This window comes from Hyperolius riggenbachi, chromosome 1 (assembly GCF_040937935.1).
Source record: "Hyperolius riggenbachi isolate aHypRig1 chromosome 1, aHypRig1.pri, whole genome shotgun sequence".
NCBI classification, from domain to species: domain Eukaryota; kingdom Metazoa; phylum Chordata; class Amphibia; order Anura; family Hyperoliidae; genus Hyperolius; species Hyperolius riggenbachi.
Window position 1 is genome coordinate 24,951,717 of NC_090646.1, and position 144,179 is coordinate 25,095,895.

Genomic DNA, 144,179 nt, shown 5'->3' on the forward strand with positions numbered 1-144,179 from the left:
ACCCACTTTTCTGAATATTAATCCCAGTCACCCAGTGACCAACTGTGCAAAGTTTGAGAACCCTACCATTAACAGTGTAAGAATGGCTGCAGTTTACATATTCACCTTGAAATTTGTATTTGTCTCTGCCTACTGATGTCCCAGCATTGCCTGGGTATGTATTTGGCTGGTGTTGGTTGCATCCACTTATTCTAACCCTAACACACAATTACTTAATTACTCAATGACCAAGTTTGTGAGTTTCGCAGTCTTTAGCATCAATCATTTGCATTAAAATGAAGAAAATCAGACTGGCTGTTTGTGGCTCCGCCCCTTTTCATAATTTGAACCCCAGTCACCCAATGACCAACTATACCCGGTTTGTGCCGTTAACAGTGCAAGAATGGCAGCGATATTCCCCTTGAAAATCAATGTATGAATTTTTATTGGCTTTTGTAGGTTCCACCCACTTTTGTGAATATTAATCCCAGTCACCCAGTGACCAGCTGTGCAAAGTTTGAAAACCCTGCCATTAGCAGTGTAAGAATGGCTGCAGTTTACATTTTCCCATTGAAATTTGTATTTGTCTCCGCCCACTGATGACCTGGCATTGCCCGGTTATGTATTTGGCTGGTGTTGGCTGCAAACACTTTTTCTAACCCTAACACACAATTACTCAATGACCAGGTTTTGAGATTTGCCGTCTTTGGCATCAATAATTTGCATTGAAATGAAACAAATCTGATTGGCTTTTTGTGGTTCCACCCCCCTTTCTGAATTTGAACCCTCGGTCACCCAGTGACCAACTGTGGCTTGTGCCATTAACGGTGCAAGGATAGCAGAAATCACATATTTCCCTTGGAAATTAATAGGTGAATTTTGATTGGCTTTTGTAGGCTCCACTCACTATCTTAATATTAATCACAGGCACCCAGCAGGGACGGATCAAGAGCAAGTTGCGACTGGGGCAAGGTCAGGTTTTGGGGCCTAAACTGCCATTCATTTTGCCGCCTTTTTAAGAATTCAACAAACTGCGCCTGGGGCAAGATACCAGCTTGACACCCCCCCCCCCCCCCCCAGATCCTTCCCTGGCACCCAGCGACCAACTGTGCAAAGTTTAAGAACCCTACCATGAACAGTGTAAGAATGGTTGCAGTTTACATTTTCCCAGTGAAATTTGCATTTTTCTCCACCCACTTTTTGGTTATGGGAATAAAAAAAAGTATCCTATACTTTATTCCAGGTAATGTACTATGTGTGTGCCAAATTTTATTCAAATCCGTTTAGTCATTTTTGCGTGATCGAGTAACAAACATCCAAACATCTGAACTTTCCCATTTATAATATTAGTAGGATTAGTAAGATAAATATATTGTTCGTGCTATGACCCCTCTCTGGTCTCAGTAATGAGTAGTATTCTAAAGTATTTGATACTTCACTTTTTCTCAGCATTGACCTAGATGGATATGTGAGCATTTTAGGAATGATCTTTGCCATTGATCAAACACAGAAAATCTACAATCTTCTGCCCAATGTCACTCTGGGTTATCATATAATTGATACATGTGGAATTCCAATGCTAAACTTGGGCTATGTGCTGCAGATCCTGTCTGGAGAGAAGATAAAGGCTCCCAACTATTCCTGCAGAGAACACGGGGAAGTGGCCGGTTTTATTGGTGACACCAGTGTCCAGTCCAATTACGCCATGGCTCAGCTGCTCAGCCTCTATCGCTACACACATGTAAGTCATCACTGATGAACCAAGCACTGAGTTGTAGTACAGTGAAGTGAAGGGCAATGAACGCACATTTATCCCAAAGCTTCCATGCATGCACAAGTCAATTACATTATTTGTTACCCGAGGGAGTGGCCAACAGCTGCCATGCTGTTGGTGGACACTATGGCCCTTATTCACTACACTGTGGTAAGATTTCCATGTGCAGGCAGCACACAGTAATTTTACTGCTGACAACATAGTAGGAGGTGCCTGTTTAATGTGATCTGCATTACCTAAGCAACAGGAGCCTTGCTAGTGTAACGAGTGGTAGGATGGCTCGTGTTATTAAGCAACTCACACTACACTGTCTATGGCAGTAGTAACAACAAAAATGTCGTGGCCTGCTTGCACACACCACAACACATAGCTTCATATATGCTGTCTATCCATCTTAGCCACTGTTGTCCTCTTCTTCTGTTTCCAAGCATCAAGTGCCTCTTTAAGTATCAATAAATTACCATACTGCAATGGTATCAGTCCGTTTCAAACTACAATGAGCCCCATATTAGGCATACATAGAAAAACATAAAGCACTAACTGGATAATCAAAGTACGTAAGCCAAGGCAGTTGACGTCCAAGTTTTGCGGAGTGCCACTGGAAGATGTGCCCTACTTGCTCTAGTGCCAAAGCTAGACACCTGATACTGTGGATGAGGAGCAATCTGAGAAAGTATCATATGGATAAATCAAAGAAAGAAAGACGTGACACTTTGGTGACAGTGAGAGTGAGAAGATGAGTAAATAGAACCAAGATTAAAATATTAATTTGGAAAGCATGCATTGTTTTTTTTATATAATCATTACCCCCTTTTGGTGTCATAGTGCTATCCCACAGCTTCCCCGCAATCTATATATATAATAGAGTAAGTGCCTCAACCTTCAAACAAGAAGAAGAAGTAGCGCCCTGCCCCCAGGGCCGGTCCAAGCAAGAAGAAGGGGCTGGTCCAAGCAAGAAGAAGAAGTAGTGTCATATCAAACCAAGGGCAAAGAGGGATAATTTGCATATTCAGTAGTAGTGCATTGTGGGTAACCACAAATGTTCACTTATAGCTGAATTATTGCAGATTTGCTTCTGTTTTAATCTATCTATATATCTATATATATAATAGAGTAAGTGCCTCAACCTTCAAGCAAGAAGAAGAAGTAGCGCCCTGCCCCCAGGGCCGGTCCAAGCAAGAAGAAGTAGTGTCATATCAAACCAAGGGCACAGAGGGATAATTTGCATATTCAGTAGCAGTGCATTGTGGGTAACCACAAATGTTCACGAAGGCCTGGTGCACACCAAAAAACGCTAGCAGATCCGCAAAATGCTAGCAGATTTTGAAACGCTTTTTCTTCTTTTTCTGTAGCGTATCAGCTAGCATTTTGCGGTTTTGGGAAGCGTTTTTGGTGTAGTAGATTTCATGTATTGTTACAGTAAAGCTGTTACTGAACAGCTACTGTAACAAAAACCGCCTGGCAAACCGCTCTGAAGTGCCGTTTTTCAGAGCGGTTTGCGGTTTTCCTATACTTAACATTGAGGCAGAAACGCCTCCGCAATCCAAAATCTGCAGCAGCCCGGGAGTATGCATTTCTGCAAAACGCCTCCCGCTCTGGTGTGCACCAGCTCATTGAAATACATTACCCTAGCGGATCCGCACCCACAAGCGGATCGCAAACTGCAGCCGAAACGCTCTGGTGTGCACTAGGCCTTATAGCTGAATTATTGCAGATTTGCTTCTGTTTAAAGAAGGAAAATTACACCAAGCTTTGCTTTTTTTTTTAGTAGGAGGGCTTTTTGGTCTCTTTTATCCTCCTATACATTCTTAGTGTAACCGACCAATCGATTACTATCACAAGGAGAGAGTTCCCTTATTACTCTTAAAGCGGAAGGACAGCGACTGACCAGGAGGATAAATTGGTGAAAAATAACAATTGATTTTATTTGGCAAACAAAGAAATAATGTCCACTAACATGCAGAACAAGAATACAAACCCCCAATTGAAATCCTCAATATCAAGACCACCCTTGAAATACACTAAATTAATGAGGTAAAATAAGCAACAAATTCAGAGTTAACACTTCTTGCTTGAAGATCTAGCACCTGAAAAGAAAAAGGTTACTTCCTGAAATATCATTAGAGGCTACTGCACTTGGACCTTGCTTGAAGTTCCTGCACCTGTAGGAAAAACAAAGAACAAAACACAGCAAATACACATTTCACAAATCTTCATCAGACCTTTTTCTTCATCTCACTCTCAATACGTCTATAGCGATACAGTTTTCTCTTTCCTATCTAAAAATATGTATGCATACATGTATGTGAACAAATACACCTGAGAGAAACCAAATAGGAAATGGACTAATGCTTCTGGTTGGGTAGATAAGTAGTGACTGACTCGAAGTAGTCCTTACTGTATGGTAATGACCATAACAGTCTTCAGTTCCTTGCAAAAGTCTTATCTAACCATACAGTGGCTATGAATTCATATTCACACTTAAACCTGTATATGATCATGGAGTAGGGGTACCCCTTTAAAAGAACTGATGATAAGTTGCTGATGAAAGATCTTTTCCTGAAGCAGATGATAGCTTATAATAACCTTACTTTACTTTACATGCAGCACACTCCAAGATGCCAGTTCAATAATTCTGAAGTAAGTTTCTTCCCTTTATTGTTATCAAAGTTTTTCTTTTTCCTGTATGTCACATATGTAAGTATCAATTCTCTCCTTTTATTACTTCTCACTGCAGGTTGGTTTAAGCTCTAAATGCAATCACTTCACTTGCAGAACACACAGAACACAGCAACAGATCTGTTCACGGGTAAGTTCCTATTTTTCTCCCATGAATTGATAAATTTCTTTACTAATGTGTTATTCTCTTTTCTTCACACAGAGAGATTAACACTCCAAAAATATTGTCAGGTAAGTGTCTTTTCCACTCATATCAGGCAGAGCCACACTGGGGATTATTCTTGAGGCATATGCACAGTCAATGTACAGAGCAATTGCATTCAAACACAGGCTGACTGGCTTTACTGTGGAGAGACAGAGGAATAATCAGTACCAGTGAGTGCACACACAGATTCTCTCACTGATCAGCTCTGTGGTGACAGGTAGGAAAGCACAGTCATTGATTCACATCATACAGTACTCTGGTGTTGCTATGACAACATTTCTTCTCCTCACACACACTGTATATATATTATCTAACTGTAGAGAATCAGACGAAGAAGATTTAGCTGATTTGATTTGACAGTCTGATTTTTGTGTCATTACTATTAGGAAAACTCCTGTCATTTTCTTTCTGTGTTTCTGTGTGGTGAAATTTCACTTATCTGTCAATTTTTCCTGAAGCGGTCTCCTTGGCCTTGCTGAGCTATCTCTCACTCCTCTGTGGATGAGGTGTCTCCCTGTTTTGACTCAGGGAGCTGTCTCTCATGGTCCCCTTTCTGTGTGTCATCAGTGAGCTAAATTCCTCTGCTACTGAATGCCATTTCTCTCTCTGTCAGCTCAGTTTCTCCCCCTCTGGTCTCTGTCATCTCTCCTCACGCTGCCTGTGTCACCTTCTGAGGTAAAAAATCAGAGAGGGCTTGCCTCTTCAGCTGGAGGGGCGTTCCCAACCTGTGTAACTGACACCCGCCCCCTGACTGAGAGCAGAACAGCCATCTTGAGTGCTGGCTGCTTGCTCTGTGTAAATACAGCCTGTGCCAGCACTAATTCTCATAGCTGATGCTGGCCAGAAATAAAAATACATGTTTTTTTTTTTTGTTTTTTTTTAAATTAAAGAAGCTGCACTATTTGTAGCAGGGCTACATTTTTCCCCTTTTTTTTAAATTGTAGTCCCTTACAATTCTCTAAGAAATCACTTCGCATAACACAATACATCGCTCAAATACAGTAAGGAAGACTTTATCTCCTCTGTTGCCATATAAATTCTTCTTGCAGATAGCGTTTAGGAGGAAGTCCAATATTCTCTCTGGACGATCTCCTTAAGGAACCCTCAGGTTCTAACTCAGGAGAACCCTCAACCTGCTGGTCAGCATCACTCCCCCTCTCACTCTCTACTGAGCTTCCAGAACTCTCCTCCCTGAGACCCGAAACATCTTGCCACTCATCAACAGGATGAGCCAAATTTTGGTCTCTATTTCTCTGAGCCTGGGGTGTAAGACCACTGGAGAGCTCCACTGGGACCCAACAAGGGACCATTTCTTCCAGTTCCATTTCACAATTCTTAGATTTTCCAAAAGGCTTAGGTTCTGACATCAATTTTAACAGAGCCCCATTCACTCTTTTAATGGGGCCCGTGCCATCCATCTTCTGAACATCATACACTGGAATGTCTGTTGAAGGCTGATTTACTATTTTCCACAAATCAGCACCCCATCTTGATGTCAACTTTCCTTTCTCATGTGTTCCTTTGTTTCGGAGTAAGACAATGTCTCCGACCTGAAAATTCCACCTCCTTTCAAAAGTTTCAGATTCTTTTTCATTACTACGCCGTACCAAGTCATACATCTCTTGTACTCTATTTTTGTGGTTCTCAACCCATTCTTGCATAGTCCTTGAAGTTTGATCCCCCTCTAACCTTCCACACAAAACATCCAGAGGTCCTCCATCTTCCCTTCCAAAGAACAAATGGAAAGGAGCATAACCAGTAGCGTCATGCACAGTGTGATTATAGGCCCAGACTAACTCTTTAATGTATACCGGCCAACGTTGTTTCTTTTCTTGTTCCAGGGACCGTATCTTCTGTATCAGGGTGCGGTTGAAACGTTCACAGACTCCATTCCCTTGAGGATGATACGGTGTAGTATGCGATTTTTTTATGTTATAGAGCTGACATAACTCCTGCATCAAACGACTTTCAAAACACGGACCCTGGTCCGAATGGATCCGCTGAGGACAGCCATAAGTTTGTATAAAGTCATTCCAGAGGTGCTTGGCAGCTGTTACTGCTGTTTGGTCTCTAGTTGGTACGGCTACAGCAAATTTTGTGAAATGGTCAATCATGACCAACACGCTACTTCGTCCGTCTTGAGCAGTATCCAGAGACAAAAAATCAACTGCCACCACTTCCAACGGTGCGCTGGTCCTCCATTTTACCAAAGGGAGTTTTGGCTCAGTGCCTTGATTGGTGTTGCATGTCAGACATTCTCTGCATACTTTCTTAATTACCCCTTCCATCTGTAGACAGTAAAATCTCTTTCGGAAACACCAGGCTATTTTCTCAGGCCCTGGGTGCCCTAATTTTTCATGCAGAGTAGTGATAACTTTGCTTGCTACATCCCGAGTCAACACTATCTGACTTCGCACATTCTGCCAATTTTTCAACCGCACCTTTCTGACCAGCAAATTGTTCTCCACTCTTAAGCGATCCCACTGCCTAAGCAGTTTTTGGCCCTCCACCGTCCAATTGACTCTTTGTATTCTCTTTGGCCATACTTGTGCTCTGACCTTTTCTTTCAATGGTTTGAGAATATGATCTTCTTCCTGCAATTTTTGCCACTCTGCTGAGGAGGACTCAATAACTTCCATCATGTTTACCATCAACTCATCCTCATTTTCTTTCGACATGTGACTAGCTTTTTCCTTAATCCCAAACAGGGGTACTTCAACTTCTTCCAGATCTTCATCTCTCTCCCTTCCAGCAGGTTCATATGGGAATCTCGATAATGCATCTGCACAGCCGTTGATTCTTCCTGGTCTGTACTTAATAGTAAATTGGAACTTGGCTAATCTGGCTACCCACCGTTGTTCCATCGCTCCTAATTTAGCTGTTTGAAGGTATGCTACGGGGTTATTGTCGGTGTAAATGGTAAATTTTACTCCATTCAAGTACTCACTGAATTTCTCCGTGACGGCCCATACCACTGCCAACAATTCTAGCCGGAAAGAACTGTAATTTGCTGGATTTTTCTCAGTCTCTCTGAGACTACGACTCGCAAAAGCTATTACTCGTTCTTTTCCTCCTTTTTCCTGAGTCAGTACTGCACCTAAGCCCTGATTACTAGCATCAGTATACAAACGAAAAGGAAGGTGGAAATCCGCGAAGGCCAGTATCAGAGAAGATTCGATTTCGGCTTTTAATTCATCAAAAGCTTTTTGCTGTTCAGTGTTCCAGCAGACAGTATCATTTTTTTTTCTCAGTTGAGCCCCTTTTAGAATAAAATGCAAAGGACGAGCCTTCTGTGCAAAATGCGGTATAAATCTTCGATAGTAACTTGCTATCCCTAAAAATGCTCGTACCTCTCGGATAGTAGTAGGAACTGGCCATTCCTTAATCAATTTCACTTTTTCTGGGTTTGGCTTGACGCCTTCTTTGGAAATAACATGCCCCAAGAAATTAACCTCCGGCTTGAATAGATGACACTTACTAGGCTTCAACTTCAGTCCATATGACCTGAGCTTCTGGAATACCACATCCAGGTGCTGAATATGTTGATGAAAATCAGTGGAATATACGATGATGTCATCCAAATAGATCAGCACATGTTCAAAATTAAACTCGCCCAAACAGCTCTCCATCAGTCTTTGGAATGTAGCTGGGGCGTTCGTCAATCCAAACGGCATTCTCTTGAATTGATATAGTCCCATGGGTGTAGTAAAAGCGGTCTTTTCCTGATCTTTTTTGTCAACTAAAATTTGCCAGTAACCACTACAAAGATCTAGAGTAGAGAACACTTTAGCTTTCCCCAAAGCCAGTAATGAGTCCTCTATCCTCGGAAGGGGATAGGCATCCTTAATAGTCACTGAATTTAACTTTCTGTAATCTACACAAAACCTCAGACTACCATCCTTTTTCTTCACTAACACAATGGGAGCTGCCCAGGGACTACTGCTAGGTTCTATTACATTAGCCGCCAACATCTGTTCTAACATCTGCTTAACTTCTTGGAACAAATTAGGAGGGATATATCTATATCTTTCTCTGATGGGGCCAGCTGTATCTGTTCTAATCTCATGACGAATCTTATCAGAGCATCCAAGATCACTTTCATCAATAGAAAAAACTTCTTTATTTCTCTCAAACAACTGATTCAATGCAGACTTCTCATTATCATTCAGTTGTTCAACATCCAATACTACTGTTTGGGAAATTTTCTCTCCATTCCATTCTTGCGCTTTAGTATCAGAGTCCGTTGACATTATCCGACATGAGCAAAGATTTTTTCCTTTCTCTTCCACTTGCACTTCCTTACCACCTACACTTTCCACCGGAAACACATCGGCCAACCAAGCACCCGAAGGTATATGTACAGTGTCTTTTCCCCAATTTGACATTCGGATAGGAACTTGCCCATTTTTCACCGTGGCTACTGTCTTTGCTACAGTAATATCTAATCTCGGATTCACTGGTTCTACCATCACCGTCAGACCTGCAATTTGACAGTTGGAACCCACAGCCACCTGCATGACTACCTCAGACCTAGGGGGAACAGACAAACCCTTCTCACAGGGTGCTCTTATCACTCCAATCCTCCCCTTACAACGCTTGGCATTTCGAATAGCACTACATGTTTTTATCAAATTTTGAAACACTCGTCTCTCTTCTTGTTGCCGGGAAACCTTTTGCCAATACCGATGTCCATATTGCGAAAATAATCGTCCATCCAGATCCTGCAGAATATTCATTCCAACAATTATTGGGGTTTCTGAGGATGGCTGTCCCTTTACCACCATTATACCCCTTTTTCCCAACTGTTCCTCACCAATTTCCACATCCATCCAAATAATTCCTTTGACTGGGATGGGCAAATTATTGGCTGCTGCCAGCTCAATCCAAGACATCTCCAAATCCTGAATTTTTCCAGGAAAATTCCTTGCAAAATACGCCTCTGAAATGGTAGTCACTTGGGATCCTGTGTCTAACAAGCCATTAATCTCTTTCCCTTCTAACTTAATTTTAATCAAAGGACAATTTCCTACTACTGGCCCTGTCTCCTGCTGCACATAGGTCTGAGTAGCCATTCCCAACGTCCGACCTTCAACCCTAGGAGGCTCTAGTTTAAATTCTGATTGCTTCCATTGCGAGCATATCGTTGAGGTCTAGGACAATTACGTGCAAAATGTCCCTCTCTTCGGCAGTTCCAGCAGGTGAATGGTTGGTCATTTCTATTCTGAGTAGATTCCCTGGGCCCATGGTATTCTTCTCGTCTGACTTCTTGGCGTAATCTTAACTTAGCAATATCTTCTTGCATCTGCTTCAAAATGTGACCTAACTCGATGGCCTCTTCCCCCTTTTTACTGGCAGAGGTATGGGCGGTATGTCTATTCTCACTTTCCTTTTCCTTTGCATCAGAATTTAGTTGTCGCATAGCCAATTGAGTAATTTCCTCCTCTTGTTGATATTTAATAGCTAGTCGTTGGATTGATTGAAAGGAAATTGCAGGGTCTAGTTCTAACTTATTCTTTACTGCCCTTCTTACTACATGGCTCCGTAATCCCAGCACAAACTGGTCTTTCAGCCAGGAAGACATCCCGTTGTTCTGGTAAGTATCCTCCGCATCTTCCTTTTTTTGTATAGCTCTCATCAGTTCTTGTAGGGCATTAGCAAACTGAGGTATGCTCTCCTGCTCCCGCTGGGTTCGATCCATGAACCTCTTCCGCACTACGTGTAGGTCAGAGGGGTCCCCATATATTTCTTCAAGTATCTCCAAAATGTCTTCTAAACTCACAGGAAGATCCCGACTGGCATTAATTATTGTTTTCCGTGCATCACCCTCAGAAGCTAAAATGGCTACTTCCCGATGCATATCAACTGGAACTTTATATGCTTTGATAGCACTTTGAATACGCTCTGCCCAATCTCTCAGAGGCATATTATTGCCAGTAAATTTGGGTAAGTAGGTAGCTAAAATACCAATAGGAGTCATAGTCATAGACATGGTAAAATCCACATTCTCCCTTGATAGAGCTCTCTCAGCGGATCCCTCACCCATAGCTGGTACGTCTGACCCCAGGTTCTCTCCTAGTCTATTGATGTCAGAGTCCATCCTGCCGACTGCGCCAAAATGTAACCGACCAATCGATTACTATCACAAGGAGAGAGTTCCCTTATTACTCTTAAAGCGGAAGGACAGCGACTGACCAGGAGGATAAATTGGTGAAAAATAACAATTGATTTTATTTGGCAAACAAAGAAATAATGTCCACTAACATGCAGAACAAGAATACAAACCCCCAATTGAAATCCTCAATATCAAGACCACCCTTGAAATACACTAAATTAATGAGGTAAAATAAGCAACAAATTCAGAGTTAACACTTCTTGCTTGAAGATCTAGCACCTGAAAAGAAAAAGGTTACTTCCTGAAATATCATTAGAGGCTACTGCACTTGGACCTTGCTTGAAGTTCCTGCACCTGTAGGAAAAACAAAGAACAAAACACAGCAAATACACATTTCACAAATCTTCATCAGACCTTTTTCTTCATCTCACTCTCAATACGTCTATAGCGATACAGTTTTCTCTTTCCTATCTAAAAATATGTATGCATACATGTATGTGAACAAATACACCTGAGAGAAACCAAATAGGAAATGGACTAATGCTTCTGGTTGGGTAGATAAGTAGTGACTGACTCGAAGTAGTCCTTACTGTATGGTAATGACCATAACAGTCTTCAGTTCCTTGCAAAAGTCTTATCTAACCATACAGTGGCTATGAATTCATATTCACACTTAAACCTGTATATGATCATGGAGTAGGGGTACCCCTTTAAAAGAACTGATGATAAGTTGCTGATGAAAGATCTTTTCCTGAAGCAGATGATAGCTTATAATAACCTTACTTTACTTTACATGCAGCACACTCCAAGATGCCAGTTCAATAATTCTGAAGTAAGTTTCTTCCCTTTATTGTTATCAAAGTTTTTCTTTTTCCTGTATGTCACATATGTAAGTATCAATTCTCTCCTTTTATTACTTCTCACTGCAGGTTGGTTTAAGCTCTAAATGCAATCACTTCACTTGCAGAACACACAGAACACAGCAACAGATCTGTTCACGGGTAAGTTCCTATTTTTCTCCCATGAATTGATAAATTTCTTTACTAATGTGTTATTCTCTTTTCTCCACACAGAGAGATTAACACTCCAAAAATATTGTCAGGTAAGTGTCTTTTCCACTCATATCAGGCAGAGCCACACTGGGGATTATTCTTGAGGCATATGCACAGTCACTGTACAGAGCAATTGCATTCAAACACAGGCTGACTGGCTTTACTGTGGAGAGACAGATGAATAATCAGTACCAGTGAGTGCACACACAGATTCTCTCACTGATCAGCTCTGTGGTGACAGGTAGGGAAGCACAGTCATTGATTCACATTATACAGTACTCTGGTGTTGCTATGACAACATTTCTTCTCCTCACACACACTGTATATATATTATCTAACTGTAGAGAATCAGACGAAGAATATTTAGCTGATTTGATTTGACAGTCTGATTTTTGTGTCATTACTATTAGGAAAACTCCTGTCATTTTCTTTCTGTGTTTCTGTGTGGTGAAATTTCACTTCTCTGTCCATTTTTCCTGAAGCGGTCTCCTTGGCCTTGCTGAGCTATCTCTCACTCCTCTGTGGATGAGGTGTCTCCCTGAAGCGGTCTCCTTGGCCTTGCTGAGCTATCTCTCACTCCTCTGTGGATGAGGTGTCTCCCTGTTTTGACTCAGGGAGCTGTCTCTCATGGTCCCCTTTCTGTGTGTCATCAGTGAGCTAAATTCCTCTGCTACTGAATGCCATTTCTCTCTCTGTCAGCTCAGTTTCTCCCCCTCTGGTCTCTGTCATCTCTCCTCACGCTGCCTGTGTCACCTTCTGAGGTAACAATCAGAGAGGGCTTGCCTCTTCAGCTGGAGGGGCGTTCCCAACCTGTGTAACTGACACCCGCCCCCTGACTGAGAGCAGAACAGCCATCTTGAGTGCTGGCTGCTTGCTCTGTGTAAATACAGCCTGTGCCAGCACTAATTCTCATAGCTGATGCTGGCCAGAAATAAAAATACATGTTTTTTTTTTTTGTTTTTTTTTTAAATTAAAGAAGCTGCACTATTTGTAGCAGGGCTACATTTTTAGTTTGGGTCACCCTGAGCTGCTTGGTTACTCTGTTGTACTGGTCCAAGCCCTATCTCATACAGCCATATCAATCCCTGCTTTGTACTATAATAATCTGAACATTTATATAGCACTTTTCTCCTGTCAGACTTAAAGCGCTCAAGAGCTGCAGCCACTGGGACGCACTCAAGAGGTCACCCTGCAGTGTTAGGGAGTCTTGCCTTGAACTCCTTACTGAATAGGTACTTGACCTAGCCAGGATACGAACCCTGGTCTCCCATGTCAAGGGCAGAGCCCTTAACCAGTACACTATCCAGCCACTTGTACTGATGAGGGCCAAAAGGCTGAACCAGGCTGTCACATGTGGGTTTGATATGGCTGTGTAAAGCTTAAAGCTATACTGTAGGCTTGCTTGACTTACCAAGGGTGAAAAGGAATAATTTGCATATTTGGTAGTGGTGCATTGTGGGTAATCACAAATGTTCACTTATAGCTGAATTATTGCAGATTTTCTTCTGTTTTAAGAAGGCAAATTACACCAAGCTTTGATTTTTTTAGTAGAAGGTCTTTTTGGTCCCTTTTATCCACCTATACATTCTGAGTGGTTTGGGTCACCCTGAGCTGCTTGGTTACTCTGTTGTACTGGTCCAAGCCCTATTTCATACAGCCGTATCAATCCCTACTATGTACTGATGAGGACTTAAAGTCTGAAACAGGCTGTCACATGTGGGTTTGATATGGCTGTGTAACATTTAATGCTATATGCTTGCTATACACCAGCGGCTCTGGATGTTTGCTTGGCATACTAAGGGGGGAAAGGGATGATTTGTATATTTAGTAGCAGTGCATTGTGGGTAACCACAACTGTTCACTTATAGCTGAGTTATTGCAGATTTCCTTCTGTTTTAAAAAGGCAAATTATACCAAAACAGTGTGTGGCATTGCAGGAAGTGACGACAGTGGAACGTACGATGGAACACGGAAGAGGTGAGTCATCCCCGCCCACTGCCTCTGGCTAATAGTGGCGGCTGCTACTGTGCTTAAGCAGGAGGGGGAGCGTACATGGGGGACCAAGGTGAGGGGGATGGTTCCTGCTGAGCTTAAGCTGGAGGTAGAGCACACATGGGGGACCCAGTTGAGGGGGGGTCCCACCCCCCTCCCCGCCGCTGTGCCAAATACCCCCTCCTGCCCTCTACCCTCTTATGCAGCGTATGCTACGCCGCGGGACGGCTAGTACATTTTATAAGGTTGTATAACTTGGGTCCAATTTTTTGCTGAAGAAATGCCGATACACAGGGTAGTGAAAAACCCCATGAACCCGTCTAGCAACAAGGACACAAAGAAGATAATGAGGGAAAGAATAAACTGCAAACATCGGTATGTGAATAACGAGGACCACAGGCAATGGCCTCTACCCTGTTGAACCTGCCTTTGCTAGTTTCTTTATTCCTCCTGAAGAATGTCTCAGAAATATTTTGTTGTGGGTTCTTGTCCACCTCTCTCCACCTCTTGGTGGTTTTGAGTCCTCCACCAACATCTCCATCAGCTATTGCAACATTTCTGCAGACTGCTTGTTAACTGCTTCAGAGGTTCTGGGAGAGTGAGTATAGAGAAGTTTACATCATTGGCTATCATTCATAAAGCATTCCCGCATGCGGAAATGCTGAAAACAGCTGACTTTACCGACCACTTAGCAAAATGTCTATTCATAAAGGCTGTTTCCGCATGAAAAGCTGACATTCCCGAGCAGAGCGATAAATTACCGCCTTGTGCGGTGATTATCTTAAAAAATGTGACAAAATGTCAATTCATAAAGATTAACGCAAGCGGTATGCGGACGGGGAATACCGCTCCCTTGGAAGTAGCGATAAGCATGCGGTATACATTTAAGTAAATGGAGACAGACCTCCTAAGCAGCAGCAGAGAGAGCAGCGCATGGAGGGACTCAGGCAGCTTTTCTATTTCTGCAAGCCTACCGCCAGCCTACCGACAGCCTTTTTCGGGAAATCACCACACTTGTATCGCAACTAGCAACATTTTTATGAATGACCACCCAGAAGTCTAAAATACCGAAAGCGGTATTTTCCTGCACGAATTTTTGTTACCGACCACCCTTTTATGAATGATAGCCATTGACTACAAGCTACAAGCAGGCTGCTCTGTGTCTGAGAAGAAATGGAGAGGGTGTTTTGCACTGACCCGTGCTACTAAATCTTCATTGTGCTGTGATTGTAAAGAATATCCAGCACCACATGTAAGAAATGGTAAGCATATGTGGCAGCTTGAAAGTTTGGAAGCCTTCCCTTTGGATGTTCTGGAGTTGACTGAGGTAAAACAACCCTGGTCCCCAACCACCAAAAAAGTAATATCCCTGTCTCTTAATTTAGGCCTACCAAAAAAAAAGCATTTTCTCATCCATAAATACTGAATGCATGACTGCGTTAAAAATGAAACTGAGCCACAGCCAATCAGATTTATTTTATTTGAATGCAAATCATTGATGCCAAAGACCGCAAAGCTCACACACTTGGTCATTTAAGTAATTGTGTAATAGGGTTAGGAAAAGTGGACGGAGCCAACACTGACCAAATACATACACGGGCAACGCCGGGCCACCAGCTAGTTTATGATATTATGTAGTAGGATTTATTTTTTATTTTTTCAAGGAGTGTCTTTATCTTACTAATATTCTAAACTAGCTGGACGTCCGGCGTTGTCCGGGTATGTATTTGGCTAGTGTTGGCTCTGCCCACTTTTCCTAACCCTAACACACAATTACTTAATGACCAAGTATGTGAGCTTTGCGGTCTTTGGCATCAATAATTTGCAATGAAATAGTATTAACCTGATTGGATGTGGCCCCACCCCTTTTCTGAATTTGAACCCCAATCACCCAATGGCCAACTGTACTGGTGATTAACAGTGCAAGAATGGCAGCAATTAAATATTCCCCTTAAAAATCAATAGGTGGATTTTGATTGGCTTTTATAGGCTCCACCCACTTTTCTGAATATTAATCCCAGTCACCCAGTAATTAACTGTGCAAAGTTTGAGAACCCTACAACTAATAGTGTAAAAATGGCTGCAGTTTACATTTTCCCAGTAAAATTTTTATTTGTCTCCGCCCACTTAGGACCTGGCGTTGCCCGCTTATGTATTTGGCTGGTGTTGGCTGTGCCCACTTTTCTAACCCTAACACACAATTAATCAATTACTCAATTGCCAAGCTTGTATGCTTTGCGGTGTTTGGCATCAATAATTTGCATTGGAATGAATCAAATCTAATTGGCTGTTTGTGGCTCCACCCCCCTTTCTCAAATTGAACCCCAGTCACCCAATGATCAACTGTACCAGGTTTGAGGCTTGAGCCATTAACTGTGCAAGAATGGCAGAAATGTAAATATTCCCCTTGAAAATCAATAGGCGAATTATGATTGGCTTTTGTAGACTCCTCCCACCTTTCTGAATAATAATCCCAGTCACCCAGTGATCAACTGTGCAAAGTTTGAGAACCCTACCATTAACAGTGTAAGAATGGCTGCAGTTTACATTTTCTCCGTTAAATTTGTATTTGTCTCCGCCCCTTTTTTGGTTATGGGAAAAAAAAGTACCCTATACTTTATTTCAGGTAGTGTACTATGTGTGTGCCAAATTTCATTCAAATCTGTTCAGCTATTTTTGCGTGATCGAGTAACAAACCTTATAACATCCAAACATCCGAACTTTCCCATTTATAGTTGGTGGACAGGCGTTGCCCGGGTATATATTTGGCTAGTGTTGATTCATCCGAACATCCAAACATCCAAACATCCAAACTTTCCCACTTATTATATTAGTAGGATGTGGAAGTTTGGAAGTTTGGATGTTTGGATGTTTGGATGTTTGTTACTCGATCACGCAAAAATGGCTGAACGGATTTGAATGAAATTTGGCACACACATAGTACATTACCTGGAATAAAGTATAGGATACTTCTTATTCCTATAACTAAAAAGAAGGTGGAGACAAATACAAATTTCACTGTGAAATGTAAACAGCAGCCATTCTCACACTGTTAATGGCAGGGTTCTCAAACTTTGCACAGTTGGTCACTGGGTAACTGGAATTAACAGTCAGAAAAGTGGGTGGAGCCTATAACAGCCAATCAAAATTCACCTATTGATTTTCAAGGGGAATATTTGCATTGCTGCCATTCTTGCACAGTTAATGGCACAAGACTGGGGTTCAAATTGAGAAAAGGGGGTGGAGCCACAAATAGCCAGATTTGTTTCATTTCAATGAAAATTATTGATGCCACAGACTGCAAACCTAACAAACTTGGTCATTAAGTAATTGAGTAATTGTGTGTTAGGGTTAGAAAAAGGGGCCGTAACGAACACCAGCCAAATATATAACTGGGCAACACCAGGTCATCAGTGGGCAGAGACAAACACACATTTTAGTGGGAAAATGTAAACTGCAGCCATTCTTACACTATTAATTGTAGGGTTCTAAAATTTTGCACAGTTGGGTGATTGGGATAAATATTCAGAAAAGTGGGTGGAGCCTACAAAAAACAATCACAATTCACCTATTGATTTTTAAGGCAAATACTGAATTGCTCCCATTTTTGCACTGTTAATGGCACAAACCTCAAACCTGGTACAGTTGGTCATTGGGTCACTAGGGTTAAAAAATTTAGAAAAGGGGTGGAGCCACAAAACAGCCAATCAGATTTGTTTTATTTTAATGCAAATTATTCATGCCAAAGACCGCAAATCTCACAAACTTGGTCATTGAGTAATTGTGTGTTAGGGTTAGAAAAAGTGGGCACAGCCAACACCAGCCAAGTACATTCCCAGGAAATGCAAGGTCATCAGTGGGCAGAGACAAATACAATTTTCACTGGAAAAATGTAAGCTGCAGCCATTCTTACACTGTTAATGGTGGGGTTCACAAACTTTGCACAATTGGTCACTGGGTGGCTAGGATTAATATTCAGAAAAGTGGGTGGAGCCTGCAAAAGCCAATCAAAATTCACCTATTGATTTTCAGGTCTCTTTCACAGTAGGATATTGCACTTCGATGCAACGTAAAGTCGCAATGCAACATTACAACACAATGCCCCCAAAAAGTCACAACGCAATTTAATGCCCCGTTATCGTTGCATACAGTAGAGCATACAGGCAGTGAAAAGTATGCTTCCAAATCATTACTGAGCATGTGCAAACAGTCTAACGCAGCTAATAACGTGTATAACGCACTGCATGCAGTACATATAATTAACGTGCAGCGTTACACATCAACGCAAGGTGTGCACTGTGAACAGGGCATAGATTTTTCATTGCAGTGAGTTATTCTGCGTTAAATATTGTTTTAACGTGCGACTTTAACGTCGCACTGTGAAAGAGGCCTCAAGGGGAAAATTTCATTGCTGCCATTCTTGCACTGTTATCGGCACAAGCCTCAGATCTGGTACAGTTGGTTATTGGGTGACTGGGGTTCAAATTCAGAAAAGGGGGTGGAGCCACAAACAGACAATCAGATTTGTTTTATTTCAATGCAAATTATTCATGCCAAAGACCACAAATCTCACAAACTTGGTCATTAGGTAATTGTGTGTTAGGGTTAGAAAAAGTGGCCGTAGCCAACACCAGCCAAATACATACCTGGGAAATGTCAGGACATCAGTGGGTGGATACAAATTTCACTGCCAGAATGTAAACTGCAGCCATTCTTACACTGTCAATGGTGAATGGGATTAATATTCAGAAAAGTGGGTGGAGCCTACAAAAGCTAATCAAAATTCACCTAATTCAAAGGGAATTATTTCATTGCTGTTATTCTTGCACTGTTAATGGCACAAGCCTCAAACTTGGTACAGTTGGCCTTTTGGTGACTGGGGTTCAAATTCAGAAGAGGAGGTGGAGCCACAGCAAATTAGATTTATTTCATTTCAATGCAAATCATTGATGCCAAAGATCACAAATCTCACAAACTTGGTCATTGAGTAATTGTGTGTTAGGATTAGAAAAAGTGTGCAAAGCCAACACCAGCCAAATACATACCCGGGCAACCAGCTAGTGTATGTATATGTGTATCCTACAAATATTGTAAATGGGAAAGTTCGGATGTTTGGATGTTTGGATGTTTGGATGTTTGGATGTTTGGATGTTTGTTACTCGATCACGCAAAAATGGCTGAACGGATTTGAATGAAATTTGGCACACACATAGTACATTACCTGGAATAAAGTATAGGATACTTTTCATTCCCATAACCAAAAAGGGGGCGGAGACAAATACAAATTTCACTGGAAAATGTAAACTGCAGCCATTCTTACACTGTTAATGGCAGAGTTCTCAAATGTTGCACAGTTGGTTACTGGGTGACTGGGATTAACATTCAGAAAAGTGGGTGGAGCCTATAAAAGCCAATCAAAATTCACCTATTGATTTTGAAGGGAAATATTTACATTGCTGCCATTCTTGCACTGTTAATGGCACAAACCTCAAACCTGGTAAAGTTGATCATTGGGTGACTGAGGTCCAAATACAGAGAGGGGCATGGAGCCACAAACATCAAATCAGATTTTGTTTACTTCCAATGCAAATTATTGTTGCCAAAGACCGCAAAGCTCTCAAACTTGGTCATTGAGTAATTGAGTAATTGTGTGTTAGGGTTAGGAAAAGTGGGCGCAGCCAACACCAGCCAAATACATACCCGGGCAACACGGATTCAAAAGTGGGTGGAGACAAATACAAATGTCACTGACAACATGCAAACTGCAGCCATTCTTACACTGTTAATGGTTGGGTTCTCAAACTTTGCACAATTGGTCACTGGGTGACTGGGATTAACATTCAGAAAACTGGGTAGAGCCTACAAAAGCCAATTAAAGTTCACCTATTGATTTCCAAGGGGAATATGTAATTTCTGCCACTCTTGCACTGTTAAGGGCACAAGCCTTAAACCTGCTACATTTGGTCATTGAGTGACTGAGGTTCAAATTCAGAAAAAGGTGTGGAGCCACAAACAGCCAATCAGATTAGTTTCATTTCAATGCAAATTATTGATGCCAAAGACCGCAAAGCGCACAAACTTGGTCATTGAGTAATTGTGTGTTAGGGTTAGAAAAAGTGGGCAGAGCCAACACCAGCCAAATACATACCCAAGCAATTTCAGGACATCAGTGGGCTGAAAAAAATACAAATTTGACTGTGAAAATGTAAACTGCAACCATTCTTCACTGTTAATGGTAGGGTTCTCAAACTTTGCACAGTTGGTCACTGGGTGACTGGGATTAATATTCAGAAAAGTGGGTGGGGCCTACAAAAGCCAATCAAAATTCACCTATTGATATTTAAGGGGAATATTTAATTGCTGCCATTCTTGCACTGTTAATGGCACAATCCTCTTGCCCTGTTTATTACCTGTACCTGGTACAATTGGCTATTGCGTGATTGGGGTTCACTTTCAGAAAAGGGGTGGAGCTACAGCCAATCTGATTTTATTTTTATGCAAATTATTGATGCCAGAGACCTCTAAGCTCACAAACTTGGTCATTAAGTAATTGAGTAATTGTGTGTTAGGAAAAGTGGGCAGAGCCAACATCGACCAAATATATACCCAGGCAATGCCGGGCCACCAGCTAGTGTATGTATATGTGTATGGATGTATGTATATGCCATGATCACTCGAAAACGCCTTGACCGATTTGAACGAAACTTGGTATAAAGATCCCTTACTACCTGGGATGATATGTTTTAGGGTCTAAAGTCAGTCTTGCGTCCCCCCTGCATACCTGCGTTGAGCTACAAGCAATTAATCAGATTTCACCCATTCATGTCAATGGAAAAAATGGAAAAGGCTGCCTTTCTCACAGTAATCAAGCCAGAGTCCCCACACTTGGCACAGTTGGTCACTTAGTGACTGAGGTTACAAATCCAGGAAAGGTGGGTGGAGCATTAAACGGCCAATTACATTTTAACCTTTAATTTTAAATGGGAAAATGTAAACTTCAGCCATTCTTACACTGTTATTGGTAGGGTTTTCAAACCTGGCACACTTGGTCACTGGGTGAAAGATTCAGGAAAGTGGGTGGAGCCTACAAAAGCAATCAGAATTCACCTATTGATTTTCAAGGGGAATATTGAAACTGCTGCCATTCTTACACTGGTAATGGCAGAGGCCTCAAACCTGCTACAGTTGGTCATTAAGTGATTCCAATTCACTAACAGGGCAAAGCCACAAACAGCAAATCAGATTTCTTTGTGGATGAACTGCCTCCATTCATGCAAAGAGTGGGTGGAGTCAAACAGATTTCCCTGAGAAAATGTATACTGCAGCCATTCCTAGACTATTTATGTTAGGGTTCTCAAACTTTGCATAGTTGGTCACTGGGTGACTGTGATTAATATTCATAAAGTGGGTGGAGCCTAAAAAAGCCAATCAAAATTCACTTGTTGATTTTCAAGGGAAATATTAAAATTGCTGCCTTTCTTGCACTGTTAATGGCACAAGCCTCAAACTTGGTACAGTTGGTCATTGGGTCACTGGGATTCAAATTCTGGAAAGGGGCGGAGCTAGAAGCAGCCAATCAGATTTGTTTCATTTCACTAGGAAAATGTAAATTATTGATGCCAAGGGCCCCAAAGCTCACAAGGGGCAGAGCCAGAAGCAGCCAATCAGATTTGTTTCATTTCACTAGGAAAATGTAAATTATTGATGCCAAGGGCCCCAAAGCTCACAAACTTGGTCATTTAGTAATTGTGTGCCCAGGTTACAAAAAGTAGGTGGAGCCAAAAACGAATTTCACTGGGAAAATATAAACTGCAGCCATTCTTACACTGTTAATGGCAGGGTTCTCAAACTTTGCCCAGATGGTCACTGGGTGACTGAGATTAATATTCAGGGAGTAGGTGGAGCCTATTATAGCCATTCACCTGTTGATTTTTAAAGGGGAATATTTAAATTGCTGCTATTTTTACACTGTTAATAGCAGATGCCTCAAACCTGCTACAGTTGGTCATTGGGTAACTGGGGTTCAATTGCTGGAGAGGGGCAGAGCCACAAACAGGCAATCTGATTTGTTTAATTTCTATGGGTTAGGGTTAGAGAAAGTGGTCGGAGCCAACACCAGCCAAATACATACCCGGGAAATGATGGGTCATCAGCTAGTAAACTATAAAATAAGCAGAGCTAATGACCCTTTGAACTTCCCTGCAGTAAACATCGTATCTAAATCTGTCTCTGACTGTTTCTTTGATGCATAACTGCTCCAGAAAACAGTGACCCAAATTGTGTTTGATAGCTCAGAGAGGCTCTTCTAAATAGATAACAACTGAAGTTTCTTAATGTTTCTGTACTGGAAACAATATTAGACTCTTTTCTTTGCTACTAATGTTCTATTTATTAGCTGTACTACTCATACAATTCATTATCTCATAAGTTTATTTTTACAAACACAATTGCTAACTTCCAGCTAGAGCAATATCCTGCCTCTATCTGGCCAGCAGACACCAGTCAGCCAATCAGGTGTACTGTCATACACCCTTTGCCTGCTGTACCATACCTAGCAGGAATTACATAAATTAACATTCAGGTGGGAGGCTTCGGTTGGATGCAATCGTGAATTGCATCGTTTACAGGGACGCCCCGTGTAGGCACATCTCCCACACGGTCCCCTCCCTAACCACTCACCTGTCAACCGCATCCTAGAAGCTGCAAAAAACGAAATTTAAAATCACAAACACTGGTCCACATGACAGCCCAGGGGCCCCAGGACTTTCTCACTCGCTGGGGCCCCCAAACCACCATGCGACACCTAGAGGGAAGTGTGGGCAAGCCCTGGACCTCTCACCTCCAGGGATTTTGTTTTTGATTTTAAATTTCTTTTTTGAAGCTTCTAGGATGCGGTTGACAGGTGAGTGGTTAGGGAGGGAGGGAACCATGTGGGAGATGTGCCTACACGGGGCGTCCCTGTAAACGATGCAATTCACGATTGCGTCCAACCAAAGCCTCCCACCTGAATGCTAATTTATGTAATTCCTGCTAGATTTGGTACAGCAGGCAAAGGGTGTATGAAAGTGCACCTGATTAGCTGACTGATAGAGGCAGGATATTGCTCTAGCTGGAAGTTAGCAATTGTGTTTGTTGCAGTTGGCATTCAGTTTAGAGGTGGTGGGGTGACTTCCCTGGAGGTGAGAGGTCCAGGGCTTGCCCACACTTCCCTCTAGGTGTCGCATGGTGGTTTGGGGGCCCCAGCAAGTGAGAGAGACCTGGGGCCCCTGGGCTGTCATGTGGACCAGTGTTTGTGATTTTAAGTTTATTTTTACATCAGATTACCTTTAGGCTGGTTTCACAGTGGGACATTAAAGTCCCATGTTACAGCAGCCAGTAACGCAGCCTAACTCACAGCACTGTAAAATCAATGTGCTGTTCACAGTGCCCACATTGCGTTACATAGTAACGCAGCACGTTTAAACAAAGTGCTGCATGCTGTACATTATACTGGGCTAAGCCACGTTAGACTGTTTGCACATGCTCAGTGATGTTGGAGGAGGAAGTCTCCCCTCCTTCTCGGCAGCCAGCCAATGGGTAATTAATATTCACTGCACTGGGGAGACTGGTGGTGGGACTGCAGTGTTGTCCGGATCATGAAGAATCGTTCATTTGATCCAGATCTTTTTTGTGAGTTGAATTATCCGGATCATCACAATGAAAGATTCGGTTCACAGTGAATGTCTGTCTGGAAGAAACAGGAACATACAGAATGTACAGTGCAGGGAAAGTCCTGTCCTGCTAATCATTTCACCCAGTCTGCTTCCCTAGTAAAATGATTCAAATGATTCGGTTCAAAGATCCGGATCTTTTCAATGATCCGATTCCAATGATCCGAATCCTTAAAAAGATCCGGACTACCGATCACTAACAAGGAGCGGCTGCTTTGAGAGCTGCATAATGCGGATCAATCTGACGTCCAACTTCAACACCACCATGCGTTGCGTTAGGGGCACGTTATGCGACCATAACGTCCCCTAAAACGCAACGTCTCGGTGTGAAAGTAGCCTAAAGGTGTAGTCATAAGCTTTCACAGTGAAAGTGTAACACTCCACTTAATGACAGTTCAGGCCAGGTGATAACTTCTCACACACTTAACACTCACATTCCTTTCTGTGAATTAACATCCTTCCTTTAATTTTAGAATTATGTTTTTATTTTAAGGACTGAAACCTTAACTTTAGAAACCTTTCCTTAACTTAAAGAGAACCCGAGGTGGGAATTACTTTTACTATTGGGGCACAGAGGCTGGTTGTGCGCACTAAGACCAGCCTCTGTTGCCCCATCGTGTGTCTCCATGTCCCCCCTGCTCGCCGCTATACCCCCCGCATTGCTGGCGACACGCAGCGTGTCGCCAGCTCAATGTTTACCTTGCGCTGTCAGTCAGCGCTGCTCCCCTGCCTCCTCCGCATCGGCGCACCCGCCCGTGTCCCTTCCCTCCCGCTGATAGGAGGGAAGTGACGCGGCGGGTGGCGCCGATGCGGAGGAGGCGGGGGAGCGGCGCTGACTGACAGCGCAAGGTAAACATTGAGCTGGCGACACAGCCAGCAATGCGGGGGGTATAGCGGCGAGCAGGGGGGACATGGAGGCACACGATGGGGCAACAGAGGCTGGTCTTAGTGCGCACAACCAGCCTCTGTGCCCCAATAGTAAAAGTAATTCCCACCTCGGGTTCTCTTTAATGAGTGAATTGCTTACTTTAGGTTTGCTAAGGTAAAATGTTTAATGAATATTACATGCTTTATCACCATGGTGATAACAGTAAAAACAGCTCATAAATGTTATTAAAAACAGAGAAGAACTTTTGTATTGTGGTCAGTGTGTTACTTGCGAAAGTAATAACAGTAGGATGTGTTATTTGACTTTTTTCCAACAAAGTTAACACAAACTTGCCACAACATCCACCAGCTAATCGTAAAATGTAACTGCCTGATTGTTTTAATTTTTCACTATAGCCTACACCCAAATACATACATGAAATCACTGGTATTCTGTTTAGCCAATGCAGTTCTAAAGCCTTACAATTTATTTTTACTGACAAAACAGCATTTCATGTCTATAATCTACTAGCTAGTCGCCATGCGTTGCCCGGGTATGTATTTGGCTAGTGTTGGCTTTGCCCACTTTTTCTAATCCTAACACACAATTATTCAATTACTCAATGACCTAGTTTGTGAGCTTTGTGGTCTTTGGCATCAATAATTTGCATTGAAATGAGAAAAATCTAATTGGCTGTTTCTCCACCTCCTTTTCTGAATTTGAATCCCAGTCACCAAAAGGCCAACTGTACCAGGTTTGAGGCTTGTGCCACTTACAGTGCAAGTATGGCAGCAATACATATTCCCCTTGAAAATCAATAGGTGAATTTTGATTAGTTTTTGTAGGCTCCACCCACTTTTCTGAATATTAATCCCAGTCACCCAGTGACAAACGGTGCAAAGCTTGAGAACTCTAACATTGACAGTGTAAGAATGGCTGCAATTTACATTCTGCCAGTAAAATTTGTATTTTTTTCCGCCCAGTGATGTCCTGATGTTTTCTGGGTATGTATTTGGCTGGTGTTGGCTGTGCTCACTTTTTTTGAACCCTAATGTAACGTTTGCGGAATCGTTTCCGTGGTCAGCGCACCAGACGTGCGCTGACGCGGCGGAAATCCTCCACAAGCGTATAATTAGATAGAACCCAGGTTAGATGTAATGCACCGGTAGCGGGCAATTTCCACCAGCAGATGGAGCTGTGGAGTGCAGACGAGCCCTGCCTCTGCACTGCCACAGATGCCAATAGGAATTGTACGAGCAGGATCAAGCAGGGCTGAATAGCCCTCAAAGAGAAATAGCACAGGGACAGACAGAATGTGTGTTCACCAATCTAGTCGCCCCCCAGCAACGGTGAACACACATCAATGGAAAGAAAGCGCGAATGCAATCGCAAGAATGGTGATTGCCAACAGACACCAGACTGAGAAGGACAGAGCACGAGAGTAGCAAAGGCACTGCAAACAAGAATCAGAACAAATAAAGAAAATAACAAATGCTAACTAAACGCGAACACCGCACTCATTCGCAACAGCGAACGGGTTTCGGCACAATCACCACGCGTTAGGCGCCCAGTGATAAGCGTGCCACCCAAATTGACCAATGACACACAAACGCGAAATAGAGAATGCGAACGCTTGCTAAACGGTTACCTCACCGAGCCTACAGCAAGCGTTCGTATCAGACAAGACAGACAGACAGGTGGTTATTTGTAATGTAATCTTTAATTTATATTTATGCAAACCAGAAGCATTAATGTTGTGCCCCATTACAAACCCACAGTTTTGCTCTCAGGTTTATTTGCATCCATCTTTTTCATTTAGTTGCAGACAAGATCTTTTGAGTATAAATGCAGCCAGAGTGTCCCGTGAGGCTGATTCACTTGCTGGCATTTCACTTTTTAGATACACCACCCTCAGTTACCATTACCACTGTGTAGGCTTTTACACAGAAGGTTTTTACTCGTAACTGTAGTAGCTGCAGGGAAGAGTACCTCCCCCCTCCCTGGTCCCCTCACATGATTGGCCAGCAGCTGGGAACAGCCTCTGTGAATCACGGAGCTCTGTCCCCATGACAACCAGCTGAGTGACACGAGAGGAGGTTACCCTGTTAAGCTACGTAGGAGAGAGGGCTTCCCTCGCCCTCCCCTTTCAAAATCTATTTAAGGAACATTAGCTGGGAGCGCGCATTACTGCTGCTGCCCCCAGACAGATACACATCGCTAATAGCGAGTGTTTTAGAGGAGCCAGACTCCCGAATTCCTATGTAAGTAGAAGAGTGCTTTTGTTACTGAGGGTGCTGCCTCTGATTTGACATGCCTGCAGTGTGTTTAATGTTTAATTTGACTCTGTCTCTTTTTAGGTAGATTTTTTGCAGCAACAAACAGGTTATTTAAATCATAGTAAATATTGGTGTCCTGCATGTAATGCATGTGGTCGTTTTAGCCTGAGGCACTGCTTGCAATCTAGGATTGCATATAACAGCATTTCGGGTCACATTATCTTAAGCAAAATTTTGGGGCATCTGCATGCTTCCATCTGCATGATTTTAATGTGGTGCTAGTTTTTGCATGGCTTTATAGTGGTGCTAGTGACAAGGCCGCGATACCTTTTAATCTCACTTGGGAATCTCTTTTACTCTCACCCGGTAATCGTTTTCGATTGATTCAATAGCACATACACTCTACTATCTGGTTGAGGTAGTACGAAAGGTTGTTTTGTTTTTTTGTTTATACTTCTTTTTATTGTCTTTTTGTTTCTATAGATCTTTGCCTCAGAGCAAATATTGCCTTGACAAAGGGGCCCTACGCGGCTTCGAAACGTTGGCCATAATTTTACATGAAACTAATAAAGATTGATTTTGGATGTGCCAGCTTTCCTCCTTGTTGAATACTGCATAGAGGGCGTCATCCCTCTTTTTAGCTGTTGCACTCCCCTTAAAGACTATGGGTTTGATCCATTAGTGAGTGCGAGACAATACTTCCAATGTGAGACAGACAAGTGGGGCTGCCAGTAGCAACCTCTGCTCTGGCTAGCACCCCTAAGGCAGAGATACAGAAGGAGGCGCTGCCACTACCACTAGGGCAAGTGTGATCCAGACCGATAAATAGAAGGGGCTACCAGTAGCAACCGCTGCTCTGGTTAGCACCCCAAAGGCAGAATACAGAAGGAGGCACTGCCACTACCATTAGGGCTAATGCAATCCAGGCAGATGGAGCAGCCAGTAGCAACCGCAGCTCTGGCCTACACTCCCAGACAGACAGAATGATTCCCTGTCGACCGCCGCTGGTGGCAAGGCAATCGAGACACAGAAGGAAGCACTGCCACTACCATTAGGGCTAATGCAATCCATACAGATGAACAGAAGGGGCTACCAGTAGCAACCGCTGCTCTGGTTAGCACCCCCAGACAGACCGAACGACTTCCTGTCAACCGCCGCTAGCGACAGGACAATCACAACAGAAAGACAGTACAGGCAAAACAGATAATACAATCCGACTGCACTAGAGGGAATGCCTAGTACAGTCCCAAGGAATTACTCTAAGGTAAACTTTAGCAAACAAACAGGGCTGATACTCTAGGAGAGTTCATCAGTAACAAACCATGAAGGATGACCAGCAAAGGATTCTGGGAGAACATGGTATTTATACTGCCAGCCTTCAAAGGAGGCAGCTGAGGAATCTGCATAACAAATGTATGCAAATTCCTCAGGAGCAGAGCAGGTCAGAAACTTGCAAAGACAAGACAGGTCTCTTTTCCAGAGACCTGCAGCCCTCAGACTTAAGGAATGGTCAAACAGCTGTCTGTCTGTGCAGACAGCTGAGCGGATCATTACACCTAACACACAATTACTCAATGACCAAGTTTGTGAGATTTGTGGTCTTTGGCATGAATAATGTGCATTGAAATGACACAAATCTGATTGGCTGTTTGTGGCTCCACCCCCTTTTCTGAATTTGAACCCCAGTCACCCAATGACCAACTGTACCAGGTTTGAGGCTTGTGCCATTAACAGTGCAAGAATGGCAGCAATTAGATATTCCTCTTGAAAATCAATTGGTGAATTGTGATTGGCATTTGTAGGCTCCACCCACTTTTCTGAATATGAATCCCAGTCACTCAGTGACCAACTGTGCAACGTTTGAGAACCCTACAATTAATAGTGTAAGAATGGCTGCAGTTTACATTTTTCTAGTGAAATGTGTATTTGTCTCCGCCCACTGATGACCCGGTGTTGCCCGGTTATGTATTTGGCTGGTGTTCGCAACGGCCCCTTTTTCTAACCATAACACACAATTACTTAATGACCAAGTTTGTAAGCTTTGCAGTCTTTGTCATCAATAATGTGCATTGAAATTAAACAAATCTGATTGTCTGTTTGTGGCTCCACCCCCTTTTCTGAATTTGAACCCCAGTCACTCAAAGACCAACTGTACCAGGTTTGAGGCTTGTGCCATTAACAGTGCAAGAATGACAGCAATTAAATATTTCCCTTGAAAATCAATAGGTGAATTTTGATTGGCGTTTATAGGCTCCACCCACTTTTCTGAATATTAATCCCAGTCACCCAGTGACTAACTGTGCAAAGTTTGAGAACCCTACCATTAATAGTGTAAGAATGGCTGCAGTTTACATTTTCTCAGTGAAATTTGCATTTGTCTCCGCCCACTTTTTGGTTATGGTAATAAAAAGTATCCTATACTTTGTTCCAGACAATGTACTATGTGTGTGCCAAATTTCATTCAAATCCGTTCAGCCATTTTTGTGTGATCGAGTAACAAACATCCAAACATCCCAACTTTCCCATTTATAATATTAGTAGGAGAATATCTATAATCAGGGATGGTCGTAGTCAGCCAACTTCGCTACGCTGGAACTACGCGTAGTTTTACGCAATTACCCTTCGCCAAACTATGGCTTAGTAATCAAATATTCGCTTCGTATGCATTTCGTAGACCACGCATTAAAATACGCAATTACGCGTACAGTGAAGCATATTGTATGCGGATGCTTGTGCCCATATGCAGAAAATGTTACGCATTAATTCCTATATAATTGCTTATAACTGGAACTCTTCTATGTGTACATTCCCCTTTCCAATGCGTAAATTTGTAACGCATTCGTAGTTCACTACGTAATACACATGTCAACTACGCATAGTGGGTGTAAGCTACGCGTAGCGGTACTTCGCTATACGTAAATTCGTAAGCGTAGTTTTGAAACTTCGCCTATGAACTACGATGCGTAGATGCGAACTATGATGCGTAAATTCACACTGGCGTAGTTTCTGCTCATCCCTGTCTATAATCCCTATAAAATTTTGATATGCTGATGACATGTTATTGGAATAAAAGCAAAGGTATTTGGATCAGTACCCCAATTCCTGCAGGTTCTTCATTCATATTTTTGGTGATCTCCATGAAAATGTTCCTAACATGTTTTCTTTTTTCCAGATCAATTATGAAGCAACTGATCCTCTCTTGAGTGATAGAAAAATGTATCCAACACTCTTCCGACTGTTAAAAGATGACTGGGTCCGCTATGCAGCCATCATTAAGTGTTTGCTACATTTTGGTTGGAACTGGGTGGGAATGGTGGCACCAAGTAATAATATTGGTGAGATGGAGTTACAAGGACTGAGCAAGATTTTGACCCAACATGGGATCTGCATCGAATATGTGCTTAAATTAACTGTCAATCTAAATACTAATAAACAGAATATTGAAGCTTTTAAGAAAACTACAGCTGAAGTTGGAATAATATGTGGTAGTTTCTCAGTATTAACATACTATTTTTTAGATGAGTTGCAAAAAATTAACATAAATATCACCTTAATTTTTCATGAGTCTTGGAGAAATATAATGCAGATTAAAGATTTTCCAATTCGGGCAGTCAACTGCAGCTTCATTTTTGCATATGCTGAATATCGTTCCCCTAACGTGACTGCTTTCATTAGAGGCATCCTCTCGTCTGCCCACCCACCTGACCCTATACGAGAAGACCTTTGGTTTGAGATATTCCATTGTCTTTATTCTAATGGGCATAAAAATGATTTCTTTCAGCATAGATATACCATTTCTGGAGTGAACTGCACAGATGTACATCATATTAAGTCATTTTTCTCTAAATTTGTCTTGACGATCAGAAAGTTTATTTATACTTATCTTGCCGTATTTGATCTGGTTGATGGACTTATGTTTATGTACTTCATGGAAAGTGCAGCTATAAAACAAAGAGTGACCAAAGTGGTGAGACTATTGTTGCTGTTAGTATAATTATTATTATTATTATTCTACTAAAATCAATTAACTATTGACCCTTATTATCTCTTTCCTGCTCCCAGAAACCATTTTCTGCCAGGAAAGTGTTTTATAGTTGTTATTTCTTATCAGTGGGGGTCACAGTGTAGTCAGACTGGAACTGCTTACATACCTGTTGTTTAACTTTCAGGCAGAGAAAGAAAAAAAGGAACACAGCATAGTTATTTGTGTGCTTGGCACTGTACATACACTTGTCTATCTCATCATGTCACAAGTCACCTTGGGTATTCTTTAATGTTTGTAATACAGCAAATGAGAAGCCATTAAAAAAAATCACATACTTACCTTAGGAGAGGAAAGCCTCTGGATTTCACAGGGCCTTTGCTGTCTTCTCACAGTTTCCTTGTTCCAGCACTGTCCCCCATTGAGACCTGCCACCTCTAGGAGCCCTCAGAAGGAGAGAGTGCATGCTCACAAATGACCGGTATGGAGCCAAACATCTTTGAAAGCACTCAGGGACACTTCTGAAGCCTGCTGGTATCTCTGAAGGCATATTTGACAAGTTGGTTGAATACCTGCCATGGGGTAAACAGCGCTAAAACAAGAACACTGAGATAAGATAAGGAAGGAAGGTTGAGTTCCCCAACCCTGTCCTCAAGGCCCACCAACAGTATATGTTTTGCAGAAAACCCCAAACATGCACAGGTGGGGTAATCAGTGTCTCAGCAGAGCCGATTAACTACCTGTGTGGCTTTCCACAAAACATGCAGTGTTGGTGGGCCTTGAGGACAGGGTTGGGGAACACTGTATGCTTAGCAGTGTGTGCACACTATATTTCTGCATCATGGGCAGGGAGATCTAGGATTTAGAAGACTGATTAAACTATTACTAAAACATTGATGAAAATATGATAAACATCGTTTGAGTGAACGTAAAGCATACAAAGTTTCAGCTTCTTTATGGTACCATGCCAGGTCTCTCTTTAAAATCCACATAGTACATTACCTGGAATAACATATAGGATATGTTTTATTCCCATAACCAAAAAGTGGGCGGAGACAAATACAAATTTCACTGGGAAAATGTAAACAGCAGCCATTCTTACACTGCTAATTGCAGGGTTCTCAAGCTTTGCACAGTTGGTCAGTGGGTGACTGGGATTAATATTCAGAAAAGTGGGTGGAGCCTATACAAGCCAATCAAAATTCACCTATTGATTTTCAAGGGGAATATTTACATTGCTGCCATTGCACTGTTAACCTCCCTGGCGTTCAATAATGGCACAAGCCTCAAACCTGGTATAGTTGGTCATTGGGTGACTGGGGTTCAAATTCATAAAAGGGGGTGGAGCCACAGCCAATCATATTTGTTTCCTTTCAATGCAAATTATTGATGCCAAAGACCGCAAAGCTCACAAACTAGCTCATTAAGTAATTGTGTATTAGGGTTAGAAAAAGTGGGCGGGGCCAACACCAGCCAAATACATACCTGGGCAACGCCGGGCCATCAACTTATCAGTTTTCTATAATTATTTTAAAAAAATGACTTGACAAAGGGAATCCTTTAGATGGAGGCTCCCTGGTCCATGTTGGATCCCACTTATACTGCTGACAACTGATACTGCTCGGCCATACTGTGGAAGCGCTTCGCGCTACTGCACAGGTGTGTCCCTATGAGAAGAGGGAGCATTTCTAGAGAGTGAAAAACTGGTAGATGTTCAGACCAAGCATGTGTGCCCCTTGATTTTCACCTCTTGTGCAATTTCTGTTATCTTACCAAGTGCACTACACTACTGTCCTCTTAAGTGCTTTATCTGGGATCTTCTGATTGATTTTCTTGCTGTTAATGTTTTCTTGATTCTTTGCTCCATGATGCTTTCTTCATCCGCCTGAACACATATGATGTTCTCCTACCCTGGGTGCTGGGTCAGTTTTTCTATGGCTGTTTGCAGTACCCGGAGTAGAAGACAGATGTTCTTCTGAAAGCACTAAGTTGCTGAATTATCTTTCCTATAATACTATAATTAGAAGTTTTTATTAGAATTGGTTTTACTTAAAGTGGATCCGAGGTGAACTTTTACTCATTGAATAATTGTGTTCCTTTCCTATTGTTTATAGGGCATTCCTCAAGCCAAATACTTTTTTGTTTTTGTTTTAATACTCTAATTCCCTATAAACTAAATAAACCACGCCCACAGGTTTTAAGAGAGCCTTGGCAGTAGCAAGGGCTCATGGAAGCTCAGTCTGGGCAGGAGGAGGAGGAGATGTTACTAGCCATTGATTTCAGAGGCAGAGGGGAGGAGGGAGGAGGAGGGATTAGGTTTTTTTTCACAGGCTTAGTGATCAAGATACAGATAAGCTTGCCTCTGTGTAATGTTTACAAACAACATGGCTGCTGTCATTGTATCACAGGAAGAAATAATAATTTTCTATTAAAGCTGTTTGCAACTACAGTATATTTGCTGTGTAAACTATCTAAACTTTAGATAAGATATATATACAAGTTACTTGTTATAGTTAGTTTTTCATCTCAGATGCGCTTTAAAGAGGACTTCCAGAGTAAAGCCTAAAATACAGAAGCTTGCAAGTAAAGCAAAGTTATATTTTCCTGAGAAGTCTTGTCCAGCAATGCTGTCCCAAAGTCCCTGCATCACGCGACTTCTGGCACCTGGCCCCGCCTACTCTCTCTCCCCGGAGAAAAGCGCCAAGCTATTTACTACAGTACTACAGTAAATAGCTCAGAGTTTTTCTCTGTGGAGAGGAGGCGGGGCCAGGTGCTGGAAGTGGGGTGATCCTGGGACCTCGAGACGGCATCGTGGGACAAGGCTTCTTGGCTAAATATAACTTTGTTTTACTTGCAGGCTGACTGATTTTAGGCTTTACTACTGTGGAGGTCCTCTTCTAGTATAAAACTACTGCTGACTCTGAGAGCTCTCACAATTGTTTGTGGTAACTTATTTCCCTCTTCCATGGAAGCTGCACAAATATGTCAGAATTTCTCGTTCTGGAGATCCACAGAACAAAGAGGAATTATTTGATTTTGATAAGAAAAGATTGATGAAGATATTTATAGCAAACTGGGTATTTCACAAATGTGGGACCTCTGTTCTCCATAACATGACATTACTGACCAGCTTTAGTGACAACGGAAACATTGATGATGCTTTGACATTGAGGCCAGAAAACATCCTCTGGAAGGGAGGCACGGTAAGATAGTGTGGTATCCAGTGATAAGCGAAAATGCCAATATTACTTTCACATTAATGTGCGCAAATATAATGTTAAATCTGGTTTTTGAGCGAAAATGGTTTTGTTATTTTTTTGTGCTTTTCACAATCTTTCGCGGTAAAATATATATTTTTTGTGTTTTCACAGTAAATATCATCACTGTAAAATATTGTTTTTCTGCATTTTTTTGCTTTTCGTAGTAAAATATTGATTTGTCACCTCGTAGCAAGAAATGGGAAAATGCGAGCTATTTAAAAAAAAAAAAAAAGTATTTTCAATGCGAAAATGACTTTGGCGAAAGATAATAAGATGATGTACAAGAGGCATTATTGTGGAAAAAAAAATTCCCAGCTTTTATTTACATTTGAGCAAAAAGTGTCCAATCCAAAATTATTCATGCCCTTCCCAATCTATATATATATAAAATCGGATGTGTGTATGTGTGTATGTGTGTGTGTGTGTGTGTGTGTGTGTGTGTGTGTGTGTGTGTGTGTGTGTGTGTGTGTGTGTGTGTGTGTGTGTGTGTGTGTGTGTGTGTGTGTGTGTGTGTGTGTGTGTGTGTGTGTGTGTGTGTGTGTGTGTGTGTGTGTGTGTGTGTGTGTGTGTGTGTGTGTGTGTGTGTGTGTGTGTGTGTGTGTGTGTGTGTGTGTGTGTGTGTGTGTGTATGTGCCGCGATCACGCGAAAACGGCTTGACCGATTTGAACGAAACTTGGTATACAGATCCCTTACTACCTGGGATGATATGTTCTGGGGGTCTCGGGTCCCCCTGCACACGTGGGCGGAGCTATAAACAGAAAATCAGATTTCACCCATTAAAGTCAATGGAAAAAATGTAAAAGGCTGCCATTCTGACAGTAATCAAGCCAGAGACCCCACACCTGGCACAGTTGGTCACTTGGTGACCGAGGTTACAAATCCAGGAAAAGTGGGCGGAGCATAAAACAACCAATCAAATTTTAGCCGTTCATTTTAAATGGGAAAATGTAAACTGCAGCCATTCTTAGACTGTTAATCGCAGGGTTCTCAAACTTGCCACAGTTGGTCACTGGGTGAATGCGATTAAGATTCAAGAAAATGGGTGGAGCCTACAACAGCCAATCAAAATTCACCTATTGATTTTCAAGGGGAATATTTAAACTGCTGCTATTCTTACACTTTTAATGGCAGAGGCTTCAAACTTGCTACAGTCGGTCATTGGGTGACCGGGGTCCAAATTCACTAAAGGGGCAGGGCCACATACAGCCAATCTGATTTCCATGGTGGATAAACTGCTTTCATTCACACATTTTTTATGCCAGGCACCTGAAAGCTCACAAACTTGGTCATTGAGTGACTGTGTGTCAAGGTTACAAAAAGTGGGCGGAGCCAAAACAACTTTTACTGGGAAAATATAAACTGCAGCCATTCTTACACCGTTAATGGCAGGGTTCTCAAACTTTGCACAGTTGGTCATTGGGTGACTGAGATTAAGATTTTGGAAGGTGGGTGGAGCCTACAACAGCAAATAAAAATTCACCTTTTGATTTTCAAAGGGAATATTTAATCTGCTACCATTCTCTTATACTGTTAAAAGCAGATGCCTCAAACCTGGTACAGTTGGTGACTAGGGTCCAAATTCAGAAAGGGGGCGGAGCCTCAAACAGCCAGATGTGTTTATTTTTTAATGGGAATATACAAAGTATTGATACCAAGGACCCCAAAGCTGATAAACTTGATAATTGAGTGACTGTATGTCAAGGTTAGAAAAAGTGGGCGGTGCCAACAATTACATTTTTAAAATGGCAGGATTACCAAACTTTACACAATTGGCCACTGGGTGACTGGGATGAATATTCAGAAATGTGGGTTGAGCCTACAACAGCCAATCAAAATGTACCTATTGATTTTCATGGGTAATATTCACATTGCTACCATTCTTACACTGTTAGTGGCAGAGGCCTCAAACCTGATACAGTCAGTCATTGGGTGACTGGGGTCCAAATTCACTAAAGGGGTGGAGCCACAAACAGCCAATCAGATTTGTTAGATTGATTTCAGCCATTCTGTTATTGGCAGGGTTCTCAAACGTGACACAGTTGGCCACTGGGTGACTGGGACTAATATTCAGAAAAGTGGGTGGAGCCTACAGTAGCCAATCAAAATTCACCTATTGATTTTCAAGGGGATTATTTACATTGCTGCCATTCATACACTCTTAATGGCAGAGACCTAAAATCTGCTACAGTCAGTCACTGGGAGACTGGGGTTTCAATTCTGAAGGGAGCGGGCCAAAAACAGCCAATCAGATTTGTTTAATTTCAATGGTAAAATGCAACTTATTGATGCCAAGGACCCCAAAGCTCATAAACTTGGTCATTAAGTGACTGTATGTCAAGATTAGAAATAGTGGGCAAAGCCAAAAACAACTACCTTTTTACATGGGAAAATGTAAACTGCAGCTTTTCTTACACTGTTAATGGCAGGGTTCTCAAACTTCACACAGTTGGTCACTGGGTGACTAGGATTAATATTCGGAAAAGTAGGTGTAGCCTACAAGAGCCAAACAAAATTCACCTATTGATTTTCAAGGGGAATATTGAAACTGCAGCCTTTCTCACACTGTTTAAAGCAGAGGCCTCAAACCTGCTACAGTCAGTCGTTAAGTGTCTGGGGTTCAAATTCAGTAAAGGGGCGGAGCCAAAAACAGCCAGATTTTATTTGCTGGATAAACTGCTTCTATTAGCACAATTTTGATGCCAGGAACCCAAAAGCTCACAAACTTGGTCATTAAGTAGTGACTGTGTGTCCAGGTTACAAAAAGTGGGTGGAGTTAAAAACAGATTTTTCTGGGAAATTGTAAACTGAAGCCCTTCTTCACTGTTAATGGCAGGGTTCTCAAACTTAGCATAGTTGGTTACTGGGTGACTGGGATTAATATTCAGAAAAGTGGGTGGAGCCTAAAAATGCCAATCAAAAATCACATGTCACTTTTCAAGGAGAATATTAAAATTGCTGCCATTCTTGCACTGTTAATGGCACAAGCATCAAACCTGGTACAGTTGGTCACTGGGGCTCAAATTCAGAAAAGGGGACAGAGCCACAAACAGTGAATCAGATTTGTTTCATTTCATGGAAAATACAAATTATTGATGCCAAGGACCCCAAAGCTCACAAACTTGGGCATTGAGTAGTGACTTTGTGTCCAGGTTACAAAAAGTGGGCGGAGCCAAAAACAAATTTCACTGGGAAAGCGTAAACTGCAGCCCTTCTTACACTGTTTATGGCAGGGTTCCCAAACGTTGCCCAGATGGTCACTGAGTGACTGAGAATAATATTCAGGGAAGTGGGTGGAGCCTATAATAGCCAATCAAAATTCATCTGTTGATTTTCAAGTGGAATATTTAAATTGCTGCCATTTTTACACTGTTGATAGCAGATGCCTCAAACCTGCTACAGTTGGTCATTGGGTGACTGGGGTTCAAATGCTGGAGAGGGGCGGAGCCACAAACAGCCCATCAGATTTGTTTAATTTCAATGGGAATATACAAATTATTGATGCCAAGGACCCCAAAGCTCACAAACTTGGTTATTGAGTGTTTGTGTGTTAGGGTTAGAAAGTGGGCAGAGCCAACACCAGTCAAATACATACCCGGGCAATGCCGGGTCATCAGTGGGTGGAGACAAATACAAATTTCACTGAGAAAATGTAAACTGCAGCCATTCTTACACTGTTAGTGGCAGGGTTTTTAAACTTTGCACAGTTGGCCACTGAGTGACTGGGATTAATATTCAGAAAAGTGAGTGGAGCCTACAAAAGTGAATCAAAGTTCACCTATTGCTTTTCAAGGGGAATATTTAATTTCTACCATTCTTGAACTGTTGATGGCACAGGCCTCAAACGTGGTACAGTTGGTTATTGGGTGACTGGGGTTCCAATTCAGAAAAAGGGTGTGGAGCCACAAACAGCCAATCAGATTTTTTCATTTCAATGCAAATGATTGATACCAAAGACCGCAAAGCTCACAAACTTGGTCAGTGAGTAATTGTGTGTTAGGGTTAGAAAAAGTATGCAGAGCCAACACCAGACAAATAATTACCCGGGCAACGCCGGGCAATCAGCTAGTAATCAATAGAAAAGCCTTTATTGGCTATTACAGTATTTAAACACTTCCTAAAATTGCTCCTAAAAAGAGATGCCGGGCAAAAGGTTCCAGTACAAATCTTCACAGCTTATTACCCACATAGGGTTAACACATGGGAGACAAACAAGGCAGTGGGGGCTAGGGGGAATCACTGCAGCCTAACAACCATTTTGTGGTAGGTATCGCTTCTCTAGAGGCTTCAGAGGCTTGTACAGAGAGATTCCTATAATTGCAGACCAGCTTTTTGCATGTCTCCACAGGTATTTTTGCCTATTCATCTTTCACAATGAGCTCCAAATCTTTCAGGTTGGAGGGTCTTCTTGCCATTACTCTGATCTTTAGCTCCCCTTCACAGATTCTCAATTGGATTCAAGTCAGGACTCTGACTGGGCCACCCCAAAATGTTAATGCTGTTGTCTGCTAACCATTTCTTCACCATTTTTGCTGTGTGTTTTGGGTCATTGAAATGTCCATTGGTGGCCAAGGCCAAGTTTCTCTGCAGACTGTCTTATGTTGTCATTGAGAATCCTCATGTATTGTCCTTTTACATGGTGCCGTTTACTGTGATTAGGTTCCCTGGTCCATTGGCTGAAAACACACCCTAAGCATTAGGTTCCCACCACCATGTTTGACAGTGGGGAGGGTGTTCTTTGGGTTGAAGACTTCTCCTTTTTATGCCAAATGAAGCAAACATCATTGTGACCAAAGAGTTCAATTTTTGTTTCATCCGACCATAACATAGAAGACCAGAAGTCTTCTTCTTTGTCCAGATGAGCATTTGCAAAGGCCAAGTAAGCTTTTGTGTGCCTTATCTGGAGAAGTGGCGTCCTCCTTAGACTGCATCCGTGGAACCTAGCAGTGTGCAATGTCCATTGCATTGTCTGCCTTGAGACATTGCCACCAGCAGAGCCCAGATTCATCAGGATGTGTTGGTGGTGATTCTTTTTCACCTCTCTCACTATCCTCCTGTCTAGCACAGGTGTCACTTTTGGCTTCCGACCACATCCTCTGAGATTTTCCACAGTGTGGAACATCTTGCATTTTTTAATAATGCTTTGCACTGTAGCCAATGGAACTTGAAAACATTTAGAAATGGCCTTGTAGTCCTTTCCTGACTTTTGAGCAGCCACAATGTGCAGCTGCAGGTCCTCACTGAGCTCCTTTGTCTTAGCCATGACTGTCCGCAAACCAACTGAAATGAGCTGCTGTTTTCCACATGTTGAGTTGATAAAAGCAGCTGTTCTTAATTAATCAGGGTAATTAGTATGCTTTAGAACAGCTTGGACTATTTGGAGTGGTATAGAACTTTGGATTTTCCCACAGAGCACAGACTGTGACAGTTTGTGAAGGCTATGAATAATTTTGGACTGGACACTTTTTGCTCAAATGTAAATAAAAGCTGGGAAAGGTTTTTTGTCTTTTTCCCACAATAATGCCTCTTGCACAACATCTATTTATCTTTTGGGAGACACCTATGTCATTTCCGGTCAAAAAATGACTTGCTGGTTGAATAAAAGTAACTTTAAGTCAAAATTTGCCAGAAGTAGGAATAATTATGAGCAGCACTGTAGATACTAGAGAATAACTTTTAAAGCAGAATTTTCTATTACTATTCCATGGATTGGACAAGGTCTGACGAGGAGAGGCAGAGGCCATCTCTTCCAGAGCCCCGTCATATCATTGACCATGTTGTGCTGGTATAGTTCAGGAAGCAGAGCCCCCACATGGCCCATGCTCCACACTCTATCTGCCCCAGCCTATATAGGTGACAAGGGGTTAAAAAGGCTCGGGAGGGGGGCCCACATCAATTTTTTTTATAGTAACTTTTTAATGGCCAAATCACAGCTAAATTTGGAAGGGATCCTTATTTTGATTTCTGTGGAAATCGGAAAAACGCTTATAGGAAAGTGGAAATTTTGTTGAAGTTGGAAGTCAGCATTTCTCACCACCCCTATTGGCTATAATGGTCAGATGATGTGATACACACGTGGTGGAACAATAAAGCATGGTTCCTGATTGTCCATGTGTGGGCCTTTTCTTTGCATTATTGGATTTTCACTGTCAGCACCAGCACCAACATTGCCAAAGGTTTGCAATTTGTTTGTCCAAATCATGATAAACCTCTGTATATACTATTATATAGTCAAACTCTAGATATTTTTTGTAGTTGAGGTGCCAAGGGCTCAGCTATTATATAGCTGAGATACAAATATCAATTCGTTGTTTAGAATTACTATGGAATGGAAGTGCTTTATATGCACATAAAGTAAACAGGCAAAATAGGTTTGCAACTAATATGTATTTGAAATATAAAGAGCAGAAACAAGTGTATAGTGTCTTTCTCAACAAAAGTGGTATCAAATGTGTTCCTTTGTTTAATTTCAATATTATATTGCATTTATAAGGCACCAGAATCCCGATGTAATGCCAGATGCCCTCCTGGGTTCAGAAAAGTTCCTACTGAAAGCATCCATGTCTGCTGCTATAACTGCGCCCCGTGTTCAGAAGGGGAGGTGTCTAATATCACAGGTACAAATGAGAGATCATCTGAATTATGCTGTAAGATGAACCTAAAGTGTACCTATGCTGAAGCTTGGGTACAAAATGAGTTACTTACCTTAAGAGAGGGAAACCTCAGGAGGATCCTATTAAGGCTTCCCTTTCTGCTCTGTTCTCCACCGTCACTGAACGCACCCCCCCCCCCAGAGATTAGTGACATTGCTGCCGACATTTCAATGTCACCAATACCTATTAGGACCGTGGGGCTCCTCGAGTCCGCCCGCCCCTCCGCAGAAGCACGGAGCCGCGGGCTCCGTCCTACTATGCATGGGCGGCCGTGCCCACCCGTCTCTTGCGTGGCCATGGCAGCAAGGAGAAGAGCTGCGCAGCCCGGATGTAGAGAGGAGCCATTCTCAACAACTGGGGCCGCGCTCAGCATTGGGGGGCTGCTGCCGACCGAGGGAAGCCTCATTGAAAGGTAAGATATGGGCTAGGGTTTGCTTCAAGCACTTTGCTACCTCAGAAGCTTTTTGTTCCTTTCATTTTATTCATTATTATGCTTTTAGATTTGTTAAAGTTTTTTTTTTTTTAAGTACAAATCAGATTTCTTTCTATAATAATAATTAATTATGGCCATACGAGGCTGCAGATATGTAAAAAAAACAACAACCAAACAAACAAAAGTAATGTGAGCACAATTAAAGTGCTTATATAACAGGAATCTCATGAACAATACTGCAAGTATTATCTCTGGGTACATAAGTCCATAAAAAAAGAAGAATATTTTGAGAATTAAACAAGGAATATAAAAATACATACTTGCCTTGATTCATAAAGCATTACCTCATGCGGTAATGCTGAAAACAGCAGACTTTACCGACCACTTAGCAAAATGTCAATTCATAAAGGCTGAATGAATGCAAAGTGCAGAGAGCCGAAGTCTGTTAGATTCATCTGTGGAGAGAGCCAGAGAGCCCTCTGTGCGAATCATTTGAGCAGGCAGGGAAAGACTGTGTGACTCATCTGTCTGAGTCATCAGTGGAGAGAGCCAGAGAGCCCTGTGTGTGATTCATTTCTGCAGGCAGGGAAAGACTGTGTGACTCATCTGTCTGAGTCATCAGTGGAGAGAGCCAGAGGGCCCTCTGTGTGAATCATTTGAGCAGGCAGGGAAAGACTGTATGACTCATCTGAGTCATCAGTGGAGAGAGCCGGCTGTGTGAGTCATTTAGCAGGCAGGGAAAGACTGTGTGACTCATCTGTCTGAGTCATCAGTGGAGAGAGCCAGAGAGAGCCGTCTGTATGATTCATTTCTGCAGGGCAAAGAGAGGATCGAGACACTGCTCTACTCTACCGCTCAATGGGCTGCGGTAATTTACTGACCTCCAAGGGGAAATGGGGAAATCTTTATGAATTAGCACACAGACCGGGAAAATACCGAGTGCAGTATTTTCCCGACAAGATTTTTTTATCGCACTGCTGCTTATGAATCGAGGCCACTGTTAGCAATGTAATCTTTTCAGATACAAAGTATCTAATTGCTTTATCTTGTATGCTTCTGACTCTTGTCTTCTTTTTTTACTTCTTGAAGGGGCTCTTTTTCTAAAACTATAGAATTACAGTGGCCATTCTGCAAGTGGTTAAGGAGCAATAAAATGGGCACAGGAAGTGTATTTCTCTCCTGACATACTAAACTGTTGCTTTCCTTTGAATTAGATATACATATATAAAAATATAAAGGGGAGTATAGCAACATTTGATGTAACTTACTCTAAGAAAACCAAAAAAATCCATCACAGATTATAAAATAGTTCTCTGGACGTTATCTCTGACTTCTGTCTGTATCCAGTGGAACTCTAACTGTCCGGTCACATGGCTATAGCCAACCAACAAAACAAAACAGAACATTTATATCACGCTTTTCTCCTGGTGGACTCAAAGCGCCAGAGCTGCAGCCACTAGGGCACACTCTATAGGCAGTGGCAGTGTTAGGGAGACTTGCCTAAGGTCTCCTACTGAATAGGTGCAGGCTTTCTGAACAGGCAGAGCCAAGATTCAAACCCTGGTCTCCTGTGTCAGAGGCAAAGCCCTTAACCATTAAACCATCCAGCCAACAGTAGCTTATAGAATAATCTATGAAGGGAGCTAAAATCCCTCCTTGACAATCATTATGCAGGAGATGGAGTGAGCATGGAATCAGAGCTCTAGACAGAACATCCAGAGTTGCAGTCTATAGTATTTTACAGAATACATTTTCATGAAGAAGCATTGCCTGTTACTTGCTAGTAATTCCTGATGCCATTGCCTGGGGAATAGGTACCCATAAAGATGGCATAGAGCTTGCATGGGCGTCCGCAGAAAATGTTCCAGGGGGGGGGGCAAAAAAGGGGGGGAGGGGGAAGCGAGCGGCGCGCTGCGCATGCCGAATATTTGGGGTGGCGTTTTGTGGCGGGCGTAGCGCGCCGTGCCGAACAATGGGTGTGGTCATGAACCAGAATGTAGGTGTGGTCGCGGGTGGAGACAAGTTTACATGAACCTAGCAATGGTGGGACATTAGATTAGGACAGTGGTGGCGAACCTTTTGGAGGCCGAGTGCCCAAACTGCAACCCAAAAGTCACTTATCTATCGCAAAGTGGCAAGAGCAATTTAAACTAAATATAAACATTTTAACTCATACATGAACATTATGGAAAATCCAAGTTGAAAATAAACTGTGAAGATAAACAATTTCATCCATCCGACTCCTGAAAAATGTGTTCCTTTTTTTAGAACCTCCCAGTTTCATTTTCCGTTTTAAAAAGCTGAAAAAGTAGGTTTAACGCTATTGGAGCGAGACGGAGGTGAGTTCCGCCCACTGCCCAGCCCTGCACAACAGTTCGTTCCGGAGGGGACAGCGAGGGAGAGAGAGCCCACTAAGGTGAGGGAAGGGGGGGGAGACGTCCGTCCTTCCCCACTGTGCCCATAGCTCTCTCTCTTCTCTGCGCTGTTCCCCCCCTGCTGGCCGCACGGGCACGTGGCCAGAGGGGGGCAGCGGGCGGCCAGAGTCGGGCAGATGCCCGAATTTGCCATATGTGCGGATGCCCATGAGAGCTTGTTGACTGCAGGAAGACATAATTGACTCTGATGAGTCACAGATGACGAAACTAGTAAGGCAGAGCTTCCGTACGAGTGTGAGCTGGGAGACACGCTGCAGATGAAAACGGACGCTAACGAGACCTTCTGAGGATTTATTTACATGCGCATGATTCAAGGATGTTTGTGAGTGTATTGCTGTGATTTTAATCTTTTAATAAATACAGAGTTACGCTATGCAGCGTTTGTTTCTGAGTTTAAGGTAACCAGGAAGAAGGCTGCATACTCTGAAGGCGGATCACAAAGCGCATTAGCTGATCTCCTACAAGTGGTCAGCCCTGTGATCTGGTGAGCGGTTAACATTACCTTCATAGTATCGGTGGAGGGTCGTCACGGTTTTAGCACTGTACGGGTGGAAGTGCTGCACTTGATGTCACTTGCGTTATAGTGTATACTGGATTACGCTATGTCCCTGAATCCCTGTTTGAGCTCTAGATAAAATCTCGACTGAAGACCGATGGGATATCATCAAAAATACGCGTTTTAGCTGATCTGTAACACAATCAGCCTGCAAATCCGGTGAGAGTACCCAGTGTGGGTCTGTCTGTTCTGAGTGGAGTTTATGAAGATTATCAACTATTTGAATTGTCACTATTAACCTATGAAGTTTATCAGGAATTGGAACTGTTGCTATTGATTTGAAATACTGGAACTGTCACTATTGTTGGGACTTGATGTTGAGCGCCTGCACAGATAACTACTATATAGGAAGACATAATTACTTTAAAGCCAGCAGAGAGCAGTGTAATTACAATTTCACAAAATGTTGTGACATTTTTGTAATTATGATTACGATGTAATGGAAAATGGAAACCATGGAATCATAAAAAATGACATGAAATTTCATGCAATTACAACAATTCAAAAAATGTCCATAATTACCAGGCACAAATTTTAATCGCTAGAGTCTATAGGCACAGATACTCAGGCACCGTAGACTTTGCCCTCCACAAACCCATAAACCCCCAGCAAACTGCACCATACGTATATACTGGGTGATCCAGCTTTCACCTATCCCCTACTTCCCCTGCCTAGTGTAAGTAACCACAGGTTAGAGCGGAGTTACTACCCATGTGACCGGCTCGTACTGATCTGAGGCTGGATGGGTGTGAACGGCTGCCCAGGAAGCTAACACCCGCAGACTTGTGTACACGCTTGATACTATGGAGAGTTTGTAAGTCCAATTTTTAACTTTGATTTTAAATTACTTATGGTTTTACACTATGGAACGTTTGTTTGAGTCCTAGTTGGAGCTGTATTGAAATCTACTGGAGATCAGATCATTGACCTTTCCCCCAACGCTATACAAATCCTACCTCCGGACCCAGGAGGCCAATGGGGTGAGTGCGGGCACATAGGGGGAGTGGCCCAGCACTGTGTTGGCGTTAGTCACTTTTGCACTTCACTGTGAAGAGTCACTTTTGGGTGGCGGTGGAGGCAATCAGTATTACAGAGATACGCTCAGGGGCGTAACAATTAGAGTTGGGCCGAACGGTTCGCCTGCGAACGGTTCCATGCGAACTTCCGTGGTTCGCGTTCGCGTCTCGCAGGCGAACCTTTGCGGAAGTTCGGTTCGCCCCATAATGCACCATGGAGGGTCAACTTTGACCCTCTACATCACAGTCAGTAGGCACAGTGTAGCCAATTAGGCTACACTAGCCCCTGGAGCCACTCCCCCCTACTAAAAGGCAGGCAGCAGCGACCGTTACGGTCACTCGTGTGCCTGCATTAGTTAGAGTAGGGCGAGCTGCTGCAGACTGTCTCTCATAGGGAAAGATTAGTTAGGCTTAGCTTGTCCCAGGCTGCATACCTGTTCTGTGAACCCACCACTGCATACCTGTTCTGTGAACCCACCACTGCATACCTGTTCTGTGAACCCACCACTGCATACCTGTTCTGTGAACCCACCACTGCATACCTGTTCTGTGAATCCACCACTGCATACCTGTTCAGTGAACCCGCCACTGCATACCTGTTCTGTGAACCCACCACTACATACCTGTTCTGTGAACCCACCACTGCATACCTGTTCTGTGAACCCACCACTGCATACCTGTACTGTGAACCCACCACTGCATACCTGTACTGTGAACCCACCACTGCATACCTGTTCTGTTCAGTGAACCCGGCACTGCATACCTGTTCTGTTCAGTGAACCCGCCACTGTATACCTGTTCTGTTCAGTGAACCCGCCACTGCATACCTGTTCTGTTCAGTGAACAGTTTGGTGTGTCAGTGTGAAGCAGTACCTTAATTACACTACCTGATTGATGTATACACATGCAAGATGTTTTAAAGCACTTTAGGCCTGTCATTTAGCATTCAATATGATTTCTGCCCTTAAAACGCTGCTTTGCGTCAAATCCAGATTTTTCCCGGGGACTTTTGGCGTGTATCCCACTCCGCTATGCCCCCCTCCAGGTGTTAGACCCCTTGAAACATCTTTTCCATCACTTTTGTGGCCAGCATAAATTTTTTTTTTTTCAAAGTTCGCATCCCTATTGAAGTCTATTGCGGTTCGCGAACTTTAACGCGAACCGAACCTTCCGCGGAAGTTCGCGAACCCGGTTCACGAACCTAAAATCGGAGGTTCGGCCCAACTCTAGTAACAATAGACCCTGCAAGGGATGCAGCTGCAGGGGTGCCCAGAAGCAACAGGGGGCCCAGTCCTAAGAGACTGCCAACTAAAGGCAAGGAGAGGAAAAACTTTCTGCTCTCTGCACAATTGTTCTAATGACTGCATCTGCTCAGCCACTGAAAACGAATCATACAAAGTTTTGTTGACAAAGATTTGTAGACAGTCCCTATTCAGTGTGCAGGGGAGGGGGCCCATCCAAAGTTTTGCAGGGGGGCCCAGTGCTTTCTAGTTACGCCCATGGATACGCTATGATTATATTGTCTCCTGCTTATTCTATATGCTGTGCTGGTCGTAGATGAGAAGAGAACTGCTTTCTACTGTGCTGAAGTTACCCCTAATTAAGGAACTGGACTGTGTTCTAATGTGACTGGGTGATATAGTCCCTCTTGCTTGTATTTTTTGACCCAGAGCGCGTTCTAACCTTTTTTCAATTTTATACTACAGAGTGTACAGTGTCTGTTTTTAGTACGTGAACCACAGACTAACGTTATTGTTCGTGAGCGCATGCACGTATCCCTTCCTAAAGTAACCACAGGTGCCCCTTAGTATTAGATAGCCAGAAGTATCCTCAATGTTAAGTAGCCAGGGAGCCCCCAAGTATTAGGTAGCTAGAGATGTCATAGGCTCATCAGTGGAATGCGAGAACCCAGTGAGTAACCTCTCATCTATGCTCTACTCAGGACTCTGCATTGGGAAGGAGGGAGGAAGGGAGACACGTGGAGCTGGGAGGGAGTCTCCTTTCCATCATCAGGCGCCTGTAGGCACATGCCTACAGTGCCTTATGGAAAATCTGGCCCTGATAATTACATTTACTCCCATAATTACCATCATTTTCATGACGAATTTCCATGTAAAACACGAAATTACAATTTTGGGTTACCTGTGATTTCTGTATTTTTGTGTAAAACATGAAATTAGGATTTTGTATTAACTGTAATTTCCATAATTTTGTGTAAAATAATGAATTATAATTTCCATTTTCTGTAATTTTCATCATTCAGATATATTACGGAAATACGGATGGAACTCAAAATTATGATTTCACATTACCTCACGAAATTATGAATTACGAAATTCCAAATTTTATGATTTCTCTGATGATTACGAATTACAATTTTGTGTCGTAACTGCAAATTTCATGTCGTAATTACGAACATGTGAAATTTTGGCTTACCCCTGGTGGAGACAAGGGTTGTGAGAAACTTGAAAAGTGACCTATTAGTCACATTGTCTGCCAAGAAGGTGGGCATTGTTGGTAAATGATTGGGAGGGAGGAAAACAATTGAATTCTCAAGTTAAGTTGAGGAGAAGCTAATTGGTCCCTCAGGAAAGTTCAAAGCCCTTCACACAGGACCCTTCTTCTTGCACATGGGTGTTTGAAACTAGACAGGCAGTACTGCCAAATTTCACAAACATTCCCTTTCAGTTATAAATACTTACCGTTTAGTATTTTACAACTGTTGTCTGTAGTGTCTTTCTTTTTTTTTCTCCACTAACTCCTCTGTCTCTATATATATATAGTTTGATAATCTTAGTCATAGCTCACACATCTATTTAAATTGATCCATGAATGATTAATTTCTGATTTCCATTGCAGATAGCGAGAGCTGCTTAAAATGTCCTGTAAAAGAGTGGCCAGATATGAAGAAAATGAACTGCGTTTCAAAAATATATGAATATCTCTCCTATGATAATAATATTATGATTTTAATATTTTTGTTTGCCTCTGTAATGCTTTTGGCTATGACATTATTTGTATTAGGAAACTTTATTTATTACTGGGATACTCCAATTGTGAAAGCCAATAACCGAACTGTGAGCTTCATTCTCTTGACTTCAAACTTCCTGAGTTTCCTCTGTGTCTTCTTGTTCCTCGGACATCCTGTGGATATAACCTGCATGCTGAGACAGGTATCTTTTGGGGTCTTCTTCTCCATTGCTGTCTCTTCAGTCCTAGCCAAGACTGTCACTGTCTGCATTGCCTTTAAAGCCTCAAAACCTGGTAGCTACTGGAGAAAATGGGCAACAGTCAAGGTTTCCAATTCTTTAGTCTTGATTTGTTCATCTGTCCAAGTTCTGATTTGTTTTATTTGGCTCTCAGTATCTCCTCCCTATCAGGAGTTTGACATACACTCTTTTCCTGGTAAGATCATCATTCAGTGTAATGAGGGGTCAGTGATCGGATTCTACTCTATGTTGGGTTATATGGGGTTTCTGGCAGCTGTGAGTTTTCTTCTGGCTTTCATGGTGAGGACATTACCAGACAGCTTTAATGAGGCCAAGTACATCACGTTCAGCACGCTGGTGTTCTGCAGTGTCTGGATTGCCATGATCCCGGCCTATCTGAGCACCAGAGGGAAATACATGGTGGCTGTAGAAATATTTGCCATCCTCTCCTCCAGCGCTGGAATATTAGGATGTATATTTTTCCCAAAATGTTATATTATGCTTTTCAAACCAGAGCTTAACACAAGAAAAGATATATGTGTCAGAAAAAAAACAGCCTGTACTAATTAATAATTTGTGGTGGTTTAAAAATTTTTTTGTTGTTGTTACTTTCATTTTAAATAGATTACACATTTGCACTTGTGTGCTTTTTTATTGTTATACATTTGAAATTGTGAATATCTGTCAAACTGCCTTGATACGTATGAATGAGTAATTTCCGTGGACGTAACAATAGGCTGTGGTTTCTATTAGTTACTCTCCTACTTGTTTGTCTTGTCTGTGCCAGTGTGGATGTTTGCTATCACTGGGGCAGCAATTAGATTGGCAAACATTTTGTCTGTCTGTTGTCTGTATTTGTGGCCTTTGTGGTGGACATCAGATGCTCAGTGCTGCAGTCACACTGAGCAACCATTCTGTCTTGTTTATTGTGACGGTTATCGGAAGCTGTGATTGTAAATAGATAGCGCTCTGCTTCAATTGTCTATACATCTATGGGGGTCCTCTTAGGGGCTGCATTCACCCAGCTAGTGTGACCACTGTGAGATTGGTCAATGCTCGCTCTCTGTCCCCTCTGGCCGACTGCCCGATCTTTAGTCTCGCTGTCCCCGCTGTATGTGCTCCCCTTCCTCGATGCAGTGCTTGGCTCTTTAAATGTGTGGATCACTCCTCAAATGAGATAAATCTCACATAGCGTAACTCCATTAAGTTAAAATCAAAGTTTTATTATAAATGGGTACTCACAAACGTATGGATATTACAGGGCTTGGAGTATTGATGGGCTCTCCCCCGTGCCTCTCCGGATAGGCTGGCCAGGCTTTTCATCAACGCCACTGTGGTTCTCCTGACAGTCCTGCTAGCTCCTCCCGACGTGTTTTGTCACATACGCGTGACTCATCAGGGGCGTTCCTGATGAGTCACGCGTATGTGACGAAACGCATCGGGACTTTGATTTTAACTTAACGGAGTTATGCTATGTGAGATTTATCTCATTTAAGGAGTGATCCACACATTTAAAGAGCCAAGCACTTCATCGAGGAAGGGGAGCACATACAGCGGGGGCAGTAAGACTAAAGACGGCATCTCACATTGGTCACACCAGCTTGGTGAGTGCAGCCCCTAAGGGGACCCCCATAGATGTATAGACAATTGAAGCGGAGCGCTATCTATTTACAATCACAGACTGCATAAGGGCATTTGCTGAACCCTAATAGAGCGCATACGGACATAAGGATGGTGTAGCATTGTATATGCTTAAATAACATCAAAGACTTCGTTAAGAGTGACAGTGTATCCATGTATTATCCCCATTGTCTTTTGTACCATTTTTAAAATTCTATACCTAATAACATTAACAAGAAGTTTTAAATCAGGATGATACCATTGATTGGCCAACTAAAAATGAATAAGAATAAACAAGCTTTCGGACTTGCAGCCTTCGTCGGGTTTACATCCTGTTAGTTTGCAGGCTGATGGTACAGACAGCTTTATACATGCAACATCAAAAGGGAAAAAAATCTGTTTATTCTTATTCATTTGTAGTTAGCCAATAAATGGTATCATCCTGATTTAAAACTTCTTGCTTTTACTGATGGCTAACATGGTACAATACCGTACTGCTACTAATAACTTTAGGAAATTGTATCTGGTCCTAGCAGTTGTAGCGTTGTACACCATATACACCGGTTATCGGAAGCTGGCAAGCATTCAGTCTGTCTGCTGTCTGTCTTTGTTACTCAATGTGGTGAACATCAGATGCTCAGTGCTGCGGTCGCACTGAGCAACCATTGTGTTTTGTTTATTGTGGCGATTATCGGAAGCTCAGAGCTGTGGTCGCTCTGAGCAATCTTGCTCCCTTTTCATAGCTCCTGGTGTGATCTGTGTAATCTCCTCCACAAGAGCATTCTGCTCTATTACCTAATATCACCCAGCTGCATAGTCTTGCTTGCTCTGGTGGTACTCTGGTTTTCTCGGCCTCAGCCGCTATACCTTGCACGTTAAGACCTTGGGGCAACCGAAGTCAGGAGACATATTCAGTGTCCTGTTCAAGCGGGGGCTTGTCTATAGGTGAAGACCGTGGGCCGAGCTCAGAGCTACGGCACTAGATAGGGGTATAGTGGCTGAAGGAAAACAAGAGATCTGCCAGGCATTACACATCCACTATTTGTTGCCACATTTTTTCATAGCAGGCTGCTCATGACTGATATGTTTATGGGCGCCTATGGCAGTTATTGTTAGGCGGATAAGGTTAGGCATGCAGGGGAGTTGGTAAAAGGAGTCATCAAGCAAGTAATAGTACCTTAGAGAACTACTTACCCAGAGCTTCCTCCAGCCCCTGGCAGCCGCTATGTCCCTCCCTGCAGCACCGCTCTCCACCACTGGCCCCCGGTCCCCAACGGTGCACAGGACGACCACTAGGTCATCCTCTATTGCCCATTATTGCACAAATACAATCCAAGTTTGCAGATTCTCTGATGCCGTTCTCCTCAGTGTTCCACCACCAAAACACCCAACAGGAAACGCACTCACCAAAGGCAATGTGACCAGGATGCCCCAGCACTTCAGGTCCTGGCTTCACTGCCACTGTACACATTCCACTTGTCCATGTACCTCAAATTAAAAGCCCCCCATAGCATAAATCAGTTTAAAAACACTTAGACTTTATTAAAATTTTACACTCACATGTCACCAGATGTCAACAGGTATAGAGTTTTATCCACAGGCTCTCCCCAGTTAGCCAAGCCGGGCTATGCTGCACACTGTCACAATCCACGTTTTCTGCCGTCAGCGACTCCCTGGTACGTCCAATCCCTGCTCGACTAGTTTCGTCACTCCCTCATGACTCATCAGGAGCAGGGGGATTGGAAGCCATACCAGGATATTTAAATTCCATTCACCAACTCTATTGGCCACTAGACGCAGCCCTCTGATTGGCCGCCACATGCTTACGTCTGCTGCTCTTTCTCTCACTGTTCCATTGTCGCGGATTACCATTGGCTCCCACCCCAGGCCACACCTCCTTCGCTCTGGTTGGCTGTATCAGACCTACAGCACCAACCCACTTCACTTCTATCTACTGCTTACGTCCGTCGGAAGCCGAGCTACCATTGGCTGCAGTTTGTTTATTGCAGCCATTCATCTTACTACATAGATCCACCCATTCTTACTACATAGATACACCCAACAAGGGAGAACTCGTTTACAATGTAAAATTCAAAATTGAGCACATCCCCACAACAGTACATACAAATACATATAACCCCATACCGTGCTACAAAATCTATGATCATTCTCAACCCATACTTGTGTTGTCAATACAAATTCCATGTACAAACCATTTTCTATAGGACAAAGTTTCTTTCCCCGATTATTCATGAACAATGGTTCTTTTCCACCACCAGGTCTTATCTCCAGAAGCTATCACTGTTCCTCCTATATTATAACCCAGACACTAGACATTTGCTGCTACCCATATGAATGCATCAGTTATCAGCAATAAAGCAATGTAGATCCAGCTCAATGTTATGACCCCCCGGCCTCATACATCCCATCCCGTATAGCCATTTAGTCTCTCTCATTGATATTTGTCTGACTTTATGACACCCTCTCCAGCTGTATTTCACCTTTTCCAATCCACAAAAAAATAAATGTTTGGGGTCACTGTTGTGTTGTTTACTAAAATGTTCTGACACACTGTGCCCTTGAAAGCTTCTTTTAATGTTCCTAATGTGTTCTTGTATTCTAGTGTTCAATGATCAGGTCGTCCTCCCTATATAGTGTTTCCCACAGCTACACCACACCATGTACACCACCCCTAAACTGTTACATGTGATGTTTTGTAATATTTTGAATTTACGCCCATTTGTAAAAGATACAACCTCTGTTTTATTCATACCGTGGGCCTCCTCACATGCTTGACACCCTTTACATGAGAAGAAGCCATTTTAATTCCAAAAAGGCAATCTCCATTATTTTGGACCCTCCACTAAACTTGGTGCTAATATCTGCTTCAAATTGGGGGGTTTTCTATATATAAACCAAGGGCGTTCAAGTAGTATGCCCTTTAGGACTCTATCTTGCTGCAATACACCCCAGTGCTTCCTGAATATGTTCTCTGCCTGCCTGTATTGTATAGAAAACTCTGATATAAATGTGACCTCTATCCCCCCTCACTCCCTCCCTCCAAATTAGTGCCCTTCTATCCCTTTTACCTATGTGAATCATCTCCCTGTGCAGTTCCTCTTCACCATAACCCTTTTCTACAAACCTGTCCACCAATATTTGTGATTGTTCCATGTAATCCTCTAATTTCGTGCAGTTTCTACATATGTGGGTGAATTGTCCCCTTGGCACTGCCCTCAACCACCAAGGGTGATGGCAACTCTTCAGTAATAGGTACCCATTCCTATCCGTGCTTTTGAAAAATGTTCTAGGGATCAGTATCCCCCTCCCCCCCCCCTTCTCAATTTTTATATCTAAAAAGTGTTTTCTTTTCATGTCACTCTCTGTGATTTGAGCAATATTTAGATCATTATCATTAAAAAATTCTACAAATCTGTGTAGGTCTTCATGTCCCCCTTCCCAAATAATAAATAGATTGTCAATAAATCTTTTCCACATGAATACCTTGTTCTCATGTGGACCTGTTCTCAAAATTTCTTCCTCCCATCTTCCCATAAATAAATTTGCTAGTGTAGGTGCAAATCCTGCCCCCATAGCACACCCCTTATCTGTACAAAAAATGGACCCCTATTCCAAAAGTAGTTTCTCCGTAATGCAAAATCTAGTAACTCCAGTATAAATTTTGTTTGTCTTGGGTCCATGGACCCTTCTTCCTCCATATAGTACTGCACTGCTTCAACCGCTGGTTGATGTAGTATGTTGGTGTAGAGACTAGATACGTCAGCTGTCACCATTATACTATTGTCATTCGGTCTTCCTTCCTCCAATATCTGCAGCATATGTTTGGTGTCTTTTATCACCTGAGGCAATCTGTGAACCAAGGGCTGCAAGAAAAAATCTAGGTACTGTCCCAACCTATGTGTCATGGAACCTATACCGCTTGGAATCAAAATGGCTTCTTCCCATGTAGAGGGTGTCAGGCATGTGAGGAGGCCCATGGTATGAAGAAAACAGAGGTTGTATCTTTTACAAATGGGCGTAAATTCAAAATATTACAAAACATCACATGCAACAGTTTGGGGTGGTGTACATGGTGTGGTGTAGCTGTGGGAAACAGTATATAGGGAGGATGACCAGATCATTGAAAACTAGAATACAAGAACACATTAGGAACATTAAAAGAAGCTTTCAACTGCACAGTGTGTCAGAACATTTTAGTAAACAACACAACAGTGACCCCAAACATTTATTTTTTTGTGGTTCGGAAAAGGTGAAATACAGCTGGAGAGGGTGTCATAAAGTCAGACAAATATCAATGAGAAAGACTAAATGGATGGATATACAAATGAGATGTATGAGGCCGGGGGGTCATAACATTGAGCTGGATCTACATTGCTTTATTGCTGATAACTGATGCATTCATATGGGTAGCAGCATATGTCTGGTGTCTGGGTTTAAAATATAGGAGGAACAGTGATAGCTTCTGGAGATAGGACCTGGTGGTGGAAAAGAACCACTGTTCATGAATAATCGGGGAAAGGCTCTTTGTCCTATAGAAAATAGTCTGTACATGGAATTTGAACCACGTAGAAAAGGGAAAGAAGACAGTCGGCACTACTCGGAGAAGTTGCCCTTTAGATATGCTGGGAATGACTTTTAAGGCACCTATATTCCATATGCGTGCTCAGGATGGCATAGCTCTATAGCATATCAATGTCACTGGGAAGATTGAAAAACATCCGGCACTGCATTGAAGAAATTGCACATTTATTGTGAACTCGTGCTCAAAAATGTTAGAATGCATACAGCAAACAATTCAACAAGAAGAACAATACTGTCCTACCATAGGTGCTTGGATGGCAGTGGGTGCTGGGTGTGATACTGGCTGCCCGTATCACACCCAGCACCCACTGCCATCCAAGCACCTATGGTAGGACAGTATTGTTCTTCTTGTTGAATTGTTTGCTGTATGCATTCTAACATTTTTGAGCACGAGTTCACAATAAATGTGCAATTTCTTCAATGCAGTGCCGGATGTTTTTCAATCTTCCCAGTGACATGTACATGGAATTTGTAATGACAACTCAAGTATGGGTTGAGAATGATCATAGATTTTGTAGCACGGTATGGGGTTATATGTATTTGTATGTACTGTTGTGGGGATGTGCTCAATTTAGAATTTTACATTGTAAACGGGTTCTCCCTTGTTGGGTGTATCTATGTAGTAAGAATGGGTGGATCTATGTAGTAAGATGAATGGCTGCAATAAACAAACTGCAGCCAATGGTTGCGCAGCTTCCGACGGACGCAAGCAGTAAGATAGAAGTGAAGCGGGTTGGCGCTGTAGGTCTGATACAGCCAACCAGAGCGAAGGAGGTGTGGCCAGGGGTGGGAGCCAATGGTAATCCGAGGCAATGGAACAGTGAGAGAAAGAGCAGTGGACGTAAGCATGCGGCGGCTAATCAGAGGGCTGCGTCTAGTGGCCAATAGAGGGTCCCCCTTCTTCAAGGCGTATGGTTACGTAACCATACGCCTTGAAGAAGGGGGACCCTGTGTGGCCCCCGAAACAATTGTCGGCTTTGTACCTCTTTGGCAACGCATGGCTCAATAAAAGAGCGTGAACTTATGGAAAAGCGGTGTGCTGATACATTTTTTCTGCAATCCCCCTTCTCCTCATGAGTCATGAGGGAGTGACGAAACTAGTTGGGCAGGAATTGGACGTACCAGGAAGTCGCTGATGGCGGAAAAAGTGTTTTGGTGGTGGAACACTGAGAAGAAACGGCATGAGAGAATCTGCAAACTTGGATTGTATTTGTGCAATAATGGACTATAGAGTGAACTGTGTCTAGGGATGTGCGCTGGACTGTAGATATATGTTTGTGTAAAGTATTTGCTATACTTAGTTGAGAGCGCACCCCACCCATGTTTGTATAGGAAACCGGAGCGCTTTGAACTACCATTGACATCCTCTATTGCACCTGTGTGAGCGGCGCTGTCAATCACTTCCATGTGGTCTGGAGCATACTGCTCAGGTGCAGTAGTTTTGTTCCTGCGCAGTATACTCCGGACCACATGGAGGTGATTGACAGCGCTACTCATGCAGGCGCAGTAGAGGACACTCGGCAAGGCACAGTCAGGGACCAGGTGCAAGCGGTGGAGAGCAGAGTTGCAGGGAGGGACATAGTGGCTGCCAGGGGCTAAAGGAATTCCAGGGTAAGTAGTTCTCTTGGTACTATTACTTGCTTGATGACTCCTTTAAGGTTAAACTTCGAAAGGGGGTGGTAAGGGTATGGCATCGGTAGGAGGAGGGTTCTATGTGAGAATAGAGTTAGATTTAGCTATAGTAACATATCGGTATAACTGACCAATATTTTTCTATCGTAATTAGCACTGCACATGGATGTACAGATATTCTACTATTAGCTATTTCTGGGCATCCCAATTTCTGGGCGCCTCTTTTGTAGGTACATTTCAACTGCTAAGACCTCTAACAAGACTTATTCACTTCATAATTGTATGAAAACAAAGTGACTGGTTACCTTTAAGTTCCTGCAATGCAAAATTAGACTACTGAAGAAAAAACAAAACAAAAAAAAACCCTTTTAATAAAAGATTAAAACAGTTATGAAAAAAGCAGATATATATATATATATTCTTTTTTTTTCTTGTTCTGCAGCTGAGCCTGTAGCTGTAAATCAGTGAAAGATAATGTATATAAGGTGCTGGTGACTGTGTGTCCCCATCCTGTGCTGAGGATGAGCAGAGCTGCCGGTGACAAGACTGTGTGACAGCATCTACTGGTGACAAGACTGTGTGACATAATCTGCTGGTGACAAGACTGTGTGACATAATCTGCTGGTGACAAGACTGTGTGACAACATCTGCTGGTGACAAGACTGTGTGACATCATCTGCTGGTGAAATGAGCTGGACTCCCCTACACTCTGCCTCTTACCTGCTGACACTCCTTCTCCCCATCACTTACTATGGAGCAGCCATAAGCCAGACTTCAGCCTCACCGTGCAGCATTGAAGCCCTGAAGCCTTTGTTTGAATATGAATATCATAAAGATGGTGATGTCATTATAGCAGGGCTAATCTCTGCTCACTACACTACTACTCCAGTCACTGATAACAGCCTTAGAACTAAACCCTCTTCTATGTGTAATATGTAAGTCAGCGTAATGTATTCTCTTTCTGTGCAATGGAAGCATCTGGAATCTGTCAGGATTGCTGAGAGCTGTGTGCTGCCCCTGCACATGTGTCACTTCTGCTCACCTACATTACATATCATTTGTAAAAGTATAATATTTTTTTGGGAGAACATTTAGTTTAAATTTTCACTTTATATTAAATGTGTATTTTAATTTTTTTATCATCCCTAATTGACATGTATAAATACTGTACATGCAAGGCAATAATCCCTTGGTCTTTGCAAAGGAAAATGCCATACACAGCACTTAAAGGATACCTGAGGTGACATGTAACATGATGAGATAGACATGTGTATGTACAGTGCCTAGCACACAAATAACTATGCTGTGTTCCTTGTTTTATTTCTCTGCCTGAAAGAGTTAAATATCAGGTATGTAACTGACTGACTCAGTCCTGACTCAGACAGGAAGTGACTAAATGTGACCCTCACTGATAAGAAATTACCCTTTTTCTTTCTTTCTTGCTCTCGGAAGCCATTTTCTGCTAGGAAAGTGTTTTATAGTTGGAATTTCTTACCAGCGAGAGTCACACTGTAGTCACTTCCTGTCTGCGTCAGGACTGAGTCAGCCACTTACCTACCCGATATTTAACTCTTTCAGGCAGAGAAAGAAAAAAGGAACACAGCATAGTTATTTTTTGTGCTAGGCAGTGTACATACACATGTCTATCTCATCATGTCACATGTCACCTCAGGTATCCTTTAAAGCAAAACTGAAAAGTAAAAAAAAAAAAAAAAAAAACACGAAGTGTTTCACTTACCTGAGGCCTCTGCTGACCCCTTAAAGCCTTCCTGTCCCATGCTGGTCCTCCATGATCCTCCATTCTCCCCAGGGCCTGAGCTACCGTAGGAAATAAAAATGGGCAATTGCCCCAGAGCCTGTAGGGGCCCCCAAGTTGTCCCTCCCCCATCTTAACTGTTGCTCCCCAGGGACTCTGCAGAGTCTGTTAAGTTGGGAGGTGATTGGGGGAGGGTCAGTAGCCAGCTCAGGGGCCCAGGAGGAAAATTTGGCTGCAACAAAGGGCCTCTAATGTTGCTTTTTGGTCGGGGGGTATCTGTTGGGGGCCCCCAGGCTAATTTTGCCCTAGGGCCCAATTGTTACTTGAATCAGCCCTGGTTCTCCCGCCACCAGCTACTTTCGGTTTGGTAGTAGTGGCAACTGCGCCTGCACACCGCGGGCCACGCGTATCTTTCTTTGCATTCCCACCCGCTATTAGCACAGGATGCTATTGCAGACTGGAACGTGAGGAAAGATACGTGTGGCTCGGGGCATGCAGATGCAGTTGTCGTCGACTTACAAGTGAAAGTAGTGAAATTAGCTGGCGGTGGATTGTGGAGGACCAGTGCGGGACAGGAAGGCTGCAAGGGGCTGGAAGAAGCACCAGGTAAGTGAAGTGAAACACTTTTTTTTTTTTTTACTTTTCAGTTCCGCTTTAAAGGACATCTGAAGTGAGATTGGATATGGAGGCTGCCACATTTATTCCGTTTTAAGCAGTACCAGTTTCCCGGCCATGCTGCTGATCATCTTTGCCTAATACTTTTAGCCATAGATGCAGAACAAACATGCAGCAGATCAGGTGTTTCTGACATAATTGTCAGATCTGACTTGGTTAGCTGCATGCTTGTTTCTGGTGTGGGTCCAGAGCCGGGACAAGGTCCTCCAGCACCCAAGGCTGAGACACCAAAGTGCGCCCCTCCATCCCTGCCACCCCAGCCGTCACACACTGATTGCTATTAGACTAAGAGGCGCCACAGGGCCCCCAACCTCCCCAACACCTTAATCTCTAGTTATCTGGCTTGCAGTCACTGCTATGTATCCCCTTTTCTTATTTCTTTCTGCTTCAAACACAATTAGGAATGACAGCTGAATGAATTCTGCACCCCCTCTTACACTGCACCCTGAGGCTGGAGCCTCTCCAGCCTATGCCTCGGCCCGGCCCTGTGTGGGTCAGACACTACTGCAGAAAAATAGACCAGCAGGGCTGCCAGGCAAATGGTATTGTTTATAAATATGACAGCCTCCATATTTTTCTCATTTCAGTTGTCTTTTAAGAGGAGATTTAACCAGCTATATTGACAATGGTTAAAGCGGATCCGAGATGAAAAACTAACTATAACAAATAACTTGTCTACATATCTTATCTAAAGTTTAGATTATTTCTTCCTGTGATACGACAGCAGCCATGTTGTTTGTAAACATTACACAGAGGCAAGCTTTTCTGTATCTTGAGCACCTGTGAAAAAAACCTACTCCTCCCTCCTCCCCTCTGCCTGTGAAATCAATGGCTAGTAACACCTTCTCCTCCTCCTGCCCAGACGGAGCTCCCATGAGCCCTTGCGACTGTCAAAGCTCTCTGAAAACCTGTGGGCGTGGTTTATTTAGTTTATAGGGAATCAGGGTATTAAAACAAAAACAAAAAAAAGTATTTGGTTTGAGGAATGCCCTATAAACAATAGGAAAGGAACACAATTATGCAATGAGTAAAAGTTCACCTCTAGTCCACTTTAACGTGAAATATCTTACCACAGAATGCAAATTTTATATTTGCATGTGAATTCTATATTTGTATGTAAAAAGACTTTTGATGCTTTACATAACTTACAAGGTATCCACAGTTATAATACAGGAAAAAAGGTTGCCGGTGCTCTTGTGGTAAAAGGGGCTTAGGTGCTTTAGGGTTAGGCATCGGTAGAGGGAAGTTTAAAGCGGATCCGAGATGAAAAACTAACTATAACAAGTAACTTGTCTATATATCTTATCTAAAGTTTAGATAGTTTACACAGCATATCTAGCTGCAAAACTTTAAAAAGTGTATGATTATTTATTCCTGTGATACAATGAGGGCAGCCATGTTCTTTTTGTCATATTGTCACAGGCTGAGGGCTGGAGATGCTATCAGCTTTCTTCAGTCCCCTCTCCTCCTCCCTCCTCCCCTCTGCCTTTGAAATCAATGGCTAGTAACACCTCCCCCTCCTCCTGCCCAGACTGAGCACCCATAAGCCCTTGCTTATAAACAATCGCTTAAGCGCACATCCTATTTCATATAAAAGTCCACATAAACATCATTCAGGAGTTCTCAATGCTATTTTCATATGCAATTTCTTGATCTCTTATGCCACCATCACCATGGACACCCAACAGTAAACACACTCACCAGATGTATTAGCCACTGCTAGACTGGCCAACCATGCACAAATCCAGGAGCCTCAGTACTTCAGGATCCTGGTACCGCTGTGATGCTGTCCATTTAGACCACCATCATCCTCCCCATAATCCATGCAATGTACCTCAAAGAAATAGCCTCCATAGCATAACTCTGTATAAAACTTAAAACTTTAATTATAAAATTGCACTCACATGCTCCAGAATGTATTGCACATATAGAGTTTTACGGGCTCTCCCCCGTTGCCAGGCAGGGCACAGCTCGTGTTGGGTCCTCCTGTTCCCCCTCCACTCAGCTTGCAGACACCACCGCCTCCACCGGCCGTTCGCTTCCTGGTATGTCCAACCTCCCGCCCGATCGATTTCGTCACTCCCTCGTGACTCATCAGGGGCACGGGAGTTGGACTCATTACCAGGGTTTTTATATCCTTTTACTGGAAGCTAATTGCCTCTTTCTTCCTCTTCCGTCCGCGTCATACGCGTCATGACATACGCATGATCACATGTCTCCTTCCATCTCTTTCAATTGGTCGCTTCCGCACTCACTACATGCGTCATTACGTCCGCGTTCGGTCGCCTTTTTCCCGCGTCATACGCGTCATCATTTATGCGTCATTCGTCCGCGTCACATGCGTTAGTACGTTCGCATTATACATGTTATCTCTCGGGCTGCCCTGATTGGCTGCCTTTTTCCGCGTCACATGCGTCATGACGTACGCATTGATTTTAACTAGTTTGCAAGCTGATTGGTTGTCCCCTTTCCCACTTCCTGTCTTCGGGACCTCCCCGTCCTATCCCAGTTAACCCTTCATGTGGGTGCATTCCACACTCAGGGCAACTGTATTTAAAGCATGTAGTATCCTTATTTCAAGAAATGTGGGTAAACATTATGTTGTTACCGGGGCCACCCCTTCCTATACTATTGCCTTACAGCCCACCCTGCAAGGGAGAAGGCCCGTTTACATCATCTGTCCATATTCCTTTACATACACATTAATTAAGACCCCCCCCCAAACCCTACTCACACTATCCACACTGCATTACATAATCTTTAAAAATCATATTATCCTCTATATCTTATGTACTCCCTACCTTATCTTGTTATTCTCTTGTCAATTATCAGCTATAAAGCAATTAAGATCCAGGTCAATGTTTAACTCTCCCGGGTGCAGACTCCCCAGCCCATATATCCATCTTGTCTCTTTCCTGGATATGTGTCGTACCTGGTGACAACCCCTCCACCCATATTCCATCTTTTCAAGACCAGAGAAATGTAACCCCCCCCCCCCCCCGGATTGCATTGGTGGTGGGTTCTAAAGTGTTCTGATACACTATGTCCTCCAAACCCTTTCTTGATATTCCTGATATGTTCCATCACCCTAGATTTTAATGCCCTGGTAGTTCTGCCTACATATTGTTTCCCACACCCACACCATAACAAATATACCACCTCCACTGTGTTACACGTGATATTCTGTAGTATCTTGAACTTTGCCCCATTTGCATGGGATGTGACCTCATTTATCTTGCTACCCTTAGCCTCTTCACATGCCATGCACCCCCTGCACGGAAAAAACCCTTTTTGGTGCCAGAAGGCTTCCTTTTTATTCTTAGGCCCCTCTACCAGGCTGGGTGCCAATATCTGTTTTAAATTCGGGGCCCTTCTGTATATAAACTGGGGGTCTCTGGCAGGATCTTCTGAAGTGTTCTGTCCTCTTTCAATATGTGCCAGTGTCTCCTGACTGCATCCTCCATTTCTCTATGCTGGCTGGAGAATTCTGTAACAAATGGTATACAGACTCGCTACGTCTGCAGTCACCATAATACTTTCATTATTAACCTGATTGTCTTCCAGTATTTGCAACATGTGTTTCGTATCTTTGATTACATATGGTAGCTTTTTTACCAGTGCCTGCAGTTAAGAATCTATATATTGTCCCAACCTGTGGGTTATAGACCCAATCCCACTTATTAATAAGTGGGATTGGGTCTATAACCCACAGGTTGGGACAATATATAGATTTTTAACTGCAGGCACTGGTAAAAAAGCTACCATATGTAATCAAAGATACGAAACACATGTTGCAAATACTGGAAGACAATCAGGTTAATAATGAAAGTATTATGGTGACTGCAGACGTAGCGAGTCTGTATACCATTTGTTACAGAATTCTCCAGCCAGCATAGAGAAATGGAGGATGCAGTCAGGAGACACTGGCACATATTGAAAGAGGACAGAACACTTCAGAAGATCCTGCCAGAGACCCCCAGTTTATATACAGAAGGGCCCCGAATTTAAAACAGATATTGGCACCCAGCCTGGTAGAGGGGCCTAAGAATAAAAAGGAAGCCTTCTGGCACCAAAAAGGGTTTTTTCCGTGCAGGGGGTGCATGGCATGTGAAGAGGCTAAGGGTAGCAAGATAAATGAGGTCACATCCCATGCAAATGGGGCAAAGTTCAAGATACTACAGAATATCACGTGTAACACAGTGGAGGTGGTATATTTGTTATGGTGTGAGTGTGGGAAACAATATGTAGGCAGAACTACCAGGGCATTAAAATCTAGGGTGATGGAACATATCAGGAATATCAAGAAAGGGTTTGGAGGATTTAGGGCCTGATTCACAAAGCAGTGCAAAGTGTTTGCACGCGAGTGAAAAGCCCTTTATCACGCCTAAACTCAGTTTAGGCATGATAAGAAGAAACTCGCGCGAATTTTCCGCGCGCAAAGTTTTGCGCACGCGCAGCGCCCCCGCTTCGCGCGCAGCGTCCATTAAGCCCTATAGGACTTTGCGCGTGCGCGGTTGTGCGCGCAAAACTTTGCGCGCGGGAGCTTCGCGCGAAGAGCAGCACAAATCAGTGATAACTAGGTGGTGCAAAGGTTATCACGCCTAAAGTCTTTTAGGCGTGATAACTGAGTTATCACCGCTTTGTGAATCAGGCCCTTAGTGTATCAGAACACTTTAGAACCCACCACCAATGCAATCCGGGGGGGGGGTTACATTTCTCTGGTCTTGAAAAGATGGAATATGGGTGGAGGGGTTGTCACCAGGTACGACACATATCCAGGAAAGAGACTAGATGGATATATGGGCTGGGGAGTCTGCAGCCGGGAGGGTTAAACATTGACCTGGATCTTAATTGCTTTATAGCTGATAATTGACAAGAGAATAACAAGATAAGGTAGGGAGTACATAAGATATAGAGGATAATATGATTTTTAAAGATTATGTAATGCAGTGTGGATAGTGTGAGTAGGGTTTGGGGGGGGGGTCTTAATTAATGTGTATGTAAAGGAATATGGACAGATGATGTAAACGGGCCTTCTCCCTTGCAGGGTGGGCTGTAAGGCAATAGTATAGGAAGGGGTGGCCCCGGTAACAACATAATGTTTACCCACATTTCTTGAAATAAGGATACTACATGCCTTAAATACAGTTGCCCTGAGTGTGGAATGCACCCACATTAAGGGTTAACTGGGATAGGACGGGGAGGTCCCGAAGACAGGAAGTGGGAAAGGGGACAACCAATCAGCTTGCAAACTAGTTAAAATCAATGCGTACGCCATGACGCATGTGACGCGGAAAAAGGCAGCCAATCAGGGCAGCCCGAGAGATAAAATGTATAATGCGTACGTACTGACGCATGTGACGTGGACGGATGACGCATAAATGATGACGCGTATGACGTGGAAAAAGGCGACCGAACGCGGACGTAATGACGCATGTAGTGAGTGCGGAAGCGACCAATTGAAAGAGATGGAAGGAGACATGTGATCATGCGTACGTCATGACGCGTATGACGCGGACGGAAGAGGAAGGAAGAGGCAATTAGCTTCCAGTAAAAGGATATAAAAACCCTGGTAATGAGTCCAACTCCCGTGCCCCTGATGAGTCACGAGGGAGTGACGAAATCGATCGGGCGGGAGGTTGGACATACCAGGAAGCGAACGGCCGGTGGAGGCGGTGGTGTCTGCAAGCTGAGTGGAGGGGGAACAGGAGGACCCAACACGAGCTGTGCCCTGCCTGGCAACGGGGGAGAGCCCGTAAAACTCTATATGTGCAATACATTCTGGAGCATGTGAGTGCAATTTTATAATTAAAGTTTTAAGTTTTATACGGAGTTAAGCTATGGAGGCAATTTCTTTGAGGTACATTGCATGGATTATGGGGAGGATGATGGTGGTCTAAATGGACAGCATCACAGCGGTACCAGGATCCTGAAGTACTGAGGCTCCTGGATTTGTGCATGGTTGGCCAGTCTAGCAGTGGCCAATACATCTGGTGAGTGTGTTTACTGTTGGGTGTCCATGGTGATGGTGGCATAAGAGATCAAGAAATTGCATATGAAAACAGCATTGAGAACTCCTGAATGATGTTTATGTGGACTTTTATATGAAATAGGATGTGCGCTTAAGCGATTGTTTATAAGTATTTAGGTCTTGCCGGACCTTGTAGTAGCGCACTCCGCTGGGACTTTTTATAGTTTTTAAATTTGTATCAGCTATAGCGCTTTGATATTATGTTACATAAGCCCTTGCTACTGTCTGAAAATGCCAAGGCACTCTGAAAAGCTGTGGGCGAAGCTTGTTTAGCTTATAGGGAATTCAAGTTTTAAAACAAAAACAAAAAGGTATTTGGCTTGAGGAATTCCCTATAAACTATAGGAAAGGAACACAATTATGCAATGAGTAAAAGTTCATCTCGGATCCACTTTCAGGGTTAGGCATCAGTAGAGGAAGGGTTCAGTGTAAGAGTAACAATAACAATAATAGTTTTATAGTGCTTTTCTCCCTGGGAATTCAAAGTGCTGTGACATGCATTATACAGTCTCAGGGGAATCAGATAAAAAAAAAGGAAAAAAAAATAAGCTTGCGGAAAGAGGTGAGTTTTTAGCGTTTTCTTGAAGCTGTCCAGAGAAGGAGCCTCTCACACTGACTGTGGAAGTGAGCTCCATAGAGTAGGGGCTGCATAGCAAAAGGGATAGGTTAGAACATTAAACTTTACCAATATTTTACTATTGGAATTAAGTAGTAATTAAGTAGTAATTTTACCAATATTCTACTAACAGCAAACCTCTGCACCCTTTTTTCCAGGCGCCGTTTTGACATGTATGTGTAGGAAGGTGATACCTTGATTTAGTCAGGGGGACTTCATGTCCTCATGACCATTTTTACTCTGAATTGAGATGTAGAGAGGCTCAAAAGGTCTTGCTCAGAGAAGTGTGTGTTTACATTCCTCACTTGTTACCATTAAACACAAGATAACATTATCTCCAGTATGAATGTGTCCAGCTTTCCTTCCAGGGAGCTTTTCTGTCCTGTGTTTAACTCTTTGAATGCTGTTCTAGTAAAAAAAATGCTGGCAGTATATAATTTGATTTAAATAATGTTTTAGGGCAAAGAAGAATTGCTGGGTTTCATTTTGTTTTAAGAGCTAATACTGCCATTGCGGGAGGGCCTCTTTAGGACCTTTATGGCCCAAGGGCCTGGAGTGGTCGCAACCTCTGCATTCCCTATTACTAAACCGTGGTGAAAGAAGACAGACTAGTTACATAAGCAATTTTTTTTATTATTTTTAATAAAACTTCACTTATTTTCTTAAAAAAAAAAAAAATAATAATAATATACGTTCACTGATTTTCTTTTTTAAAAATATCCTGCTTGTTTATACCTTGACCCTTGCACAGTCTCATAATTGAACACTATAATTATTATTATTATTATTATTAATATTAGTAGTAGTAGTAGTATCTATATATATAATAGAGTAAGTGCCTCAACCTTCAAGCAAGAAGAAGTACTTTGCATGAGAAAATTTATGCGTGCTCAAACACCAAGTTAAAGGCCTCTTTTCCACGGACTGTTGAGCTGTGTGCTCAGCAAGCAGTTACCAGGCAGCAGTGAGCAGATACCAGGCAGCAACAAGCAGTTACCAGGCAGCAGTGAGCAGTTGTGAGAGTTTGAGAGGCATTTCACTGCCTATCAACACTCCATGGAAAAGAGGCCTTACCCTAGCAAGTCTGGCTTTGCAAATCCGGCCTAATTTGCTATTCATGAGGCAATGCTCATGCAAATGCATGCACAAACCAATACCGCAAAGCGGTCACCCTGCTACATGCTACATTAGCACTATCCAGGAGCACCATGGGGAGGATTCCCAATGCCCCCTTTTTATACAACCAGGGGACCACAGGGTCCCAGGCTCTCTCACTGCCTGGGATCCACAGCGGCACCCCAGAGGGATAGGCTGGGTGGCGCAAGTGTGCCAGCGCCGGGGAGAGCCGTCCGCACCCACCTCCCAATATTAAAAACAGGCACTTACCTTAACGTCCATTGCGTTCTGCTACATGCGCATTAACTTGGGGGCACCACATGAGAAAGGAGAGAAGCATGGGTCACCCCGAGCTTTAGAGCTCAGGGCTGGCTCACATACAGCACTCCAGAGGGGGGGAGGACAGGCGCAGACAACATTCTCCAGCGTTCACACCACCGGAGCAAGCCATCCACCACCTGCCTCCAAAGGATACAAACTGCACAAAATGCTTTCCATGAGAAAATTAATGTGCATGTAGCAGAACGCAATGGACGTTAAGGTAAGTGCCTGTTTTTAATATTAGGAGATGGGTGCGGACGGCTCTCCCCAGTGCTGGCCACGCTTGGGGGGGTCGGCTGCACCACCCAGCCTCCCCCTCCGGGGTGCCGCTATGGTTCCCAGGCAGCGAGAGAGCCTGGGACCACGCGGTCCCCCCGGTTGTATAAAAACGGGGCATTGGGAATCCTCCCTGTGGCGCTCCTGGATAGTGCTAATGTAGCATGAACTAATTCCTGCAGGGCGACCGCTTTTGCGGTATTGGTTTTTTGACATAGTTTGGCATGCGAAAGCAAATGCATATTTGCACGAGCATTGCCTCATGAATAGCCAATTAGGCCAGATTTGGAAAGCCAGACTTGCTAGGGTTAAACTTGGTGTTTGAGCACGCATAATTTTTCTCATGGAAAGCATTTTCTGCAGTTGTATCCTTTGGAGGCAGGTGGTGGATGGCTTGCTCTGGTGGTGTGAGCCCTGGAGTGAGTTGTCTGCGCCTGTCCTTCCCCCCCTCTGGAGTGTTGTATGTATATGAGCCAGCCCTGAGCCCTAAAGCTTGGGGTGACCCATGCTTCACTCCTTTCTAATGTGGTGCCCCCAAGTTACTGTGCATGTAGCAGAACGCAATGGACGTTAAGGTAGTAAGTGCCTGTTTTTAATATTGGGAGGTGGGTGCGGACGGCTCTCCCCAGCGCTGACCACATTTGGGGGGGGGGGGGGGGGTCGGCTGCGTGCCCTCCCCCTCCGGGTGCCGCTGTGGTTCCCAGGCAGTGAGAGAGCCTGGGACCCCGTGGTCCCCCCGGTTGTATGGGAAGCCTCCCCGTGGCGCTCCTGGATAGTGCTAATGTAGCATGAACTAATTCCTACAGGGCGATCGCTTTGCGGTATTGGTTTTTGGACTCTGCATAGTTTGGCATGCGAAAGCAAATGCATATTTGCATGAGCATTGCCTCATGAATAGCCAATTAGGCCGGATTTTCAAAGCCAGACTTGCTAAGGTTAAACTTGGTGTTTGAGCATGCATACATTTTATCATGGAAAGCCTACTTCTTCTTCTTGCTTCAAGGTTGAGGCACGTACTCTATTAGATAGATAGATGCGGCGTATGCTACGACGCAGGTTGGTTAGTTATTATTGTTATTATTATTACAACAAAACATTCATAAAGTACATTTCGCCTGTAGAACCCAAAAGCACACAAGCTTATCTCAGATCAGTACGTAGTGATGAGTTACAGTGGAGAAATAAGTTATGTGACCATGAATGCCGGATTAAACAGGTGGCTTTTCAGTCTTGAGTTAACCAGTTCACCCCCAAGGTTTTCTACTCTAATTATTATTCCCTAATAATTTTATTACTACTTATCACAAGAAAATGATCTATACCTCGTTTTTTTCGCCACCAATTAGGCTTTCTGTGGATAGTACAATTTGCTAAGAATTTTTTTTATCCTAAATGTGTTTTAATGGGAAAAAAACAAAAAAAATGAAAAAAATAATAATTATTTCTCCGTTTTCAGCCATTATAGTTTTAAAATTAAACATTCTCGTGAGGTTAATACAAACACCGTTTATTTGCCCAGCTGTCTCGATTATTAAACCGTTTAAATTATGTCCCTATCACGATGTATGGCGACAATATATTATTTTGAAATATGGGTGTTATTTTTCTGTTTTTTTTTTTGTTCTGGCCATAATTACCAGCCCCTATGTAATAAATTAAAATTAATTTTCCCCCATAAAATATAGATTAAAAAAGCTAAGACCCTAAGGCAACTATTTGTTTATTTATTTTAAGCTGATTTTTATTTACAAGTGTTTTTTTGGGGGGGAGGGAGGGTTGGAAGTGTTATTTTATTAATAGTGTGTATGTACTATGTACATGTGTATATATATATGTGTAATATACTTTTTGGCCACAAGATGGCGCTAGTGAACACTCTCCCGTATAGGAAGTGATCACTTTTTTTTTTTTTTTACTCTTTATTAAACTGTAACATTCCCTGTTTTATGAATGGACGCGGCCGCTGTTTGCGGTCGCGTCCATTCACTCCAGTAATGGCGGCGCCGGTAATGGCGGCGGTAGCGGCGCGCACACGTGCGGAGCGGCGGCGGGAGCGCGTGACGTATTAAAACGTCATGTTGCCATTAACAGGCAAAAGCATGACGTTTTAATACAATAAATTGCCATTAAATGGTTAAACACCTCTAGGTCTGGAGATGACTTGATTGGGCGTGGCAAGGCCTTCCAAAGAGTAGGGGCAGCACAGCAGAAGGCATGGCTCCAAATGTTTTAAGTTGAACTCTGGAACTGGTCATGTTATTATTATTAAATAATTATTGCTATGATGATGATACTGATGATGATGATGATGATGATAATTATTATTACAGGATCGATTTGGAGTATTATGTAAGTATTTTAGGAATGATTGATGCTATAAATAATATAAATACAATTCCCAATCATCTGCCCAATGTGACTCTGGGTTACCATATATTTAATACGTGTGGAATTCCAATGCAAACCCTGGGCTATGTGCTGCAGATCCTGTCTGGAGAGAAGATAAAGGCTCCCAACTATTCCTGCAGAGAACACGGGGAAGTGGCCGGTTTTATTGGTGACACCAGTGTCCAGTCCAATTACGCCATGGCTCAGCTGCTCAGCCTGTATCGCTACACACATGTAAGTCATCACTGCAACACATGATTGGTTGGTCTGGTATACTATACTGTGAAGTGAAATGATGTACAGTGTCCACTTAAAGGGACTCGGAGCAGACCCTTAAAAACAAAATCTGAACTTACTTGGGGCTTCCTCCATCCCCCCATAGCCCCACAAGTTCCACACATGCACATTTGCACACGACTTCGCCCAAAGTCACCGGGCTAACAAGGCCACCATTAGGACCACAGAGGGGACCCAGAGGCCACAGAGGGACTGTGGAGGGCTGGGGATGATTTATAAGGTTCTGCTGAGGGTCCCTTTAAAAGCCCCAGTGCATGCACAATCATTTTGTGTCATTTATATGGAAATGACCAGGGCTGCCAAACTGTTGGTTACTCCCAACTGACCTTTACATTTAGGGCCCTTTTACACGCTATGCAATTTAGTGCATGCTTTTTTTCAGATGCCAAATTGCAATGCAATGTGACGTAACACAACACAACTCAACACAACTCAACTCAATGCAAAGCAAAAAACACATTGGGCCATATTCTATTGCTGAACTCGCCAGTGCTAAGCACTGGCGAGTTCTTAACTTAGGCGATGGGAGCATCGCCTAATCTTACTAAACTTTAGACCCCCCCCAGGCGGAAAAGAACTCGCTTGGGCGATATAATCGCCCAGCGAGTTCTTAACACGGAATCCAATTACTGTTATCATGTCTCCGGGAAGCGATGTTTCCCGGCAGACATGAGCGTTAGCTTAGACCTGCAAAAAGCAGGTCTAAACCAGCTAACGCACGTCGCCGCCGCAGCACCTAGGGGTCTCCTTTAATAGGGAGACCCCCAGAGCTCCCCGTCGGGTCGCCGCACACTGTAGAAGCCCCCACGCAGCTCTGCTAAGACTCCCCTGTCATTATAAATACCTCCGCCGATCACCCGACGCCTCTTGCCGTAAAATCCGTCACGTAATTACAGTGTATCTAACACTGTAATTACTGTCCGCATAGGAGCCCAGGCAAAGCATCTTTGAATCTGCAGCCGGGCTCCCCATTGGTCCGCAGTCTGAGCCATTTTATTGGTTCAGGCAGCGTACCAATGGGAAGCCCGGCTGCAGATTCAAAGATGCTTTGCCCGGGCTCCTATGCGGACAGTAATTACAGTGTTAGATACACTGTAATTACGTGATGGATTTTGCGGCGAGAGGCGTAGGGTGATCGGCGGAGGTATTTATAATGACAGGGGAGCCTTAGCAGAGCTGCGTGGGGGCTTCTACAGTGTGCGGCGACCCGACGGGGAGCTCTGGGGGCCTCCTTATTAAAGGAAACCCCCAGATGCAGCGGCGGAAGATGGGGGCGATTTTCGGCGGGCGAGTGCGCATGTGTGGGGAGTGAGGCCCGTGGTGCTGATGGACAGCACCACAGCGTAAACCTCACTCCCCATTGCTCGGTAAAAGGGAGCATCGATCGGCCATGGCGCGAAGGATATGGGCAATAGGATTTGCCGGTAATCCTCGCGCGATGGCAAGGTGATAAGTAGCTCGCATCTGCAAGCTACTTATCACCTTGAATAGGATGTGGCCCATTAAGTGTAAAAGGGCCCTAAAGCAGACGGTAAACACCTGTTACCATGGATGAGAGATCAGTCTACAAGAGTGCTACATGGGTGAATAATAGAAAATGATCAGGCCCTTCTGTAGATGTGAGAGGGTGGAAGAGAACCAGCCTGGTAGGTTGGCTTGGATCACGTACTAGCATGGCTTTTGCTTAAGTCTTTGGGCAAAGCTCACTAATGGCTCCGGCATTTTGAGTGCCCCAGTTCTCTGTCTTGTCTTGTGTAAGCTAAATCTAAAAAAAAACAACAACAACAAAAAAAAACAACAACATAGCAGATATGTGGGCAGCATGATGGCATAGTGGTTAGCGCTCTTGCTTTGCAGTGCTGGGTCTCTGGTTTGAATCCAAGCCAGGTCAACATCTGCAATACTTTGTATGTTCTCCCCATGTCTGTGTGGGTTTCCTCCAGGCACTCTGGTTTCCTCCCACATCACAAAAACATACAGATCAGTTAATTGGCTTCTCCCTAAAAATTGGCCCTAGACTATGAAACATGCACAACATGATACATACATAGACAAATATATGACTACTAGCCGACCCGCAGCGTAGCATACGCCGCATAAGAGGGTAGAGGGCAGGAAGGGGGTATTGGGCACAGCGGCGGGGAGGGGGGTTGGACGCCCCCTCACCTGGGTCCCCCATGTGCACTCCCGATCCAGCTTAAGCTCAGCAGGAACCCCCCCCCCCTCACCTGGGTCCCCCATGTGCGCTCCCCCTCCTGCTTAAGCACAGTAGCAGCCGCCACTATTAGTAAGAGGCAGCGGGCGGGGATGACTCACCTCTTCCACGTTCCATCGTGCTTTCCACTGTCGTCACTTCCTGCAATGCTGCACACCGTATTGGTGTAATTTGCCTTCTTAAAACAGAAGGAAATCTGCAATAATTCAGCTATAAGTGAACATTTGTGGTTACCCACAATGCACTGCTACTAAACATGCAAATTACCCCTTTTCCCCCTTGGTAAGCAGTGCTGCTCGGATACCCCTTTTCAAAATCCGGATCCGATTCGGATCCGGATACCCCGCTATCCGATCCGGGTCGGATATCCGAATTCAAAATTTTCCGATCCGAATCCGATTCGGATATCCGACCCTAGTATCCGATCGGATTCGGATATCCGTGTTTAATCCCGGAAGTGGCCTTTAAATTGCTTTAAAAAGGTTTTTTAGGGTATATGAGGCATGTAGCATCATAATTTTGAAAATGGAAACACTGATGATGTGGGGAGTGGACTTAAAATCCCCCCCCCCCCTAAAAAAATGGCTGTCAATCAACATCAGAGTGGTATCAGGAAGCAGTCGTACTGACGCAGTTGGGGCCTCCCCACAACTCGGACAGCAGACACCTCCAAAAAAAATTACACAGCTATTGTGTTTAGATAGTTGACCATGGCACTGTTGTAGGTACCACGGCACAGTAAAAAATTAGGAGAGGTTCCAGGAAGCGGTCGGTCGTACTGCCGCAGTTGGGGCCCCACAACTCGGACAGCACAGACACCTCCAAAAAAATTACACAGCTATTGTGTTTACATAGTTGACCATGGCACTGTTGTAGGTACCACGGCACAGTAAAAAATTAGGAGAGGTTCCAGGAAGCGGTCGGTCGTACTGCCGCAGTTGGGGCCCCACAACTCGGACAGCACAGACACCTCCAAAAAAATTACACAGCTATTGTGTTTACATAGTTGACCATGGCACTGTTGTAGGTACCACGGCACAGTAAAAAATTAGGAGAGGTTCCAGGAAGCGGTCGGTCGTACTGCCGCAGTTGGGGCCCCACAACTCGGACAGCACAGACACCTCCAAAAAAATTACACAGCTATTGTGTTTAGATAGTTGACCATGGCACTGTTGTAGGTACCACGGCACAGTAAAAAATTAGGAGAGGTTCCAGGAAGCGGTCGTACTGACGCAGTTGGGGCCTCCCCACAACTCGCACAGCACAGACACCTCCAAAAAAATTACACAGCTATTGTGTTTACATAGTTGACCATGGCACTGTTGTAGGTACCACGGCACAGTAAAAAATTAGGAGAGGTTCCAGGAAGCGGTCGTACTGACGCAGTTGGGGCCTCCCCACAACTCGCACAGCACAGACACCTCCAAAAAAATTACACAGCTATTGTGTTTACATAGTTGACCATGGCAGGTACCACGGCACAGTTCAAAAAATAAGAACCTGGCTTCATGAAGATGGAGTCAGGAGGTTGTGGTGGTAAAGGGTGGTTAAGCAGCAAGCAGGCATAGTGATAACCACTCAGCCACTTCATTTCCCCCTCTTGCCAACAACAGGGGCCAGGAACTCACCAATTGCCCAAGCCTCGTTCATCTTTAAAAAAGTCAGTCTGTCCACAGACTGGCCTGACAGACAAGAGCGCTTCTCAGTGACCACGCCACCGGCCGCACTGAAGCACCTTTCCGACATAACGCTGGAAGGCGGGCAGGACAGCACTTCCAGGGCGTATTGCGCCAGCTCGCCCCAGATATCCAGGTGCTTCACCCAGTACTCCAAGGGGTCCACAGGGGTGTCGGTGTCAAGCCCGCTATAGGACCCCATATAGTCGGCCACCATCCGGGTCAGGTGCTGGTTCTGGCTTTGAGAGCCGGATGCTGCTGCAGGCACCTCCTCTGTAGGCAGCGGTACTGGTGTGGCATAGAGCGCCTTTGTCAGAGACAGCAGGTTTGTTGGGCGCCTGCTGATGCTGGATGCAGGCACCTGCTGCTGTGCTGGCTGGACTGAGACAGCAGGGGGGGTGGGAGTCCGGGGGAAGGCTTCCTCCAAGCGCCGAACCAGAATCCGCTGCAAGTCCCTGATTCGGCGCACAGGGTCTCCTCCTACAGGCAGGAACTGAGCCAGCTTCCCCTTCAGCCGTGGGTCCAGCATCAGGGTGATCCAGATGTCCTCCCGAGCACTCATCTCCTTCACCCTTGGGTCTTTGCGCAGGCACTGCAGCATGTGCACTGCCATGGGGAAGAGGGCTGCCATCTCTGCTGACCTATCATCTTCTGCACCGCTGACAGTGCTGTCGTCCTCCTCTGATTCCGGAGCCTCATCTTGCTCTCTCCACCCCCGCACTACTGCAGCTGCACTCCGCTGTGCCCCCTCCTCTTCAAGGTCAGGGACCTCCAACTCCTCAAAGTCCTCCTCCAACTCCTCCGAATCCTCCTCCTGCTGCACAGAGGTGGACTGTGAAGTGTGCTGCTGCTGCTCCTGCTGCTGGATCAAGGCTTCCTCTCCCACTTCCAGCAGAGCATCGAGGGCCTTGTCCAGCATGCACACAATGGTCAACCACTCACACAGCGACGCATGGTCCCGGCTGACCATGTTGGTGGCCTCCAGGAAGGGTGCCAGCACAAAGCACACCAGCTGCATTTTTCCCCACTCAGCAGGGCGGATGATGTCTGGGAGGTGGGTGGTGCCGGTCCCCAACAAGTTGGCATCCATGGTGGCTCTGGCCAGGTACAGGTTGACAGCCCGCCTCTGTTCAACCAGACGTTCCAACATCGCCAGGGTGGAATTCCAGCGTGTTGGAACGTCTATAATGAGGCGGTGCTGTGGGAGGTTCAGCTCCATCTGCACGGCTGTAAGGGTCGCTGTGGCACCACCCGAGCGGCGAAAATGACCCACCGTTTTCCTTGCCGCTCCCAAAAGAGTGTCCATCCCCTGGTAGGTGTGCAGGAATTTCTGCACCACTAGGTTCAGGACGTGGGCCAGACAGGGGATGTGGGTGAGGTTTCCCCGCTGGATGGCGGCAACCAAGTTTGCACCATTGTCGGCCACCACCTCTCCGACTCTGAGGCCTCTGGGGGTCAGCCAACTCCTCTCTTGCTCTCGGAGCTTGGCCAAGACGTGGTCTGCCGTCAGCTTGTTCTTGCCCACCGTGACCATCTGCAGCAGCGCTTGGCAGTGGTGGGCCTTCACGCTGCTGCTGAGGCGGGGTTGTTTGGCGGCGGATGGAACCGGATCAGAGCTGGAAGCTGCTGCACTTCCCCTGACCCTGCTGCGGGGTGGCACCACCCACCGTGGTGATGATGCTGCTGTCTCCTCTTCACCCCCTTCCACCAAACTGACCCAGTGCGCGGTGAAGGACAAATAGCGGCCTGTCCCGAACCGGCTGCTCCATGAGTCCATTGTCACATGGACGCGCGCACCAAGCGCATGATCCAGCCCACGCTCCACGTTGGCCTTTACAAAGCAGTGCAGTGCTGGGATGGCCTTGCGTGCGAAGTAGTGCCGGCTGGGGATTGGCCAATCCGGCGCTGCGCACTGCAGGAGCGCACGCATCCGGCTCCCCTCCTGCACAAACGAGTACGGGAGGAGCTGGGAGGACATGGCCCGTGTAAGCAAGCCGTTCAGCTGGCGTATGCGACGGCTGCCGGGAGGCTGAGCCCTGACCACAAAAGAGTCACTCAGCAGGGTCTGGTGGTGGGGGCGTTTTAGGCTTGCACGGGAAGCTGAGGAGGGAACAGAGGAGACCACTGAGGAGGACTGGCTGCCTGAACAGGCCTCAGTGTCAGCAGGAGTGGCAAAGCTGGTTATAGTGCTCTGACCTCTGCAAGGGCCAGCGCCAGCTTCCTTCAGCAGCTTGAATTCCTGATGCTCAGGTTTGTGCTTATTGCCCAGATGGTTGATGAAGCTGGAGGTGCCATAACTGGAGGGGTGAGACCCTCTGCTCAGCTTCACATGGCATAATTTGCACGTTACAAATTTGCTATCCAGTGAGGGCAGATGGAAAAACTGCCATATTGGGGATTGGAGTTTTCCCTTACGTGGCTCAGAACGGGATGCTGCTGTGGATTTTCTCCCGGTGGTGGTTGGGGCCTGGGGTTGAGTGGTGCGGCTGGTGGTAGTCGTGCCACTGACAGATGGAGCAGCAGCCTGCGGGTCACGTACTCCATGCCCACTGCTGCTCCTGCCAATCCCTGCAATGCTCAACCTGCGTGCCATACACACTGACTCCTCCTCCTCAGAGTCAGAGCTGACATGCCCCTCCGGTCGCTGGTAGTCCGGGTCCTTCACCTCATCATCAAACTCCCCTTCGTAAAACTGCTGGGATGATGAGCCCGCCTCAAACTCCTCTTCTGCTGACACATCATGGACGGGCTCCCCCCCAACAATTACTGTCAGCATCTCAGACTCTTCTGTAAAGCCAATTTTGCTGAGAATATTTTCTCTAGGGCTAGGGCTGGTGGTGGTGGCCTCACTGTCACTGGCTTGCTCCTCGTCATGCGCCATCTGCTGCATCACAGACGCGGCGTCCTTCTCCTCCAATCTGCGCCGCTGACCCTGCTTGAAAATTGACGCAACACGCTGCTGCGTCTCTGCAGCGTGACTGCCAGTGGGTAGCGGCGGAATGACTGATGCGGCAGAACTGCTGCCAGAGGCCGCAATGTTGCTCACTCTCCTTCTGGCCTTGCCCCTCCCCCGTCTCACACTGCCAGTGCCAGACATAGTACAAGACTCACTGTCACTGATGAGTCGACGTCACAGATGATGTGTGTGGGGTACTTGGTGCACTTTTATTATTGGCGGCGGGCTTGGAAATGATCAGCAGATTGACAGACAGGAGTACAACAACTAAACACACTGACACTGCTCACTCAGCAGCAGCACAGCAGCAATAATCTGTAGTACTAGCACTGTCTGCAACTACACAATATAAAACCACAGTAGCAGTAGTAATAGCAGCCCAGCCAGCAGCAAGGAGCCTGGAGTGTGTGCACACAGACACAGCACACACAAAGACACAGGACCTAGTAGCAGTAGTAATAGCAGCCCAGCCAGCAGCAAGGAGCCTGGAGTGTGTGCACACAGACACAGCACACACAAAGACACAGGACCTAGTAGCAGGCACAGGCAGCTGCTGCAGCTGAAAGACTGACTGACAAGACTGACTGACACTAACAAATTACACAGACTAGCTAAGCTAACTACAACACAGTAAAACAGTAAAACCAGAAGGTGTTTTAGTGTTAAAACGCTGGGTTATCACTGGGATAATGTACTTGCTTCAGCCAAACACACTGGACAAACTATCTCAGTGGCAGTCACAAAGCAAGGACGAGATTCTTAACATGCCCCCCTCCTTATATACAGGAGGGACTGGCCAAGGTTCCCCTCTGTGATTGGGTGCTTGGGCTTAGGCTGGGAGCGCTCTGATTGGCTGAATGACGTCATGGACATCATGTCCATGGTTACAGTACCCGGATTCGGATATCCGATCGGTATCCGCGGATATCCGGGTTATGCGACCAACTATCCGCATAGAGCTATCCGGATTTCCGTCCAGCTATCCGGAATCCGGATCCGATCGGATAGGCCTAAAAAGTTCGGATATCCGAGTCTATTCGGATATCCGGTATCCTGATGAGCAGCACTGTTGGTAAGCCAAGCAAGCATCCAGAGCCGCTGGTGTATAGCAAGCATATAGCTTTAAATTTTACACAGTCATATCAAACCCACATGTAGACAGCCTGTTTCAGACTTTTGGTCCTCATCAGTACATGGCAGGGATTGATACGGTTGTATGAGATAGGGCTTGGACCAGTACAACAGAGTCACCAAGCAGCTCAGGGTGACCCAAACCACTCGGAATGTATAGGGTAATAAAAGGGACCAAAAAGACCTCCTACTAAAAAAAAGCAAAGCTTTGTGTAATTTGCCTTCCTAAAACAGACGGAAATATTCAATAATTCAGCTATAAGTGAACATTTGTGGTTACCCACAATGCACTGCTACTAAATATGCAAATAATTCCTTTTCATCCTTAGTAAGCCAAGCAAGCATCCAGAGCCGCTGGTGTATAGCAAGCCTATAGCTTTAAATTTTACACAGCCATATCAAACCCACATGTGACAGTCTGTTTCAGACGTTTGGTCCTCATCTGTAGATGGCAAGGATTGAAAGGCTGTATGAGATAGGGCTTGGACCAGTACAACAGAGTAACCAAGCAGCTCAGGGTGACCCAAACCACTCGGAATGTATAGGGGGATAAAAGGGACCAAAAAGACCTCCTACTAAAAAAAATCAAAGCTTAGTGTAATTTGCCTTCTTAAAGCAGAAGAACATCTGCAATAATTCAGCTATAAGTGAACATTTGTGATTACCCACAATGCACCACTACTAAATATGCAAATTATTCCTTTTCACCCTTGGTAAGTCAAACAAGCCTATAGCTTTAAGTTTTACACAGTCATATCAAACCCACATGTGACAGCCTATGTAAGCCATTTGGTCCTCATCAGTACATAGCAGAGGCTGATATGGCTGTATGAGATGGGGCTTGGACCAGTACAACAGAGCAACCAAGCAGCTCAGGGTGACCCAAACTACTAAGAATGTATAAGAGGATAAAAGAGACCAAAAAGCCCTCCTACTAAAAAAAAGCAAAGCTTTGTGTAACTTTCCTTCTTAAAACAGAAGTAAATCTGCAATAATTCAGCTATAAGTGAACATTTGTGGTTACCCAGAATGCACTGCTACTGAATATGCAAATTATCCCTGTTTGCCTTTGGTTTGATATGACACTACGTCTTCTTCTTGCTTGGATCAGCCCCTTATTCTTGCTTGGACCGGCCCTGGGGGCAGGGCGCTACTTCTTCTTCTTGCTTGAAGGTTGAGGCACTTACTCTATTATATATATAGATGGTAGGAACTAGATAGTGAGCCCCTCTGAGGGACAGTTAGTGATGAGACAATATACTCTGTACAACACTGTGTAATATGTTGGCGCTATATAAATACTAAAATAAATAAATAACATTAACTATATGCCTCTTTAGGAGGAGAGAAACCAAAGGCTTAGACTCCTAGACTCCCTGCAGTGCTCACCGGTGCAGGACCGGTGCAGGACCGGTGCAGGACCGATGCAGGACCGATGGAGGACCGGTGCGGGACTGCAGCAAATGCAATAAAAAAAGGTCTGCAAAAGCTCAGATGAGTGCTGCCAAAACTGTGATAACTTAATTTCTTCACAAAACCAGGTTTCAAAGACACCCGATGTAACAACTGACTGTCTTTGTATCCTGTATTCATGAAGAAATGAAGAGATGTTCACAGAATCAGAATCAGAATCAGAATCATTTTATTTTCGCCAAGCACGACTGGGTCGTGCTCGGAATTGGTTTTGGCACAAAAACAGGGCTTAAAACAGGAAAGGACACACAGTAGAGATACAAGGAAAAACATGGTAGACAAAAACAGCTGGCTAAGGGTAGCAAACATGTAGCAAAATGTAGCGAAGGAGAAAAGAGTTGAGAGCTCTTGTGTGCCGTGGCGGCTAGGTCACAGTGGTGCATTGCAGCAGAATGGGCACTTTGCAACACGGCTTGCTGCAAGGCAATGCACCACCAATAGTGACGTTCACAGTGCGCTGGGTGTGGAGCATTATAATGGCATAGTAACACACTGCATGGACTGCATGGACTCAGGGAAACTGAGAGCCCAATACAGTATTGTATGTATTAAATGAAAAGTGATATCAACTTACATAGAGTAAGAGTAATGCTCACAAATGTAGGTCATTTCAAAGGTGACCACTGTATTAGCTGATGGGGAGAATAAACTCAACCCCACTTAGGTTAAGAAGACACCCTTTGTAGTGGCTAGAAGCAGGAGGTAATACCCCTCCGCCAAGGGTGGGCGCATGCTATTAACAAATTGCAAGCATCTACTAGGATAAAGTACACTAAAAACAGTTTGTAAGAGTAGCGCAGGGATGGTCGTAGTCAGCCAACTTCGCTACGCTGGAACTACGCGTAGTTTTACGCAATTACGTTTCGCCAAACTACAGCTTCAAAATCAAATATTTGCTTCATATGCATTTTGTAGACTACGCATTAAAATACGCAATTACGCGTAGTGCGAAGCGTAGTGTATGTGGATGCTTATGCCTGCATGCAGAAAATGTTATACATTAATTCCTCTGTAAATGCTTATACCGGGAACTCTTCTATGCGTACATTCCCCCCTTTACAATGCGTAAATTTGTAAGCATACAATCGCACGCGGAAAATTAGCCGTGAGTAACGCATTCGTAGTTTACTACACAATACACATGTTACCTACGCATAGTGGGTGTAAGCTACGCATAGCAGTACTTTGCTACGTATAAATTCGTAAGCATAGTTTTGAAACTTCACCTACGAACTACAATGCGTAGATGCGAACTACGATGCGTAAATTCGCACTGGCGTAGTTTCTGCTCATCCCTGAGAGTAGGTCAGTGTTGGACTGGGAGCTGGTAAAGCTGAGGAAATCCACCTGATGGCCAAGCAGCAGAAACCGTGTGTCAGATAAAAATGGCGCACAGTGCCGATGTTTAAAAATGGCACCGCATTGAAAACATAGGGCCTGATTCACAAAGCGGTGCTAACAGTTAGCACGCTGGTGTAAAGCCCTTTATCACACCTAGGGCCTGATTCACAAAGCAGTGCTAACAGTTAGCACCCTGGTGAAAAGCCTTTTATCATGCCTAAACTCAGTTTAGGCATGATAAGTTTAGGTGTGATAAGTTTAGGTGTGATAAGTTTAGGCATGATAACTTTAGGTGTGATAAGTTTAGGCATGATAAGTTTAAGCACCAACTGCGTTAGCATCACAGTGCACAGCTGATCAAAAGTTTTACGCTTGCAAAGTCTGGTGCGCCTCGCATAGAGTTTAATGACGCTGCTTTGCGTGCGGGACTTTGCACGCTATCTACACTTATCTAAACTTAGCATGCCTAAACTTATCACACCTAAACTTATCACACCTAAACTTATCACGCCTCAACTGACTTTTCACCAGTGTGGTGCAAAGGTTATCACGCCTAAAGTCTTTTAGGCGTGATAACTGAGTTATCACCACTTTGTGAATCAGGCCCATAGCCTTAACATTATTTAGCGTTATCCATATTTATTTGTGGCTTCAGAAGAAAAACAAATTAAAAGGTTAAATAATGGCACAAAGGGTTACAATCCCCAATCAAATGTTTAGGTTCCTTTACATAAATTATCCCTAGCTAATATTTTGTTCATTTTTTAAAAGGTAAAATAGTGGTACACAACGCTGTAAACTCTAAACTCTAATTAACCCTGAACCTTAATTAACCCATTGTGATTGTTTTATTAATCCACCATGATTGTTATCCCTAGATGATATTTTGTTCATTTTAAAAAGCTAAAATAAGGTACATAGCGCTGTAAACTCTAATTAACCCTAAACCTTAATTAAACCCACTGTGATTGTTTAGCACCATACCCCTTACTAGTTTACTTGTTCCGTTTAGACATTTCAATAAAACGGTATTTAACATTTTAAGATCAGCTGTACTAAAGCTAAATAACAATAAGCGGCAAAAATCATCAGCATCACCATGCACCCTTTTTCGCAGGCGCCATTTTTGACTGGACCTGTTATCACTCCCAATAGAAACCTGCAGCAAGTCTTCACTGTAAGCAGCAACACCTTATTACAGCTGCTTGGCCAGCAAGTGGATTTCCTCAGCTTTTCCACCTCCCAGTCCAACACTGGAGTAGGTAGTGGTGGACTAGCGGTCTGCACTCTGAAATAGACCGTTAGCATCTTCTATTCAGAGGTAAGACCACTACTACCTCCTTTTAAAACTGTTTTTAGTGCATTTTATCGTAATTGGCACTTCTGTTACACCAATTTTACAATAGATACATAAGTGGCTTAATACACTGTACAATCAGGATATCAAGAAACACAAGTACGCATAAATACATAGTTAAAAAAAAAGTATAAAGGATCACCAATACTGGTACATGTTCATTTACTAAAGTACAACAGGAACAGAAACACTAGGGGGAGGACCATGGACTAGTGAGTTTACAATCTAGAGCAACGTGTTACCCTTTCATACTACATCCATTGCGCTGCAGAATAATTTTGCATGCCAATTCACTGGGGCTGTTCACACTTCTGTGTTGTAATGGATCATGCTATTCTAACTCACTGCATGCAGGCTTTGGGCCTGATTCACAAAGCGGTGCTAACAGTTAGCACCCTGGTGAAAAGCCCTTTATCATGCCTAAACTCAGTTTAGGCATGATAAGTTTAGGTGTGATAAGTTTAGGCATGATAAGTTTAGGTGTGATAAGTTTAGGCATGATAAGTTTAAGCACCAACTGCGTTAGCACCGCAGTGCACAGCTGATCAAAAGTTTTACGCTAGCAAAGACTGGTGCACTTCGTATAAAGTTTAATGGCGCTGCTTTGCGTGCGGGACTTTGCAAGCGATCTAAACTTATCTAAACTTATCATGCCTAAACTTATCACACCTAAACTTATCATGCCTAAACTTATCACACCTAAACTGGCTTTTCACCAGAGTGGTGCAATGGTTATCATGCCTAAAGTCTCTAACTGGGTTAGCACCGCTTTGTGAATCGAGCCCTTTGAGTTAAAGTCTATGGCCAGTCTCCATTGCAGTTCACACACATCATAAAGCATGCATTATGCAACATTCACAGTGTGAATCAAGCCTAATTGGAAAACAATGTGAATGGCAGTGAAGAATGATCACTTTAAAGAGGAACTTTAGAACAGCACTGAACTTTATTCCAATCAGTTTAAGCAGAAAAAACTATCTAATTAGGTTTTATCAGCCAATGTGAATAGACTGCAGGAGAGCACTGCCTTGGCAGTTTTCCCCATGCTAAACACTGAGGCTTAACCCTTTCAGTACCTCCTGCAGAAGTGAAACCAAATAAAACCTCAGGTTTTTCTTTTAGGATTTCCATAAATGCAGAGAGGAAATTCTTATTTTTTTTCTTTTTTCGCAAACACCAGCCAATTTATATTGCCAGGACCAAGGTAAAAAACTGACTTCACAGCTGTGCTCCTGCGTCCCTCAGCGTTAATCTGCATCATATTACATTATTTTCACTGGAGTTCCTCTATAAAAGGGCCCGAGGCCTCCTTGACTACGAGCCTCATTGCAGCCACTATGACTGCTTTGGTGAATGATCCCTATGCCATTGTTTGGCGATAACTTAAAGGACTTCCGAGGCCAAAAAGAAGAAAATGACACTATACCTTTTTAATATCAGAATCCACAGAGGACGTCCAACGCGTCCTCCGCACCGTACCACCGTCATTGCAGCCCTTTTCGTTCCCCCAGGGCCTGGCCCGACCCCACCGAACGGGTCGCATGGATTCCACCTGTAAGATGACCGCCGCCTTGAGCCGCGGCTGCGCAGTACGCTTTGCCGCGAGTGCGACTGCGCAGCCTTTAGCCCGCCTCCCATACCCAGTACGCGGCGGGAGGCGGGCTAAAGGCTGCGCAGTCGCACTCACAGCAAAGTGTACTGCGCAGCCGCGGCTCAAGGCGGCGGCCATCTTACAGGTGGAATCCATGCCACCCATTCGGTGGGGTCGGGCCAGGCCCTGGGGGAACGAAAAGGGCTGCAATGACGGCGGTACGGTGCGGAGGACGCGCTGGACGTCCTCCGTGGATTCTGATATTAAAAAGGTATAGTGTCATTTTCTTCTTTTTGTCCTCGGAAGTCCTTTAAAACAGGAACTGCAACTCTATTCTACTGAACATTATGTGTTGGTATGCTGACAGGTTGTAGTAGAAAAAAAAGGCAAATGTATTTGGATCCAGTGCTCGGATTCATGGAGGTTGTTCCTTTTATTTTGGTGATCTTTAATAAAATATTCCCATGATATTTCCTTTTCCCCCCCCTTTTTTGGGGTAGATTATTTATGAAACAACTGACCCTCTCCTAGGTGATAAAAAAATGTACCCAACCTTATACCAGCTTTTAAAAGACAATCAGGTCCGTTATGCAGCGATCATAAAATGTATGCTACATTTCGGATGGAACTGGGTTGGAATGGTGGCATCGAGCAATGACATTGGTGAGATGGAGCTACATGGACTGAGTAAGATGATAACCCAACACGGGATCTGCATCGAGTATGTGTTTAAATTTACTGAGCACTTGAAAACTAACGAAAATCATATTGAGGTTTTTAAGAAAAAGACAGCCAAGGTTGTTATATTATGTGGATTTTTTTCAGTATTGACATATTATTTTTTAGATGAGCTTCAAAAGACTAGTGTCAATATTACCTTCATTCTCCATGAGTCGTGGAAAAATATTGTGAATATAAGAGATTTTCCAGCTCAGTCCATCAACTGCAGCTTAATTTTTAGATGGCGTGAAAGTAATTCCCCTAAATTTACTTCTTTCGTTAGAGATGTCCTCTCCTCCACCCAACCACCTGACCCAATGCGGGAAGATCTCTTATTTGAACTATTTAATTGTCTTTCCTCAAATGCGCTTAAAAATGTTATCTTTGAGCAAAAATTTCTCATTCCTGGTTTCAACTGTACAAAGGTACCTCAAGTCATCAAGTCTTTTTTCTCTAAATTTCCAGTACCAACAGGAAAGCCCTTCCATTCAACTCTTGCAGTACATGTTCTCTCAGATGCCCTGAGGATGATGTACTCTAGAGAAAGTGCATCTAGAAACCACAGAGTAACAGAAGTGGTGAGTTTTTTATTATTGCAATTACTATTACCATCATAATTACTATCTTTAAAAGAACCTGAGGTGGTGCGGGGGGGGGGGGGGGGGGGGGTTGGTCAGGTAGGACGTAGAGCCTCACAACGTGCCTTTGTGTCCCCACACTGCTGCTCTCTGCCCCCCCCCCCTCACACTGCATTATAGACCCCCAAAATTGGCGTCATTATTTGTCACTATCTTAAAGGGTAAATAGAGGAGAGCAATTTCCTGTTCAAAATGTTCACTAGGGGCATTCCTGCAGCTTTTCCAGAGATGACTGCAAGGTCACACAGCAGAATGCAAGCAGCTAGAAACCCAGGAAAACAGGCCTACAGATCAAGATCAGGTGTCCAAAGTTCAGTAGCACTCAGTAGCTAGTAGCAGTAGCTAGTAGCAGTAGCTAGTAGCACTAGTAGCCGTTGCTAGCTACCAAATATTCTGACAAATGCCTCGGAAAAGCAAATGTCTGCAGTTACTGCATAATACATCTAGTAAACGACAAGCACCTGCTAGTGATAAAATGCAAGTCTGGCTACCTATACTTGGGAGGGGCTACCTAATACTAGGGACATACCTGGCTACCTATACCAGTGGAAACCTAGTTAATACTGGGGCAACATCTGCTATCTTCACTGGGGCTGGCACCAAAAATGGGGGGCACACTTTGGAATCACCCCCAAACACATGTACACCACCATAGTAGCTTACCAATTTGACCACTGCAACACACATCTCAACTTCTGGGCAATGATGATTGATCTATCTCCTTTATATTCACAGTCTAATCTGACCTGACCTAACCTCTCCTCTCCTCATCCTTTCCTTGCAGTGAAGCCAAGATCCTCACTTCCTAAGGAAGTATTGTCTCCAATAGTGAGGTGAGGAAAAGATGTGATGAGTTCCCCTCTGCCAAACCTTTCTTGTAGTCAGGGCCGGATTTACCATTAAAGCACACAGGCATGAGCCTACAGGTGTCTGATTGGTGGAGAGGCGGCTTTCTCCCCACCCCAAGAGTCTTTCTCCTCTCTCTCCCTGCCCCCATGCAGACACTTCCTCCTCTCCTCTCCTCTTTTAGGAATGGTTTCCTTTAGGAGCCAAGGCCATTTTCAGCCACAGCTCCTGTAATGCTGCAAATCCGCAGCCCAAATCTCTAAGCCATGCATGGTTATAGGGAAATCTGCAGCATGTTGTCCAGATTATGCTCCTCAGTGCGATCTGGAGGGCAACTCCCTAGTTAGATAGGCAGTTTTTCTTCGACCCACTCGTATGTGGGGAAATGCCGCAGATTCATCCCGGATTCAGGTGTAGGGGAAAAAGGCCCATAGGCTATCTGAGCAATGCACTGATGCAGAAGAGTCTTACAATTGTTTTTGGTAACCTATTTTCCTCTTTCATGGAAGCTACACAAATATGTTGGAAGTTTACAGAAAAAGACTCCATTCACGAAAAACATCTTCTTCAATGAAAACGAGGAAGATCTGACCAAGATATTTATAGCAAACTGGGTAATTCACAAAAGTGGGACCTCTTATGTTCATAATGTCAAATTGCTGACCAGCTTTAGTGACAATGGAGACATTGAGGATGTGCTGAATTTTAGACCAGAAAATATTACCTGGAAGGAAGGCATGGTAAGAGATTTCTGCATTCACTGGATGAATTGTATGGGTATAAATCACGTACTAACATTGATAATAAATCAGGCTTTTTCGTGCTGTTTTTTGAAGCATCTTAACCCGCCTCTCACTGTTTCTTGTTTCTTTAAGGTTTTACTGAACTAAAGTTCAAAGGGTTATTAGCTCTGCTCGGTTTCATAGTTTCAAATAAAGAGTTTGTAAAGGGCAAATATGGCAAAAGTATGCAATGTTATAAAAATAAAGCTTTATAACTGAATATACAAATATGAGACTCATTTCTTTGCTACTAATGTTCTGTTAATTATCTGTGCTACACATACAGTATTCATTATATCATACTTTTTTTTTTTTGCTTTAGTGTCACTTTAAGTATTTTTTAAAGTTTATATGTGTATGTGTTTAGTTAATATATATATACAATCTAAACAGCTATTTTTATCAGGCACCTCCAGTGCCCAAATTTCCCCTTACAGCTGCAACTTGTATGGTTGTCTAAGGTGTCACTGCGGGGTGGGCCAAATTAATAAAAAGTTTCTGGCTCTAAAGGTTTTGAGGCTTACTCTGGGGGTGATATTATTATTAGGTCCTATTGGCCTGAGGTTGTGAAAGGTGTGATGCAGGTTCAGCAAATCCTTCAGGTGTCCAGGTCCTAAATCATGTAGAGATTTGAATGTTAATTGGCCAATTTTAAAGTGAGTTCTAAGCTTTATGGGTAGCCAGGGCAGTAAGCAAAGAATTGATGCAAAGTGGCAGTGTTAGTCATGGCCGGATTTCAGGCAAGGCCACAAAGGCCATGGCCTAGGGCACCAGGAAAGCAAGGGGCGGGCTGAGGGAAGCAGGGTGGCAGAAGCAGTTAGATTTCCCGAACATTCGTCCTGCTACACAGAGTTTGCACATAGAGGTGGGAGGCTATCAACAGCTGGATCTGGCACTTGGGGAATGAAGGGGCAGCAAACGTGCACTTACACTGTTCTCTGAGCTGCATGTCTCCCCCTGCACATGGCAAAGTGCCGAATCGTGGCAATTTGCATGCTCAAAAGTCCGCGATCGCGCGAATCGTGGCACTTTGCATGCGCAAAAGTCCGCGATCGGCACTTCAGTGCTAACTGTTTAGCACACCCATGCTAAACAGTTAGCACGGCTTTGTGAATCAAGCCCTATGTCTATGGTGGCGCCCAAAGAAGGTGCTGGGCAGGTCGTAGCAGGTGCCAAAGAGACTGTCTCGTGTAAACAGGGCAATGCAATCGTCCACATGATGTGATGAAGGCATGAACTAGGGTTGTAGGATCCTCTGGAGGTAGGAGGTACCTAGGTAATTGTGTTAATGGGGTGTATTCAATAAACTGGTGTAATCGGAATAACATGCGTAAAGTCTAAATGCAAGATGAGTAAAGCAAAACGAATTGCATATATTGTGTTTTTCGGACTAAAGACTATAAGACACACCTAGGTTTAGAGGGCAACAAATTTTAAACTAAGTTGGACACATGAAAGGGTTAATACAGAGGATGGTGCTATGAACAGGCAGAGACGAGACTCGAACCCTGGTCTCCTGTGTCAGAGGAAGAGCCCTTAACCATTACACTAGCCAGCCACCACTGGTTGGACTATACCGGGTGTATAGTTATTAGGCACACAATCCAATATATATATGATAGGATAACATTAGTTTTTCAATGTATATAAATTTGTTTATTAAAAGTAAAATTTCACATCAATAACAAGGTCTGATAAAAATGCCAGGCTTGCTCTAATGTCTCACAATGAAAACAATGGTCATATGAGTATTTCAACCCAACAACATTAACTCACATGTTTCATACTATTATTAGATATGCACTCTCCTATGCCGTGTTCTCAAATGCATAAATCACTCACAGCTTGCACACAATGGAGCCACCTGATCCAAAAGAGACAAAAAATGATAAAAAATAACCTGCATAAGAAAAATGTATACATATATAGATCTCTTCTGCTCAAAAATTGCCCTCACAGGTTCTGTGTAGCGCTATAGTCTGCTGTAACACTATAGTCTGCCACTCTAATAGAGCTGCCAAATAGTTTTTGTTAGGAGTGCTTGCAATTCCCCCTAAGGGTCCCTACAATGCTAGAAAATTTGACACTGCTGAGCAATTGCCCTTTGAAAAGATGTGAGATTTTGGAACGGTAAATAGGAGGCCCAATGAAAGCCTATGGGGGATTTTACCAATTTTGGACCCCTGTAACTCTGGTTTGCAGAGATGTAGGGACCCCATCTTTGGAATCCAAGTCTAACAATATGTCTTCTACCAGCATGAGACATTTTGTGAAATTCAGACGTTGCTAACGGCCGTGGCTGAGATTTATGTACGTCACCATCACTACCATTGAAATAGCCCAAATAAACAGGTTTTTGTGACCCTAGGCTATGACCTCTTCGGCCTAGGGGCCTGAAACTCACCAGTCATGTTCCTCCTAAGGGTCCCTACAATGCTAGAAAATTTGCCACTGCTGAGCAATTGCCCTTTGAAAAGATGTGAGATTTTGGAAAGTGAAATAGGGAGGCAATGAAAGCCTATGGGGGATTTTACCAATTTCGGACCCCTGTAACTCTGGTTTGCAGAGATGTAGGGACCCCATCTTTGGAATCCAAGTCTAACAATATTTCTTCTACCTGCATGAGACATTTCGTGAGATTCAGACGTTGCTAACGGCCATTGCTGCGATTTATGTACGTCAGACTCGCCACCATTGAAATTGCCCAAATAAACAGGTTTTTGTGACCCTAGGCTATGAGCTCTTCGGCCTAGGACTGCATTGAACGCGACCCATGCATTGTGCGCATTCTGGACAACACCAATTACTGGGTTTATACCCTTCTGGATCCACGGTACAAACACAATGTTCCAAAACTGCTTGAAAAGAGGCAGACAGGTCAAAATGGAAGAATACCAGCAGGCCCTTGTGGAGACTTTAGAGAGGAGATTGACATCCTCCCCCTCCTCTAGTCAGTTGTACGCCGACAGACTGACTTCCGCAAACCCAGGACGACCAGGAGGGCAGCAAACAACACAAGCCGCAGCTAGTGCCCAAAAGCGAATGGTATCGGCAGTGTCCTTGGAGTGGGAAAATTTTCTGACACCCATGCAGCAGCACACAGAACAGCAAGCGTGCAGATCCACCTCCAACACCGATCGCCTGGAGAAGATGGTCAAGGACTACATGTCAGATGGCATAGCTGTGTTGAACAATCCATCTGCACCCTTCAACTATTAGGTATCGAAGCTAGACACCTGGCACAAACTGGCAATGTACGCAATAGAGGTGCTGGCTTGCCCGGCAGCCAGCGTTATGTCGGAACGCTGTTTCAGTGCTGCCGGAGGCATCGTCACAGATCGGCGGCGTATCCGCCTCTCCACAGAAAATGCAGACCGTCTGACTCAAATTAAAATGAATCAATCCTGGATTGGAAACGACTACGCAACACTCCCGGACCCCAACCAAGTAACATGAACAATGAACATCTGTGATGGGTTAGCGTTTCCGGTCCCTGTTTATTGAACCTCTCATCTGTATTACATTTATGACTGCATGGCGACAAAATGCAAATTGCTATCCGCACGCTTCTTGTCCTCATGCAAGGCCTGGGTTGTTGTGTCTCAAAGCGTGGCCTTCTCCTCCTGCGCCACCCTCCTCCTGTTCCATCACGTGTGCTGCTGCTGGGTTAGCGTTACCGGTCCCTTTTCCTGGAACCTCTTATATGTATTACATTTATGACTGCATGCCGACAAAAAGCATGTTACCTGTGCAAAGAAAACAGACATTTCCCGCATTTAAAAGACAGTTTTCCCTTTGAAACTTTAAAATCGATTTTCTCAAAAACTATAAGCTCTTTTTGCTAAAATTTTTTCCCTCTTGTACCCACTCCCAAGGTGCACATACCCTGTAAATTTGGGGTATGTAGCATATAAGGAGGCTTTACAAAGCATGAAAGTTCGGGTCCCCATTGACTTCCATTATGTTCGGAGTTCGGCTCGAACACCCGAACATCGCGGCCATGTTCGGCCCGAACCCGAACATCTAGATGTTCGCCCAACACTACACGTGACCCGTTCGGCCAATCACAGCGCTAGCCGAACGTTCGGGTAACGTTCGGCCATGCGCTCTTAGTTCGGCCATATGGCCGAACAGTTTGGCCGAACACCATAAGGTGTTTGGCCGAACTCGAACATCACCCGAACAGGGTGATATTCTGCAGAACCCGAACAGTGGCAAACACTGTTCGCCCAACACTACTTGCAATAGCAGTGCTTAATCGCGTTTCTCATAAAGTTACTCACGCGTCTTCTAACAGTTATCGGTTCTCTCCATGCGGGCTCCGGCCATTAGCCTCGCACTAAGTCCCCCACTCAGAGTGCAGTACGTCCGCTTCCTATGCGTAACTGTATCTGCCTAGTTCCAGCTGTGCAGTAGCGGTAAAATCAGCTCTGCCTACAGCTTCCGGGCAATTGATTGACTGGGAGTGACATCACTTCCCCCTGAAGTTTCTTGCGTTCCACCTTGCTTTCCAACGCGGCTGTCAGTCTCCAGGCTTGTATTAGCAGCCCGTGGTTAATGTAAGAGTGTCCACACTGGTAGCTTTTCTATCAGCTTGCTCAAAACTCCTTTTAGATCGACATGTTTCAATGGCTGATGGCCATCTTCCTCAGCTGTAGGCAGAGCTGATTTTACCGCTACTGTACCGCTGGAACTACTGGGGATACCCCAGACCTTGAGGAATAGGCAGCTCCAAATTAATATAGCAGCGCCCTTCAATTAACTCGTTTAAGTTGGACACATGGTCCAGGAGTATCTTAAAGGACAACCGAGGTGACATGTGACATGATAAGACAGAAATGTGTATGTACAAGGCCAAGCACACACATGACTATGCTGTTCTCCTTTTTTTTCTTTCTCTGCCTGAAAGAGTTAAACATCAGGTATGCAAGTGACAGTTTCTGTCTGGGTCGGACTACAGCATAATCCTCACTTATAAGGAATTACAATCATTAAACTCTTTCCTGGCATAAAATGGCTTCTGAGAGCAGGAAAGAGATATAAAGGGTGAATAACTCATAGGTTTGCTTTCTAGCAAACTAAAAAAAAAATAGATTTAAATATAAAATAAAACAGTGGGATATCTAAAAAGTCATTTTAAGGAAAAGGAGGATAATCATTTATGTCATCAATTTATTTTCACCTTGGATGTCCTTTAAGGACCCCCCCCCTCCCTCCACGATGTCTATATGTCTATACACTTCAATAACCCATGACGCCTCCCCTCCTCCCAGCTACATTGCACTACATTACACTCTACAAACCCCTGCTCCCCTACCATAGCTACACTTACTAACCACTAATATCACATTGCAGGAGACCTTGCCTAACTAGCTTGGGTGGCAGCTCCTTCTTTAAAAAGTAGTCAGGCCCAGTGTGGGTGTCCAGGCTGTACATCATCCTGATGAGGTCCGCGGTGGGGTGGCCGCAGCACGATGCAGGGACAAGATAAAAGCCGATCAGAGGACAAGCATTGCAGGTCATTACTGCGGTTGCTGCTTTGCCGGTCGGGAACATTTCAGATTGCACTGCTGCTGTCCCACCAAGGACCTCGTTAGGATCATATGCAGCAGAATGTTTTCATCAGAGAAAAGCGCCCACATTTCTGATAACACATTACCACAACTTGGTCATTTTAGCCCAATCACAGATGTCAGAGCACTGGACTAATAAGATAATGAAGGGTTGGCTCAAAATGATTTGGCCAGGGCCAGTCAGATAATGCAAAACATTGCCAATTAAAAATCCCTTGAAAATCAGAAATCATATTTCTGTGGAACTACTGCATTACCACAACCGCAATGCAAGCATAATGTGTGATGCTGCTGTCCCTGACCCTTGCGTTGCATTCCTGCTGCCACAGGGCATGAAAGGCAGTGACCACTGTGAATGTAGCCTTAACTACCTGATGACCGCCCCGCGCCAATGGGTGTGGCCACAGCGGTAGCCCCAGGACCGCCTAACGGCAATTGGCGCCAGGTCCAGCTACTGCAGGAGATCGCGCGCAAGCTTCGCGTGCATCTCCTGCTTGAGGGGCAGAGCTCCACTCCACCTTCAGTCTCCGAGTGGCGATCGCCAATCGGGAGACTTTTCAGTTAGTATAGCGCTGCGATCAGCAGCAGCGCTGTACTGGGGACAGCCGTGTGTGACACGGCTGTCCCCCTGGGGCATTAGAGAGTGATCAGCTCTCATAGGCAGAAGCCTATGACAGCCAATCGCCAGGATTGGCCGGCTGGGGGGAGGGAGGGGTTTGTTAAAAAAAAACAATAAATAGTAAAAAATAATACAAAAATAAATAAATATTTAAAAAAAAAAAATAGAGAGCTCTGTTGGTGGGGGGAAAGAGGGGGGTGGGGGGGGGGGGGGTCGTGGAATCACTTGTGTGCTGTGTTGTGCAGCCCTGCAGCTTGGCCTTAAAGCTGCAGTGGCCTTTTTAGTAAAAATTGGCCTGATCTTTAGGGGGGTTTACCACTGTGGTCCTCAAGTGGTTAAAGTGACACTGAAGTGAGAAAAACACACAAAAAAACAAAAAAAATAAAGTATGTATGTGTAGTACTGTACTATAGTACTGATAATTAATAAAACATTAGTAGCAAATAAAATAGTCTCATATTCTAATTTTTAGATATATAGCTTTTTTTTTTTTTTATAACATTGCATAATTCTGTCATATTTGTAATAACAAGACACAATCGGTATTTTAAACTACAAAACAAGCAGAACTAATGACTTTTTCAACTTCCCTGCAGTAAAAATCTTCTCTAAATGTGTCTTATCTATCTATCTTTGATGTATAAGTACTCCAGAAAAGAGAGGCTCTTTGGCATAGATAACAACCGAAGCTTCGTAACTCTTCCTGTACTGGAAACAATACGAGACTCCTATCTGTGCTAATCATGTTCTATTTCTTAGCTGTACTACACATACAATCCATTCATTATCAGTTTGTGTGGCCCCCGTTTTGGGAAGGAAAGCTTACAGCTTGAGCGTAACCCCAAAGGGTTTATTTGCAAAACTATGGTAAAGAAAGTAGTCGGCAACTTTACTAGTGTTTACACAAGCAACATAGCATGTGTTGTGGATATAATAAATTCAAAATGATTTGCAACATATACAGCTGAGCCAAGGGAAGTCACAATTTTCTCAACAAAAAGTGAAATTAAGTGAATTTTTTTTTACTTCCCATTTTTGTATTTGTCTATTGCATTTATAAGGTGCCAGAATCCTGGTGCAATGCTAGATGTCCTCCCGGGTATAGAAAAGTACCTGCAAGAAGCATCCATGTCTGCTGCTATGACTGCATCCTGTGTTCTGAGGGGGAGGTGTCTAATGCAACAGGTAGGAGTCAGATTGTAACATATTTACTGCATAAACATTCCATAAAGTTGAAATTGTAAGACAGTAACTGGAAGTGTACTCTTCCTTTTGCTTACCTTTTTTTTTTTTTTACAAATCTTAAAAAAGTAAGAAAGACAGAAAGAAAGAAGTGTTATCAAATCCATAACACATATGCGCCCCTTCTTCAACTGTGTCATGTCTTCACCTGTATCCTTTTTTTGTCTGTGTCCTTTCTTCATCTGTGTCCTTTTCTCATCTGTGTCCTTTCTTCATCTGTGTCCTTTCCTCATCTGTGTCCTTTCCTCATCTGTGTCCTTTCATCATCTGTGTCCTTTCTTCATCTGTGTCTTTTCTTCATCTGTGTCTTTTCTTTATCGGTGTCCTTTCTTCATCTGTGTCATGTCTTCACCTGTATCCTTCTTCCATCTGTGTCTTTTCTTTATCAGTGTCCTTTCTTCATCTGTGTCATGTCTTCACCTGTATCCTTCTTTCATCTTCCTTTCTTCATCTGTGTCCTTTCTTCATCTTTGTTCTTTCTTCATCTGTGTCTTTTCTTCATCCGTGTCCTTTCTTGATCTGTGTCCTTTCTTCATCTGTGTCTTTTCTTCATCTGTGTCTTTTCTTCGTCTGTGTTCTTTCTTCATCTGTGTCCTTTGGTATAGCTGATAAGCGGCAGCAGCATTGTCCATTCTCCCACTCTTCTTTCTGCTCTCCTTACACAAATGACAGAAACCCTAGTGTTGGAATGTGTTTTATCTCCTGCTGAGTATTCCCATTGGCTCAGGAATTTATTTTTAAAATACATTTATTACAGTGGTAATGTAATGATTGGTGTCAGCATGCAGAGCGAATCTGATTAGTGGTGATCTGCAGTATCACCAAGAATACAGATATATACCCGATTATTGATGATCTGCAGAATCACCGATAATACAGATATATTGCTGATCTCTGGACACCTGAAGCGTGTAAGTGTTTGGTGTAACAGTAGTAATTGGACCACCGGGGTAGCAGGTGGTCCAATGAGCAGAAACAGACTCTACTGCAGTCAAGGACTCCAGGAGAAGGAGACCCTGACTGATTTAGTAGCAGTGTTCCCTCTGAGGAGCAGGGAGCCCCTGCAGGAAGGCTGAGCACCCAAGGGGTGGGTGACAGCCAGAAAGGTCGGGCAGGCCGGGTCGGCAACACAAAGACAGGTAAAGTACAAAGACAGGAAGCTGATTCGGTATCCAAGGCAAGCAGGGTTTGGCAACAGGTAATCAGAAATGCAAGGTACCGAATCAGAAAGCAAAGGAAAAGTCAGGAAAGCAATAAGTCATAACAGATATCAAACAATGCCTAGTCTGGTTGTGAGGTCCGTGGTCTCTACACCCTGGAACTAGTCTGATGAATAACAGAATGATAACACAGGTTCCCTAGTCTGGGTGTGAGGTCCGTGGACTCTACACCCTGGAACTAGTCTGAAGTATAACAGAATGATAACACAAGTTCCCTAGTCTGGGTGTGAGGTCCTTGGTCTCTACACCCAGCAACTGGTCTAAGGAATAACACAGATGGTACACAGTATTCCTAGTCTGGGGTGTGAGGTCCGTGGTCTCTACACCCTGGAGCTGGACTAAGGAATAACACAGATGGTACACAGTATTCCTAGTCTGGGGAGTGAGGTCCGTGGTCTCTACTAGTGTTGGGCGACCAGTGTTCGCCACAGTTCGGGTTCTGCAGAACATCACCCTGTTCGGGTGATGTTCGAGTTCGGCCGAACACCTGGTGGTGTTCGGCCAAACTGTTCGGGTTCGCCCGAACGGCTCAATGCCTGGCCGAACAGGGCCCCTGTTCGGCCGAACAGGGCCCTGTTCAGCCGAATATGGCCCCCCTATGGGGTCGCAGGCATAAGGGGGGAGCATGCCCCGATCGCGGGGGGGGGGGGGTCGGAAATTCCCCCCACCCCCTCCGCTAGCGCTCCCCCCTCTGCCCGCTTCCCCATACAAAAGTTTAAGGAAAGTAAAATAATACCGGTGGTAGTGGCTGGCAGTGGCACTGTGAAGTGAGTCAGGAGAAGGAGTCCGGAGAGTGACGCGTTGAGGGAGGCCGGGCAGCGGGCGGTTCAGCGGTAGTACCCTTGTGGTACTTCCGCCCTTTCTCTGACCTCACGTCCTCTGCGTGATGACGCATACGAGGGTACGCGTGACGCGTACCCTCGTATGCAGAGGACGTGAGCTCAGAGAAAGGGCGAAAGTACCACAAGGGTACTACCGCTGAACCGCCCGCTGCCCGGCCTCTCTCAACGCGTCACTCTCCGGACTCCTCCTCCTGACTCACTTCACAGTGCCACTGCCAGCCACTACCACCGGTATTATTTTACTTTCCTTAAACTTTTGTATGGGGAAGCGGGCAGAGGGGGGAGCGCTAGCGGAGGGGGTGGGGGGAATTTCCGACCCCCTGCCCCCGCGATCGGGGCATGCTCCCCCCTTATGCCCGCAACCCCATAGGGCCCCCAAAAGCGGGATGTTCGGGGAGTTCGGGGTTCGGCCCGAACATGCCGAACATCGCGGCCATGTTCGGCGAACGTTCCCGATCCCGAACATCCAGGTGTTCGCCAAACACTAGTCTCTACACCCTGCAACTGGTCTAAAGAATAACACAGAAGATACACAGTAAACTGGCTAAGTGTGGATTCCCAGGTCCACCTGGTTCAACCACACTGAAGGATCTGACTAAGGTCTGAGTGCTAACACATAGGTATTCGCAATGCCAGACAACCAGCAACTGAACAGCAATAGATATATATAGTAAAGCGCTCCACAGCGCCGCCCAGCTCCCATCAACCAATCACCTCCTGAGCTGGGATCAGCTGACCGCCTCGATCAGCTGACCCTTCTCGTAATGGCATAAAGAGCCTGTCTTGCGGCGCACGCGCGTAGCTCTCCATCTGTGTGCACTACTAGGTCCAGACAAACCAGAAGCATGTTGCTGCGGGGAAATGGCCGCTCTGTGTGCGGATTCCGCCGCCTCACTGTCAGAACACGCGGCGGTTTCTCCGCAATCCGTCACAGGTAATTGAAAGTTTATGAGCCCTTTTAAATGTGCTATATTTTCATATGAATGTGGACTAAATATCATCGGATTTTAAAGTCCTACAAGTAAAAGGAAAAATCCTAGTTAAACAAACTATACAAAAATTCATGCATTTGATCATGTATTTATATAAAAAAGAAAAATGTTTCACTGGAAAATGTAAACTGCAGCGTTTCTTACACTATTAATGGTAGGGTTCTCAAACTTTGCATAATTGGTCATTGGGTGACTGGGATTAATATTCAGAAAAGTGGGTGGAGCAATTAAATATTTCTCTTGAAAATCAATAGGTGAATTTTGATTGGCTTTTATAGGCTCCGTCCACTTTTCTGAATATTAATCCCAGTCACCCAGTGACCAACTGTGCAAAGTTTGAGAACTCTACCATTAACAGTGTAAGAATGGCTGCAGTTTACATTTTCCCAGAGAAATTGCTTTTGACTCCACCCACTTTTTGGTTATGGGAATAAAAAGTATCCTATACTTTATTCCAAGTAATGTACTATGTGTGTGCCAAATGTCATTCAAATCAGTTCAGCCATTTTTGCGTGATCGAGTAACAAACATCCAAACATCCGAAGTTTCACATAATTGTAATATTAGTAAGATATAAGCTATATCTCCATCAGAAGTCAATCCATAGATAATGAATTATATTCCATTTTTTTTCATTACAGATAGTGATGACTGCTTCAAATGCCCCCAGAATGAGTGGCCGGATGAGAAGAAAGTAAAATGTATTTTCAAAACGTATGAATATTTGTCCTATACCAATGACATCCTGACTTTAATATTTGTCTTAACTTCTGTGATGCTTTTAGTAGTAACTATATTTGTATTGGGGATATTTATTTATTACTGGGAGACTCCAATAGTGAAAGCCAATAACCGGACTGTGAGCTTCATTCTCCTGATCTCCAACTTGCTGAGCTTTCTCTGCGTCTTCTTGTTCCTCGAACATCCTACGGATATAACCTGCATGCTGAGACAGGTGTCATTTGGGGTCTTCTTTTCCATTGCAGTCTCCTGCATTCTGGCCAAGACTGTCACTGTTTGTATTGCATTCAAAGCCACCAAACCTGGCAGCTACTGGAGAAAATGGGTCTCAGTTAAAGTATCCAATTCTTTAATACTGATTTGTTCTTCTGCACAGTTTCTGATTTGCATAATCTGGCTGTCGGTGTCTCCCCCATATCAAGAGTATGACATTTTATCCTATCCTGGAGTAATCATCATTCAGTGTAATGAGGGGTCAGTAATTGGCTTCTACTCCATGTTGGGTTATATGGGGTTTCTTGCAGCTGTGAGTTTTCTTCTGGCTTTCATGGTGAGGACATTACCGGACAGCTTTAATGAGGCCAAGTACATCACGTTCAGCATGCTGGTGTTCTGCAGTGTCTGGATTGCCATGATCCCGGCCTATCTGAGCACCAGAGGGAAATACATGGTGGTTGTGGAGATATTTGCCATCCTGACCTCCAGTGCTGCGATATTGGGCTGTATATTTTTCCCAAAATGTTATATTGTACTTCTCAAGCCTGAGCTTAACATTAGGAAAGACATGTGTAGCAGAAAATAAACAATGACAATCAAAAGTTCAAGGTGGTGTCAATGTTTTGTTGAGCGTTTCCTTTTACAGTAAATAGAATGCCACTTTGTGTTGTGTCCTCTTTTTTACATTTCTTAAACAATTGAAGTTGTGATAATAAATACTTTTTCTCTTTGGAATTATATCGTTAGTTTGGTTGAAAGACATTCTATCAAGTCCAACCAGAAAAAATAAATAAATAAATAAAATAAAAATAAAACACCATCCTGAACCTGCATCCTGAACCTGAACACATCCCAGTTGATCCAGGGAAAGGCAAGAAAACCTTACAAGGCCTGGGCCAATTAGCCTTCAAAGGGAAAAATTACTTTCCGAATCCAGATGGCAGTCAGATAAATCTCTGGATCAACTCTTCCGGGAATTACCTAAAAATTATTGTTGTGGATGTCCTTCAGTGCAAGAAAAGCATCCAAGCCCTCTTTAAATGCCGATATAGAGTTTGTAATAACTACTTTGTGAGTTAAGATTAGTGTTGGGCGAACATCTAGATGTTCGGGTTCGGGCCGAACAGGCCGAACATGGCCGCGATGTTCTGGTGTTCGACCCGAACTCCGAACATAATGGAAGTCAATGGGGACCCGAACTTTTGAACTTTGTAAAGCCTCCTTACATGCTACATACCCCAAATTTACAGGGTATGTGCACCTTGGGAGTGGGTACAAGAGGAAAAAAAATTAGCAAAAAGAGCTTATAGTTTTTGAGAAAATCGATTTTAAAGTTTCAAAGGGAAAACTGTCTTTTAAATGCGGGAAATGTCTGTTTTCTTTGCACAGGTAACATGCTTTTTGTCGGCATGCAGTCATAAATGTAATACACATAAGAGGTTCCAGGAAAAGGGACCAGTAACGCTAACCCAGCAGCAGCACACGTGATGGAACAGGAGGAGGGTGGCGCAGGAGGAGAAGGCCACGCTTTGAGACACAACAACCCAGGCCTTGCATGAGGACAAGAAGCGTGCGGATAGCAATTTGCATTTTGTCGCCATGCAGTCATAAATGTAATACAGATGAGAGGTTCAATAAACAGGGACCGGAAACGCTAACCCATCACAGATGTTCATTGTTCATGTTACTTGGTTGGGGTCCGGGAGTGTTGCGTAGTCGTTTCCAATCCAGGATTGATTCATTTTAATTTGAGTCAGACGGTCTGCATTTTCTGTGGAGAGGCGGATACGCCGCCGATCTGTGACGATGCCTCCGGCAGCACTGAAACAGCGTTCCGACATAACGCTGGCTGCCGGGCAAGCCAGCACCTCTATTGCGTACATTGCCAGTTTGTGCCAGGTGTCTAGCTTCGATACCCAATAGTTGAAGGGTGCAGATGGATTGTTCAACACAGCTACGCCATCTGACATGTAGTCCTTGACCATCTTCTCCAGGCGATCGGTGTTGGAGGTGGATCTGCACGCTTGCTGTTCTGTGTGCTGCTGCATGGGTGTCAGAAAATTTTCACACTCCAAGGACACTGCCGATACCATTCCCTTTTGGGCACTAGCTGCGGCTTGTGTTGTTTGCTGCCCTCCTGGTCGTCCTGGGTTTGCGGAAGTCAGTCTGTCGGTGTACAACTGGCTAGAGGAGGGGGAGGATGTCAATCTCCTCTCTAAAGTCTCCACAAGGGCCTGCTGGTATTCTTCCATTTTGACCTGTCTGGCTCTTTCTTCAAGCAGTTTTGGAACATTGTGTTTGTACCGTGGATCCAGAAGGGTATAAACCCAGTAATTGGTGTTGTCCAGAATGCGCACAATGCGTGGGTCGCATTCAATGCAGTCCTAGGCCGAAGAGGTCATAGCCTAGGGTCACAAAACCTGTTTATTTGGGCAATTTCAATGGTGGCGAGTCTGACGTACATAAATCGCAGAAATGGCCGTTAGCAACGTCTGAATCTCACGAAATGTCTCATGCAGGTAGAAGACATATTGTTAGACTTGGGTTCCCTACATCTCTGCAAACCAGAGTTACAGGGCTCCAAATTTGGTAAAATCCCCCATAGGCTTTCATTGGGCCTCCTATTTACAGTTCCAAAATCTCACATCTTTTCAAAGGGCAATTACTCAGCAGTGGCAAATTTTCTAGCATTGTAGGGACCCTTAGGGGGAACATGACTGGTGAGTTTTGGGCCCCTAGGCCAAAGAGGTCATAGCCTAGGGTCACAAAAACCTGTTTATTTGGGCTATTTCAATGGTAGTGATGGTGACGTACATAAATCGCAGCAATGGCCGTTAGCAACGTCTGAATCTCACAAAATGTCTCATGCAGGTAGAAGACATATTGTTAGACTTTGATTCCAAAGATGGGGTCCCTACATCTCTGCAAACCAGAGTTACAGGGGTCCAAAATTGGTAAAATCCCCCATAGGATTTCATTGCCTCCCTATTTCACTTTCCAAAATCTCACATCGTTTCAAAGGGCAATGGCTCAGCAGTACCAAATTTTCTAGCATTGTAGGGACCCTTAGGGGGAACATGACTGGTGAGTTTCGGGCCCCTAGGCCGAAGAGGTCATAGCCTAGGGTCACAAAAACCTGTTTATTTGGGCTATTTCAATGGTAGTGATGGTGACGTACATAAATCGCAGCAATGGCCGTTAGCAACGTCTGAATCTCACGAAATGTCTCATGCAGGTAGAAGACATATTGTTAGACTTGGATTCCAAAGATGGGGTCCCTACATCTCTGCAAACCAGAGTTACAGGGGTCCAAAATTGGTAAAATCCCCCATAGGCTTTCATTGGGCCTCCTATTTACCGTTCCAAAATCTCACACCATTTCAAAGGGCAATGGCTCAGCAGTGGCAAAACTCACCAGTCATGATCCCCCTAAGGGTCCCTACAATGCTAGAAAATTTGGTACTGCTGAGCCATTGCCCTTTGAAAAGATGTGAGATTTTGGAAAGTGAAATAGGGAGGCAATGAAATCCTATGAGGGATTTTACCAATTTTGGACCCCTGTAACTCTGGTTTGCAGAGATGTAGGGACCCCATCTTTGGAATCCAAGTCTAACAATATGTCTTCTACCTGCATGAGACATTTCCTGAGATTCAGACGTTGCTAACGGCCATTGCTGCGATTTATGTACGCCACCATCACTACCATTGAAATAGCCCAAATAAACAGGTTTTTGTGACCCTAGGCTATGACCTCTTCGGCCTAGGGGCCCGAAACTCACCAGTCATGTTCCCCCTAAGGGTCCCTACAATGCTAGAAAATTTGGTACTGCTGAGCCATTGCCCTTTGAAAAGATGTGAGATTTTGGAAAGTGAAATATGGAGGCAATGAAATCCTATGGGGGATTTTACCAATTTTGGACCCCTGTAACTCTGGTTTGCAGAGATGTAGGGACCCCATCTTTGGAATCCAAGTCTAACAATATGTCTTCTACCTGCATGAGACATTTCGTGAGATTCAGACCTTGCTAACGGCCATTGCTGCGATTTATGTACGTCACCATCACTACCATTGAAATAGCCCAAATAAACAGGTTTTTGTGACCCTAGGCTATGACCTCTTTGGCCTAGGGGCCCAAAACTCACCAGTTATGTTCCCCCTAAGGGTCCCTACAATGCTAGAAAATTTGCCACTGCTGAGTAATTGCCCTTTGAAAAGATGTGAGATTTTGGAACTGTAAATAGGAGGCCCAATAAAAGCCTATGGGGGATTTTACCAAATTTGGAGCCCTGTAACTCTGGTTTGCAGAGATGTAGGGAACCCATCTTTGGAGCCCAAGTCTAACAATATGTCTTCTACCTGCATGAGACATTTCGTGAGATTCAGACGTTGCTAACGGCCATTGCTGCGATTTATGTACGTCAGACTCGCCACCATTGAAATTGCCCAAATAAACAGGTTTTGTGACCCTAGGCTATGACCTCTTCGGCCTAGGACTGCATTGAACGCGACCCACGCATTGTGCGCATTCTGGACAACACCAATTACTGGGTTTATACCCTTCTGGATCCACGGTACAAACACAATGTTCCAAAACTGCTTGAAGAAAGAGCCAGACAGGTCAAAATGGAAGAATACCAGCAGGCCCTTGTGGAGACTTTAGAGAGGAGATTGACATCCTCCCCCTCCTCTAGCCAGTTGTACGCCGACAGACTGACTTCCGCAAACCCAGGACGACCAGGAGGGCAGCAAACAACACAAGCCGCAGCTAGTGCCCAAAAGGGAATGGTATCGGCAGTGTCCTTGGAGTGTGAAAATTTTCTGACACCCATGCAGCAGCACACAGAACAGCAAGCGTGCAGATCCACCTCCAACACCGATCGCCTGGAGAAGATGGTCAAGGACTACATGTCAGATAGCGTAGCTGTGTTGAACAATTCATCTGCACCCTTCAACTATTGGGTATCGAAGCTAGACACCTGGCACAAACTGGCAATGTACGCAATAGAGGTGCTGGCTTGCTCGGCAGCCAGCGTTATGTCGGAACGCTGTTTCAGTGCTGCCGGAGGCATCGTCACAGATCGGCGGCGTATCCGCCTCTCCACAGAAAATGCAGACCGTCTGACTCAAATTAAAATGAATCAATCCTGGATTGGAAACGACTACGCAACACTCCCGGACCCCAACCAAGTAACATGAACAATGAACATCTGTGATGGGTTAGCGTTTCCGGTCCCTGTTTATTGAACCTCTCATCTGCATTACATTTATGACTGCATGGCGACAAAATGCAAATTGCTATCCGCACGCTTCTTGTCCTCATGCAAGGCCTGGGTTGTTGTGTCTCAAAGCGTGGCCTTCTCCTCCTGCGCCACCCTCCTCCTGTTCCATCACGTGTGCTGCTGCTGGGTTAGCGTTACCGGTCCCTTTTCCTGGAACCTCTTATATGTATTACATTTATGACTGCATGCCGACAAAAAGCATGTTACCTGTGCAAAGAAAACAGACATTTCCCGCATTTAAAAGACAGTTTTCCCTTTGAAACTTTAAAATCGATTTTCTCAAAAACTATAAGCTCTTTTTGCTAATTTTTTTTTCCTCTTGTACCCACTCCCAAGGTGCACATACCCTGTAAATTTGGGGTATGTAGCATATAAGGAGGCTTTACAAAGCACGAAAGTTCGGGTCCCCATTGACTTCCATTATGTTCGGAGTTCGGCCATGTTCGGCCCGAACCCGAACATCTAGATGTTCGCCCAACACTACACGTGACCCGTTCGGCCAATCACAGCGCTAGCCGAACGTTCGGGTAACGTTCGGCCATGCGCTCTTAGTTCGGCCATATGGCCGAACAGTTTGGCCGAACACCATCAGGTGTTCGGCCGAACCCGAACATCACCCGAACAGGGTGATGTTCTGCAGAACCCGAACAGTGGCGAACACTGTTCGCCCAACACTAGTTAAGATATTCCAGATTTTAACCACTTTTACTGTGAAGGACCCCTTTCTAAATAAATGGCAAACACTTTTTTCCTCACCCGCAAATCATGTCCCCTTGTCCGTCGTACAACCCTAGGGACAAAAAGTTCATCTGCCAAGCTTTTGTATTATACTCTGACTCCTGAAATATAAGCAAGACCAGAAAGAGGACCGTGTGCCTTTGGTTGTCTCCTACAACCCACACCTGGAAATCTTAAGGAGGATTGCTAAGGAACTTCATCCCATTTTACACAAGGATCACAGACTGAGAAAGATATTCCCTAAACCTCCCCTCTTGTCATATCGGCAACCACACAATCTAAAACAGATGATTGGAATAAAGTCTGTGCCTCAACATAGGATAGTTCACAGTCCCAGAATAGTCTATATTCAAATGGGAAAACAAGACGATCTCACACGTTCACAGATAAATATCCACCAGGTACTCTCACCAGATCAGTAGGCTGGCTCATTGATGTTAAGATTTGAAACCTATGAGGGGCGTCACGTGTCCATAGACAGCAGTCTGTAACCAGGAAGCGTCTCTATGGACACGTGACGCCCCTCATAGGTTTAAAATCTTAACATCAATGATGTCCTTGGGAACTATTCTCTCACCCTGATCGATTCTCTGGACACCTTGGCGTTTTTAAGGAAGTGCATCCCATCTGAGTAACTAGGATTTAAACACAAGCGAGCATAGCTGATCGATACAGGGGGTCAGCATTGGAATCTGGTGAGCGGTTAACCATTATAGTGTTGGTGGTGGGAACACGCAGTGGATCACCTGATCACCTAACACGGGGTGAACTGTCACAATAATCTGCAATTAGCAGTATTACGCTATGTCCGTATACTATGTTTAATCCACAGATGCTAAGAGCAGTAGAAGATCTTTGCAGTTTATTGCTAAGCTGTCTTTGCTGATTTGTGATTGAGTCAGCCTACTGATCTGGTGAGAGTACCTGGTGGATATTTATCTGTGAATGTGTGAGATCGTCTTGTTTTCCCATTTGAATATAGACTATTCTGGGACTGTGAACTATCCTATGTTGAGCGCCTGCACAGACTTTATTCCATTGATTTAGGGAGGCTGTTCCCATCCCAATGTGTGGCGACCCATGCCCTTTTGTTTCATTGTTTGTTCAATATATCTCAGTTTGGAGTAGCGCCTATAACCACATTAATTACAATAAAACAGATGATTGTCAGGAGTTCTTTGAATAGGCCTCAACAAAACGGAACATCACCCTGCCGACAAAAAAGATGTGAATAAGGTTTACTTCAGGAAAATATTGTTGTGAGTAAATTGTGTACGTAATGCACCTTATGTGAAATGCGTATTGTGCGTTACATTGTTTGTGTAATACCGTGTGAATTGTCTGTGCACATAAACGTTACCATCCATTGGATAATACACCCCATATTTATTGGAGACCTCCCTTTCCAAAAGTGTATGTTTCTAGTTGCTTTCCTAATGGGGTGTTCATATATGGTTGGTGATATCACTTTTCTTGTCAGGCTATGAGCTAACTGATGTTATTGTCAAGGGATTTTATCAATAAATAGACTAGAATGCTTGGATTCTATTCTACAACTGACATGTTAAAATATAGGCAACATTATTTAATCTCTTAAAGTAATTGATAAACAAAAACAAAATAAAAACAAAACAAAACAAACATGTTACATAGGCATCCTCTTTGGTTTATTACAGATAATTTAACAGTTCCCTAGACATTGTCAAGTCTTGAAAGATACACTGATATAAATATCCTTATCTAAACTGTACCATGCATAAGTAACATAACTGTAAATCTAAATATTCAAATCTTCATTTTAGTGCACAAGACCAAATGTTTTCATTTTAAACAAAACTCTCAACAACAATAACAAAAAGCTTAGACTTCACTGCGAACTATTGCTTTTCACAGGTTCCTTTTCTGCTACATATTTCCTTTCTGGTGTTGAGCTCGGGTTTGAGAAGCATAATAAAACATTTTGGGAAAAATATACAGCTTAATATTCCAGCGCTGGAGGACAGTATGGCAAATACCTCCACAGCCACCATGTATTTTCCTCTGGTGCTCAGATAGGCCGGAATCATGGCAATCCAGACACTGCAGAACACCAGCATGCTGAACGTGATGTACTTGGCCTCATTAAAGCTGTCCGGTAATGTCCTCACCATGAAAGCCAGGAGAAAACTCACAACTGCCAGAAACCCCATATAACTCAACACAGAGTGAAAACCAATCACTGATCCCTCTTTACACTGAATGATGATTATATTAAGGTAAGAGTGTATGTCATACTCCTGATATGGGGGAGAAACTGACAGCCAAATAACGCAAATAAGCACTTGCACAGATGAACAGAACAAGACCAAAAAATTGGAAACTTTGACTGTGGCCCTTTTTCTCCAGTAGCTGCCAGGTTTGGTGGCTTTAAAAGCAATGCAGACAGTGACAGTCTTGGCCAGAACACAGGAGACAGAGATGGAGAAGAACACCCCAAACGACACCTGTCTCAGCATGCAGGTTATATCTACAGGACGTCCGAGGAACAAGAAGACACAGAGAAGGCTCAGCAGGATGGAGGTCAGGAGAATGAAGCTCACAGTACGGTTATTGGCTTTCACAATTGGGGTATCCCAGTAATAAATAAAGATTCCTAATACAAATAAAGTCAATGCTGAAAACATTAAAGAAGTGAACAAAAATATTAAAGTCAGAATGTCATCGTCGTAAGACAGAAATTCATACATTTTGGAAACACAGTTCACTTTCTTCTCATCAGGCCACTCTTTCTCTGAACATTTGAAGCAGCTCTCACTATCTGCAATGACAATGAATAAGAATGATATATTAATTGAAATAGATTTTATATTAAAATAAGAATATAATCAACAGGAAAAAGTTCACAGCTATAGTAAAGTTTGTAAAAAAAAAAGTATATGAAAAATAAATTGTTGTTTCATATATTTTTTTTATAGGGACAGAACAATGGCCTCAATGACCCATGCTACCCTACCATGGGGCCTACTTCTCTTTTTCCTCTCTGGTGATCACTCTCTGTTTGCAGAGCAGAGCAATGTTGATCTTCTGCTGCACTGGGTTTTGGTCACCTGGAAAAAAAGGGTGCAATATATAGCCAAGATTTAATTTGATATCATCGAGATCTGGTTAATGAATGGTGCCTGATATAGCTGAGAAAAGTGATTACAATGCCCTTCTCCCAACTCTCACACAGAACCCTTCCCTGGTGGTGCCTAACCCTAAAACCATCCTGCTGGTGCCTATTCCTAACCCTAAACCTCCCCCTGTTGGTACCTAACCCTAAGACCTCCCTGGTGGTGCAAAACTAAAATTTAGGAATAATCATACCGCTAGGGAGGTTAACATGTTTTTTTCAATTGAGATAGAAAATGTTTGGGAAGTGCTGCTAAGTACTGGTGTATACATTTGAATGCTTATCTTTTTGTTTACTGTTATCCAATTCCTTTCACATTTTTCTGACAGCAGTCTGCTGTAATTCTGACGGCAGACTGAGCCATGAGGGGAGGAGGAATTCCCTCACAGTGCATCTGTTAACTCGGTGTGTGGAGAGAGCTCAGTCAGAGACAGTCAGAGCTTTCTCTCACAGAGAGCTGAAGAAATGTATCTTATGTGCAACATAAACATTTGTAATTGTGTGAGTGAGACCTGATAGGCTTTTGTTTTCATATAACTCTTCTTCAATATTACACTGTTCTTAGCATGTCAGACTGCAGAGATTTATACCTTTGCAAATGAGACATTCTAAATGTAGCTAAAATCTACACACAATGAATAGAGATGGCCCGAACCTCCGATTTTAGGTTCGCTAACCGGGTTTGCGCACCTCTGAAAACATTCGCAAACTTGCAAACTTTTGCGAACCACAATAGATTTCAATGGGGAGGCGAACTTTGAAAACTAGAAACATTTATGCTGGCCACAAAAGTGATGGAAAAGATGTTTCACGGGGTCTAACATCTGAGTTTTTACATGGGGGAGTGGGATAGATGCCAAAAGTCCAGAAGAAAGATCTGGATTTGACGCAAAGCAGCATTTTAAGGGCAGAAATCACATTGAATGCTAAATTGCAGGCCTAACGTGCTTTAAAACATCTTGCATGTGTATACATCAATCAGGGAGTATAATTAGTGTACTGCTTCACACTGACACACCAAACTCACTGTGTAACGCACCGCAAATACCGCCGCTGTGCCCAATACCCCCTTTCTGCCCTCTACCCTCTTATGCGGCGTATGCTACGCCGCGGGTCGGCTAGTTTGTAATATTAATAGGATTTACAGTATTTTTGAAGTTTATTCCGGTGGGGTAATGATGATTGGTCTGAGTTTTGATTCCATCGCCAATTTATAATCAACATCAGGAGACCAGGAGACATGGAACTATTTGATTATTTTAGCTGGAAGCGCGTGGCTTCTTTTTTTTTTTTTTATCTGTGAGTATGTGACTAATTAATTGTGAGACCGATGGCTACTTAATTCTAATATCTAGGGAACCATGGCTTCCCAATTTGTGTATCTAATTAGCTGTATTTGTAAGGGGAATGGTTAGTGGTAGGAATGGAGAAGGGTGAGGTAAGTGTTACATCCCTGTAGAACCTGCAAGTTTTTCCTGCCACTATTCTGCCACTATTCCCCACTGCTCATCAACCAGCCATCCCTGGCAGTGCTGACATCTCTCCACCACCACCACTTCCTACCACTGAGATGGCCCAAACTGTTCACTGGCGGACAGACCCTGGCGCATTTCCGCTGTTTGCATTCTTGGAGAACTGCGAACATTTGGCATGTTCGACCCGCCCCCATTACATTATCATGGAGCCAAATTTTTACCCCTTACCTCATAGTCAGCAGACACATGGCAGCCAATCAGCTAGCACCCCCTCCTGGACCCCCCACCCTCTATTAAAAAGCAGTGGCCATATTCGATTCATTCTCTGCTGGCTGCTGTTAGTGAGAGCAGGGTCAGACTTGCTGCAGATAGGTAGGGAAAGCATTAGCTAGGCCTGTGTTCTTGTTCCTCAATGACTACTTGCTGAAAGCACCCCAAATAGCCCTTTTGAGGGCTAGTACATTGGTTTCCTGTTTTTTATTTTGCGTGTGACACTCCACAGCCCACTGACACCCATAGTTGTGCACACTACTGCTATTGTAGCCACATTAAGTTGCAGGAACAGTACCATTCCAGTGATTTATTTATTTAGTTTGCACTGTGTTCCTATAAAACTATTGAATTTCTCTGTGTGTGACACTCCAAAGCCCAATGACACACTTAGAGCTGTGCACACTACTGCTATTGTGGCTACATTAAGTTGCAGGCACAGAACCACTCCAGTGCATTATTTGTAAGAATGTAATGTGATTTCTGCCCTTTAGGGATTAAAACCCAACTTTGCGTCAACTCCGTAATTTTTAGTGGAACTTCCGACATAGATCCCCCTCCGCCATGCCCCCCTCCAGGTGTTAGACCCCTTGAAACAACTTTTCCATCACTTTTGTGGCCAGAAACAGCCCCTGTAGGTTTTCAAATTCCCCTGCTCATTAAAGTCTATGTCGGTTCACATGTTCGCAAATATTTGTGAAAGTCGGCGTTCGCTGTTCGCGAACCCAAACTTTGATGTTCGCAACATCTCTACCTACCACACGCAAACCCCACTAGTAACAAAGTAACCCTAGCAAAAGTGTATTTGAATATTCTGCTGGGGCTTAACTCACTTCAATGGGCCAATGAGAATCTTTGCTAAGGAAGATTTCTATTGGTCAGTTCAGTGGACCAACGAAAAGCCCTGGCTGCAGATCCATAGATGGTTTTTGTTGGGGTTTCCTTATTGTAATTTTGCAGCTATTCTAGTAAACATTGCAACATAATCTGCGAATTTGTTATTATGGTTGGTTTCCTAATGGTCTATGCGCTGGCCAATATGATTCCTTCCAGCTGAGGACTACCAACGGTCACAGCCCAGACCAATAGAAAATCCTCTTGGCAAATTCAAAGATGCCAGTCAAAAATCCTAGAGGAAAATATCTTGACATTGGCGGCTACCTGTTACATTAGACACCTCCCCCTCTGAACACTGGACACAGTCATAGCAGCAGATGTGGATGTTTTCAGTAGGAACTTTTCTATACCCAGGAGGACATCTGGCATTACAAACGGGACTCTGGTACCTTGTTAATGGAAAATCATTATTTCACAAACAAAACAAAACAAAACAAAAACAAAAAAATAAATAAAAACAATCACAGTTGATATGAACAGAGATCTGGATCTGCTGCAATTTGTCACCTTAGGAGAAGATTTGTGGCTTCTACAACTCACCAGCAGTAAATATCTGTAGTTTCTACAAGTCTCTTGTGAAAAAGGTCTGCAGCTACTACAAGACACCAGTAACAAAGACCTTGGTGGTCAGTGGTGAGTTACCAGTGGCAGAGCGCACTGTGGTTGCTGTGGATTCTTCTGCTAATCACCCATTCTGTGTCTACAGCGGGCCACAATCCTGCTTGGTCATCAGGCATCATAAAGAATCCATCCTGTCAGACCATTAATGACCGGCCGATGCACAAGGATGACCAAGCACAATGCTATGTTCAACTCCCCCCCCCCACCCAATTAAAACCTATCTATCACCATCATGCACCGATCATTGTCCCTCTACCCCCCCCCCCCTCCATAGCAAACATAACACATTGCTAGCTTCAAGGCTAGGGATATGTCTGTATAAAGGTCCATCCCCAAACTTTGGCTTAAGGGATCGTTTTCCCTGTCTAAATGGATTATTTGATGTGATTGCTTAGCTTAACTCATAATCAATCTAGCAGAAATAAGGAAATCTGTGGTAGAGGATACCTTTTATTGGTTTACTAATATATTATACTATATATACATGCTTCTAGTGAAGTTACATAAATGATTGATCACTCACACACACATGATCACACATACATGATCTCACATAGACGATCGTACACACACAGACACTCACACATGATCACACACACCGATCGCACACACAAACACAAACATGCACGCGCACACACACAGGATCACATCCACACACACAGACACAATCACACACACACAGACACAATCACACACACACAGACACAATCACACACACAGACATAATCACACACACACAGACACAATCACACACACACAGACACAATCACACACACAATCACACACAAACATAAACACACGAACACACACACACACACACACACACACACACACACACACACACACACACACACACACACACACACACACGTAAGAAGAAATATTGGTGCACAGGAACAGCCCTATGTGTCATCATTCTGTCAGTCAAGAGGTCGAAACTAGAGATGAGCGAGTGAGATTTTATAGTTTGGTGTTGCAGTGAATTGGCCCCAATTCCACTTAGGGTGGCTCCACATGATACTTTTTTTAATTATTTCTTTTCAATTTGCGATAAAGACAAAAGAAATACAGAGAACCCAATATAGTGTAGTATGCAAAACAAGGGGTTGGAAATGAAAAGTATATAATGTATATACTCACAAACGTGGGTTACCGCCTAGGTAACCACTGTATAGGCAGATGAGGAGATTAGACCTGTCCTCACTCAGGATTAAAAGTCACTCTCTGGAGATAAGGAAAAATGGGGATCAACCCCTCCACCAGGGATGGATAAGGATAATGTAAGGGTGAACAGAGGCGCCAGCAGGATAAAAGGTTCTAAAAGGCTTAAAATCCCTCAGGAGGTGGTGGTGGACTTGCCTCCCCGAAGCAGACAAGATAACGTCAGTTTTATGACAACAGGTTTATTAATATACTCCAAAACAAACAGTGCAACGCGTTTCACGGGTATGTTCCCGCTTCCTCAGGCAATAAACAGATAGGAGTACACAGTATAGTCTCAAGTAGAGATGAGCCGAAATTTTCGAAAATTCGAACTGCTTTTATTACGAATGCGAAATTTAACATTACGACCCAAATTCGTAATTTCGTAATTAATTTTCAAATCGTAATTTACAATTTCGTAATCGAAATTTCACTCCCGTAATGACGAATTTCGTGTCTCCAACCGAAATTTTACTTTTTCAGGTTTGTAAGGGTTTCTATCCCTCTAGATGCCTAAAATGAATAGCACAGCCAGCCTCCTCCTCCTCCTCCTCCTCCTCCTCCTCCTCCTCCTCCTCCTCCTCCTCCTCCTCCTCCTCCTCCTCCTCCTCCTCCTCCTCCTCCTCTCTCTCTCTCTCTCCAGAGATCTGTAGTATTTCAAAACCATACTCACATTCATGACATGTCCAGGGATCAAACCCAGGCCAACCACATGGAAGACAGCTATGCTCACCACCATACCACCAAACACACACTAAATAGACTGCTAACCTAAATCTTACTTGTAGACAGTCATATGAGACACATGCTGGGTGCAGGGCTTTGTGATTGGACCATGGACCATGCGATAGAGTGAGGTGCAAAAATGAAATCATGCCTAGCAGAGGATGGTTTCACAATGCTAAATGCTAGGCTGGCTGTGGTGCAATTGGTTAGTGCGTCTGGCTGGTAACAGCAAGGTTACAGGTTCGATTCCATCCAGGCATGTCTTTTCCTTTTGCGTTCAACAGTTGTCCAAACAGAGCCAACAGAGCCCCAGATAGCCATGTAGAGTTAGGTCACAGCTAGCCTGGCTGTGGTGCAATCGGTTAGTGTGTCTGGCTGGTAACAGCAAGGTTACAGGTTTGATTCCATCCAGGCATGTCTTTTCCTTTTGAGTTCAACAGTTGTCCAAACACCGAGCACAAAGTTTTGCATGCGTAAAGTTTTACGCACGCAAAATACCCCATGGGGTTCAATGGCGCAGCGCGCGCACGCAAAAGGAAAAGACATGCCTGGATGGAATCAAACCTGTAACCTTGCTGTTACCAGCCAGACACACTAACCAATTGCACCACAGCCAGGCTAGCTGTGACCTAACTCTACATGGCTATCTGGGGCTCTGTTGGCTCTGTTTGGACAACTGTTGAACGCAAAAGGAAAAGACATGCCTGGATGGAATCGAACCTGTAACCTTGCTGTTACCAGCCAGACACACTAACCAATTGCACCACAGCCAGGCTAGCTGTGACCTAACTCTACATGGCTATCTGGGGCTCTGTTGGCTCTGTTTGGACAACTGTTGAACGCAAAAGGAAAAGACATGCCTGGATGGAATTGAACCTGTAACCTTGCTGTTACCAGCCAGACACACTAACCAATTGCACCACAGCCAGCCTAGCATTTAGCACTGTGAAACCATCCTCTGCTAGGCATGATTTCATTTTTGCACCTCACTCTATCGCATGGTCCAATCACAAAGCCCTGCACCCAGCATGTGTCTCATATGACTGTCTACAAGTAAGATTTAGGTTAGCAGTCTATTTAGTGTGTGTTTGGTGGTATGGTGGTGAGCATAGCTGTCTTCCATGTGGTTGGCCTGGGTTTGATCCCTGGACATGTCATGAATGTGAGTATGGTTTTGAAATACTACAAATCTCTGGAGAGAGAGAGAGAGAGAGAGAGAGAGAGAGAGAGAGAGAGAGAGAGAGAGAGAGAGAGAGAGAGAGAGAGAGAGAGAGGAGGAGGTTGGTTATTCATTTTAGGCATCTAGAGGGATAGAAACCTTTGCAAACTTTAAAATACTAAATTTCGTAATCGTAATTACGAAAATTTGCGTAATTTGCGAAAATTACGAAATTTCGATTACTGCTAAAATCGTAATTGTAGTAATTTCGCGAAATTTCGGAAATTCGTAATTAGGTCATTACGCTCATCCCTAGTCTCAAGGTCACGAATAGAGACAGAGGCACTATTCGTGACCTTGAGACTATACTGTGTACTCCTATCTGTTTATTGCCTGAGGAAGCGGGAACATACCCGTGAAACACGTCACACTGTTTGTTTTGGAGTATATTAATAAACCTGTTGTCATAAAACTGACGGTATTTTGTCTGCTTCGGGGAGGCGAGTCCACCATCACCTCCTGAGGGATTTTAAGCCTTTTAGAACCTTTTATCCTGCTGGCGCCTCTGTTCACTCTAACATTTTCAATTTGCGAATCACAATCAATTTTTTATGATCGATTGTACCATCTGAAAATCTGACCATTGTATCACAAACGTGATTTTATTCTTCCCCAATTCTGAATTTTTTTTTTTGAAAACACTGAAAACATTGCTTGGTTTTATATTTGAAGAAACTGACACACTGAACTGGGAAGAGATGGGCATGAGCCTGAGATAGGCAATAAGACTCTGCTGAGCTGCAGTGCTGGCTCAAAGAACTAAGGCAGATACACATCTCATACTAAATTCAGTTGGGGGCTTTCATACTCATGTGGCTCTGCTCCGTCCTCGACGTCTTCCATGTGAAGACATAACAGAAGCCGTCAGATCTTTAAATGACCACTTTATTTTTTTTTTATATTATTTATTTTTATTATGGTTTTATTCTTATTTATTTTTTGTTTTTTACACTAACTAGAAACGATCTGTTCTCCCTATAGATAACAGATCGCTTCCAGCATGCATCTCCTCTATGATCACAGTGATCACATGATCATTATGATCATGTGACCCCCGGAGCAGCCGATTGGCTGCTCTGCTGCTAGCTATGGGACCTGGCTACAGTACAGTATATCACCGGGAGGAGAGGCACACTGACGGGTGTCCGTGCAGCTCTCCTCCATTGTTGTGACTGCAGTGATCACATGATCACTGTGGTCATGTGACAGGCAGAGGGGATGCAGAGTGGCAGGTCCCATGGGATATGAGCGGAGGGGGGGGGTGGCTGCATTTACTGAGTGCTGTACATAACCGGGCAACAACCGGGTCATCAGTGGGTGGAGACAAAATACAAATTTCACTTGGAAAATGTAAACTGCAGCCATTCTTACACTGTTATTGGTAGGGATCTCAAACTTTGCACAGTTGGTCACTGGGTGACTGGGATTATTATTCAGAAAAGTGGATTGAGCTTACAAAAGCCAATCAAAATTCACTCAGAGATTTTCAAATGGAATATGTCATTGCTGCCATTCTTGCACTGTCAATGGCACAAGCCTCAAACCTGATACAGTTGGCCATTGGGTGTCTGGGGCTAAACTCAGAAAAAGGGGGTGGAGCCACAAACAGCCAATCAGATTTGTTTCATTTCATGCTAAATATTGATGCCAAAGTCCGCAAAGCTCACAAACTAGGCAATTGAGTAATTGTTTGTTGAGGGTTAGAAAAAGTGGACAGAGCCAACACCAGCCAAATACCCAACTGGGCAACGCCGGGCAATCAGTTAGTACAACATATATAGACATCAACTACACACCACACCCAGGAAACTGGGGTGCGGGCACATGCTTAGGTAATAGTTAACCCTCTCCAGGGTACAGAGCAGCTACACCTGGCAGTGTTCCCCAACCCTTTCCTCAGGACCCACCAACAGTGCGTGTTTTGTGGAAATCCACAGAGGGAGTTAATCAGCTCTGCTGAGACACTAATTACCCCACCTGTGCATGTTTGTGGTTTCCTGCAAAACATGTACTGTTGGTGGGCCTTGAGGACAGGGTTGAGTTCCCGATCGCTCCATCCAGTAGGCTTCACGTCTAAGGAGGGTGTTCCTATGGGACTTGCCCTCCTGGAAGTGTACAACTTCCAGTATCGTCCCCCTGAGTTGGCTCACACTGTGTCTCAGCTCCATGAAATCTCGTGCTAAGGGGGACACTTTGTTGGAGTCTAATTCCCCTTCTTTGGTTTTCTTAAGGACCTGAATGTTATTTTTGTGCTCATTGAGCCTGGTTTTTATTTCCCTTGTGGACTGACCCACGTAACCAAGGCCACAGGGGCACTTAATGAAATAGACTACCCCCTTAGTGTCACATATGGCTAAATCTTTTAGGATAATGGAAGATCCTGTACTGGGATGGTGTACTTCTGGGCCCTTGATGATATTATTGCAATGCTGACAAAGTAAACACAGGAATGTCCCTACCTTAGAGGGTCCCAGAAATCGCTGAATGCCCCCCCCCCCCCTCCTGCCCTTACCAGATGATCTCTTAAGGATTTACTTTTCCTGTAAACAAATCTAGGTGGAGCTCTACACATGGGAGCAAGTTGGGGATCCATCTCAATCACCAGCCAGAACTTAAACATCACGTCTCTTAATAATGCTGATTCTCTACATACCTCATTTCTTTGATCTTGATCTACAGTAGTGTATTCTCTCAATGTTTCCCTATCGATTTCTGCCAAATCCTGACATCTTTTCCTGCTATAACCTCTGCTCACAAAATCCTCGGAGAGGAGCTGCGCCTCCTTCTGGTACAACTCATTCAGTGGAGGTAATCCTCCTTGCTCTGATGTATTGGCTTTTAGGGAGCCCGGTTACTAATGGTTTAGGGTGACAACTGCTGGCTAAAAGAAAGTCATTCTTATTGGTCTCCTTTCAATATAAATCAGTTTCAAAACCATGTTCTCTTTTTATGATCTCCACATCAAGAAAATGTAGGCTGCTGTCACCGTACTCCATTTTGAACTTTAACCTCTTGAGGATCGCAGTGTTAAACCCCTCTAACACACACAAGTGATCCCCCCTTTTCTCCCCACCAACAGAGCTCTCTGTTGATGGGGTCTGAATGCCCCCCCATGTTTATTTTTGTTTGTATAAATATTTATGTTATTTTTTTTACATAAAATGTACTATTTATTTCTTTTTGTCCCCTGAAAACCCTCCCTCGCCCCAGCCAGCCAATGACGCGATCGGCTGTCATAGGCTTCAGCCTATGAGAGCTGATTGCTCTCCTGTGTGCCAGGGGGACAGCCGTGTCACAGGGCTGTCCCCAGTACAGCGCTGCTGCGGATTGCAGCGCTGTACTTAGTAAAAAAGATGGCGGTTTCGCCGTCTTACAGTCTCCCGAGCTGCTCGGAGACTGAAGGCGGGGCAGAGCTCCGCCTTCCAAGCAGGAGATGCGCGTGAAGCCTGCGCATGAACTCATGCAGTAGGCGGCCCCAGGACTTGATGCCAATTGGCGTTAGGTGGTCCTGAGGCTGCCGCCGCGGTCACGCCCATGGTCGTGACCCGGTCGTTAGGTAGTTAAGGTGTTATGTTTATGATTGCATGCTTGTTTCACATGTGTAATTCAGACAGTACTTCATTCAGGAAAATCTTCAGGACAGCCGGGTAACTGATATTACAGAAATAAATATGGCAGCCCCCATATATTTCTCGCCTACGGTGTCCTTAAATGATTTATAGCCTGGCGGAGTTCACTACAGCTTCAAGCAAGGAGGAGTATACATTTAGGCATTTTGCCTGTGTTCAAAATGTACTACCCAAACAAACAAAAAGTACATCAAGAAAAATAAACAAATTCCAATAGAATATTCATAATTCCCGTGGGATGCAAATTGTGTAGACTGGCCGGATAGAATAAAAGTGGACCTGAACTCTTGCACAGGACAGAAGGGAAACATAGAGAAATGCACCCTGTATGTATTAAGAGAGTTTAGCCTGTCTAATTCCCCCTCATCTGTGACTAATCATTTTATTCCTCAGCTAACTGTCACAGCAGAACAGCTGATTGGAAAACGCAGGATGTTAACAATAGGTCTGCTTCCATGAAAGCAGGAAGTAGACACAGTGCAGATTTATTGCAGGATTTGTATCAGCTGTAACACAGAAATGTTTTTTTTCTTTAAAGGTTATTATGCTGTTGCATATCTTTTAGAGCAGAGATGATGTTTTGCGTTCAGGTCCGCTTTGAACAAATACGCTAGCATGAAAAAAGAGGGCGCTATTGTTCACGAACTTGGTTAAGATAAATACCGTTTTTATAAACAGATGGGAAATAATAAGAAAAAGATGAAAGCTCATATCGGTACATAATTCAACAATACAGCTTAACCCAACACAGAACTCTCCCCTGTTGGCGCCTAACCCTAATTACCCCCCCAGTAGTGCCTAACCCTAACCACCCCCCCCCCCCGTGGTGCCTAACCCCCCCCAGTGGTGCCTAACCCTAACCACCCCCCCAGTGGTGCCTAACCCTAACCACCCCCCAGTGGTACCTAACCCCCCCCCAGTGGTGCCTAACCCTAACCACCCCCCAGTGGTACCTAACCCCCCCAGTGGTGCCTAACCCTAACCACCCCTAGAGGTGCCTAACCCTAACCACCCCCCAGTGGTACCTAACCCCCCAGTGGTGCCTAACACTAACCACCCCTGGAGGTGCCTAACCCTAACCACCCCCCAGTGGTACCTAACCCCCCCCCCAGTGGTGCCTAACCCTAACCACCCCTAGAGGTGCCTAACCCTAACCACCCCCTAGTGGTACCTAACCCCCCCCCCAGTGGTGCCTAACCCTAACCACCCCTAGAGGTGCCTAACCCTAACCACCCCCCAGTGGTACCTAACCCCCCAGTGGTGCCTAACACTAACCACCCCCCAGTGGTACCTAACCCCCCCAGTGGTGCCTAACCCTAACCACCCCTAGAGGTGCCTAACCCTAACCACCCCCCAGTGGTACCTAACCCCCCAGTGGTGCCTAACACTAACCACCCCTGGATGTGCCTAACCCTAACCACCCCCCAGTGGTACCTAACCCCCCCCCCCTCAGTGGTGCCTAACCCTAACCACCCCTAGAGGTGCCTAACCCTAACCACCCCCTAGTGGTACCTAACCCCCCCCCCCCAGTGGTGCCTAACCCTAACCACCCCTAGAGGTGCCTAACCCTAACCACCCCCTAGTGGTACCTAACCAACCCCAGTGGTACCTAACCCCCCCCCCCAGTGGTGCCTAACCCTAACCACCCCTAGAGGTGCCTAACCCTAACCACCCCCTAGTGGTACCTAACCCCCCCCAGTGGTGCCTAACCCTAACCACCCCTAGAGGTGCCTAACCCTAACCACCCCCCAGTGGTACCTAACCCCCCCAGTGGTGCCTAACCCTAACCACCCCCCCAGTGGTGCCTAACCCCCCCCAGTGGTGCCTAACCCTAACCACCCCTAGAGGTGCCTAACCCTAACCACCCCCCAGTGGTACCTAACCCCCCAGTTGTGCCTAACACTAACCACCCCTAGAGGTGCCTAACCCTAACCACCCCCCAGTGGTGCCTAACCCCCCCAGTGGTGTCTAACACTAACCACCCCTGGAGGTGCCTAACCCTAACCACTCCCAGGGGTTGCCTAACCTTAACTTCCCCGGGGTGGTGCCTAACCCTAACCACCCCCTTGGTGGTGCCTAACCACTCCCCCTGCAGAAACACCCTTTTACACATAGAAACGATAATATGTTTGTTAAAGTGGATCCGAGATGAACTTTTACTCATTGCGTAATTGTGTTCCTTTCCTATAGTTTATATGGCATTCCTCAAGCCAAATACTTTTTTGTTTTTGTTTTAATACTCTAATTCCCTATAAACTAAATAAGCCCCACCCACAGTTTTCAGAGAGCCTTGGCATTAGCAAGGGCTCATGGGAGCTCAGTCTGGGCAGGAGGAGGGGGAGGTATTACTAGCCAGAGATTTCAGAGGCAGAAGGGAGGAGAAGGGAGGATTAGGTTTTTTTTTTCAGTCTGAGTGCTGATGGTGTGTTATAATAGAAGCTTTTATGACAATTTCCAGCGGATGTCTTTGTTCTCCAGATGAATAAGCGTTTGAGCAAAAAGTAACTTTTAAGTGAGGTTTATTGTATTCAAATATAAAAATACAAAGTCCATGGTACAATTCTTCTAAATAAAATAAAAGAGTTATCAAGGATCTTAAATAAAATAAGAATTAAATAAAGTTTCTTTGTCTTGAAATGTCTGTGAGAATAGGACTTAAATGTGTATGCATCAGTTCAAAGTCCATCTAAGAATGACCAACGTGTGTGAGCACTCAACCCCCCTTCTCCTTATTTAAATAACAACCTAGCTTCTGACGTCTCAAATTCCAAGCTGCCTTCTGATTGGTTGATTCAAATGATACTTTAGTTCTATCTACTAACACATATACATTTATATACTAAACAAATGTACTTAATATTATAATCTATCTACTCATTACTAACTATATATATGTTCTTACATATAACTCACTATTCTAAAGATACTATAATTATTATACAAATACAATCTTGTTAACTTCCTCATGTAACCCTATTCAGACGTTTGAAAGAGAATTACACAAGCTACTTTGCCCAGCTCTAGCTCAAAGAATTTCCCTACCCCCAACTCTCAATAATAGAAACCAGATGGCTAGCTACCTTGTGGGGGAGAAAGCATCTCGTATTACTATGGGGGTCGGAATGGCATATGCTTCTCCTTTAAACAACTTTTTAAGACAGAAAAGAGATGATAAAGACTCTTGAACTATAATAGAAGCCAAACCACCTTTCCATAGATCCCTTGTTCACCTTACAATATTTCCAAGTGGGAGATTACTTCCACTAATTAAATAACCTCAGACATAAGTCTAATCAACAGGATCCTTGTCAATTAAACTTTATCAAAATATAATATTTCATATCTCCCCCTTGAAAATATTATAATATTTTAAAATCATACATAATTCCCATTCACGTCACATTCGTATCCATTCATACTGGTCTATGAAGATTTGGTAAAGCTCCTCTATCTCCAAGATCTCTGTCCACATTAATCAATTGTCTTAATTTCCTTTGAATTATAGTTCTGATATACAATTCCATTTCCCTAATTTCTATTTTGATTAGTCTATAAAATTTCCTAATTCTAAATGCTAAAAGTATTTGACATATAATACAAAATATTATTATAATAAACAAAAGGAATATAGGATGTAATAATAAATTTCCTGCAGCTGATAACACTGAAGTATTCCCTAAAGTTCTTATCGATTTTTTCAAACTATTCCAAAAAGATGTACTAGAAAATGTGATAAAATCATGTTCTACATTTTCCAATATTCCTTGCTGATGGTTAAATTTAATTTCTGCCGCATGCAACTCTTTAGTCAGGGTTAACAACAATCCTTTGTCTTTAATTATTTCTTGTGTCCATTTATCCCAGGGAAATTCATTTATTTGTGAGACATTATATTGTATAGGGAGACTATCAACATCTTCAGATATCAAAGATGTGATATTGATTCTTAAATCATTTAAACTAACTGCATTTATGTCCCCTTCTATACAGTACAAACCTCTAACTAACATTTCTGAATGAACACACGATTTAAAATGCCCTTTAACCATTTCTTCACTGGACATTACTTGAAAACATATCTTTCTTTGTTCCACGTGTGTGATTAGATCAGTGTGAGTGTTAACCCTTTCAATCCTTGCAGTACACAGACTCTGATTGTGATAACATGAATGATAAATAGGTTTTCCCTGATTAGGCAAACAAATAACCTTTGATTGAAAATGTAAACACGATGATAAATCTAATTGATCAACATTATTACTGTTTTCATCCATGGCAAAATCATTATAAAACATTTGATAATACAATAATTGTGTATTACTCACTGGAACCCCTAATATAGTCACAGGCACTAAAATTTGTTCTTTCCCCGCTATTGGTATCATTGATGTACTAATGCATTCATACTGATTGCATCCGTACCATTTATTAATCCACAAATCTATATGATTTAACGCATATTTATATTTCTTAGGTAAATTTCGTAGTATTCCTAGAGGTGTTATTCCTCCTTGGAAAGCCCGTGCTATAATTTTTAAATTTGTTGACTATTCAGTTTGGGTTTCCAAACATATCCTTGCCAACTGTGATTTCTGTTCACTATCAATCAACATTAAAGCTATATCTTGCAAATGTGATACAGAAGAACCTAATACAGATGCAGTTTGTATTATCATATGCTCCATCAATTGGTTTATATTCCTTTGCACCTTTAATCCTTTACCTCCTAACAAACCCACTGTTTCTAAATCAGATTTCAAAGTTTTTACATCCAAGCTGTTAGTTATGGCACCAATGGTTCCTGCACCTCCTAAAATACCTTCTATAATACCTCGTTTGTTCCTAGGGAAAGTTTCAAAACTATTTTCAAACCATTGTTCCATTCCATGTATCGAATTTGCAAGATAATTTTGGCATATTGGATATCTTGTGGAAATTTTCCAACTTGAAATATTAAACTTCCAAACAATTATCACAAATCTACCTTCTCTTAACAGTGGCTTGGTCTGGAAATGATTGAATTGAAAAGGACTTGCCTTGTAGAATTTTTTATCATTACAAATGGTCCTTTCAGGAGATTTTACTGTGATTTGAGTCATATCACATTTAGTAGGAAATCCTTGTAAACTAATACAACATGTATAGGTTCCATTATCTTCCATAGCCACTTCAATTAAAGAATAAACCAATTTAGAATTTATCCATTTTACACTCCCTTTAGCACCTTGATTAATTACATGGATATTACCCTTATAAAAATGTCCTAGAAATTCATTATTTTTACTCCATGTTAAAGTTGCATTTAGAGGTAACAATACACTAGTATTGCATATCAATTGTATATCCTTATATCCTTCTCTGATTTCTAAAGAACGTGGCATAACTTTAATCTCTGGATACTCTATATTTGTCACGGTCAAATTAATTTTTATATTTGCTACTACATCTCCTCTGGATATTTGAAATTTCCAAAATCTATTAATATCTCCTTCAGCATCACTTTTAATGGCATTACTATCAGGAAATAAGAATACCATTACACCTTCGGACAATAAAACATCCTTTTCTCCCTTTTCCCCTTTCTTATATTCACTTCCAGTTCCTTTGGTAAAATTTCCAGACCAAACTGCTGAGTCATTGCCCTTGATTTGTACATACCAGAAATTAAATTCAGTTAAACTACAATTTATATTTCCTGTTATTTCATTATGGATATATTGGCCTGTCAATTTAGTGAATACATTTCTTGATTCTATCACTGCTTGGACACCTATATTTGTATTATGTTGGAAAAACAATTGTAAACAACAATCATTATCTGACCCTAGGCAGAAACCTCCTACAATGTCATTTGTGGTATCTACAGTGCTTTCTTTAAAAAACTCTTCATAAGAATAGCCTTTTCCTCTGGATAGTGTCGAAACTTCAGAGCTTAAATTTGTTTCTTCAGCTTGCACAGTCACTGTTAAACAATGGATCACCGAAGTAATCAAAGTCACATAAAAAATAAACATCAAGAAAACGTCTGTTGCTTTGTCTTTCAAGGCATCCCCCTTTAATCCATTCTTTGGATTAATCTTCTTCCATTTGGATTTATGCCCAGACATGATACCTGCAAAACAAATGCAGCATCATTATTTTGTAACATACAATTTGCATTGATCTACATGAACCCACATTTCCTGCTGCCTACGAATATTTTTAGCAGAGATCTGAGGTCTCTTAATTTTAATCATCACTTGGCCCAATGTATCAATAATTTCAAAAGGACCTTCCCAATTACTGTGCCATGGTCCTGGTTTTTTAAACATTTTGACCATCACTAATGCCCCTTTCACAAATTTTGAATTATGAGGTGGCACCCTTTTCTGCATATGAGACGCAGCATGTGGCAAAATTGCATTCAAATTTTCCTGCAACAACTGTAACCATTTCGTTTTTTCTATAGCCTCTCTCTGTGGAGTAGACAACCTTGGTTCCTGAGGAAACAAAAGTGGCATTTTCCTTCCTGTCATCAACTCAAAAGGAGTGTATTTAGTAGTTGCATTAGGAGTGCTCCTAATACCCATCAAAACAAAAGGAATGGCATCTACCCAAGTATTTTCTTTCTCCATTAGCATTTTAGCAATTCTTTGCTTAATTGTCCTATTCATCCTTTCCACAATGCCTGCTGACTGTGGGTGATAAGGCACATGGAATTGTTGCTTAACTCCCATGATATTACACATTGCTTGCATCACTTTTCCTGTAAAATGTGTACCTCTATCACTGGATAAATTTTGTGGAATTCCCCATGTTGCAAACACATGACTGACTAGAGCCCTAGCAGTACTCAATGCATCATCTTTTCTCAAGGGAATAACTTCTACCCATTTCAAAAAAACATCAACCACTACCAATGCATATCTCAAACCTTGTTTACCCATAGGCAATGGACCTATAAAATCAATTTGCAATGTAGACCAAGGACCATCTGCAGGTGGAGTTCTCTGCAAAGGTGGTTTCTGTCCTTTTGGTCTGGGATTTATCTGTGCACAGATCAAACATGATTGAACTACATTCTGCACTGTTTCTTCCATTTTCTCCCAATAAAACTTCTCCTTCAAAACTTCTAGCAACTTTTCCTGGCCCAAATGTCCCAAACTATTATGATTGAATTTAACAAATTCAACTTGTAAATGTTTGGGAATTACTGGATACAGAATTCCTCTCAATTCGTAAAACAACATTTGATCCTTGCAAACAAAAGGAGATTTAGGATCTGTCATTTGAGCCACTAAAGAAGGATCTTTAGCCTGCTCTGCTGCAAAAGATACCTTTGTGACATCATCATCTTTCCTGACAGCTGCGACAATCAATTTAGACTTTTCCTGTTCTATCTCTACGCCTCTCATTGCTGCTTCTTTGGCCAACATATCTGCCAAATTATTACCTTCAGACAACTCACTATCATCTTTACTGTGAGCGGGAACCTTTATAATCGCATAAGCTAAAGGATTTCTTTCTGCAATCTCAATAATCGATTGTAACATGTCTTTATACACAAGAGCCTTGTTAGATGAATCTACAAAACCTCTTCTCTTCCAAATTGGCAAATAGTCTAGCAATGAACGTGTCAACCAAGAACAATCAGTGTAAATCACTAAAGGATTCTTATTCTCCTTTTCATCCAATTCCAGCACTGTTTTGACAGCTTGCAATTCTGCTCTTTGTGCTGAGTAATGACCAGGTAATTTATGCTGGATCGCATAACCTCTCTTAGGATACCAGATCGCATAGCCTGTACAATACTTCCCATCAACTTGATGTCTAGAACCATCTACAAACACTGGTTCATCAGACCTTTGCTCCTCCCGCCGGAAGAGAGAAGGAAAAGTTTCTGAACCCTCACAAGGACATACATGTTCTTGCCCTTGATAATCCATAAGTTGAGGAAGAATGTACTTAGCATTGTGATCTACCTGGATTTGTTTTGTCGACAAAGCTAATAACCACTGATTGAATCTTTGGTTAGTCACGCCTGGCAAATTCCTCTCTAGCAAAAGTTTCAAAGTAGAATGGGGAGTCTGCAAAATGATGTTATTAAATCCCACAATATGTTCAGTTGCTTTCACTGCATAATAAACTCCCAGCAGATGTCTGACACAAACATCAAATCCTTTTTCCACAGGTGTCAACAGTCTAGAGAAATATCCCAATATTCTCCAGTTTCCACTTTGTTTTTGTAAAAGAACCACTGAAATGGACACATCTGAAACATGCACTTGAATAGCAAAACTAGCTTCTGGTGACTTATCAATTGTTGCTAGTGCTGGTGCATTTTGCAAAGCCTTTTTCAAATTTTCAAATGCCTGCATGTGTCGATCTTCCCATGGGCCAAAACAATCTTTACTTTCTCCTTGCAACAACTCATACAAAACCGCTGCTTTTTCAGCAAAGCCTTCTATGAATTCTCGCGAGTAATTTACAAGACCAAGGAATTGTCTCAATGCTTTGTGATTGGTTGGAATGGGAAGTGACATGACAGCTTTAACCCTTTCCTGCAATGGCTGTCTTACACCATGGCCTATTTTCACTCCCAAGAATTCCACTTCAGTTTTCAAAAGTTTTACCTTGCTGGTATTTAATTTCAGACCTGCCTCTGACAAAATCATGAACAATTCATCTAACAATTGCAAATGCTCACTCTCTGTCTCAGTGAACAGCAAAACATCATCGATGTAGGATATAATACAATCTGGCCTCGAGAATTTTGACAAAACCTTTGTCATTGCTTGACAGAAAATTGAACTTGAAGAATGAAAACCTTGAGGCAGACGTGTAAATAAAAATTGTTCGTTGTTGTATGTAAAAGCGAATTTGTATTGACAACTTCTTGCCAATTTAATGGAGAAGTATCCATTGGCTATGTCCAGACTTGAAAAATATTTGGCATTAGCTGACAATTTTGACATGACATCTGGCGTGCTGGAAACTATCGTCGTAATGTTTGGAGTATATTTATTAAGCATACGTAAGTCCAACAGAAATCTATACGTATGATCGCGCTTGACAATACTCCAAACCGGAAAATTACATACAGAATTTGCCTTTCTTATAACGCCTTGATCTAATAAATCTTTAATTAGTTTTCCGATCGGTTCAATCGCATCTGGCGGCAATTTGTACTGCTTTTGAGGGGGAGGGTCCCTGCCCTCAATATTCACTACAACATCTTTCATTGTCCCCACTTCACTTCGAAACTGAGCCCATAACTGAGGATACCTTTGTATGACAGCTGTCAAACTTGGATTGTCATCAACCTCAGGCCATTTACGACAGGTGGTTTTGACTTCTGTCATGCAAATGCTACTCACTTCATGGAAATCGTTAGGGTCTATCAACACAGGTTTACGGTTGATAGAATCTTTCCAAATTACTGCATTGCCCAGGTCCAAAACCCAGCCTCTTTTCGTCATTTCGTTTGAACCAATTATCGATTCCGCCCCTTTATAATGCCAAATATCAATTTCAGTCTGCAAATAACCTGGAATTTCAAAAGACACATTTTTGCACAAAGTAGCTCTGTTTCCTGTCTTCCCATCAAAGCCCACAACTGCGCATGTATTTGCCCCAGGCTGTAATGGCAAATCTTTTGTTGTGACACTGATCTGAGCGCCTGTGTCTAGCAAAAATAAAAAATCCTCTCCCTCTAAAATGGCTTTTACAAATGGTCTACTGCAATTGTCTAAAAACAAAGGTGCTACAAATTCCAAATTCCTGATCGGTTTAACCTCTGCTAGTCACGGAGTTTTTAACAGCCCCACTGACTGAAACCTGTCATTATCATCATTACCATCATAGCTAATCTTGATTTCATGTAACTGTTTGATCAGAGGTGCATATGGTGAAGATGCCTGAACTTCTACCTCTGCAGCAGGAGCAGAAGGTTTGGATTGAAAATTGACCAATCCATTTTCTTTGCCAAAGTTCTTCCGCATTTGCACATCATTCAAAAATCTAAAACATTTCCATTTAGGCCTCAATTCACAGAGCATTATCAAACATTTATCAAACACTTTATCAAACGTTTGATAATTTACCTCATGGGTAAAATCTCACTAAGGTGTTATATATTTGTTGAACGTTTTATCGGTAAAACATTCGATAAATATATAACACATTAGTGAAATTAAAATGAGATTTTACCCATGAGGGAAATTATCAAACGTTTGATAAAGTGTTTGATAAACGTTTGATAATGCTCCGTGAATTGAGGCCTTAGTGTGTCCAGGCTTATTGCAATAATAACAAACCATTGGAGATCTTTGGTATGACTGCTTCTCCTTCTCATTCCTGCAGGGGGCAGCATCAGCTGGTTTTGTAAAAGAGACCTTACCCAAGTCTCCTCCCTGCATTTCAACATTTTTATTAGCAGAAATTTTAGCTTTGATATTCTTAGTTCTGATCTGCCTGCGAATTTTGTCAATGAACGCAGCTATTTGATTCAGATTCTCTTTTTCTACCGCGATAGTAGCTGAGATGGGATCCAAATACTGAAATTTCTTAACAAAAGCTTTTCTTAAAGCTAAATCTGACTCATCCTCTACTGTAAACAACATGTTATATATCTTTAAGAATTTCTGTTTGAATTCAAAAGGATCAGTTTCAAGAGTAGCCTTTAATGACTCTAACAAATCCAAATTTGGAACTTCATCTTCTGTCATGAACTTTAATAACTGTCTTAGTCTATCGTCCTCAGTGTGGTGTCTTTCGTCACCTCCAGCTGATAAAATAACACTTGGTTCTAAACGTTTACTCATGTGACTAGGCAACCACAAACGGAACACAGTGTTTTTCTGTAATTGAGACAAATTAAAACGGTCCGTGAAATCTTCAAATATCGTAATCAATTCCACGGCATCCAAACTTTTATTAAAAGGTGGAAGCATCTTAAATATCTTCATCAACTGATCATGTATTTTTAATTTTAATTTTCTAGCTCTATCTAGCATTTCTTTTTTAATTAATTCCCTGTGAGTAAGCTCTTCTTCTTCATCCTCTTTACTTTCAGCATTCATGCTGCTGTCACCCTCAACACATGTTAATGGATCTGGAAATACATGCTGTTTACTAGGACAACCACTAGGTGGAGCCCTTAATGGAGAAACTGTCGGGTCTGTGTCTGTCCCAGATTTGGTAACCACAGAAATTAAATTTTTTCTCTGCATTTCTAGCATTTGCTGTGTCCTAAATTCTAATTGCTTCTCCAATTCTTCTAAGTATGCTGCTAAAATGTCACAGTTTGAACAGCCCTCTGACTGCTGCTGAACCGCACAAATCTGAGATGCAGATTGCACGTCTGTGGTAACATGTGACTCATTTGCCTCACCAATAATCAAAGAATTGAACATCTGTACTAACTTCATTACATTTAACGTCTTCTTTTTAATTTTACACAAAGTAAATCTAGAAGAATCTATTTCTTCATTAGCAGCCATGCATTGGTTATACATAGAAATCCACAACTCAGAATCTTTAGTACATGTCCCTAAATCCTTAAACACCAAATCACTCTTCTCTGCGGAAAAATTAATAAAATCCATACTTATCAGACTCTAGTCGGTGGAACCTCTGGAAAACCGTCACTCCGTAGATTCTCTTGGAAAACCTCCAACACTTTCAGAGATAGGAAGATTTTTTCCCGCCAAAATCAAAGTTCAAAAAATGAATAAAAATTCTTCCAAATATCAATCTTCCCCCGTGATGAAAGTGAAAATATCGTTTTCCAAGTCCTTTGTTGGCTCGCCAATATGTTATAATAGAAGCTTTTATGACAATTTCCAGCGGATGTCTTTGTTTTCCAGATGAATAAGCGTTTGAGCAAAAAGTAACTTTTAAGTGAGGTTTATTGTATTCAAATATAAAAATACAAAGTCCATGGTACAATTCTTCTAAATAAAATAAAAGAGTTATCAAGGATCTTAAATAAAATAAGAATTAAATAAAGTTTCTTTGTCTTGAAATGTCTGTGAGAATAGGACTTAAATGTGTATGCATCAGTTCAAAGTCCATCTAAGAATGACCAACGTGTGTGAGCACTCAACCCCCCTTCTCCTTATTTAAATAACAACCTAGCTTCTGACGTCTCAAATTCCAAGCTGCCTTCTGATTGGTTGATTCAAATGATACTTTAGTTCTATCTACTAACACATATAAATTTATATACTAAACAAATGTACTTAATATTATAATCTATCTACTCATTACTAACTATATATATGTTCTTACATGTAACTCACTATTCTAAAGATACTATAATTATTATACAAATACAATCTTGTTATCTTCCTCATGTAACCCTATTCAGACGTTTGAAAGAGAATTACACAAGCTACTTTGCCCAGCTCTAGCTCAAAGAATTTCCCTACCCCCAACTCTCAATAATAGAAACCAGATGGCTAGCTACCTTGTGGGGGAGAAAGCATCTCGTATTACTATGGGGGTCGGAATGGCATATGCTTCTCCTTTAAACAACTTTTTAAGACAGAAAAGAGATGATAAAGACTCTTGAACTATAATAGAAGCCAAACCACCTTTCCATAGATCCCTTGTTCACCTTACAATATTTCCAAATGGGAGATTACTTCCACTAATTAAATAACCTCAGACATAAGTCTAATCAACAGGATCCTTGTCAATTAAACTTTATCAAAATATAATATTTCATGGTGCAAATAAGCCTGCCTCTGTGTAATGTTTACAAACAACAGATTTGCTGTTTAAACCATCTAAACTTTAGATAAGATATATAGACAAGTTACTTGTTATAGTTAGTTTTTCATCTCGGATCCGCTTTAACGTAAAGTCTGTACATACAAGTGCAATAATGTGACAAAAGCTTTAACGTTGCAAACTTCTAAAATAATAACATACTTCAAAAACTTTAATGTTCTAATGCTGTTAACGGTATTTACTGGGTGTCCTTTTTTTCTGCTTTTTTTTGCCGTATTAACGATAAATGCATTAGAGTCTATGGCGCCGCCCTTTTTGCCCACCCTCAGCCGGCGCCCTTTTTCCCTGCTACCACAGATACTATATATAAAGTGCTTCAAAAATGTATGTAAAACCCTCACCGTCCCTTCCTTCCAGGTGACATTTTCTGGTGTAAAGCTCAATGCGTCCTCAATGTCTCCATTGTGACTAAAACTGGTCAGTGGTGTAATTGCAGATAGATTGTTGCTTCCAAGATGGTAAATGACCCAGTTTGCTATATATAGCTTGCTCAGTGCTAGCATATCATTCTCATTGATTAACTTTTTTACCAGTGGGACCTCATAAGGTGAGTTTGTAACATATCTGTGCAGCTTCCATGGAGGATGGAAATCCGATACCAAAAAACAAACAAAAAAAACCCAGAACCCTTAGAGTTAGTAGCAGTGTAATAATCAAGTGGTTTAAACACTAATAATTATACTAATCAATGCAGACAGTGTTTTCAGTCTTGTGTGCACTTTCACTATCATGTCTGTCCTTAGCACTGGTTGATGAAGACAACCACACTGGGAATCATCAGTCATCAAGGGAGGAGAACGTCATATGTAATGAGAAGGAAAAGAAGGATGAGGATAAGAGACATCAGAATGTACTGGAAGAGTGAGAAAACAGAACAGAGAATCTAAAGGTACATAAACACATGCAATAACTATCAACTCAAATGGCTGATGACGACAATTTCAGCCATTATGTGTTCACAATGGCTTCTAATCAATTGTGCTCAGTATTTTTAACCACCTCAGTGTAATCTTGAGTCAGACTGGGGTTGAAAGATCTGCAGCTCAGAGCGGTAAGCCCGAGCCTGACTCGTGGTAGCCGCTGGGAGGTGAATGCAGAGCATTGTGTGCAGCGGGCTTTGTAACTCACCTCCTGGGGGATTCAGACACTGGAAGACATTCTTCTTCCGGTACTCAGAATCCCTGGATCCCTCTGGTGAGGTTATCATGATGACAGATGGTGATCTCACTTTAGGGGTAAGGCGCCACCTGCTCATCAGAGGAGGAATTGCAGCGCTGGATCCAGGGCATATGAGTAATGTGCTGGGCTGCCGCAGATCTATCTAGTTGTATGATTTTATTTTTTCTGCTTTTAGGGTCTGAAAGCTGGTGAAAAAATTGCACTGCTTTCAGACACTACAATTCTGAAGTAATTATATTGCCATGCCCGAACATGAGTGTTCATAATGCTTTTTTTTTTTTAAAGCTGACCAGTTTCCACATGGAATTGTTGAACATGCTGTTATATCAAATATTTAGTTCAGAGCCATTTGAATACATAGGCCACTCAGGCGTGTGCTTTGGCACCACCTTGTAGTCAGGCTGTGCATTGCACCCTTTTTATTGTATGGCTGACTTCAACAGGGCCAACCTGCACCAAGAGGAGGCACTTATCACCATATCAGCATTAAAGCATTACATAGCATTTAATAGCATTAAATCACCAGCTTAAATACCCTTCACCACTGCTACTAGCAACTTTTTTCTCTTCCTTTCTTCAGTGCACCACAAGCCTATCACGCCTGTAATGTACACATATGTCTCGGACACACAAGCTCCCAGCTTCCAGCCTCTAACTACAGGATAGCGGGTCGCAAGTGTCATAGCATAGAATCACCCGGTCACCCACGTGGAGAAGCCTTACCCACCGGAGCCTGCACTTGCCCGATGGCTAGAACTCTAAGGCAGCCACCACTTGCCAGTATTCTGCCCCAGATCTCTGTGAACTCCGAGGCCGCCATCACCAGGACTGCAGTGGGCAGTCGGCCACCTCCAGACTGAGCCTTCAGCTCACTGCCGTTGCTTCTGGCCTGCGCGGCTGAGCCGCCTTGCAAGTCTGTCCCAGCAGCTACCCCCACTAGGCTATAGCAGCAGACATCATCCTCTAATCCACCCTCAGCTGCCACCTCTAGTCCATTAGCTCACCCTCTCTGGTGGTGTGCAGGGCCAATGTTCTGCACCTCCTGTCTGTGCTAAATACCAGGAAAGCCTCTGGCCCTGATGGTGTGTCTCCAGCCTGCCTGAAATTACGCAAACTGCACCCATCCTCTCCGCCATCCTTACCAAGTTACTGGAGGAAGGCAAAGTCCATGCAGGTTTCAAGACGTCCACCATCATACTTGTCCCAAAAAAACAGGGAGTCTCCGACCTTAACAACTTAAGGTCCATGTCCTGACATCCATAATTTATCACGAAGACTCAGGAGAGAGTGGTCCTACCCATCCTAAAGCTCTCCCCTTTGCACCTTCTGGACCCCTTCCAGTTCCCTTACAGGGCAAATAGGTCCACCGACCTGGAGCTCATTAACCACTGCCTAGACAGACCAGACTTGTATGTCAGAATACTACTCCTGGACACTAGCTTGGCTTTTTATACCAACTGCCCACGTATTCTCCAGGAAGATCTGTCCCTACTCGGTGTCCATCCCACCCTACACCTATGGATCACAAACTTTCTCACCAACGTGTACATAATCTTCAAACTAGGGGATTGATTGTGTGTGTGTGAGTGTGTGTGTGAGTGTCTGTGTGTCAGATGGCACAATGTCTACATTACATCTTTTTGTGGGAGTCAACACACACAAGATAATAGTAGTAGTAGCATTAATAATAATAATAACAGAAACTCACCACTTCTGCTATTAAGTACTTTCTGGATGCCCTTTTAATTGGGTACATTAACCTCAGGGCATCAGCCAGAACATATATTGCAAGAAATGTAAAGAAGGGCTTTCTCAATAATATTTTAGAGTAAGCCGACCTAATATGATGTACTTCTGAGCAATTCAATCCAGAAATGTGAAACTTTTGTCCAAAGATTGCATTTTTACGTACATTTGAAGAAAGACAAGAAAAAGTCAGTAGCCAGAGGTCTTCCCGTATTGGGTCAAGTGGATGGATGGTTGAGAGGACTTCTTTAATGAAAGTTGTTACTTTGGGAAAACTAGGTTCAGGCCACACAAAAATTAGGCTGCAGTTGAGTAGCCGAGCTGGAAACTGGATCATACTAACTGCATTTCTCCATGACTCATGGAGAATCAAGGTGATGTTTATGTTAATATTTTCCAACCCATCCAAAAAATAATATGTAAACAGTGAGTAAATGCCACATATTACTACAACTTTAGCTGTCTTTTTCTTAAGAACTTCAACACAATGTACATGAGTCCTGAAGTCAACTTTCAAACTAATCATATACTCAATGCAGATCCCATGTTGGGTTATCATCTTGCTCAGTCCTTGTAACTCCATCTCACTAATGCTATCACTTGGTGCCACCAGTCCAACCCAGTTCCATCCAAAGTGTAGCAGAACTTTTATGATAGCTGCATAACGGATCCGATCATCTTTTAAAAGGCGGTATAAAGTTGGATACCTTTTTCTATCGCTCAGAAGAGAGTCAGTGGTTTGATAATTGATCTGGGAAAAACACTGCCGTTGCTTCTGGCCTGCGCGGCTGAGCCGCCTTGCAAGTCTGTCCCAGCAGCTACCCCCACTAGGCTATAGCAGCAGACATCATCCTCTAATCCACCCTCAGCTGCCACCTCTAGTCCATTAGCTCACCCTCTCTGGTGGTGTGCAGGGCCAATGTTCTGCACCTCCTGTCTGTGCTAAATACCAGGAAAGCCTCTGGCCCTGATGGTGTGTCTCCAGCCTGCCTGAAATTACGCAAACTGCACCCATCCTCTCCGCCATCCTTACCAAGTTACTGGAGGAAGGCAAAGTCCATGCAGGTTTCAAGACGTCCACCATCATACTTGTCCCAAAAAAACAGGGAGTCTCCGACCTTAACAACTTAAGGTCCATGTCCTGACATCCATAATTTATCACGAAGACTCAGGAGAGAGTGGTCCTACCCATCCTAAAGCTCTCCCCTTTGCACCTTCTGGACCCCTTCCAGTTCCCTTACAGGGCAAATAGGTCCACCGACCTGGAGCTCATTAACCACTGCCTAGACAGACCAGACTTGTATGTCAGAATACTACTCCTGGACACTAGCTTGGCTTTTTATACCAACTGCCCACGTATTCTCCAGGAAGATCTGTCCCTACTCGGTGTCCATCCCACCCTACACCTATGGATCACAAACTTTCTCACCAACGTGTACATAATCTTCAAACTAGGGGATTGATTGTGTGTGTGTGAGTGTGTGTGTGAGTGTCTGTGTGTCAGATGGCACAATGTCTACATTACATCTTTTTGTGGGAGTCAACACACACAAGATAATAGTAGTAGTAGCATTAATAATAATAATAACAGAAACTCACCACTTCTGCTATTAAGTACTTTCTGGATGCCCTTTTAATTGGGTACATTAACCTCAGGGCATCAGCCAGAACATATATTGCAAGAAATGTAAAGAAGGGCTTTCTCAATAATATTTTAGAGTAAGCCGACCTAATATGATGTACTTCTGAGCAATTCAATCCAGAAATGTGAAACTTTTGTCCAAAGATTGCATTTTTACGTACATTTGAAGAAAGACAAGAAAAAGTCAGTAGCCAGAGGTCTTCCCGTATTGGGTCAAGTGGATGGATGGTTGAGAGGACTTCTTTAATGAAAGTTGTTACTTTGGGAAAACTAGGTTCAGGCCACACAAAAATTAGGCTGCAGTTGAGTAGCCGAGCTGGAAACTGAATCATACTAACTGCATTTCTCCATGACTCATGGAGAATCAAGGTGATGTTTATGTTAATATTTTCCAACCCATCCAAAAAATAATATGTAAACAGTGAGTAAATGCCACATATTACTACAACTTTAGCTGTCTTTTTCTTAAGAACTTCAACACAATGTACATGAGTCCTGAAGTCAACTTTCAAACTAATCATATACTCAATGCAGATCCCATGTTGGGTTATCATCTTGCTCAGTCCTTGTAACTCCATCTCACTAATGCTATCACTTGGTGCCACCAGTCCAACCCAGTTCCATCCAAAGTGTAGCAGAACTTTTATGATAGCTGCATAACGGATCCGATCATCTTTTAAAAGGCGGTATAAAGTTGGATACCTTTTTCTATCGCTCAGAAGAGAGTCAGTGGTTTGATAATTGATCTGGGAAAATAAAATATGTCGGAAGCATTTTATTAAAATATGAAAATAAAGGGAAGAATCTCCAGAGATCAGAGCACTGGATCCAAAATACTTTAAAGTTACTCTTGCAAAATATGGGTACAAGTGACCCAGCAGGAAACCCCACAAGCCAACCACTGCTCCTTGCTCATGGCAATTTAGACTAATGTATGCTGTTGTGCCCTCTTTAGCAAGGCACCTCTGACAACCTTCTTACCCGCTTCACATTGTGTTGCCCTTATGAGATTGCAGTCTAAAATGATCTGTAAAGGAATTTTTCCCCTGTATCTTACCTGGTGCACACTAAACGGAAAAAATACACCTTTATTTCCAAATAAAATATTATCGCCATACATTGTACTATGGACTAGTGATGGGATTTAAGTGAACAGCTTACCTTTGGGCGAGCTGCTTGCCGGCCAACATCTTTGGGCAGCCTGGCCCTGTACTACTTCCAATGTCCCGCAGCAGTACACATGTCCTAGCCCGGACACATTCATTAGTACACTTGCCCTGGCCCATCGGCGTGCATCAATGATTGCACGCCTGTGGCTTTGCGCATCATTTGACGTCCCAAAGCGTGGCCGGCCACAGGCACGTAATCAAGGACGCGCACCATCAGGCCAGGGCATGCATAGTAATGAATGTGACCAATGGTACTACTGTGGACATTGCGAACCAGACAGGGTCAGGCTGTCCATAGTAATAACCAGAGCAAATAGGCACATACTTTGTGTGTTTTTTTTCATGTTCTTTCTTCTTTTTCCATGTAAAATGCATATAAAATAAAATAAATCTTAGCAAAATGTGCCCACTAAAGAAAGACTAGTTTATCCTGCACCCCCCCCCTCCAAATATATATATATATATATATATATATATATATATATATATATATATATATATATATATATATATATATATATATATAATTTCAGTATGATATGTAGCAATAAAGTTATTGAGGAATGAATGGGAGGAGTGTGATGTGAAAATTGCTCTGTTTTTAAGGGGAAATAACCTGTGGTAAAGAAGTTTTTTCTCTCCTTTTCCTACTACTGGTATCCGCATACAAAAACGAACACAATTAGTTGGTTTACCACATGTTTTTTTATCCTTTATCAAGAACATTTTTCTGTTTTAAAATATATTTTTATGTTTGTTTGTTTGTTTTACAGTAACATAGCATTAACCACTTCACCACTGAGGGGTTTTACCCCTTGAACACCAGAGCAATTTTCACCTTTCAGTGCTCCTTCCATTCATTCGTCTATAACTTTATTATTCCTTATCACAATGAAATAAACTATATCTTGTTTTTTTCGCCACCAATTAGGCTTTCTTTAGGTGGGACATTATGCCAAGAATTATTTTATTCTAAATGTGTTTTAATGGAAAAATAGGAAAAAATGCGTGAAAAAATTATTATATTTCAGTTTTCGGCCATTATAGTTTTTAAATAATACATGCTACTGTAATTAAAACCCATGAAATGTATTTGCCCATTTGTCCCGGTTATAAAACCGTTTAAATTATGTCCCTATCACAATGTTTGGCAATATTTTATTTGGAAATAAAGGTGTATTTTTTTCAGTTTTGCATCCATCCCTAATTACAAGCCCGTAGTTTATAAAGTAACAGTGTTATACCCTCTTGACATAAATATTTAAAAAGTCCAGTCCCTAAAGTAACTATTTATGTTTTTTTTTTATTGTATTTTTTTTTTTAATTACAAAAAAAAAATTGGGGAGTGTGGGAGGTAATGAGTTAATTTATTGTGTAAAACTAATGTATTTGAATATGTAAAATGCTTTAGGGTGTAGTTTTACTATTTGGCCACTAGATAGCAACAGTGAGTTTGTTTACATGCGACCTGTAAGTGTCCGTAAGGACGCTTACAGGAAGCACTACGAGGCTGGGCAAATCACAATGATCGCGCTGTTTCTCAAAGAAGCAGCAGATCATTGCAGGGGCTTAGATCAATGAACGGGAATGGATTTTCCCGTTCATTGATCTCCGGGCGAGAGGGCGGCGGTGTGCACGAGCGTCGGGAGCACGCGCACGAGCGGCGGGATCGCGGACAGCGGCAGTAGCGCGGGAGGTACGGATTTCTCCGTCCCTTGGTTTTTTAGGGGGGAAAAAGGGACGGAGAAATCCGTACCGCGGGGGGTAAAGTGGTTAAAATAGTGTAATTTAGAGTTTCATACACAAACACGAATATGGTTAGTGTTTTTAGTAGATATGCTTTCTTTAATCTCAAAAATCTGTTTTTTAAAAATATTGAAAAATAGGTGCAATACTTTTTGGTATTTGTGCAATTGTTTTAGTTAATTACTTGCCAAGCACCCAAATGTTTCATGAACGCTAAGTTTTCTATGTGTGTCATGGCTCCTAGAATAGAAGTATTTACAAAATAAAGGGCACACACTCTGTCCAGCTCACCACCCTCTCCTCCTCCTTTCTGATTCTTTTTTCTTTACCTGACCTATAAGGAAAGGGCATATCTACAAGCAGTGGGGCTACCTTATGAACATTTCATGCCACCTTCTTCTTGTAGGTCCCATCCCCTTAGCCCATGACCTGTCACATATCAAGTGAGGCTACAGGGGGTGAGCAAAATTGCCTTTGGCAATCTTGCAAAGATTTTTTCTAAGGATTCCAAGTGCCTGCCTACTGCATTGGTCTGGAGACCGGGGTGACAGTGTCCAACAGCAAGGCATGAGATAATGACATTGGGGCCAATTCATAAAAAGCTATGCATTAAAAAAAATGTGGTTGGGAAAATACCACATTCAGTATTATAGACTTTAATATGCTAATTCATAAAATATTTCACAGCTGCGATAGAAGTGCGGTAATTTACTGAAGTAAACTGTTGGTAACACCAGAAGAGTAGCTGTCTGTTGTTACATGTATTGTTATTACATGCGGTTCTCCATGCAGTGATAGCATTACAATATAAGTTGCATCCCAATTTCCCTTTAGATGTGCCTGTTTTGTTGTACTGCCTCTGCTTGCCCCGAATCTGCTCTGAATCTGTCTATTAGTCTTTCTTAACAATCTAATTGCCACCGCTTAGAAGAACTTCAAGAAACTTTACACATGTCAGGCTTTGTGATGTTCACCTCCAACTCCTACACATCTTTAAAACAGGAACTCAAGAGGTTAAACAACCACATAGCCTAAGGTATTCAGGGAAAGCCTGGCTTTTTCTGATCACTCTGCTGCTGCCTGGGGGGAGATCTCACTGCTTCTGCTTGTGAGTCTCCATTCCCAGCACAGTCCCGCACAGACTTTGCTCTCTTCTCACCACTTCAAAACAGGCAGTATTGTTCTAATCTTTACCGCCTGTTCTAATCTTTATGAATTGACATTACTGACATGTGTTGAGGTAATTATCGCACAAGTCAGTAATTTACCTCACTGCTCGGTAATTTCAGCTTTTCATGGGTTAACAGCTTTTATGAATTGACATTTTCCTAAGTGCTCGGTAAAGTCAGCTGTTTACTGCATTACCGAATGCGGGAGTGCTTTATGAATCGACCCCATTGTATATGCATGGAAGCTTTGAAGTGAACATATTCATTACCCTTCATCTACTGTACATCATCTCAGTACTTGCTTTAGTGTATCAGACTGGTCATGTGTAGCAGTGGTCACTTACATGTGTGTAGCGATACAGGCTGAGCAGCTGAGCCATGGCGTAATTGGACTGGACACTGGTGTCACCAATAAAACCAGCCACTTCCCCGTGTTCTCTGCAGGAATAGTTGGGAGCCTTTATCTTCTCTCCAGACAGGATCTGCAGCACATAGCCCAGGGTGTGCATTGGAATTCCACAGGGATTAAATATATGATAACCCAGAGTCACATTGGGCAGAAAATTGGGGATTGTATTGATCTGATTAACAGCGAAAATGATTCCCAAGATGCTTGCATATTCCTGCAATTCAACACTGAAAGGAAATTAAAATCAAATAATTAATAATAATACTTTCAATATTTGTATAGCACTTGAGAGGCAGCCACTAGAGCACAATCAGTGGGCAGTAGCAGTGTTAGGAAGTCTTCCCCAAGAACTCCTTACAGAATAGGTGTTAGCTTGCTGGATAGGGAGAGCTGAGATTTGACTCCTGGTCACCTATGTCGGAAGCTCAGCCCTTAACCAGTCACTTTAGAAAGCTCATCTCTTCTGCTGCTGGTGGTGGTGTGTGTGTTTGTGGGGGGGGGGGAGGTGAGGGCTAGCGGCGCATACAGCAAGACACCTGGTAGATAAACTCTGTGCAGTAGCGACTCCACAGCAGGACAAGGGCTCTGGGGCAGAGGGGGATGCTTGGATGCTCCTCTCTTCCACAGTCCCCCACCCCATACAATAAACCATACAGGCTGGTATAGCTCAGTGTGTGGAGCCCCACGTAGCCAGGGCTCCACATTCTGGCTATCCCAGCCGGCATAAATGGGCTATAAAATGAATCAACCCAAACCATTTATTCTAGGTTCAAATATAGCTTCTGATGCAGGACCGGATTTACCATAAGGCTCAGTAGGCACATGCCTAAAGGCACCTGATGATGGAAAGGCGTCTCACTCCTCACCCTCTAGTGCCTCCCTCCTGCCTTATCTATGCAGAGTCCTAAACAAGTGTAAATGAGAGGTTACTCACCCCAGTCTCAGCAGTTTCCGCTGACCAGATCTCCCCCCTGTCGGGGGCACCTCTAGCTACCGAATACTAAGGCTAGCTCTGTTTGTACGTAATACTAAGGTGCACCTGCAGCTACCTACGCCAGGCAGGGGATGTAGAGGGAAGGGTGACTAGCAGCCTCCATAATGTTTGTCTTACCCAAGATCACTTATCTTTTTGGAAACGACTTCCCCCAAACCCCCTCACACTCTGCCCCCCCCCCCCCACCACCACCACCACCACTACCATCACCATTTATGTGCCATTCTTACACTGTTAATAGCAGATGCTTCAAACCTGGTACTGTTAGTCACTGGGTGACTGGGGTTCAAATTCGGAAAGGGAGCGGAGACACAAACAGCCAATCAGATTTTTTTAATTTCAATGGGAATATACAAATTATTGATACCAAAAGCCCAAAGCTCATAAACTCAGTCATTGAGTGACTGTATGTCAAGGTTAGAAAAAGTGGGCGGAGCCAACAACTACATTTTTTTCCAGGGGAAAATATGAACTGCAGCCATTCTTACACTGTTAATGGCAGGGTTCCCAAACTTGACACAGTGGGCCACTGTGTCACTGGGATTAATATTCAGAAATGCCAATCAAATTTCACCTATTGATTTTCAAGGGGAATATCTACATTGCTACCATTCTTACACTGTTAACCTCCTTGCCGGTTTTCCCGACCTGAGCTCGGGGTAGAAAAAAAAAGCTATTAGCGGTGATCCCGAGCTCAGGTTGGGATAGGCATTGCAGAGCTTTACCTTGATTTGTGGAGTCCCACGCACGATCGTGCTGCTCAGCGGGACACCAGCCTCTCTCCCCGGCAGTGTGGGGTCTTTCCCTGGCCGCCGGGATCCCCCATGTCCCCGCTATTCTTCCGGGGACCCGGCAGCCAAGCAGAACAGCAGAGCGGTGGTGGCAGCGTGACGTCATCGGAGGCAGGGCTAATATGTAAAACGAACTTCTCTATATTAGAGAAATATAGAGAAGTTCGTTTATATGTACATTAGCGCCATCTTGTGGTGAAAGTGCAAACTGCAGCGCTGGAGCCCAGGAAGGTAAATTTTTTTATTCTGCTGCACATCTCCCTGCCAGAATGATTTTTTTCAGGTTTTAGGGTCTGAAAGAGTGAAAAAAAATTACACCTCTTTTAGACCTTAAAATCTGGAAAGAATCAGAATGGCAAGGAGGTTAATGGCAGAGGCCTTTTACCTGATAGGTGAATGGGGTCCAAATTTACTAAAGGGGGTGGAGCCACAAACAGTTAATCAGATTTGTTACATTGATTTCAGCCATTCTGTTATTGGCAGGGTTCTCAAACGGGACACAGTTGGTCAATAGATGACTGGGATTAATATTCAGGAAAGTGGGTGGAACCTACAACAGCCAATCAAAATTCACCTATTGATTTTTAAGGGAAATATTGAAACTGCTGCCACTCTTACACTAATAATTGCAGAAGCCTCAAACCAGCTACAGTCGGTCATGAAGTGGCTGGGGTTCAAATCCACTAAAGGGGTGGAGCCACAAACAACCAATCAGATTACTTTACTGGATAAACTGCTTCCATTCACACAATTTTGATGGCAGAAACCCAAAAGCTTAAAACGTGGTCACTGGGTGACTGGGATTAATATTCAGAAAAGTGGGTGGAGACTTAAAAGAAAATCAAAATTCACCTGTTGATTTTCAAGGGGAATATTTAAATTGCTGCCATTCTTGCACTGTTAATGGCACAAGCCTCAAACCTGGTACAGTTGGTCATTGGGTCACTGGGGTTCAAATTCAGAAAAGGGGTGTAGCTACAAACAGCCAATCAGATTTGTTTTATCTCACTGGTAAATTACAAATTATTGATGCCACGGACCCCAGAGCTCACAAACTTGGTCATTGAGTGACTGTGTGTCAAGGTTACAGAAAGTGGGCGGAGTCAAAACCAAATTTCACTAGGAAAATATAGACTGCAGCCATTCTTACACTGTTAATGGCAGGGTTCTCAAACTTTGCCTAGATGGTCACTGTGTGGTCAGTGGGTGACTGAGATTAATATTATAGGAAATGGGTGAAACCTATAATAGCCAATCAAAATTCACCTGTTGATTTTCAAGGGGAATATTTGAATTGCTTCCATTTTTGCTCTGTTAATAACAGATGCCTCAAACCTGCTGCAGTTGGTCATTGGGTGACTGGGGTTCAAATGCCGGAGAGGGGCAGAGCCACAAACGGCTAATCTGATTTTTTTTATTTTTATGGGAATATACAAATTATTGATGACAAAGACCCCAAAGCTCACAAACTTGGTCATTGAGTAATTGTGTGTTAGGGTTAGAAAAAGTGGCCGGAGCTAACACCAGCCAAATACATACCCGGGCAACGCCGATTCATCAGCTATTATTCATAAAAGTGGATGGAGCCTACAAAAGCCAAAATTCATCTATTGATTTTCAAGGGGAATATTTCATTACTGCCATTCTTGCACTGTTAATGGCACGAGCCCCAAACTGGGTACAGTTATTTATTGGGTGACTGGGGTTCAAATTCAGAAAAGGGGTGGAGACACAAACAACCCATCAGATTTGTTTCATTTCAATGGAAATGATTGATGCCAAAGGCTGCAAAGCTCACAAATTTGGTCATTAAGTAATTAAGTAATTGTCTGTTACTGTTAGAAAAAGTAGGCAAAGCCAACACCAGCCAAATACATACCCAGGCAATGCCGGGTCATCAGTGGGTGGAGACAAATACACATTTCACAGGGAAAATGTAAACCATGCAGCCATTCTTACACTGTTAACTGTAGGTTTCTCAAACTTTGCACAGTTGGTCACTGGGTGACTGGGATTAATATTTATAAAAGAGGGTGGAGCCTACAAAAGCCAATCCAAATTCATTTATTGCCTTTTAAGGGAAATATGCTCAATTGAAGTTATGAATGTATATAGCACCACACAATAGGTATCAAAGTATATAACAATTTATTAGCATAAATGCATCAAACAACGCTATACAGCATTAAAAACATCTAAAAACCAAAAAGGACACCTCATCTCATTGGTATAAATTCATATACAATGCTCACCATGAAAGCTGTAATAGCAATATTATAAATCTCCTGGGTAGCGCAGTAAGAGCCACCACAGGGATTTGAACCCGGGTTCAGAAAGCCAAAAGCTAAAGTGCATAAACGTGAATGAACATACATAAATAATCCAAGTGAAAAATGGATACCTGTGAAAAAAAGTGCAACAGTGCATGAATAAATAAAGATCAGCCCGACCTATGGATGCTGAATAATCTGTGATAGATGCTGGGAATAGCCTAATGGGGAAGGTGACAGAAAAGGGCAAGAGGCTTACGTGACCCTGGTGAAGGATGCGACCACGGAGGTGTCCGGAATAGAGGAAGGCCCCTGGCAGACTTCTCCACCGGTATCGCGGCAGTCACCCCGCTTTATCAAGAGAGGGGGGATCCAGCGTATGGCAGCCGACACGCCGGCTAGATATAGTGTCACGGAAGAGGTCACGTGAGCGCCAGTCGCGCCTCACGTGATCCGCTTTCATCCAATGAAAGAAAAGGGAGAGCGAGGCGGAAGTAATCCACGCTGGAACGCATAATGTGTAAGTATACGGTGGGCGGTGAGGGACAATTGGCAACGCTCGTTCCTGCTGACTATTAGCAGCTGGAACAGCGCACAACCATTGGTATAATTCAGGCATCCATAGGCTGGGGTCCCAAAAATGTTTAATAAGCAATAACAATACAAGCCCATATACTTATCTCCATCAACAATACAATATATAAGCAAGTTTTACAAATATAGATAGAAGTCACCCGCAATGTCACTACATTCTAGTTGGTTAGAGGCATAGTGCAAGCTATAGGTGTTTAGTCCTATTATCCAAAGGGCAAAGTCCACAAGGCAACAAGAGACCATAAGGATAGTCCCACATCATGAGTCCCAAACGCAAACCCAATGCGGCATGGGAAAAAAAGAAAAAAAGAACCGTAAGAAAAAGCGATGGTCCATTCCAAAGTAGAAACAACGGCAGTCCATTTAAAGGGCAATTACACAAACGGCATAGGGTCCATCACAAGTCCATCCAGTCCATATAGGGAGGCAATACATAGACAGCATAAGGTCCATTAACGATCAATCCAATATGACAAACAATGATATAGATAATAAGTATCTGTAATAGAAAAAATGGGTGTTAATCATATTTTATAGGAACCGTGTAAAGTCCATTTCCTCATTGAGGCCCTGGGGGGATTTAGATCCAAGATAATAGATCCACCTAGCCTCCCTCTGTAAGAGCTTGGAAACCAGGTCACCCCCTCTAATCGTAGATCTAATGTGTTCCAGACCTATCACCTGCAGGCCAGAATAAGAGCCAGAATGGTTATGTAAAAAGTGTGCAGCTACTGAGGTCAATGTTTTACCATCATCTAGATCACGTTGTGCCAGTCTAATCTTGGATAAGTGTTGCT

The 144,179-nt window shown here is 43.3% G+C and overlaps 2 protein-coding genes across 2 annotated transcripts; both read left to right on the forward strand.

Annotated features, from left to right (window-relative positions):
* Nucleotides 1-33,742: 33,742 nt before the first annotated feature.
* Nucleotides 33,743-86,353, forward strand: LOC137531552 (vomeronasal type-2 receptor 26-like). Its single transcript, XM_068251785.1, has 8 exons — nt 33,743-33,832; nt 40,381-40,504; nt 47,840-48,729; nt 69,319-69,456; nt 81,429-81,573; nt 84,445-84,557; nt 85,973-86,203; nt 86,339-86,353. The coding sequence occupies exons 1-8, from the start codon at nt 33,743-33,745 to the stop codon at nt 86,351-86,353; spliced, it is 1,746 nt and encodes a 581-aa protein (XP_068107886.1).
* A 10,249-nt stretch (nt 86,354-96,602) lies between these two features.
* Nucleotides 96,603-98,276, forward strand: LOC137532269 (vomeronasal type-2 receptor 26-like). The gene is made up of 2 exons (XM_068252960.1): nt 96,603-96,675; nt 97,375-98,276. Exons 1-2 carry the CDS (start codon nt 96,603-96,605, stop codon nt 98,274-98,276), a joined length of 975 nt encoding a protein of 324 aa, XP_068109061.1.
* Nucleotides 98,277-144,179: the final 45,903 nt, after the last annotated feature.

Bases quoted from the DNA above. Each gene is read 5' to 3' on its own strand.
- LOC137531552 (XM_068251785.1), top strand. From the start codon at position 33,743: ATGACATTACTGACCAGCTTTAGTGACAACGGAAACATTGATGATGCT. The intron at 69,457-81,428 runs GTAAGTCATCAC...CCTTTTTCGCAG, and splicing joins GCCTGTATCGCTACACACAT to GCGCCATTTTTGACTGGACC. The intron at 84,558-85,972 runs GTGAGTTTTTTA...CTTTCATGGAAG, and splicing joins ACCACAGAGTAACAGAAGTG to CTACACAAATATGTTGGAAG.
- LOC137532269 (XM_068252960.1), top strand. From the start codon at position 96,603: ATGGCCGCTCTGTGTGCGGATTCCGCCGCCTCACTGTCAGAACACGCG. The intron at 96,676-97,374 runs GTAATTGAAAGT...TTTTCATTACAG, and splicing joins TTCTCCGCAATCCGTCACAG to ATAGTGATGACTGCTTCAAA.